We start from the raw sequence: 144,179 nt of genomic DNA, 5'->3' as shown, positions 1-144,179 counted from the left end.
CTGCAGCCCTGGAGTCCAAGGGTCTGGATTGTTTTCTAAAGACACTGTGTCCGTCAGCTGTCCCTGCTCTGGTACTGTTTCTTCCTCCTTTCCCATTATTTCCCAGCTTTTCCCCTCATCTGCCTTTGAGCTGTGACCTCCCTCAACCCCCTGTTGTAATTCTGAAATGTCTCCTCCTTCTTCTTTGGACGGGTCAGGCTGCAGAGGGGGTCTCCATCCATTCCTCCTCTGCCCAGTCCCTGACAAGGCCACATTTGGCCTGAGGCTCTCCATCCCTGAGCCAAACCATAGTAAACACTTCACTGCCCATTTGAGTATTTGGCAATATTACCGTATTTTTCGCTCCATAAGACGCACCTAGTTTTTAGAGGAGAAAAGGGGGAAAGTCCCTTTTTTTGTGATCCGCTCAAAGTTTTGCAGCTTCTTTTGCAAAGGGGAAAAGCCCCTTTTTTTGAGGATCAGCTCAGAGTTGTTGAGCTTACTTTGCAAAGGGAAAATCCTGTTTTTATGGGGTTCAACTCACAGTTCTGCAGCTTCTTTAGGAAAGGAAAGGGAGCCATTTCTACAGTTTCCAGACAGATAATCTAATCATCCAGTCACATATCGCTTGGGAAACAAACAGCCTCCGTCTGCAGAACATTCAACAATGGAGGCCTGGGCCGGAAAGGAAACCTGCGATCGACCACACATTCGCTCCATAAGACGCACAGACATTTCCCCTTACTTTTTAGGAGGAAAAAAGTGTGTCTTATGGAGTGAAAAATACGGTACATCACAAGCTCCAGACCACGAATGGAGAATCATTGGCTCTCCAGACACTGTTGAACTACAGCTCCCCTCATCCCCAGCCGGCGTGGTGAATGGCCAGGGATGATGGAAACTGGAGCCTAGCAGCAGCGAAAGAGCCAGGGCTTCCCCAGCCCTGTCCCAAACAAACGTACAGTGGTTGCTGTTGTTGTTTAGTCATTTAGTCGTGTCCGACTCTTCGTGACCCCATGGACCAGAGCACGCCAGGCACTCCTGTCTTCCACTGCCTCCCGCAGTTTGGTCAAACTCATGCTGGTAGCTTCGAGAACACTGTCCAACCATCTCGCCCTCTATTGTCCCCTTCTCCTTCTGCCCTCCATCTTTCCCAACATCAGTGTCTTTTCCAGAGAGTCTTCTCTTCTCATGAGGTGGCCAGAGTATTGGAGCCTCAGCTTCAGGATCTGTCCTTCCAGTGAGCACTCAGGGCTGATCTCCTTCAGAATGGATAGGTTTGTTCTTCTTGCAGTCCATGGGACTCTCAAGAGTCTCCTCCAGCACCATAATTCAAAAGCAGCAGCAAAAAAGCCAGGGCTTCCCCAGCCCTGTCCCAAACAAACGTACAGTGGTACCTCAGGTTAAGTACTTAATGCGTTCTGGAGGTCCGTTCTTAACCTGAAACTGTTCTTAACCTGAAGCACCACTTTATCTAATGGGGCCTCCTGCTGCTGCCGCGCCACAATTTCTCTTCTCATCCTGAAGCAAAGTTCTTAACCCGAGGTACTATTTCTGGGTTAGCGGAGTCTGTAACCTGGAGCATATGTAACCCGAGGTACCACTGTATTCCCTATCCATGGTTTCAAGATCCTTGGTTGAGGCATAAAACGTTTTATTTGCCCGAACCAGAATGGTTGGCCAGGTTTCCTCTTTCATTTTCCTGCCTTCGTTGTCAATCAGGATCCTCGCTGTGGGGATGTTGTTGTTTTGCGCATGCAAAGTGGGCCGTCGGAATCCCACAGGCGCTGCCAGGCCTGCTTCCGACAGACAAGATCCAGCACATGCCAGCATCTGTCGGCCTCCGTGTGGAAAATTAAACCTCATTCCCGAGAGGGCTGGCTGGGACGGAGGTTGCAGGAGGCAGTTTTCCAGAATTTGATTGCATCAGTCGGAATTGAGAGAGGGTGGGGGAGATCTTCCCTCGGGGAGGAGTGGAAAGGGAGACTGGTCTTGTTCAAACAGGGCGCTCCGCATTGTTCACTGGGTAGATACAGGTAGATTGCAGCTTGCCAAAACCAGCATCCAGGAGGAAAACGCCTGTTTCAATGAAAGGTCTCTCGGCAAGCCCAATGTGCTTGGATCTGCCAGAAAAGCTCTTCCGTCAAAGCAGGCGTGAGGAACCTCAGTCCTGAGGGCCAAATGTGGTCCTCTAGACCAGCGTTTCCCAAGCTTGGGTCTCCCAACTGTTTCTGTACTACAATTCCCATCATCCCTGACCATTGCTGCTGCTAGCTAGGGATGGTGAGAGTTGTAGTCCAAAAACAACCGGAGACCCAAGCTTGGGAAACGCTGCTCTAGACCTCTCTATGTGGCCCTTGGGACTTCTCCCATACCCCCTCTATAAAACTGACACTTGCTCTTCTGCTCATTTCGCCTCTGGCCCAGTGCTCCAATTAGTTACAGGGAACCAGGCAGAGGGCCTTCTCGGTAGTGGCACCCGTCCTGTGGAACGCCCTCCCACCAGATGTCAAAGAGAACAACAACTACCAGACTTTTAGAAGACATCTGAAGGCAGCCCTCTTTAGGGAAGCTTTTAATGTTTGAAGTATTACAGTATTTCAAATTTTTTGGGGAAACCGCCCAGAGTGGCTGGGGAAGCCCAGCCAGATGGGAGGGGTATAAAAAATAAATTATTAATAAATTATTATTATTATTATTATTATTATTATTATTATTATTATTAGCCCTCAGAAGGCTGGCCATATGAGAATTTGGCCCTCGGGCTGAACAGAGCAGAGGCAACAGGCCGGGGGAATTCCTGGCTACTGCTTCTCATGTCAGGTGGCTTCGGTGAGATCGTGGCCTGATCCATAGCTGTCAACTTTTCCCTTTTATTGTGAGGAATCCTATTCGGAATAAGGGGATTTCCCTTACAAAAAGGGAAAAGTTGACAGCTATGAATCAGGCCCCAGTGGCAAGGAGTTTCAGGGGTTCACAAGTGCCTGTTGATGTTCCACTTGCGCAAACAACCAAGAGAGTGTTGCTTCTGATGAAACCTCAGTTGGCTTTCTGTTAACTTTTGAATTGGTCTTGTTAAGTGATATATTTGAGAAATATATATAATAAGAAAAATAGGTGTTGCCAACAGGGATAAAGCAGTCCAGCCTCAGCCTTGAAAGCAGCTCTTCCCAATGACTCTTGTTAATGTCTTTGCTCCAAAGGGAGAAAGGAAGTGTATCTTTTCCCCCTTCCAACCTCACGCTAAGGGAAACTGCGTAACCACAGCTGAGAATGTCAGGAAACCCAGGCCTTTTTTCCTTAGAGAGGTTGGTAATAATTCCCTTATGCTGTTGGCAGGGGAGCTTTCGAGATAATCCGGAAGGCATTGCTCTTAAATGCAGCGGTTTGGGGAATCTCACCAGACTTACTTCATTCTTTCTATCACTGTTGCGTTTTTCAGGCACCAGACAGATGGTGTGCGAAAGGCAGGGAGGTGAAATTGACTGAGCAAAGAGCAGGAAACCATTTATTGAGCAAATGGAGCAACCAAAAGCCATCTCTCATTTTCTTACAACGCCATTGACACCTGTTTGGACTCCTCCCCCCATTGTGTTGGGGAGGCTGCTGTTTTACATTTATGGTGGGAGGGATAGATAGATAGATAGATAGATAGATAGATAGATAGATAGATAGATAGATATAGATGGATAGATAGATAGATGATGATGATAGATAGATAGATAGATAGATAGATAGATGATAGAGATAGATAGATGATGATAGATGATAGATAGATAGATGATAGATAGATAGATAGATAGATAGATAGATAGATAGATAGATAGATGATAGATAGATAGATATAGATAGATGATGATGATGATAGATAGATAGATAGATAGATAGATAGATAGATAGATAGATGATGATAGATGATGATAGATAGATGATAGATAGATGGTGTTATGTAGTGAAGTTTCACCCTGGGCCAGCAGGGGTATACTGTAGATAGTTTTCACTCAGGTCTGTAGATAGTTTTCACTCAGGTCCACGTCAGTTATTTTAGGCGGGAAACTCTGGGTTGTTGTTGCTACAATGTTGACAGCCGGCTGCCTATAAAAGCAGGCCGGCTGAGCTGTTTGCTAGTCAGTTCTATTCCAGCTTACAAAATAAAGAGCTGCTTTGGAGAAATCACTGTGTTGTCTGCTATGTCAACCCAGAACTTAACAGACAGATAGATAGATAGATAGATAGATAATAGATGATAGATAGATGATAGATAGATAGATAGATAGATAGATAGATAGATAGATAGATAGATATGATAGATAGATAGATGATAGAGATAGATGATAGATATAGATAGATAGATAGATAGATAGATGATAGATAGATAGATACAGATATAGATATAGATATAGATATAGATATAGATATAGATGATATAGATATAGATAGATTATAGATAGATAGATAGATAGATAGATAGATAGATAGATAGATAGATAGATAATAGATGATAGAGAGATAGATGATAGATAGATAGATAGATAGATAGATAGATAGATGATAGATATGATAGATAGATAGATAGATAGATAGATAGATAGATGATAGATAGATAGATAGATAGATAGATAGATAGATGATATAGATAGATAGATAGATAGATAGATAGATAGATAGATAGGCATAGCTGTCAACTTTCCCCTTTTTTAAAGGGAAATTCCCTTATTCCGAATAGGATTCCTCACAAGAAAAGGGAATAGTTGACAGCTATGTAGATAGGTGAGGAACGCAGGTGGCACAGTGGGTTAAACCACAGAGCCTAGGACTTGCTGATCAGAAGATCGGCGGTTCGAATTCCCACTACGTGGTGAGCTCCCATTGGGCCCTGCTCCTGCCAACCTAGCAGTTCAAAAGCATGTCAAAGTGCAAGTAGATAAATAGGTACCACTCCAGCGGGAAGGTAAACGGCATTTCCGTGCGCTGCTTAGTCATGCTAGCCACATGACCCAGAAGCTTTACGCCGGCTATAGCTTGTTTAGCTTGCACCCAATTAAAGGAGTCTTAAGTTGATTATTTGTGGGACACGGGTGGTGCTGTGGGTTAAACCACAGAGCCTAGGACTTGCCAATCAGAAGGTCGGCAGTTCGAATCCCCGCGATGGGGTGAGCTCCCGTTGCTCGGTGCCTGCTCCTGCCAACCTAGCAGTTCGAAAGCACCTCAAAGTGCAAGTAGATAACTAGGTACCGCTCTGGCAAGAAGGTAAACGGCGTTTCCGTGCGCTGCTCTGGTTCGCCAGAAACGGCTTAGTCATGCTGGCCACATGCTGTACGCCGACTCCCTCGGCCAATAAAGCGAGATGAGCACTGCAACCCCAGAGTTGGCCACGACTGGACCTAATGGTCAGGGGTCCCTTTACCTTTACCTTTATGTAGATAGGTAGGTAGGTAGGTAGAGCACCGTTCAATGCTTATCAGAGCAGCCGATGAAGGCAGGAGCTGAAACATAAAATATATTCTCTTTTATTAATCACAATAACATATGTATCGTTTTAGTGGGTGATCGTTTTGGGGCCACATAGCTATCATGGGCAGGACCAGAGGCAAATGTTGGCAGAGAAAGGAAGGCGCATTTTATTTCATTTTATTCTGGGTTTGTCCCCCAGAATTTCTAAGCCTCGTATGCCCCTGTTCATATCTGATAATGGTTTATCTCTTTTAACTAATCTATATATCCATATCTATGGCCCTCACAGAGCCACGCTTCCTGGTGTTGTAAGAATCTAAGGTCTCAAATACATAAAACAAATGTTCAAAAATTTACAAGGCAAACACATACGTAAGTATATAAACCACGAGTCTGAAATAGACCAGGAGAACAGTCCTGAATCCATTTTGACTCACCCAGTGACCTCAAATATTCCTCTTCAGCAGGGAGAGAAATGGGGAAATCCTTCCCATTTTCTCTTTCCTTACAAATCCTGTCTTATGGGTGTATTTGTGTATGAATAGGGTGAGCCCGTGACCTGGATTCAGGAATTAAAGTATTTACCATCACAAAAGAATGGCCGGCTGCCCAGGTAAAGCAATCAGTGACCATTATCAAGTACCCTGGCAGACAGGATTTCTGCTGGAGACCGCCTCTCTCTGTGATGTATGTATGATGTTTTGGGGGGTAGTCTTGGGCTACGGGGTGGGCAATTTCAAAAGTCTATATAAGGGCTTGCGCACCATTGTTCTGGGTTCCTCCTCCCTCCTGCGTGTGGCGAGCGAGGACCCTGTTGCAACAGTTTATTTATTTATTTTTTAATAATATTTATTAGAAATTTCCAATTACAACAAAATAAAAAGAACAAAACATCCCAATTTAAAATCTTATTTTCAATAACATCTTTCCAGGACTTCCCCTCCCTCCCCCCTCTTGTATTCCAATTCTTACAAATAAATTCAGCAAGTTCTTATCCCAGTTTTTGAACTTATTATCATAAGCCCAATTTTAAAAATATTTTCCCATCCCCTAAAATCGACCTGTTCCCTTCCGCGCGTTCCCTCCTTTAATATACAATACAGATTAAAATAATCAGATATAATTAATTAAAATAAAATTATAAAATATAATTAAGATAATCAAATATAATTTTACGCCCTTTGGATTCCAAATTTCCCTCCCCCCTTTCCCGGTTGCGTTCCCAATGTTCATCAACGTCTGATGTCTTCCTGGAGCTCCCACATCTATCTAGGCCATAGTCCTTTACCAGTCATCTTTAATTTCGAATGTCCAATCTTGGAAGGAGTCTATCTCAAAAAGGCCCATTTCTTCCATCCAGATTTTTATATTTAGGAGTAAAAGCTCCAATTTTATTTCTTTAGACCTTTCAAATCTGGATGTCCCAAATGTTCCCACTTCCAACTTTGTCCAATTCTTGTTGTTCTTGTTGTTCTTGTTGGTCTCTCTCCTCCTTTTTTTTTTCTGCTCTCCTGCACAAATGTTCTAATTCCAAAAGCTTCTAATTCCTCTGCAGAGGCTCTGTTATTCAGGAACAAAACATTATGCCAAGTCCCTTCCGTTCTTCAATAGATAAATCTATTGTCTCCTTTAGTGTGTAGACCTCTGTAGACAAAATAGTGTTCCATTTCTGCAGTTTCCCAGGAGATAAAAAATTCTATTCAAGTTCCAAGCCAACAATACTTGTAATATCCCTCAGCTCCTCTAGGTGGATTGCAATAACTCAATTCCCTTCCAGATCACGCCCACCAGTCAAAATAACTTGTTATTCCTTGTTTTAAACAATTTATATCCAATTTATAACAAATGTAACCGGCAAAGTCCTCGTAACAAAGTTCTCTTTTTTGTTCTTCCGCTTTGACAGCTCTTTGACAGCTGTCAAAACCTCTCTTTCTCTTCTCCCGGTGCTCTCACAAATCGCTCCCAGGATTCCGGGGGGGGGGGTTGCTTTTTAATTCAATTCCACTTTTCTCCTCCAGCTCAGTCTTATAATTTTCCATCGCGAAGTTAGTAACTTTGTCAAAATAGGGTTGTGCTCGATCTTAGTTGTCAAATCCTTTACTTTAACTCCTCTACGACAGGGGGGGGGCTGACTTCCTTTTTGCGCCTCCCCCGTTCGCTCCGAATTTTTTTTAAAAAATTTATCCCCCTTTTTAGTCCAGGTTCCAATTACTCACGGGTTATTCTTTTAAGTCCAAATTTTCAATAGAAGAAGTCAGCGCTCTCCGTCGAATGGCATGCGGCTTCGCTCGGCAGGGGAAGCGGAGGACTCAAAGCACCACCCCCCCGTCACCCGTTCCGCAGCCTTTAAAAAGGCTCCTTCGCGGGTCGGGGGGGCGCAAAAGGTGCCAGCCAAGTCACCATGTCCATGGGCTTCAGCGCCCATGGTTTTTGAGGGTCCCCCCGTCGCCGGCGCGGTAGGACCCAGCCCCTGCCGAGCAGGCTCCCTCCGGAGCTCGGAGGGAGTCCGCCATTCGGCGATGGCGCCAACCCGGAAGTCCTGTTGCAACAGTTTAATAAAGATCAGGCTTGCGAGCTGCTTTGCTTCTCAATACAGTCATACCTCGGGTTACAGACGCTCCAGGTTGTGTTTTTTTCGGGTTGCAGACTGCCAAAACCTGGAACGGGTTACTTCCGGGTTTCAGCGGTTGCACATGCACGGAAGAGCTAAATTGCGCTTTGCGCATGCACAGAAGTGCCGAATTGCAACCCGCGCATGCGCAGAGGCAGGTTGCGAATGCTGCGGGTTGGAAACGTGCATCCCACATGGATCACATTTGCAACCTGAAGAAGAAGAAGAAGAAGAGTTTGGATTTGATATCCCGCTTTATCACTACCCGAAGGAGTCTCAAAGCGACTAACATTCTCCTTTCCCTTCCTCCCCCACAACAAACACTCTGTGAGGTGAGTGAGGCTAAGAGACTTCAGAGAAGTGTGACTGGCCCAAGGCCACCCAGCAGCTGCATGTGGAGGAGCGGAGACGTGAACCCGGTTCCCCAGATTATGAGTCTACCACTCTTAACCACTACACTGTATTCTCTGGTTGGCCTCTGTTATTTTCTCCTCCTGATAGGGGACCTACTTAAGGACTCTGTACGGACTCTTGGATACCCCATAAGGGAAAAGGAGCAGTTTTTTCTTATAACACTGGGAATAGGGCCGACCCACCCAGGAGGCATGGTGAAGCGACCGCCTTGGGTGGCAGGATCCACACGGGCAACAGAAGGAACGCATCGCCAGCTACTGCTGCTGTGGTAGCAGCGATGGCTCTGGCAAACGCTTTGGAGTCCAGATCCGCCGTCTCCTCAGCAGCAGCACCCCCCAAATGCCTCTACAGTCATCTCTCACCCTAGGCAAGGGAGGAAATGCTGGGTGTTCCCTCTGGGGTCTCCTCGGGTCTGCATGCGCCCAGTGAGATCCCGAGTGCACCCCTTTCCCCTCTGCCATGGCCTTTGATTCCCACTTCAGCCATCGGGTAAAGTTTATCTGACCCTCCCACCCCCAGTTTTCAGTGTAGATCTTCCTTCACCCCTTCCCTGGTGGTGGGTGTTATGTACTGAAGTTCTCACCCTGGGCCAGCAGGGGGATACTGTAGATAGTTTTCATTCAGGTCCGCATATGCAAATAAGGAATCGAAAGTGACGTTCAGTGATTGGATAGTTACAGAAAGTTGTTACTGTTGCTCTGTAGTTGAGCTCTATATAAGCAGGTTGGCTGAACCCTTCAGTTCAGTTCTGTTCTGGCCTGTGAATAAACAAGAGCTGTCTGAAGAATCGCTGTGTCGTCTGATATGTTCACCCACAACTTAACAGTGGGGGTGCCATTTTGTGGTCCGCCTCAGCCACCAAAATGCCTCGGGATTGCCAAAATGTCTGGGAATTGTAACTTTGTGAGGGGAAGGGGGGGGGGTCTCCTTACAACTCTCAGCGCCCTTAATGAACTACAGTTCCCAGAATTCTCTGCTTTAAATGCACAGTGCAGATGAGATCTGAACCATCAAAGTCACTGTAATGGGGAGGGGCCAGACTCTTGTGCTGTCGAACAATTGTTTTTCTCATTATTTACAACCAATGTACATTGTTGTTGTTTTCCTGCCAGAGCGCTAGAGGCAATTTAGGTTTGATAAGAATGACTTGATAGTCATCTCAGGTTGATTCTGCACAAGCATCCTGAAACATAACGTCACAAACAAATATTCAGTTTACAAAAAAAGATTAACACGCGATTGCCCACGGTTAAAGAATCAACACCAGCCTTCCTGAACCACACTGACACAACAGTGTGGTGTAATGGTTAGGACAATGGTTCCCAGTAGCCCCCCTTGAGGTGGGTAGAATTACCTTGGGGGAACTAAGAGGCAAGGAGGGTGCTAAACGGCCCTAAACGGGTCCTAAACGGCCTCAGTCCAGTATACCTGAGGGAGCGTCTCCACCCCCATCATTCTGCCCGGACGCTGAGGTCCAGCGCCGAGAGCCTTCTGGCGGTTCCCTCATTGCGAGAAGCAAAGCTACAGGGAACCAGGCAGAGGGCCTTCTCGGTAGTGGCACCCGTCCTGTGGAACGCCCTCCCACCAGATGTTAAAGCGATAAACAACTACCTGACATTCAGAAGATATCTTAAGGCAGCCCTGTTCAGGGAAGTTTTTAACGTGTGATATTTTAGTGTATTTTTGGTTTCCATGGAAGCTGCCCAGAGTGGCTGGGGAGGGCCAGCCAGATGGGCGGGGTATAAATAAATTATTATTATTATTATTATTATTATTATTATTATTATTAAGGTGTAAATGGCTCTCCGTTAGAAAAACTGGTATCCATTTTTATAAAGAGTTTTGTTTAATTCATTAGACTCAATTGTTTTAATTGGATTTTGTGCAATTCACGGTTACTATTTTGAATTTTATTGGCTTGTCTCCTTTGGCGGGCCTTGCAAGCTGCTATTCTGAATAATGCTTTTTAAGTAGCCTTGAAATCTGAACGTTTCTCTCATCCCACTCCTCTGGGTCTCCTCCACCGCAGGGTGGATGGCAAGTCTCCCTTTTGTGATAAAGAAAAATGCCCCCATCGCCATGCCTGTGAAAACATTTGCCGCTATCTCGCCATACTGACAACAAGCCCTCCTTTTTAAAAATAAAAATTGTGAACTGAGGACAAGGTGCCCCGGATCAGCAGAGGCAATGTCAGAGGCAATGTAAGTGTCGCGGCGGCAATAAATCCTTGCAAGGACAAACTTCAAAAATAATAATGAAGTCTTTAGTGGTCTTTTGAAGCAAGTTACCATGGTCAAAGGAAATGCGTGGGGTAGAACGAACAGCAATGGGTGGAAATTGAAGTAGGAAAGAAATATTAGGAGAGGGGTATAGATTAATAGGTTAAAGCTATGGTTTTCCCAATAGTGATGTATGAAAGTGAGAGCTGGGCCATAAAGAAGGCTGATCGCCGGAGAATGGATGCTTTTGAATTATGGTGCTGGAGGAGGCTCTTGAGAGTCCCATGGACTGCAAGAAGATCAAACCTATCCATTCTTAAGGAAATCAGCCCTGAGTGCTCACTGGAAGGACAGATCCTGAAGCTGAGGCTCCAATACTTTGAGAAGAGTATACCTTCTCAATACCGGTACCTCATGAGAAGAGAAGACTCCCTGGAAAAGACCCTGACGTTGGGAAAGATGGAGGGCACAAGGAGAAGGGGACGACAGAGGACAAGATGGTTGGACAGTGTTTTTGAAGCTGCTAACATGAGTTTGACCAAACTGCGGGAGGAAGTGGAAGACAGGAGTGCCTGCGTGCTCTGGTCCATGGGGTCACGAAGAGTCGGACATGACTAAACGACTAAACAACAGCAACATAGAATAATAGAATTATGGAGTTGGAAGGGCTCCCGTGGGGTCATCTAGTCCAACCCCCTGGAATGCAGGAATCTCAGCTAAAGCATCCATGACAGATGGCCATCCAACCTCTGCTTAAAGATCTCCAAATGAAGCAGAGTCTACCACCTTCTGAGGGAGTCCATTCCTCTGTCGATCACATCTTACCATCAGAAACACATTACTGTTACTCGGTTGGAATCTCCTTTGAATCCATTGGTTTTGGGTTCAAGCTTCTTCCATCTTCCATGTGACAGCCCTTTGGGTATTTGAAGAAAGCTGTTGTATCACATCTCGGTCTTCTGTTCTCCTGGCTGAACCAACTCCTTTAACTGTTCCCCATAAAGCTGGGTTTCTGGACAATTTATCATCTTGGTCTGCCTCCTCTGCACATGGGTAGCCAACACAGTGCCTTCCAGATGTTGCTGGACTACACTTCCCATCCTTCCTGACCACTGGCCATTCTGCTGGGGCTGCTGGGAGTTGTAGTCCAATGTGTGGAGGCCACCACACTGGCCTTCATAACTGTGACTATTCAGCAGCAGAACATTCTGTCACTGGAGGTATTGAGGCAGAGGCTGGACCTCTCAGGGATGCTGGAGGTACAACTCTATGATCCCAAGGTATTGGTTAGCTTTTAGGGATGGGTGTTACAGACTTAGAAACGAAAGCAGGTAAGTGGGAGGACCTGTATAATATTATGCATGGTATGTAAAAAGTCAGGGGGAAAAACCTTTCTGCCTCCCTTCTCTCATAATACTGGAATTTGGGGCCATCCACTGCAGCTGAATTTTTGTAGGTTGGGGACAGTAAAAAGGAAGCACTTCACACAAGTTTAGAATGTCTTTTTTAGATTTGGAAGGGACCACAAGAGTCATCTAGTCCAACCCCCTGCCATGCAGGAATCTTTTGCCCAAAGTGGGATTCGAACCCACAACTGTAAGCTTAAGAGCCTCATGCTCCATGAACTGCGCTATTCTTGCCTACAGAGGAGGGAATGAATGAGTTGTGTGTAGAAACCAGCCTACTGTGCAAAAATAAAAATTGTATGAGCTGTCCCACCCATTTTTTGTATCTGAGCCTGCTGCCACTTGTAGAGCCGTCTTTCCCATTGGGTTTAGTGACGGGTTGCGCCAGGGCGCTGGCCTCTCAGGGGCACCCCAGCGAGTGGGGGAGCTGTGCGGCTTTGCCGGCGGCCTCCCCTTTCCCTGCGCACACGCCAGCTGCGCCCCGTCAACCGTATGGCTGGTGGGCGTGCAGCTTGCCTCCCAAGCCCCGGCAGGAGGAGAGCAATCCCCGTAGAGGCTTGGGAAAAGGTCGACTGGTAACTGGAAGCGGCCACCGAGACCACATAACACCGGTCTTGAAAGATCTACCTTGGCTCCCAGTACGTTTCCGAGCACAATTCAAAGTGTTGGTGCTGACCTTTAAAGCCCTAAACGGCCTCGGTCCAGTATATCTGAAGAAGCGTCTCCACCCCCATCGTTCTACCTAGACACTGAGGTCCAGCTCCGAGGGCCTCCTGGCAGTTCCCTCACTGCGAGAAGCCAAGTTACAGGGAACCAGGCAGAGGGCCTTCTCGGTAGTGGCACCTGCCCTGTGGCACACCCTCCCACCAGATGTCAAAGAGAACAACAACTACCAGACTTTTAGAAGACATCTGAAGGCTGCCCTCTTTAGGGAAGCTTTTCATGTTTAACAGACCACTGTATTTTAATGCTTTGTTGGAAGCTGCCCAGAGTGGCTGGGGAAACCCAGCCAGATGGGTGGGGTATAAATAATAAATTATTATTATTAGTAGTAGTAGTAGTAGTAGTAGTATTATTACTCTGGGAAACGGGGAGTGGGACGCTGGAGGGATCTTTGCACCACAGCGTTGGATATACTTAAGATGGCCCTGGCCACTTGTATGTGACCCCAAGGGAGCCCGGTTCTCAGGGGGCCCCCCAGGGCCCCTGCCCCACAGCTTTGCAGAAGGACGCTGCAGCTTCCAAAACTGTCTCTCCTCAGATTCTTCTGAACTTCCCGCAGTGCCAAATGAGACTGAAAGGACCAGAGAATTACTTGTCATCACAGCATCGGCCGTGTTGCACATCGGTGCGTGAGCGATTTTCTAACACCGCCTGAATCATCCCTTTTCAAACGATGCCACTGTAATATGAAAGAACATGTTTTTATGGCACAACGGTGTGTCATTCGTGTGTCAGGATCAAACCTGCTCTAGAGGAAGACATTATAATTACTGTTTCATGGGGTGGGGGCAGAGTAGAAAAGGGTTGAGTTGGGCTTCAGAGATCATTGTTTGGACTTGGGCGGGGAGGAGCAGGAGATCTCTGCTACGACATGAATTGTCATTTCCTTTAATGGATCTTGCTTGTATCTAGGTTAATTTGATGAAGAAAGGACTTTGCAGGCTGGGCTCTAGGGAGACCTGAGGCTGGCGGTGTATTATAGCTCAGCACATGAAAAGCACAGCCAGATCTGTACAATGAAGGGAGCTGTTATGTACTGAGTTGAATAGGATCCAAAATGCAGCAGTCTGATTGGTCCACAGGAGCCACCCAATCCAGCTCCAGGTGGAAGTGAATCCCCAACCTGATTGGCCTACAGGAGAATCCCGGAATTAGCCAATCACATGAAGCCCATTGTGTAAAAAATGTATATAAAACAGACATTCTGGGGGAACTTCCATTCCTCCTCACCACTATGAGCTGAATAAAGAGCATGAAATCCACTCTCGACTCCGAGTATATTTCAGGAGCCAATCTTTCTGGCTACAGACTCCTGCATTGAGGTTGAGGGTTGGCACCAATGTAGCCAGGGCCAGATTTAGGTTTGATAAGGCCCTAAGCTACTGAGGCAAGGGTCAGCAAACTTTTTCAGCAGGGGGCCGGTCCACTGTCCCTCAAACCTTGTGGGGGACCGGACTATATTGTGGAGGGGAAATGAACGAATTCCTATAGCCTGCTTATATAGAGCTCCACTAGAACGCAACCATTAATCATTTTCTGTAACTATTTTCTGTAACTATCCAATCACTGAACGTCACTTTCAATCCCTTATTTGCATATGTGGACCTGGGTGAAAACTATCTACAGTATCCCCCTGCTGGCCCAGGGTGAGAACTTCAGTACATAACACATCTCCTCCTCAAACTTTTGTGTAGATGCAACCCTAGCGATGTACATCCCTTTCAGTAGGTCGGACGGTGGGCAGAACCAATGCGAGCCAAGTGGGAAAAGTTTCTTTTTCTGTTCTTCCAGAGATGGCAGCCATTTTGTGTTAGGCCACACTCATTCCGGCAGCCATTTTGTGACTGGTGCCCTTTCTCAACATTCAAAATGTGTTGCCAGATGTAAAAAAAGGTTGCCGGCCCTTTGTATGCTCTGGTTGGGTTTCCAGTTGGCTTCTGAGGTCTTTTAAGATCGCCGCAGTTGAGCTGTGTGTTTCCCATTTAGCATTTTGGAGGGTGCCCAAATTCATCTTGTGCTGCAGCTTAAGCCGGGCATCAGCCTCGCAGATGTGGAAACCACAATCCTATTTAATATGAGCTTAGATGAGATATGCAAAAAATAACCATTATAAATAAAGAACAGACCTGTGGGATATTTGTTTCTAGTTAAAAAAAAACAAACCTGTATAATAGACCCCATTCAATATGCTTGTTTTATTTGGTTTGGTGACTGATGTAAGTATTTTAATGCCTCCAGTAAAAAAAGTTGAATCTGAAAGCAATACCCCAAATTTGTTTGGGCAGCAGGAGGATTGTAATTCTGTAAAGCATTCAAGTTCTTTATAGGAATCAGTTACCATTTGGTTGCAATCTGACCCTATTTTTTTATTTTATTTTAAAGAATGCTAAAGATTAATGGAATTCCAGAAATACTGGGCCAAATTCAACCTAGGATTAGCAGCATAAATGCAATTAAGGCATAGTGGGTTGGCGTGGCATTTCAGGATAGGGGAAAACAGAAGATGCTTGAGATAGATGATAGATAGATAGATAGATAGATAGATAGATAGATAGATAGTTATAGAGATAGATAGATAGATAGATAGATAGATAGATAGATAGAGATAGATAGATAGATAGATAGATAGATAGATAGATAGATAGAAACTTTATTTGCGTAGCCGACAGGCCATAGCATCGAAGGACAAACACCGACAAAAATACATTACGAATATAGTTACCATAAAATCTTATGACCTATTAAAACCCTAGGTAGAAACTGGATTATCATTCAGCCATGACCCTCTGTCCCATGGGCGGCGGCCTTTTCTCTGGTAGATTGTTCCAGGTCGATTAAGTGAATAGACCAGCCAAATTGAAAGATTATAAATATAAATATAACCTCGGAGGGATGGTCAGGACAGGGAGAAAGATAATAATAGCCAGATGCAGATAAATTAATAATCTCAGTACTTAAAACTTGGCAGAGGTAATTTTAATGGTTCTAGGGGTTGCTCGTGCGTAAGTCGTCGCCACACCTGGCTGGGTTACCTGGGTGAACCCTTTCTGTCCGGACAGCCACCCATCCGTGGCTGTCTCAATCGCTGGCAGAATCCGTCAATGGGCGTTTCTTGAACTTCTTCCAGCAAAGAAGCTCTTTGACGCCTAGTCTCCACCTACTCTCCCTGCGCGGAAGTCTTCTGCTGGTCTCCGGCGAGGAGTCATGGAGCCCCCTCGCCAATTCCCCCATCTGCCCCCCTTCTCTCCTGGTGCTACGCTGATTTCCTTCCCCAGCAGATGGGCTGCCTCTCTCCCTCCTGGGACGCTCTCCGGCATCCCTCTGGAGCCCTCCCTCCTCCTCTGGCTCCAATGGCAGTTCCCTGACAGTAAAATAATAATAATAATAATAATAATAATAATAAAACGTAAAGATAATAATAATAAGATCCTAGGCGAGGAATCCGGGTGACGACACTGATGTCATTCAGATAGCAGCTCTCAGTCTCATTGCTCTCTCGATAAATTTGGCAACCTTCTCTGTTCTCGAGCTGTTCTGGTCGGCCAGGAGTGAGAATTTGGCTTCACAAGAGCGGCCCGGGATGGCAGATAGGAGCGGCGTGATGGTCTCATTTATGAGATCTTTATATAGGGAACAAGACAAGAGAACGTGTGACACAGTCTCTACCTAGCCAGCTCCACAGGGGCAGAGCCGGTTCTCAAATGAAATTTTTTGATATCTACCTTCAAGAACAGCTGAGGGTAACATATTTAGTCTGGCCAGTGTAAAGGCCCGTCTGAGTTTTGGAATGGTTAAGGTAGACAAATAAGGTGCCCGAAAATCAAAGTGGGAGGGGGGCAGATAAGCGTACCAGGCACTAAATTTCTTAATATAGGCCAGATTATTCTGCTGCTCAATATCCTTCATACGCTGGTCAATAAAGGTTTTTGCCTTGGGGAGACCCATTTTCAGGAGATGCTGTGCTTGGAGGCCACATGTAAGTAGTTTTTGATGCACAACTTTGGACCACCGACTTCTATGAGCATCTCGTGCTACTAGAGGTAGTAGTCCGGATGGGTTTAAATTTAAGCGAAGCCAATAGTTGAATGTTCTGAACCAGGTCCGGGTTTCGATGGAGAGGAGGCCAGTCTCCAGCCGTAGGGCCGCATTTGGCGCGCATGGTGGAACAGCTAGAATCTGTCTTAAAAATTTAGACTGGACCGTTTCAAGTGTGCGGCAATGATTTCCAGTCCAGATTTGGGCCCCGTAGAGTAATTGCACCAAGGGTTTTGCTTGAAAGACCTCCAGAGCTGCTGGGATATGTCTGCCCCCCTTCGTAAAGTAAAAGCGAGACAGTATTTTGGTGCTTTGAGATGCTTTTTCCCTAGCATATTTATGATGGGCCTCCCAGGCCCCTGTTGACTGGAAAACTACTCCAAGGTATTTGAAAATTTTGACCTGTTCTATTGGCTGATTGTCCATCTCTCATCTGTAATGTCTGTGTCTCCTAGCGAAGACCATGACTTTGGTTTTTTGGTGATTAACCGCCAGTTGATCTCTCCTGCAGTAGGCTGAGAATTCTCTTAGTAGCCTTTTGAGGCCTACTTTAGTTTGTGATAAGAGAACCGCGTCGTCCGCATAGAGGAGCGCTGAAATTGATTTTTCGGCCAATTTAGGGGCATGAAACTCCGGGGATGTTAGGTATTTGACCATGTCATTTATATATGTTAGGTTGTGGGCGAACATAGCAGACGACACAGCGATTTCTCCAGAGCAGCTCTTTATTTGTAAGCTGGACAGAACTGAACAGCAAACAGCTCAGCCGGCCTGCTTTTATAGGCAGCCGGCTGTCAACATTGTAACAACAACAACCCAGGGTTTCCCGCCTAAAATAACTGACGTGGACCTGAGTGAAAACTACCTACAGTATCCCCCTGCTGGCCCAGGGTGAGAACTTCAGCGCCTCTGGCAATGGCGGAATTCCTCTGATCGGGAGGAATTTACTCCATGGAAACAGGGTCTGGCCGCCACAGCAAAGGTGGAGACCCACTAAAAATCACAGGCGGGAGAAGCCTGTGAACCTGGGATTCGGCTGGCACCTTTTGCGCCTCCACTACTCGCGGGGAGACCCGGTTTCGGGGATCCGGAGCGACGTGGGGTGAGCAGCGCGGTGCTTCGAATTGATTGCTTCTTTCACGGAGTGAAGCCGCATTGCTGTTGCCGGAGAGCACTGACTTTTTCCTGTGGACAATTCGATTTTAAACAACTACCCGTGAGTAGAACGGAAAATTGGATCTATAAATGTCTTAATCTGGCACCGAAATGGGAAGGTTTTAAACAGGAAGTCCGCCTTCCCCTTTTGTAAATAGATTGAAGCAAAGACGCTGCAAGCTAAGGTCTTGGAAAGTCTTCTGCAAAGGATTAAACTTCCATCGATTAAAACTATTAACCCCCCCTTGGAAGCAGGAGAAGAGGGGGAAATTTTGGATCGCGCAAGCCTGCAGGAGAGAGTGTTGAAAATTAAATCAGCACCGCTCTGAACCTGGAAAGGGTTCTGCCAGTAAGACTGACGTTTTGAAGTTCATTGGCTGTGAATAGAACGTATCTTGACAGTTAGCTAAATAGGAGAAATATATTGTTTCCATTGTCCTCTTCTGCGTTTAAAAAGGAGGAAAAGTAACTGAAAATTGAAACTATATTTACTGTTTGAACTGTGCTTAAAAGGATTGACACAAATAGAAACTGTTTCCCTCTAGAGGGAGCTTTTGAAACTGTTATAAGAGCTGAGCGGGGGGAACCAGCTGCAAGATAAGAGACTGTGAGAATCAGGGATTGACCTTGGACTATTTGAGAATGTCGACAGAAGAAGCTTTAGTGATTGCATTATGCAAGATAAGTCACTCGTTGGAACAACTCCACAAGAAGACAGATGTCATGACTACTAAAATTGATCACTTGGGACAAAAAGTGACTAACTTGGGACAAAATGTGACTATCAGTACAGAAATCATTCAGGATCTGATACAGGAATCTACTTTGACAGGGCAAATTGTTGAGAAGGCGAAGGAGAAAGTTGCTGTTGTTGAACCTAAAGTAATACAAATGGGAGCCCCAGCCTTACAGAGGCAAATTGAGGACTATAAGTTGAGGCCTTTTATGATTGATTTTAGAAAAAGTCAGATTTTGAGGATCGGAGCCCTGCCTGGACTGGAGAAGGAAAGTTGGACAGATCCCTTCATGCAGGGATTTACTGACTTTTGGGATTTGGACTTGGGTCATGAGGAGATTGGAGCTGTGGGGGCCTTTGGATTTGGAGGAATTTTGAAACATGTCCTGAAATACCTTATGGATTTTAGATTTAACCATGGAGATTTGGTTGACCTGTCGAGAAGGAATAAAAGCATTGCTAGGTTGGAGCTTCCCCGAGATCTGCTCTTCAGTATCAAAGGAAGGAAAATAAGAACAAGATCAGTAGAAGACAAAGTAAAGTGCATGTATAAATATGAAGAAGACCTACAGAAGGGACTTGGAAAAGAGTTAAGAGCCTCGGACAGAAGATCACCAGGTTGATGGACTATTTGGAATTGACGAATGACTGGCAGTATCCGAGACCAGGGAGAAGAGATGGTGGAAGAAGATTGGAAAAAGTTTTAAAGTTTATTTTCAGAAATAGAAATATTGTAAAATTACTGTTAGAAAAATGTTGGAATGAAATCTTATGGCTTTAGTTGAAATGTTATAAGGAGTTAAGCATAAATAAGCATTATAGTATTAATGGAAAATAAGGGTAAAAATAAGTTAAGATATTTATATGACAGAAAATAGAGAAAGATGGAAAGGAATTGCTGAAACAATTAATAGAAGTGGAATACAAAAAGGGAGGTGAGAGGAGGTCGATGAAACAAGGGTATGAAAGATAGACTACTGAAATGGTACAATGTATGTTTTTAAATTGTTTTTGCTTTGTTTTGTTTAGGTTAATGTTATGTTTTGTATTGTTTATATATTGTATTGTATTGATTTTTTCCTTTTCTTGTTTTTTTTTCTTTTTTTCTTTTTTCTTCTTTTTCCTTTTTGTAAGTTTTAAAAGTAATATTTTTATTTTTTTTTAAAAAAGAGAACTTCAGTACATAACAATATATAAGTTGAATAAGGCCGGGGCTAAAATACAGCCCTACAACGGAACATGCTTGAGATAGAAATACTATCAATCAATCAATAAATAAATACCAAAGTGAGCAACACTGGAAGCTGTCTTTTACTGAGTCAGACTAGTCCATCTAGCTCAGTATTGTCTAGTGATTGGCAGTGAGTTCTTTCTCATCCCTACCTGGAAATGCCTGGGATTGGACACGACACCTTCTGCATGTCAAGCAGAACAGACTCCTGCATTGAGGTTGAGGGTTGGCACCAATGGAGCCAGGGCCAGATTTAGGTTTGATGAGGCCCTAAGCTACTGAAGCAGGGGTCAGCAAACTTTTTCAGCAGGGGGCCGGTCCACCGTCCCTCAGAGCTTGTGGGGGGCCGGACTATATTTGGGGTGGGGGGGAAATGAACAAATTCCTATGCCCCACATATAACCCAGAGGTGCATTGTATCATGCTGAATAAAAAGGTAAAGGGACCCCTGACCATTAGTTCCAGTCGTGGCCGACTCTGGGGTTGCGGCACTCACCTCGCTTTATTGGCCAAGGTAGCCGGCATACAGCATCCAGGTCATGTGGCCAGCATGACTAAGCCGCTTCTGGCGAACCAGAGCAGTGCATGGAAACGCCGTTTACCTTCCCGCTGGAGCGGTACCTATTTATCTACTTGCACTTTGACGTGCTTTCAAACTGCTAGGTTGGCAGGAGCAGGGACTGAGCAATGGGAGCTCACCCCGTTGCAGGGGTTCAAACCGCCGACCTTCTGATCAGCAAGTCCTAGGCTCTGTGGTTTAACTCACAGCGCCACCCATGTTCCTATTGATAGCTTTACCATCCATCAATTTGTGTAATTCTCCTTTAAAGCTATCCAAGTTGGTGGCCATCACTGCTTCTTGTGGGAGTATATCCCACATACATCCAACATACATCATAAAAACAAGATTACAAAGAATCTTCTCGACTTCTCTCCTCCCCTTTGTGGGTCCTATTAGTAATCATTTCCTCCTGCATCTTTTATAACAATCCAAATCTTTTACATCTCCATTATGCCCAAAATTCACCATTAAACTACAGTGGTACCTCTGGATGCGAACAGGATCCGTTCCAGAGCTCTGTTCGCATCCTGAAGTGAAAGCAACCCGCATCTGCAAGTCCGCGGGTCGCGATTCACTGCTCCCGTGCATGCGCGTGACATCATTTTGAGCATCTGCGCATGCGCGAGCGGTGAAACCCAGAAGTAACGCGTTCCGTTACTTCTGGGTCGCCACAAAGCTCAACCCGAAAACACTCGACCCGAAGCTACTTCAACCCAAGGTATGACTGTACAAGTGTTATTCCAATCCTACTAACGATTTTAACTGTTTACAATGATTTTTAAGACAAATTGTAAATTTCCCCCATTACTTATTAAAATTTTGGTCTTCCTCATTTCTGATTCTTCCAGTCCTTTTTGCTATTTGGGCATAGTCGATCAACTTCATCTGCCATACTTCTCTGGTTGGGACTTTATCTTCTTTCCATCTCGGGGCCAGTAACACCTGCACAGCAGTGGTTGTGTACATAAATAGCCTTTTCTGCTCCCTTGGGATTTCGGCACCTAAAATTCCTAAAAGAAAGGCTTTGGAAGCCGAAGTCTTGTGGGAGTTTACCTATGTACAATGTACTGTGCACCTTCTGTGTGACTTGAATCTTCATTCAGCTTCAGGTCAACCTTCTTAGTTCATGTACACACTCCCATTTGAGTTCACACCTACTGCTGGTTAATCACAATTTGTTGTTGTCCGTGTTTTGATTCTGTTTTCCCCAAACCAGCTTGAATCCAAACTGAGAGGGGAGGAAAACAACTGGCAGTGTTCCTTAGTTCCCAAATTCTTAGTTCCCAAATTCTAACCATTGCAACACACTGCCTTTGGTGAGGTTTCCCTGGATCTGAGCAATTGCCCCAAAGCATCCAGATTTTGTTAACAACCATGAGAACTAGGAAGCCGATTTCAATAGAGAATGAAAGAACACGCTGGTGTTCTCAGGGTGACTAATTTGGCACCAGTTGCCAGATTTTGTCCTGGTGCAGGTAACACAAAGCCTTCATAATTGCAGCCTGTTAAAATAGCTGCCAACATATGATATAAGCACACAAATACTTTGGCCATCGGCCAATAAACAGTACTATTAAAATTTAGCCAAGATCAGCAAAATCTAAGCAAAATGTTCAGCAGTGTCTCTGAACTGAACTTAAACCTAGTATATCTCTCATCTTAATATTAAAATAAAGATTAACAGCCCCTAGTTACGTAGATCTTTGTCGTAGGGGAAAGTAAATAATATGTGCTTCATTTCTCTGTCTAGATGTTGTTGATCGCCTTCCTTGCTGCTGATGGCTGGTAATAATGATTTTAAAAATGGAAAGTTGATTTTCAGTGTTAATTTTGTAGAGAGAACAAATGCTCTTAATGAAAGATACACACACACACATTGCCACCAGGCAGTGCAATATCGCTGCAGCAATTATTGTATTAGTCAAGTTGTTGAGAAGTTCTGTAGAACCAAGGGCTGTTTTTTCCTCCCCTTCTCTCTCTCTCTCTCTTAAAAAAATAGCAACATTCTTTATTATTTGGCACGTTTTCTGATGTAACAATTAAAAACCTGCTTTGGGCTTCAAAACAGTTGCCAAAATCAGACACCCTTTCCCGGGGGGGGGGGGGTTTGATTGGCTAGGAAATAAAATCAAAGTGTTTACTTCTGAGTGTTCACCTATGTCTTGCTTGGGTTTCATGCAAGCTAACAGAAGAGTTATATAACAGTGTGCTTCAACCTTGGGTCTCCAGGAATTGTTAGATTACAACACCCATCACCCCCAGCTAGATAGTAACTATGGAGATATGCATGCTCAATTTCAGTTTCTCATTTTTCCAATTTTAAGCTCAGTTCTCCGCATATCCACATCGGTTTTTAATTATTAAAAAAAGAGTCCTCATGAAAAACGCAGCATTTTAGCTAGTCAGGGTGTGTGTAGACCACAGTGGCACTATAACTTTTTTCTCAGAGCCACTTGTTTAGAATACAGTGGTACCTCGGGTTACATACGCTTCAGGTTACATATGCTTCAGGTTACAGACTCCGCTAACCCAGAAATAGTGCTTCAGGTTAAGAACTTTGCTTCAGGATGAGAACAGAAATTGTGCTCCATCGGCGCAGCAACAGCAGGAGGCCCCATTAGCTAAAGTGGTGCTTCAGGTTAAGAACAGTTTCAGGTTAAGAACAGACCTCCGGAACGAATTAAGTACTTAACCTGAGGTACCACTGTAAGAATTTGCTCTTGCCACACTGAATTTTTTATTGATGAGAAAATGCATTGGAAAACAAAAAGAAACAACGCCTAACGGTGCTTGATTTATAACACAGAACACAACCACTTTATAATAGCGTCTCCATCCCCATCGCTCAACCCGGACACTGAGATCCAGCGCCGAGGGCCTTCTGGCGGTTCCCTCACTGCGAGGTTACAGGGAACCAGGCAGAGGGCCTTCTCGGTAGTGGCACCCGCCCTTCAGATGTGAAGGAAATAAGCAGCTATCTTATCTTTAAAAGGCATCTGAAGGCAGCCCTGTTTAAGGAAGTTTTTAATATTTAATGCTGTATTGTTTTTAACATTCGATGGGGAGCCGCCCAGAGTGGCTGGGGAAACTCAGCCAGATGGGCGGGGTATAAATAAATAAATAAATAAATAAATAAATAAATAATATCTCGGGATACCTGGAAAATATAAAACAATGCAGCTGCATAAGAGCAGGAATTATTCCCAAAGTATAATTAATAAATGAGTTTTCCCTAGCCCTTTATCCGAACGGCGATTCTGCATCACAACTAGGATTGACCTCAGTATCACCTGATGCTCTTACTCTCATTTTGGGAGGGGAAATCTATCCATATTCTGCAAATTAGATAGATGATAGATAGATGATAGATGATAGATGATAGATAGATAGATAGATAGATAGATAGATAGATAGATAGATAGATAGATAGATAGATATAGATGATAGATAGATAGATAGATGATAGATAGATAGATGATAGATGATAGATAGATATAGATAGATAGATAGATAGATAGATAGATAGATAGATAGATATAGATAGATGATAGATAGATAGATGATAGATAGATAGATGATAGATAGATAGATACTATAGTATGCTACACAACACTGAATGCTTAAATGTTTCTTTGATTTCCCTTAAATCTCCTTTCCTGCCATACCAATGTGATGTGCCACACACCCTTTGAGAACCAGATGTAGACCATGGGTGTCCTACATGGTCTCTCCAGATGTTGTTGGACTACAGGACCCATCAGCCCCATAGTCGATGATCAGGAATGATGGGAATTGTAGTCCAACATCTGGAGGGTGCCATGTTTACTGCCCCCGGTGGAGACAACACCATTTGTCCATCTTCTTCTTCTTTGGCGATCACTCGTGGCCGAGTAAGATTGTCTTCCATGAACATGGTTTTAACAGTGAGTCCGTAAGGGATTGTGGAGGCCAATTCTGGATCCACACGTCCTTCCACAGTGGGGACATAGGTTTTCCGGGCGGGAGTTGATCGGGGTGAGGGTTTGCCAAGTGTGCCTTCCTCTTAGCATGTTTCTCCCTTGCGTCCTGAATTTGAGTGTCTTCGAAGCCCACGACACTTTTGGTAAAGGCTGTTCTCCAATTGGAGCACTCGCAGGCCAGTGTTTCCTAGTGTTTTGTTGACACTGGCAGAAGCTCTCCAGGGTTCTAGGCAGGGATTGTCTGCTGGAGACGCCAGGGATCAAACCTGGGCTGTAGCATTGAGCCATGATCCTTCCGTGTGAGTAACAGCAGGTCTCAACAGTGTATATATTACCTTCCTATATTCTGCACAGGATAGCATTCAGAAACTCTTGGTCTAGCTCTGGAGGGAGTTTGCTTTGAGTGCTTTGCTTTTTGAACAATGAAATGTCAGGGCCATGGAAATGTTTTCGCTTGTGCAGTCAGTTCCTTCATGCAAATAGCTGACGGGGAAGAAAAGATTCCTGAGAAGTGGAAGGGAAACAAAACTTGGATACCGAAATTGAACCAAACTCTCCTTATTTTTCTTCCTGTGCTAACAAAATGGGGAAAGGCTATCACTGTCTGAGAGACATTTTTATTTTATTTTTTGCCATTAGAGAAGGAAGAGAATGTTTCTTGCACTTTTACCCTCCTACACTTATTATCCTTGTTCTGGAAACCATTTAGGCCAGAAGTGGGGGAAGCCTTTTCAGCCCAAGGACCACATTCCTTGCTTGGCAAGTTTTCAGGGGCTGCATGCAAAAGCGACTGGGTCCCAGGACAAAAAGGGATGGAAGAATGAATGCAAAATTTCACCTTTGTATAATAGGCTAGGGATGCGGGTGGCGCTGTGAGTTAAACCACAGAGCCTAGGACTTGCCGATCAGAAAGTCGGTGGTTCGAATCCCCGCAACGGGGTGAGCTCCCATTGCTCGGTCCCTGCTCCTGCCAACCTAGCAGTTCGAAAGCACATCAAAGTACAAGTAGATAAATAGGTACCGCTCCGGCGGGAAGGTAAACGGCATTTCCATGCGCTGCTCTGGTTCGCCAGAAGCGGCTTAGTCATGCTGGCCACATGACCCGGAAGCTGTACACCGGCCACTAAAGTGAGATGAGTGCCGCAACCCCAGAGTCGGCCACAACTGGACCTAATGGTCAGGGGTCCCTTTACCATTACAGCTATCAATGGTTGCTAGCTTTGGTGGCTATGGTCTACCTCTGCTGCTAGAGGCAGCATACCTGTGCATGGCAGTTGCTGAAAATTACAGTTACTGCTTCTGAGCTTCCCATGGGAATCTGGTTGGCCACTGTGAGAACAGGATACTGGGTAGGAAGGGCCTCTGGTCTGATCCAGCAGGCCTCTTCTCGTGTTCTTAAATCCCTGGTCTGCATTGATGTTTACTCTGTGACCTTGCACCAGCACAATCTCTTAGTACAGGCAAGGGGAGCCACTTCCAGTCGCCACAGATAATACCAAGCAATATGAAACACTGCCTTCCCTTAAAAATAATAATAATTATTATTTGTGATTTTCAGTTTTATACATTTCAATAATTTTATTGACATTTAGGAACTTGACTTCCTTCCCCCCTCTTTCTGTTGTTCCTTAAATTTATTTTTAATATTTTCTGCATATCCAAATCAACTTAATTTGCTCATTTATTCATCTACTTTAAATATATACTCTTATAAAACTGCAGGTTATTACAATAATCCTGCCGTTTACAGTTTATTCATAAATATTCAATAAACCATTTCCATTCTTTTATAAAAAGTTTGTTATCCTGATTTAATATTTCCCCGGTAACTTTTGCCATTTCTGCATATTCCGTCAGTTTTTGTATCCATTCTTCTTTTGCGGGGACTTCTTTCCATTTTGGGGCAAGTAACATTCTAAACATTCTAAATTTCTATACAGTTTGGGTAGTTCTGTCCCTACAATTCCCAAAAGGAAAGCTTCTGTTTTTTTACAAAGGTTATGATGAAACGCTGCCTTCTTTTGACATTTACATTTCTCTGAATTTTGCCATTCAGTTCTTCAGCCAAGTCATATTTATTTTTTAAAAAATGCAGAGATGGGAATCAGCCAGGCAAATTTGCTGGGGTAAAGTGTGCATTAAAAATGCACATATTAGTAAAAATAACAGAAAAATACATGGAAACAGCATGGAAAGGTATGTCCGGGTAAGGAAAATGGCTTAGCAAAAATGTGCATACTAGGCAACATTGAATAATACAAACAGTTGTGTATTGGGATAAATTTTCCCTTAAAAGCTGATGAATTTTCATGGGGACTTTCTTAAACTGCTGGGGAAATGTGTACAACTGAATTTACAAGTGATGAAGAAATGAGAAATGGAGAAAAACCAAAATGAAGAGATTCATCTGTCCCTTTCCTTCGATAAGGTTACAGCCCATCCGTTGAAGACCCAGAATACAGAATCTAATAATTGTACATAAGGAGCCATCTGCTCTCTGTTCTGAGACTGAACTTTTAGAGATCCTGAGAAGGGACTCAGAAAAATGATGTCAAGCAATTTGCACTCAGCACTTTTTAAAAATGACATCCCCACAAGGGCACAGCCATTCACAAGGGGCAGGGATGGTTATACAGAACACCTGTGTATAAATACACTAAAATAAATACCGTATTTTTCGCTCCATAAGACGCACATTTTCCCTCCTAAAATGTAAGGGGGAAAGTGTGTGCGTCTTATGGAGCGAATGCAGGGGGGAGGCAGGCAGGAAAAGCCCCCAAGAGCCGCACACAAGCTCCGCGCAGCTCTTGCGGGCTTTTCCCCAGGAGCGAGAAGGGACTGACGCGGCCAGTCAGTCCCTTTTCCCTCCTCGCAGAAAAGCCCGCAGGAGCTGCGCGCTCCTTAAAGGGTGCGCGGCTCCTGTGGGCTTTTGCGGGAGGTGGGGGGATTGCCATAGTCGCACGCAGCCTCTCCCAGCTGGAGAGGCTGCACGTGGCTAAAGAAGCCAAAACAGCGAGTGGGATGGATCCCGCTGGCTGTCTTGGCTTCTTTGCACTTTGGGGCTGGGGGGGGGGGACCCGGGCTTCCCTCAGCAGCCCCAAGAAGCTCTGGGAGAAGCGGACAGGCTTTTTTTCTTGATTTCCCCCTCTAAAAACTAGGTGCGCCTTATGGAGCGAAAAATGCGGTACATGCTCTTGATTTTAGGCACGCACATGACTCTCTGAGCCTTGAGAAGCTTTCTCATTCTGCCTCATCCGGTGTTCTTGAAGAAAAGGGACTATCATCTGTCTGTTGGGAACTGTTTTGGGAACAAATAAATAGGCGAGAGGTACAGGAGCGTTAACAAAATTTCTCAGAGGGTTGTGTTGCAGAACTTAATGATGCTGACTCAAGTCACATGTAAAGATTTTATGAGACCGTTAAATGGCATTAAGTAAAAAAATGAGACTTCGATATAACGACTGCAACAGCCTGTGCTGAGAAAATATATACTTCTTTGATACAGATCCTGCTTTTTGGAACCTGAGGTTGCAATTCAATATACTTTTATCCCGGGGAGCAAGGTCCTTAGAAACAATGAAGTTTAATTCTGGTTAAGCATATGTAGCTAGAGTGGTCCTCAAAAAGTTACTGGACTCCAACTGCCATCAACCTCCATTAGCAAGGCCAATGGGCAGGGATGATATGAGCTGTACTCCTGCAACATCTGGAGGTCCCCTATCCTTGATTTATAGGCTCTCTAGAAAGCTTGTCTAGGGACACGGGTGGCGCTGTGGGTTAAACCACAGAGCCTAGGACTTGGCAATCAGAAGGTCGGCAGTTCGAATCCCAGCGACGGGGTGAGCTCCCGTTGCTCGGTCCCTGCTCCTGCCAACCTAGCTGTTCGAAAGCAGGTCAAAGTGCAAGTACAGTGGTACCTCGGGTTACATACGCTTCAGGTTACATACATTTCAGGTTACAGACTCCACTAACCCAGAAATAGTACCTCGGGTTAAGAACTTTGCTTCAGAATGAGAACAGAAATCGTGCTCCGGTGGCACAGCAGCAGCAGGAGGCCCCATTGACTTAAGTGGTGCTTCAGGTTAAGAACAGTTTCAGGTTAAGAACGCACCTCCAGAACAAATTAAGTACTTAACCCGAGGTACCACTGTAGATAAATAGGTACCGCTCTGGCAGGAAGGTAAACGGCATTTCCGTGCGCTGCTCTGCTTCGCCAGAAGCGGCTTAGTCATGCTGGCCACATGACCTGGAAGCTGTATGCCGGCTACCTCGGCCAATAAAGTGAGATGAGCGCCGCAACCCTGGAGTCGGCCACGACTGGACCTAATGGTCAGGGGTCCCTTTACCTTTTTAGAAAGCTTGTTTACACCACTACCAGTGGCTTTGGCGATAGCAATCATATTCCCCAGAGTAAGCAGACTCTGCTGGACTTGCTAACTTTGGGGTGATTGGAAGTCTGCCTTTATTCAACTTCTTGGTGTAACTGTAAACTGTGGCTTCATTAAACCGGGACCTTAATTGCTAACAAAGGTAGGAGGCAAGGGGAGGAGTGGGGAGGGAGTGTGAAAATAAGGAGAACCTTGTCAGATCAGGCCAAAGGAGTTCCTCTAGCACCCCATTCTCACAGTGGCCAGCTGGGTGCCTATAGGACGGCCGCAGCAGCGCTCTCCTTGCCTGTGATTATCAGCAACTAGTACAGTGGTACAGTGGTTACAGACGCTTCAGGTTACAGACACCGCTAACCCACAAATAGTACCTTGGCTTAAGAACTTTGCTTCAGGATGAAAACAGAAATCATGCGGCGGCGGCGTGGTGGTGGCATCAGGAGCCCCCATTAGCTAAAGTGGTGCTTCAGGTTAAGAACAGTTTCAGGTTAAGAATGGACCTCCAGAACAGATTAAGTTCTTAACCCGAGGTACCACTGTATTATGAGGCAGATTGCCTGCAACAGTGGAGGGAGAACAAAACCACATTATGGACTTTCATAGCCTTATCACCTACAGTGGTACCTCAGATTACATACGCTTCAGGTTACATACGCTTCAGTTTACAGACTCCACTAACCCAGAAATAGTGCTTCAGCTTAAGAACTTTGCTTCAGGATGAGAACAGAAATTGTGCTCCGGTGGCGCGGCAGCAGCAGGAGGCCCCATTAGCTAAAGTGGTGCTTCAGGTTAAGAACTGTTTCAGGTTAAGTATGGACATCCGGAATGAATTAAGTACTTAACCTGAGGTACCACTGTACAGATTTGTCTGACAGACCTGTTTTTAAAACCATCCAAGTTGGCTTCCATCACTACCACTTGTGAGAGTGAATCCCATGATAATGATAATGATGATGATGATGATAATTTATACCCCGCCCATCTGGCTGGGCTTCCCCAACCACAAAATATTAAAATACAATAATGCATCAAACATTAAAAGCTTCCCTAAACAGGGCTGCCTTCAGATGTCTTCTAAAAGTCTGGTAGTTGTTGTTCTCTTGGACATCTGGTTTGACTTCTGCTGTGTGAATAAATCTTTTCTTTCGTCTTCCCTGGATGTCTCTGAGTAACGAGAGCGGGAAAACAATTTTTCGCTATCCACTTTCTCCACGCTTTCTGCCTTGTGCCTAAAGGTAGGGCTGGCCCTGGCTAGAACACAGTTTAGCAACTAGGAACAAGCAATAAATTCAGAGAATAGGGAAGTCAGAGGTGGCATTATACAGAAGTATGAAATTATGCATTCATGCCACCTCTGACTGGCCTTTTCTCTGAATTTATTGCTTGTTCCCAGCTGCTAAACTATATTCTAGCCAGGGCCAGCCCTATTGTTAGGCAGAAGGAGGTTGTTCCCTGGCCTTAGATTTCCATTGAGGATAGAGTTCCATGTGCCACAGAGCCTGTCCTGCGCCCCCATAACTAGCCTGCTGCCCTCCAGTGTTATGGAGGATACTGTTATTATTTAAATAACTTATAACACTGCTCCATGCCAAAATGGGCTTCTAAGCAGTTTACAGGTATAAAAACCGATTGCACGAGCATTAAAATATAAACATTCACCATTAAAATGCATAATGAAACAATCCATCTAAAACAACACAGCACTTAAAACAGTAGACTCAGGTTCAGCAATCAAGGGAAAACCTAAGAGAACAGGTGCATACTCAAAAGTCGGCAGAATGCCAGTGCAGATGGGACTTCTCATATTTCAACAGTGTGTCCATTTTGTAATGCCACTGTCATAATAATAATTTATAATAATAATTTATTATTTATACCCCACCCATCTGGCTGGGCTTCCCCAGCCACTCTGGGCGGCTTCCAACAGAATATTAAAATACAGTAATGCATCAAACAATAAAACCTTCCCTAAACAGGGCTGCCTTCAGATGTCTTCTAAAAGTCTGGTAGTTGTTGTTCTCTTTGACATCTGGTGGGAGGGTGTTCCACAGGGTGGGTGCCACTACCGAGAAGGCCCTCTGTCTGGTTCCCTGTAACTTGGCTTCTCACAGTGAGGGAAGCTCCAGAAGGCCCTCAGAGGTGGACCTCAGTGTCCGGGTAGAATGATGGGGGTGGAGACGCTCCTTCAGATATACTGGACCGAGGCTGTTTAGGACTTTAAAGGTCAGCACCAACACTTTGAATTGTGCTCGGAAACGTACTGGGAGCCCATGTAGGTCTTTCAAGATGTAGGTCATCAGTGGAAAAGCTCACCTCTGCACCGCCACAAGTTGATTTTCAGTAAGCTGTGGCAAGACTAAGCAGGTCTCATTTGTTGATCTTAATGGCCATACAGGGCAATACACTGACATAATTTTCAATTGTCACTCCAGCTGAATTATGTATGTGGAATGGAGGGAACTAGAATAGTGTCCGCCATAAGCAGCAAAAAGTCTTTGGCTGGCCTTGAGTTTAGCAAACTGAGAACCGAGTGTGGAAACCAAGCCTCTGACTCCATTTGCAGGCTGGCCTCATATTAGGTTGGAGGCGTATCTGTTGATGGATTTGCTCTTTAAGCTCCACCATTTAATTTCCAGTTCAGAGTGCCTGTTCTGTTTTCTTTTCATAAGCAGAACAGTCATGTATGAAAGAAAACTCCCACTTAGGCTCTCAAATATTTCCATCCTTTTATGATGATGGCCTTGACTGCGTAGCTGATAGCATTGTCTGTGTTTTTCTTTACCCGCTAAGGGAGTAGGAAAATCCTCCTCTCCTTTTCTTTTAACCATTTGGAGAAGTTCCACTATAATGTCAAGTCACTTGCATCTCCTATGCTATAAATCAACTGTACTCTAGTTATCATATCTTGTAGTGTCCTTCTAATAGATCCTCCTAGCTCACATATTAAGGTTTTTTTTTAAAGATCCCACTAATGCATTTCAGCTGGCAACAGCGATTGATTCCCCCCCTCATCCCCACTCCTATACTCTCCTGCAAGATTTCCCACCAGTTCTTCTTTTTAAAAGCATTGTATCATTAAATTGGGACGCGGGTGGCGCTGTGGGTAAAAGCCTCAGCGCCTAGGGCTTGCCGATCGAAAGGTCGGCGGTTCGAATCCCCGCGGCGGGGTGCGCTCCCGTTGCTCGGTCCCAGTGCCTGCCAACCTAGCAGTTCGAAAGCACCCCCGGGTGCAAGTAGATAAATAGGGACCGCTTACTGGCGGGAAGGTAAACGGCGTTTCCGTGTGCTGCGCTGGCTTGCCAGATGCAGCTTTGTCACGCTGGCCACGTGACCCGGAAGTGTCTTCGGACAGCGCTGGCCCCCGGCCTCTTAAGTGAGATGGGCGCACAACCCTAGAGTCTGTCAAGACTGGCCCGTATGGGCAGGGGTACCTTTACCTTATCATTAAATTATTGGGATGCGGGTGGCGCTGTGGGTTAAACCACAGAGCCTAGGACTTGCCAATCAGAAGGTCAGCTGTTCGAATCCCCGTGATGGGGTGGGCTCCTGTTGTTCGGTCCCAGCTCCTGCCAACCTAGCAGTTTGAAAGCACGTCAACGTGCAAGTAGATAACTAGGTACCGCTCTGTGCGCTGTTCTGGTTTGCCAGAAGCGGCTTAGTCATACTGGCCACATGACCCGGAAGCTGTACGCCGGCTCTCTCGGCCAATAAAGTGAGATGAGCGTCGCAACCCGAGTCGGTCACGACTGGACCTAATGGTCAGGGTTACCTTTACTATTATTAAATTAATCAGCCATGTAATGCAGGGAAGGGGAACCTCTGCCCCCCCCGATGTTGGACTCCCATCAGCCAATGGTCAGGGGTGATGGGAGGTGCATATTTTGGCAACATCTGTAGGGCCACTTTCCCCCACTCCATAGTGGCCTCATCCACGTATCACAGTAAACCAGGCATGGCCAAACTTAGCCCTCCAGATGTTTCGGGACTACAACTCCCATCATCCCTAGCTAACAGGACCAGTGGTCAGGGATGATGGGAATTGTAGTCCCAAAACAGTTGGAGGGCCAAGTTTGGCCATGCCTGCAGTGAACCATGAATGTGCTGGTCTTGGCCATGATTCCCGGCTTAGCGTTAGGTCCAAACCCAGGGTCATGGCTTATTTCATTCCAAACAAACAATATCTGTAGCTAAGGATTCCGTTCATGTTTAAAGATGGAAACACCCAATTTGCTCTTTCCGAAACAGTATGCAAACTGCAATACAGCCACCATTCAAAATCTGCACTTCTCCCAATTTTGCAATGTCATCCTCCAGCTGGGGAATGTGTCAGTTCCAAAAGTCAATTTGGTTTATTGTGTTTAGCAAGCATTGTGTTTACACAAACAACAACAACAACAACAGGAATACTGCTAATAATAATGGTTTACATTTCCACTTGCTGAACCCTAGTGGATGAATTACCGTATTTTTCTGTGTATAAGATGCCCCCCATGTATAAGACGACCCCTATTTTTTGAGCCCCAAATCAAGAAATAAATAATTGCAACATTCCGTGTATAAGACGACCCCCAATTGGGGGGGGGCATAGTCTTATACATGGAAAAATACAGTATTTCCTGTCCCCACCTCAAGTTTTGCTACATGAATCTATAAGGCCTTAACAAGAAATTTAGATTTCTAAATCTAAAGCCTCTCTCTCTCCCTCTCAATTTATTTTTTTGGTTTTTCAAATTAAAGTTTTACAATCATATATCCAACATACATCATAAAAACAAGATTCCAAAGAATCTCCTGGACTTCCCTCCTGCCCTTTGTGGGCCCTATTATTAATCATTTCCTCCTGCATCTTTTGTAACATCCAAATCTTTTACATTTCCATTATATCCAAAATTCACCATGATATAGGATATATATCTCTCAACATCGGACAGCAAAAGACAGGTCTTTGCAAGAGACGACCTTCCCTCCTGCGATCTTAGCAATGGGTGGATGTGATTGTTTCTGAGATTGTCACAGAAAGGGCATTGAAGGAGTACATGAATTATGACTTCTATTGATAACAGAGTTGCAGCTGCAAGCTCTATCCTTCTTAGGAACTCCTTTATGTCGGCTTGTCCAGTCTGCCGGTGGAAGGACGTTTAGTCTTGCCTGTGCAAAGGCTATCCTCATTTTAACATTTGGTAAATCTACCAGATATCTTGGCAGGGAATGGATTGTTGTTGTTGTTTAGTCGTTTAGTTGTGTCCGACTCTTTGTGACCCACCGGACCAGAGCACGCCAGGCACTCCTGTCTTCCACTGCCTCCCGCAGTTTGGTCAAACTCCTGCTGGTAGCTTTGAGAACACTATCCAACCATCTCGTCCTCTGTCGTCCCCTTCTCCTTGTGCCCTCCATCTTCCCCAACATCTGGGTCTTTTCCAGGGAGTCTTCTCTTCTCATGAGGTGGCCAAAGTATTGGAGCCTCAGCTTCAGGATCTGTCCTTCCAGTGAGCACTCAGGGATGATTTCCTTAAGAATGGAGAAGTTTGATCTTCTTGCAGTCCATGGGACTCTCAAGAGTCTCCTCCAGCACCATAATTCAAAAGCATCAATCCTCTGGTGATCAGCCTTCTTTATGCTCCAGCTCTCACTTCTATACATCACTACTGGGAAAACCATAGCTACAATGGGATAAAAGAAGCATACAATTTACTAGATTGACAGGTCTTGATCTCAGCCACCTGTGATTGCATCTTGGCGACTCTCAGTGGGTAACGTGTACAAATAAGGCATATATTAGGGTAAAGACTGGCTACCATAAACTGAGCAATGCTGAATTCACACCATGCATTTAAAGTGCTATGATACTACTTTAAACAGTTGTGGCTTCCCCCCAAAGAATTATGGGAGCTGTAGTTTGTTGAGCGTGCTAAGAGCTGTTAGGAGGCCACTAGTCAGAGCTACAATTCCCAGTGTACCCTATGAAGAGGAACTGATTGTTAAACCACTCTGGGAACTGTAGTTCTGGGAGGGGAACGGGGGTTCGAACAACTCTCAGCACCCTTAAACCCACTATAAACCCACCACTAATGTGCTATTAGGAACGTGGGTGGCGCTGTGGGTTAAACCACAGAGCCTAGGACTTGCCGATCAGAAGGTCGGCGGTTTGAATCCCCGCGACGGGGTGAGCTCCCATTGCTCGGTCCCAGCTCCTGCCAACCTAGCATGTCGAAGTGCAAGTAGATAAATAGGTACCACTCCGGCGGGAAGCTAAACGGTGTTTCCGTGCGCTGCTCTGGTTCGTCATGCTGGCCACCTGACCCGGAAGCTGTACGCCGGCTCCCTCAGCCAATAAAGCAAGATGAATGCTGCAACCCCAGAGTCGGTCACGACTGGACCTAATGGTCAGGGGTCCCTTTACCTTTTAATGTGCTATTGTTGCATTGAATACCTGCAAAAAAACCCAAATCCACCCATCAGGGTGCCTGCAGAACTCTCAGATGTCTCCTTTCCCTACGAAGTTCTAACCCAACCTTATTTTTTTAAGCACATTAAATTGCCTGTCAGCAGGGGTTCTCCTTTACTATTCTGCAAAACAATAGGTCCATATTGCCAATTACCAGCCAAATTGTGCTTCAATCTGCTGCTCTTAGGGCAAGCTGCCAGGAGCTCCCTTTCTGCTTGTTTAGTAGCCCTCGTATTTAGCATTATGAGGAATCAGGCTTAAAGGCTCAAATGTGGCATTTTGGATAGTTTGAACGATCTATAAAATAAGAAACCAGCTCAGGGTGGTTGTTTTTGAGGGTTTTTTTTTTTTTTTTTTTGTAAGCTTGCAATGTCTAGACATGCTCCTTCTTTCGTTTTCTTCGACATGCCCAACCACCACACAGCGATATTACCACTTTTTCTTTCTTCTCTCGCTCTCCCCCCACTCACCCACCCAAGCAATCAGACACGGCATAATAAACCGTCAGCGAGACCCCCACCCTGTTGTCTGCAAAATAAACATTCTTATTGTGGCCGCGGCCAAGCTCCTTAGGGAGAGCTTTAAGTCTGAAAATCCAAAAGACACACTGTGTCCCTTCTAATAATTTAATAGTCAACTGCCCCTTTATTTGCTCATTCTGTGGTGTCATGGACGTTTTCAAAGATGCTGGCTTAGGTTTCGGGATTAGGTGAAACCAGAGCGCTTTAAACCTCTTTAGAGGGCCGGGATTAGGCCTACATCAGGCCTAATGCAGCCTTTTCTGTGCAAAGCTAAATTAAACAGCAAGAATATTTGTTGCACTCTTCGCTGCACAGGTGTTTGGCAGCTTCCCAGAAAGACTAAAGGAACCACTGGGGGGAGCAAGGGAAGGGAAGGGGGTGGGAGGGTGCCGTCGAAACCTGAGCGTTAGCTAAGTACTGCCGTATCGCTTGCAAACCTGGGGTCCCTTCTCCTTGCCCCCGAAGAGCTTCTGAGTGGTTTAAAGCACGGGTATCGTTTTTATGACTCTCCCCCACCCCCCCACCCTGAACACGAACGCGAGTAAATTGAATATCTACAGCACAAACGGACCAAGGGCTCAGTATGGTGTGTGGGTAAAAACCACAGATTGCTTCGCAGCAAATGAATACGCACCGGTTAGCCAAACAGCTGCATTGTGCTGCGAGAACACAAGTGGGACCGATGTGACAAAAAAAAAAAAAAAAAAAGCAAAATGTGGCAAAATGTGTCCCTGCCCATCTCTGGGACACTCCGTTCCATCCCGATTTTCTGTGGTGTCGCACTAGGACAGGGATCAGCAGCCTAAGGCCCATGGGCCACATGGGCACATAAGCTGCCCACTCGGCGAGTCCTCACACGCTGCGCCAAACCAGCGCAGCACATTGACTCACTTCTGCGGCGTCGGAAATCGTATCTGTGCAGATGCAGCAATGGGAGCTCACCCCATCGCGGGGATTTGAACCGCCGACCTTCTGATAGGCAAGCCCAAGAGGCTCAGTGGACCCAAGTACCTAAGCATCTCAGGCCCTGTGGTTGGCAGGGGAGGCCCCGTTACTGATGCCATTTCTGGCTATTGCCCGTTTGGCACTGACCCATGACAGGGTTGTCATGGTGGTGGCTCCTCATCTATGGAATGCCCTCTCTAGTGAGGCTCATCTCTCCCTCTCTCATGCCTGACTTTCAGCAGAAATTTTTTATTGAGATTTTAAAGGTTACAAAAATAAAAAATAAAGAACATATTTAAACAGAGAAAATAAAAATAAAAATACAGAACAATACAAAAACAAAGAAAAAAAAACAGAAAAAAGATGCAGATAATTAAAGGGGGAAAAAACAAATCAATCTTTTACATAACTTTCTTTCCTTTGCTTATTTCCCTGACCTCCTCACACCTCCCTTTTTTGTATTCTAATTCAATTAGATATTTCAGCAAATCCTTTCCATCTTTATTTCTATCCTATAATTTATCTTAATATAATGTAACTTTACCTTTCCTCCTTTCATCCATTAACAGTCTATTTTTACTTAACCCTTTATAATATTTCTGCTAAAGCCACATAACTTCATTCCAGCCTCCTTCTAACATTCCTTAATTTTACAATGTTTCTGTAAATAAACTTTAAATTTCTTCCAATCTTCTTCCACCGACTCTTCTCCCTGGTCTCGGATTCTGCCAGTCATTTCCGCCAGTTCCATGTAGTCCATCACCTTCATCTGCGATTCTTCCCGGGTGGGTAGATCTTGTGTCTTCCAGTACTTTGCAATAAGTATTCTTGCTGCTGTTGTGGCATACATAAAGAAAGTTCTATCCTTCTTTGACACCAATTGGCCGACCATGCGGAGGAGAGTACCGTGCCACTTTAAACAGTCACGGCTTCCCCCAAAGAATCCTGGGAAGTGGTTTGTTAAAAGTGGTTAGGAGACCCCTTTTCCCCCCTCTCGGAGTTTTTTAAGGGGCATTGTTGGAAATTAAATGGGCTCCCAAGCACCACTGCCTGGTGAACCCACAGCCTGGGGGGGGGGCAGGCCTTCAGTAGCCAAGGGTTCTGTAGACATTTTTGTCTTGAGGTCAGACACCCGGAGCTCCTTGGAGGAAAGGTGGAATGGAAAATCAATCAATCAATCATGCACCCTTTTCTATGGCCTTTGATCTGATCCAACAGGGCTCTTCTCAGATTTAACTATGGTCCATCCCCTAATGACATTATTCATTAGATCCACTGAAGTCAATGGATGTGACTTAAGTCTTAATGTCAATGAATCTATGCAGGACTTAGCTGGATACAACCCCATGATTCCAGTCCTCGTAGTTTTTGCCGAAAGGGCTGATTCACATAGGAAGCTCTCTACTACAGAGTCAGACCAGTGGTCTCTATCTAGCTGAGAAATGTACTGCAAACTGGCAGCGACGCTCTGGGTTTGAGACTTAAAGAGTTTCACTGGAAGAATGAACAGTGAGCCTTTTTGCGTGCAATGTAGGAGCTGTACTTTTTAGCGTGACCAGATGCAAAAAAGTGCAAAGGCTACTGGACCTTTAACAGTTGTGCAGAACAGTGCGGAGAAGAGGGAGATTCTACAGGTGCAGGCAGCTTGTCCTCCAATCTACACCTGGGGATTGATTGATTGATTGATTGATCGAACACAACTATTAAAAGTTACAGATAGGTAGCCGTGTTGGTCTGCCATAGTCAAAACAAAATAAAAAAATTCCTTCCAGTAGCACCTTAAAGACCAACTAAGTTAGTTCTTGGTATGAGCTTTCGTGTGCATGCACACTTCTTCAGCACACTTCTTCGTGTGCATGCACACTTCTTCCATCTGAAGAAGTGTGCATGCACACGAAAGCTCATACCAAGAACTAACTTAGTTGGTCTTTAAGGTGCTACTGGAAGGAATTTTTTTTATTTTGTTTTAACTATTAAAAGCGCAGCGAGTGTGTCCCCCTTTTCCTTTTGCAACCGGCCAACTCCACCTACCGCTAAATGCCATAGCTGCCAATTAAATACCCCCCCTCCCACGCGCACCCCTTTGCTAGCGCCCCCCTTAACACCTGCCCGCCCGCCCTCCCTCCAAAACTCCAGATTTGCAACATTCCTCAACGTTCCACCGCGCCGAGCTGCAGCCCAGCCGAGGAATCGAGCCCGCGCATGCGCCGCGGAGCAGGGAAAGCCTTGCCACAGAGGCAGTCGAGCCGCCCCGGAGTCCCTGTCACGTGACGGTGTTGTCGGCGCGCTCTTTCTCTGTGCTCCATGCGTAGCCTTGCGTCCTGCGCGTTGTGCAGCCGGGCAGGCATCGCCTGCAGATCGCCGATCGATCGTCTTCCTCATGGGTGAGGAATGTAATGTAGATAGTTAGCGAGTGAGGGGGGATATTTGTGGGGAGGGGCGAATGGGGGCTCTTGTGCTTCAGTTAATGGGGGGGGGGAGAGGCCTATTGGAGAGGAGGCCATTCTCCTACCCAGTAAGGCCTTCTTTGGATTCCCCCCATGCTCCGTAGTTATGGTTTTACAGCTGCAGAGCAGGTTGAAATTCAACAGGTCCAGCCTTGCCTGTGGTGAGGGGGGTGGGCTTTGACGCCTCCAATAATGCGACACTCTTTAGATACTCCTCCCCCTCTGGCAGGCCTAAGTTAGCAGCTGTGAGGCAGGCAGGAACCCAACAGGTCAAGCCTTTAACCTTACCTGGTGAGGCATGCTTTGGGTTGCATGGTGGTCCTCTCCTCAGCCCATCCACCCCCACTTGGCGTGGCCTTTTTTAAAAATAATAATAATTGTTATTAATTTTCCATTTAAACATATATAATCACATTGTTATTATCCACTTCTTTGGCTCTTTAGAGCCTGTCGACTTCCTTCCCTCCCACCTCTTGGCTTTCAAAACTAACCTTTATATCACAGCATTCTATATATTTCCGAATTCTAATATAACTCATTACTAAATACCTCAAAATTTAAATAAATATAGAAAGGTAAAAACAACAACAACTTCTCATTACAGGTCTTCAGATAACCCTCCTAGTGTTGTTATTTGCTTACAACGATCTTTCAAATGTTGTATAAATTTACTCCGGTCTTTTTGGAATATTTGATCGTGCTGCTTTCGGATTTTTCCCGTCAGCTTCGCCACTTCCACAAAGTCCATCGTTTTCATCTGCCACTCTTCTTCCGTTGGTACTTTGGCGTGGCCTTCAACAGCTGGAATGCAGGGAGAAATTCAACAGGTGCAACTTCCTATAGAAAGGTTGCAGTATTATAGGGTGGAAGGGGGTTTGACGCAGGGAATTCAACAGGTGTTGCCTTGCCTGCAGCGACAAGAGCTATTTTATTTGATAAGGGGAGTTCTTCGGATTCCTGCTGGCAGAGCTGAGTCTCTTGCAGCTGTGGAACAGGAATCCAACAGGTGTAGTCGTCCCAGTGTGGTGTAGTGGTTAAGAGCGGTAGTCTCGTAATCTGGTGAACCTGGTTCGCGTCTCTGCTCCTCCACATGCAGCTGCTGGGTGACCTTGGGCCAGTCACACTTCTCTGAAGTCTCTCAGCCCCACTCACCTCACAGAGTGTTTGTTGTGGGGGAGGAAGGGAAAGGAGAATGTTAGCCGCTTTGAGACTCCTTAAAGGGAGTGAAAGGCGGGATATCAAATCCAAACTCTTCTTCTTCTTCTTCTTTGTAGAGCTGGCATCTTTACTGTATATGGCACAGCGCTCTTTGGGCTGCATGTTGCCTCCTCCCCACCCGCCCAGTGATGCATAATGTGAATACTAGGGCAGGGAATGGAATGGAATAGAAAAGGAAATAAAAGCAGCTAAGCAACTCATAACATAAGCAAAAACACATAACACAACACACCATCAAACAAACAGGACAGCTAAAAACAACAGAGCGGCTTGAACAATGATCAGCTTACAAAACTTAAAATGCCTGCGCAGATAAATATGTCTTAGCCTGGCATTGGAAAACTAACAATGGTGGCGCCAGGCATACCTGAAATGGGAGGGGTGTTCAACAGATGGGACACCACAGTGGCTTTAACAAGAGGTTAAAAACCCAACAGGAATTACTTCCCTTCTAGATATTCTGGGTGAGGGCTTTCCAGCATAAAATGAGAAGGATTCCTCCATCTAAGTAAAATAACATTAATACAGTGATAAAGAAGCTTAAACCCAATAGTGAACTGGTGGTAACCTTCTGCACATTGATGCTTGTGACTCTCATGCTTTCACAGTGTCAGACAAAAGCCTTTTCATTTTCCCAGGCTTTTAAAATGTTAGATCATTTGTTGCATTGACCAGGTTTATTATTTTTCTATTATTTGTTTTATTGCTGTCTTGTGTGTGTGTGTGTGTGTAAAAACTAAGCTTATATGGTGGGTGGGGAATAATTTTCTTAAATAACCAAATAAAGATACACCCTTTGAAGGTGAAGCTGTGTTTCTAACAGGAGTAAGCAAGGCAGGAATCCAAAAGGTGTGGTCTTTCCTTGTGAATATAGGATTTGTTGCTGAACCTGTCCCTCCTCCCTAGCATTTCCCCCTTGCCTTACCAACTGAACGCTGGGCAAAAATCCGAACAGGTGTCATCTTCTTCATTGGCATACAGTGAATTTCTGCCTGTCCTTTGATGCCAGTTAAGAAACAGGAGCACTTGCAGAAAGTGAATCTGGCGATCAGGAGTGATAGAGATGATAGTGAATGGTTCAGTAGCTAATAGATAATTTTCCTTCTTTTAGACAATGCATGTTTTTTCAAGTGTGTGTGAGAGAAGGGAGGTTGCCTCTTCAAGGATTAGTGCCTGCCAACTACAGTTTCTGTAAGTATTTGGGCTTAAAATAATGAACCTTTTTGCAATTTTTGAAATATCTGCTCGTCCACAAGAACACAAGAGCCTGTTGATACTGGCGGAGGAAGAGGTGTGCGGGGGGAGTGCATTGCCCCTGGGATGCACACCAGCCCTGCCCCTGCCTGCTCTCCGCTCCCCCCCCCCCCCCCCAGTGCCAGAGCATGAAACTCCGCCACTGCCTGTTGAATGAGGCCAGGGGCCCATATAGTTCACCATCCTGTTCTCACAGTGGCCAAGTAGATCCTTCTGGGAAATTCTCAACTGGACCCAGGCACAAGAGCCTCTCCCCTCTGTAGTTTCCAGCAATAGGTATTCAGAACAATTACAGTAGTACCTCAGGTTACAGACGCTTCAGGTTACAGACTCCACTAACCCAGAAATAGTACCTCGGGTTAAGAACTTTGCTTCAGGATGAGAACAGAAATCGCAGCCCAGCAGCAGCGGGAGGCCCCATTAGCTAAACTGGTGCTTCAGGTTAAGAACAGTTTCAGGTTAAGAACGGACCTCCAGAACGAATTAAGTACTTAACCCGAGGTACCACTGTACTGCCTCCAACCGTGGAGGCAGAGCATAGCCAATATTAGCCTTGTCCCTCATGAATTTGTCTATTCTTCTGTTAAAGTCATTAAGCTGGTGGTCTTGTTTTAGGCCATTAAGAGATGGGTTGATTCAAAATACAGTGGTGCCCCGCAAGACGAGCACCTCGCAAGACGGAAAATCCGCTAGACGAAAGGGTTTTCCGTTTTGGAGGCGCTTCGCAAAACGAATTTCCCTATGGGCTTGCTTCGCAAGACGAAATGTCTTGCGAGTTCCTGCGCGTTTCCCTCCCCTTTCCCCCCCTTTTCCTAAGCCGCTAAGCCGCTTATCAGTTGATCCGCTAAAAGCCGCTAAACCGCTAATAGCGCTAATCCACTAAGCTGTCAATGGGCTTGCTTCGCAAGACGAAAAAACCGCTATACGAAGAGCCTCACGGAACGGATTAATTTCGTCTTGCGAGGCACCACTGTATTGTTTATTTATAAAAAATTGTTTATAGATTGCTGTTTAATAAACTATGTGAAAGCAGTGTACGGCAAAAATACGTAAGACCATACAATGAAAACTACATAAGAAAGTTAAAAACAGGCATCAATTAACCATTCTGGGAATATGTATTTTTAATTTCTTGCATAGGCCTGGCAGGATGGAAATGTTTTCAGCAGGTGTAGAAACAGAAGGTGCCGTACCACCCTTCATCAATATGATCAAGGATCAATAAAAATATATTTAAAATTTTATTAAAATATTTTTAAAAAACCCAATGAAACAGAGAATTGAAATAGTAAAAATTATGTCAAATTCCATTTATAGCAGCCGCTTAAATTATAACCTTAAGCTCGGTATTAATAACCAACAATAAGTGCATGAGCAAATAAGTCTTGCTTGGGGACAAGTGAGGGGCCACCACTAAAAAGGCCTGTCCTTGTGTCTCAACCATATGCAGCTACATCAGAGGGGGATACACAGAGAAGGGGTTCAGATGAATGCAGGTTCTGTGTACTCTCTGATGTGCTACATGCACTTCCCTGCCTGGTCATGTAAAGATGATTTCTTACTTGCTCCAGGCGAGTGGTTGTTTTCAAGCTTACAAGTAGGGATGCAATAATATTTCTGTAGTTTTACCTGTTCATCAATTCTTGTAGCAGGCTTAGGGGGGGGAAATGCAAATTGCCCATGACCTGGAGCATTTCCTTTTTAGGTCAATCAGTTTGCTGATTTTTTTGCCTCGTTTACCTGAGCTTATAATATTGCTTGGCGCACCTCACTTTAGGCAGCGAGCCAAGATAATAAGCGCATCCAAATGTGTAATTTTGCACAAAGCATCCTCCGGTGCCTTTGGGTCCTTTGCAAATAAGCAGGAACAATTTTTAAGGGATGTTTGGACTTGCTGGAGACCAGCAAGGTAACTTAAATCAGGAGCAGTACATCAGAAGTACACCAGAATAGGTGTGCACACATGTGATCAGTAGTGGCTGGGGCCCATTTGGACAGGCAGGGAACCCAGACAGTAGGTGGAGCCAGAGGCAATGGCAGGCTGAGCCAACGAATTCTACTTTCATCGCCACCCTCTTCCCTCCTGGGTTCTAGAAGGGCAACACTGAGACTCAGGAGGTGAAAGCTGTCAAGGCAGGGCCACCCCAAAGACCTTTTTGCAAATAAGAAGGCGGACCAGCCTCCACTTGGGTGCAATGATGAGTTTCGTTTCAGGCAGCATTCTTGTCCCAGTTCGGAAGTATCTTTTTTTTAATTATAATTTTTTATTGTTAAAATAATTCAACATTAATACACATACAAACATACAAACATACATTTCATTCAACATACCTACATACATACAACATACCTACACTCAATCCCACAGATAATTCCCATCACCATCCACCCCCCCTCACCCTTTGTGTTAGACTTCCAATCTACTCAATTGCAATTTCTTTCTACTTCTATTACATTCTTTCACACACCTTTAACCTAATTTCATATTTCTTTTTCTATTACACATTGTTATCCATCTCATTTAGTATTCTAATATTTGAAACGAAACTTGTTTATTCTAATAGGAGTTCTGATTTTTCGATATAGTTTTGCAAGTATCTTTTAAACAGTTCGGAATTATCATCTTAAGAGCACTCCAAACCCCTGTGCAGAAGGTCAGGGGAAGAACGGAAAAAACCCCTCCTCTTTTGCTATGCCAGTTTTCAGGTTGAAACACCCTTTTCAGGGATTTGTGCTATCGCCATCGACAATGCAGCTGGCTTCTGGCCGGGTGCATTGATCAACTCCCTCACTGGTTGAGGCAGCACAGTGCAGAGGGACCCCTCCATCTCAACTAAACATCCTCCAGCCTGCCTTAGGCTACGGTCCTAAACACATGTGCTAGGAAGATCCTCTGAACTCTGTATTTCTATGCAAGCATGCATGGGATACAGCTACTAATGTCATTTATTTCACAGTAGGAGAGTTTGGGCAATTGTATCTTGACTGGTTTGTTCACTTGCACTGCGAAGGGAGGAACAAAGAGTTTACTTGGGCAGGCAAAAGGCTCATTCATATTTCTGCTTATTAAGCCGAGATAAGGATCACTCGGATGTGGTTAACAGGTTACACTGATGCAGGCATTTTGTGCTAAGGGAAAAAAACCAGTGTTTTGGAGGGTAGTAGTGTAAGCAGGTACAGGGTTTTTTTGGGGGGGAGGGGGGTTAGCAGAGCCCAATTGTATGTCCATTTTAGTTGGAGGTTAAGTCCCACTGGGTTCAATGAGGCCTCATCCTCCGTAAAATGTACCACTGCACTTGCACTGTGCAAATATCCTATGCATGTTTTTAAATGTTTTGCTCAATACAGTTTACTCCGTAGTCAATGTACTTGGGTTTTAGTTTAAATATCTTTGATCAATAGGGTCAAAAGCCTATGAAATGCTGATGGATATGCAAACCAATTTTATTCCTGATTAAAACAGCTGGTTTGGACTATTGCAAATGCAATTTTTGTAGACGTCTTGAACTGGCATCATCAGGGCTCCAGAGGGCAACATAGAATCATAGAATCATAGAGTTGGAAGAGACCACAAGGGCCATCGAGTCCAACCCCCTGCCAAGCAGGAAACACCATCAGAGCACTCCTGACATATGGTTGTCAAGTCTCTGCTTAAAGACCTCCAAAGAAGGAGACTCCACCACACTCCTTGGCAGCAAATTCCACTGTCGAACAGCTCTTACTGTCAGGAAGTTCTTCCTAATGTTTAACATGCTCTGCTAGCAGCTGGTGCTTGGGATCTTTGTACCATGAGATCATATCAAAACACCTCCCAGATATTTAATCTCAGTGACCTGTAAATGCCCAAACAAGTGACCCACACCTTATAATTTTGTGCAGTTTGAATTTGATGGTCTCTCTCTCTCTCATTTATGACTCTTGAATGCTAACTGCCAACCCTGTGGCTCAAGACCTTGCTGAAAAGGGTGGAGTTAAAGAGCAGTATTACCATCCAGGCAAGAAAAGCCCTTCTAAATTCCATTGATCTCAATGGGAGGATTAAATATGGGCTTAGATTGCTCCGTTTGAGATTGGTGGAACTTGAAAGGCTTGGTTCTCAGTATGTGTTTTCATGGTGAAATGGTCAAATCACCGCTTAGAGAGTATTGTAGTTTAGGAGGAGATGAGAACTAGAGTATAGCTGTTGTAGTAAGCAATTAATTTATTGGTGATTTAGAGAACAACCTTCAGATTATGTTTTTGAACCTAAGAAGAGCCTGCTGGATCAGACCAATGGTCCATGTAGTCCAGTGGTCAGCAACCTAAGGCCCATGGGTCGGAAGCGGCCCATGAGGGTTTCTTAACCGGCCCATGAGCCGCCCCTGAATCTAGCCGCCCGCTTGGCGAGTCCCCATGCGCTGTGCTAAACTGGCGCAGCACAGCATGGGGACTCTCTTCTGCGGCTCCAGAAATTGCTTCAGCGCATGCCCAGATGCTGGAAATCGCGTCTGCGGCTCTGGAAATCACTTCTGTGCATGCCCAGACACGGGAAATCACTTCTGTGCAGGCGTGATTTTTGGCATCTGGGCATGCGCAGAAGCGATTTCTGGCGCCGCAGACATAACCAGACGCGATTTCCAGCATCACACTGTGCCGGTCTGGCCCACGGAGGATCTCCATGGGAGTGATCTGGCCCATGCATGGTAAGCCTTGCTGACCCCAATGTAGTCTAAGATTCTGTTCCCAGATGCCCGTGGGAAGCCTGCAAGCCGGACATGCATGCAGCAGCACTCTGCCCACCTGTTATTCCCGGGAACTGACATTCAGAGTCGTGCTGCCTCTGACAGTCCAGGTGGGACATTGCTTCCCATTGACAGGAGACCACCTGCTGCTGGTTTGAGCTGCTGAGAACTATAGGCCAAAACATCTGAAAGGCACCAGATTGTGGGATCTAACTCTGAGTAGACTTGTCTAGGATAGTGCTGTAAACACTGCAGCCTGCCTTTGTGATTTGGTGCCCAAAAATTTGTAGGCTGGCCATACATAGCTCACAAACCTTACCAATTACTTATGAGCTTTGGATAATCTCTCTCTCTCTTTTGTATCTTTTAATATTTGGGGTTAAGCAATGGAAACAGTAGTTGAATGGGGTGCTGATCATACAGAAAGACTCTGTTTATTATCTAGGAACATACCGTACTTTTCCATGTATAAGACTATGTTTTTTCCTTTAAAAATCATGCCAAAAAGTGGGGCTCTCCTTGATTGCTTGCTGCCACGGCTGTCAGCGGCTATTGTGCGTCTTATTGGTTGCTGCGTCAATGGGTGGTGTTGACTGGCTGATGCTCTGGCAGTTGGGTGGGCGATTTTGGCAGCTTCTGCTGGCGATGGGGACAGATGGGAGGCAGATTTTGCGACACGGGCAGGCGAGCGATTTTTGGCAATCCCCCCTGAAAAAAGCTCAACAACTCTGTGCCATCTCCCCCCATTTTCTTAATTTTGAGTCCCCCAAAATAGGGGGGGTGTCCTATACATGGGGGTGTCTTATAGCCAGAAAAGTACGGTATATACTGAGTCAGATTGCTGCTTCGTTTTGCTTAGTATTGCCTACCTAAATTAACTAGGATTTTCGGCAGGGGTTGCTTCCAGCCTTACCTGAAGATGCCAGGGTCTGAACCTGGGATCTTTTGCATGTAAGGCAGAGGCTCTCCCACCGAACTTTGGCCCCTTCCCTACAAAGTCTATAAAGTTATTGTACTCCACACACTCATGCTTAGCATATGAGGGCATTTGTCTGAACACAGCTTCTTTATTTATTTAAATGTAACGGCATTATTCGGTCACTGTAATATTTTCTTCATAACCTTAAATCATTGTCCCTCGCATGTTGTTAAGGTTCCTAGCCAGACGTTTTCCTGTTCTTTCTGTATAAACCATGAGTTGCAGACACTATTGTATTGCGTATTCTCGTGTCTTTTTATAGAATTTCTTTTTTGTCCCTCAGGGTGAAGATTTTCCATAAGCTTATCCATAAAAAACACACATAGATCTGTTTCATTGGCAGCCTAAAAACTGTGAACCAGTCAGCTGTAACGAGTTGGCTTTTGTCAAGAAAAAACAACTAATTCTCAGGATTCCCTTTTCCAAGATAGATGAATGTGCTCTGCCCCTATTGGAGCAGGAGTAAGTTCTGAGCGGTGAAAAAGTCATCACTCAAACTTTCCCCCTTTCTCTCTTTTTTGCTTATACAGTTGTGCCTCGCAAGACGAAATTAATCAGTTCCGTGAGTCTCTTCGTCTAGCGATTTTTTCATCTTGCGAAGCAAGACCATTGACAGCTTAGCGGATTAGCGCTATTAGCGGATTAGCGCTATTAGCGGCTTAGCAGCTTTTAGCGGCTTAGCGGATCAGCTGATAAGCGGCTTAGCGGCTTGAAAAAGGGGGGGGGGAGGAAAAAAAATCCGCAGGAACTCGCAAGACATTTTCGTCTTGCGAAGCAAGCCCATAGGGAAATTCGTTTTGCGAAGCGCCTCCAAAACGGAAAACCCTTTCATCTAGCGGGTTTTCCGTCTTGCGAGGCGTTCGTCTTGCGGGGCACCACTGTATATATATAAAAGTCACCATCATGTGGAAATTTGCATAAATGTCCAATCTAGCCCAAGTGTTTTTTGTTTTTTTGGTGTGTGTATAGGATCTGAAAAGGAAGGAATATTACTTTGATCCAACACACCCAGATGGATGGATTTACTGCTTCTTTAATATTAAAAGTTGACGTATGAAAAAAAATGAGGTTGGCAGGATGAGTCGAGGGTTTCGAATTAACACAGGCTCAACATCCATTGTTTAAACTCCTGAGCCGTTTCAAAATTATGAGCCTCTCTGGAGTAGTTAAAGTGATCCCCCTAAAAATGAGAATAAAATGAACCTATGAAAACACTTTTTAGCTCTCGATCTTCCTGAGACTTGAGGACAAATTTCTCTCCCAGGAACTTTGTTTAAACATGGACAAAAGTGGGTTCTGTGGACTTTGGTTTGGCCGTACACAGTGGCTGCATTTTGATGGGTCTTACGCTGGCTCTGTTAGTATTGATGTTGCGGAGGTAGTTGGGGAATGTTCTTCGGGGGCAGAAGGGTTGGCGCACCCATAGCTCCCCCATAGGTGTTAGAGGGAAGCACCCAGCTCAGTTGGAGAGCACAGATAGTGGGACCAGAGGCAAAAGTGGATGGAGCAACATGTGCAATTCTTAGCTGCTGTATTTCAGATAGAAAAAAATTGCCAGATGTTTATATGACATTGTCTCCTCCATCTCATCCAGGCAAGCAAGAGATGTTATCACAGTTCAAGGACACGCTCAAGCCTGGCAAAAGCACTTAAGGCAAACTTCCTCAACCTCAGCCCTCCAGATGTTTTTGGCCTACAACTCCCATGATCCCTAGCTAGCAGGACCAGTGGTCAGGGATGATGGGAATTGTAGTCTCAAAAACATCAGGAGGGCCGAGGTTGAGGAAACCTGACTACTGGTGGACCTAGGACTACTGGTGGACCTGGGACTGGGCATAAAGAGCTCTGGATGAATCACATGATGATGTTTGAATGGGTGGTGTTTATGAGCTGTCAGTCATTCCCTGTCTCCTCCAGAAGGGTGAATTACCCAGCCTCTGCTGGCACCTTTCCAGACATACGGCCCCACCAAAGTCAGGCAGCCCCAACCTGACTGCCTTCTTTCTTAGAGCTAGTCCAGAAGGTGGCATTTGGCTGTCAACTTACTGCTGCTTAGTCTCAGTGTTAAATAACTCAGCAGGGAGGAAGATGGCGACAGAACTAGAATTGACTCTGCCTCTCATTTGTTATGGCTGCCCCTGTTGTTGGCCTTATACCCAACCAGTCCCAATGAACGCCAACAACCATGAGTCTCAGGTTTACTGTCCCAGGCCAAATGTTTTCTGCGAGGATTGAGCACCCTCCCTGTTGCATCTTGTTCGGTACTTCAAGAGAAAGTAAAAATTAGGCAAGACTTTCCAAACCCACACAGCTGCAGCAGTTTCCCCAGGGAAGCCGTCTGTTCTGCAAGGCTGATGGTAGAAAGAGTAACCAGAGTATTAAGTGGAAGGCTAAACTTTGGCTCTGTGTTGATTAGAAAGAAAATCCTGGTTGTAAAAATAAATGAGTTTGATGCATTATTTTCCTAAATATTCTTTTCCCCAACCTGGGCCATAAATCTATTTTATGGTTCGCATGAGAGAGGGTGGAGAAACTCCTTTTTTATGTAATCTTCCCAGAAACCGAAAGGCACATGAGTTGGAATGCTCATCCAAAAATGCACAGCCAGATTAGGCTTTTCATTATTTTCCTTAGCCCAACAATATTTCACTTCATTTAGCCACTGGCTGACAAAGCTTGAGCTTGCTCCATGTTTTTCTGTATCACAGTTGGGGGACCCATAAGCCTTCCAGATGTTGTCGGCCTCCATCTCCCATCAGCCGTGGGCCTCCAAATGCAGTTGGACTTCATCTGTTCCGGTCATCATGGTTGGGGATGTGGGGAGTTTCAGTCCCGCAACATCTGGAGATGTTCTCCATCCTTGGTCTTCCATTGATTCTCAGCTAGTGGGTCACAAGCTACACTGGGGTTGCATGCTGACTTAAGGTGACTGACCAGTGGAACTCGCTCCCACAGGAAACAGTAATGCCCACCAGCCTGGGTGACTTTAAAAGAGGATTAGACGAATTCATGGAGGAAAAGGCTTTCAATGGCTACTAGCCATGATGGAGGCAACATTATGTCTGAATACCAGTTGCTGGAAACTGCAGTCAGGGGGAGTGCTCGTGTGTCCACGTCCTGCTTGTGGGTTTTTCATAGGTATCTGGTTGGCCTCTGTGAAAACAGGATGCTGGACTAGATGAGCCATTGGTCTGATCAAGTGGGGTCTTCTTACATTATGTAACCTTAGATATTTTCTTTCTTAAATAATTTTTGATGATGAGGAGGAGACAATAAGAGGTGGTAAAGGTAAAGGGAACCCTGACCATTAGGTTCAGTCGTGACCGACTCTGGGGTTGTGGCGCTCATCTCGCTTTATTGGCCGAGGGAGCTGGCATTCAGCTTCCAGGTCATGTGGCCAGCATGACGAAGCCGCTTCTGACGGACCAGAGCAGCGCACGGAAACGCCGTTTACCTTCCCGCTGGAGCGGTACCTATTTATCTACTTGCACTTTGAAGTGCTTTCGAACTGCTAGGTTGGCAGGAGCAGGGACCAAGCAATGGAAGCTCACCCCGTTGCAGGGATTCGAACCGCCGACCTTCTGATCGGCAAGTCCTAGGTTCTGCGGTTTAACCCACAGCGCCACCCGCGTCCCATAGTAAGGGATGGGCATCCCATGATGAAGATGGACCCCTGGTCTTAGAAAGTCAAAAGCTTTTCATCCAAACTTGTTGCTTTCGGAGTCTGAAGTCACTGCTGGATGGAAACACGAGGGCTTTCCTAATCGCTCTTTGAATGTGTGCATTCATTAATACAAGTGTTTTCTTGTCCTAATGAATCATCCTGACGCTGTGTGTTGTGATGGATTGTCTTGGGATAATTCGCCTACTTCTTAATATTATAGGTGTTTAGTTATACTTTGGACCCAAGTGACTGCCAGTTTTCACACCTGGGTGAGGGTGTTGCCAGCTGAGCAGTTCATCCTTGTCATGCCGTTAATTATCCTTGGAGAAGCTCAGGAGCAGGGGTCAGCAAACTTTTTCAGCAGGGGTCAATCCACTGTCCCTCAGACCTTGTGGTGGGCCGGACTATATTTTTTTTTTGGGGGGGGGTGGACAAATTCCTATGCCCCACACATAACCCAGAGATGCATTTTACTCATGTAAAAACACGCTGATTCCCAGACTGTCAGTGGGCCGGATTTAGAAGGCGATTGGGACGGATCCTGGTCTTATTTTGCCTACCCATGCTCAGGAGTGTGTTTCTCCCCTCACCCTTTTCACTTTTTGTGGGACAACCTTTGAGAAGCCAGGCCCATAGCTCTTTCTCAGGTGTCTCTGTTTGCTTTATCAGACGTTCAGAAATCAGAAACCCAACCATAGAATTGACACTGCCAGCTTAAGTTGACTGAGCATAGAGGCAACGAGGCCTAAAAAGACTTCTGATATGACCGGTGATTGGAACAACTTTTGTAGCTATCTGAAGTAACTGAGTAGTTTCAGCTACATATGTCACCTTGAGCACATTGGTGGCAGGCTGGCTTAAACAAATGAATAAAGCACATGTTATGAGGCAAACACAGGGTTCCTGCCAAGGCCGGGCCAAGATATTTTGCTGTCTGAGGCAGAAGGACAAGTGTCACAACTCCCCGCAAAAGTACATAGTAAGTCCCCAAGTTTTGGCACCTGAGGCTACCCACCCTTATCCTCAGAAGTAAAAATATAGTGGTAATAAATTTGCCCTTTCATGATGCCAAAAACCAGTTGCCCAAGGCGGCCTCCTGACTCTGTCTAATAGTTGGGCCGGCTCAGGCCAAGGCATTTAAAAGTGATAATTGGTAGGGAGGTTAGAGGATATTTAGTCTTCTCCCCCCCACCCCTAGTCACCAGGTCTCTCCTACAGATTTGCTCTCCCGTCCCTGCCCATTTTAGCCCATTCTTCCTGTGGCGGCTTGGCAATCAGAAGTAAGCCCAGTTGAAGGAAAGTGTGTTTGAGGCTGGAGCATATGTGCAGATGTGGTTGATGTGGTGGTGCGGGGGAGGGTTAAGCTCCGCCCACCCATCAGTTCTCACTGAAATGCCCCGCCCCCACGTGGGCGTTCCCTTGGCAAGTTCAGGTTTGGGAATGCAAGCCGTTCCGCCTGAAGAGCTTAAGCCAAAGGCTCATTACATGCATATTTCCTGAGATCATCCTTTCAGATACTTGAAGCAATTTATTTTTATGAGTCAAGAGACGTGATGGTGAGGGATCCGGTCTCTGCGTAGGACAAACCTTCCAACATCTTGAATGCCTTCCGAACAACTTCAGATGGATGTATTTCAGAATCCGTTTTGTTTTTTTAAAAAATGTATATGATACCCATCAGGTAGTACAGTTAGTGGAAATCAAAAGCAATGGACCAATAACAAAACAGGGTTGTAAGGTGATGATATGTTTGCCATCTCCAAATATCTGATGGGCTGTCACATGGAAGGTGGGAAAAACTTGGGTATTTTTGTTGCTTCAGAGCAGGGGTCAGCACACTTTTTCAGCAGGGGGCCGGTCCACTGTCCCTCAGACCTTGTGGGGGGGGCCAGACTATATTTTGGAGGGGGGAAGGGAGAACGAATTCCTGCGCCGCACAAATAACCCAGAGATGCATTTTAAATAAAAGCACACGTTCTACTCATGTAAAAACACGCTGATTCCCGCACCATCCACGGGCCGTATTTAGAAGGCAATTGGTCTGGATCCGGCCCCCAGGCCTTAGTTTGTGCCTACCCATGCTTCAGAGGATAGGAACTATAACAATGGATTCTTATTACAAGAAAGGAGATTCCGACTTAACATTAGGAAGACAATACTGACAGTGAGAGCTGTTTGACAGTGAGGTGGTTTTACCTTGGAAGGTGGTGGACTTACCTTCCTGGAGGTTTTTAAACAGAGGTTGGAAGGCCATCTGCCAGGGATTCTTAAGCTGTGATTCCTGCATACCAGGTGGTTGGACTAGGCTTCCAACCCTTCAGTTACATGAGTCTTTAAATATAGTTATTATATATACTGCTAGAAAACAGAGGTAGATGTCAGGGTGGAGAAACATCTCCTGCCAGCAAGGTAAAGCATGTAACGGATCGATAAATCATCAATCAACACCCAAGCATCCATCCTGCCTGTGGAATTGAATGAAGCGAGGAAGAATGGAAAACTTGGGCAGAATGCAAATGTGGACATACACGAGCATTTGAAATCTTGTTTCTCCCAACTAGTTTTTGGTGCTGTTCCACAGCGGGTGGAGGCGGAATTAATTGTTCTTTAATTGCAGTGGGGTGATAGGGCTTGGCTTCTTACGCACACCCTGCCATGCTTATCCCGCGGCTAACCTCTCTGAAGATTGAAGATAAGCTTCCGAGTTTGTTCCTAAGAATGGGTGAGACTGTCACATATGCAAGGCTTGTGCCACAAAGCAGTCAATCTGGACTAGTTGGATTTGGCCCTGCTCTGCTGCCTCCGGTGGAGCTAAGTCCAGGGTCTAATGTGTCCTAGTTTAGTATTCAAATCCATCTTTGTTCCATCCTGGCACTCAACCCTTGATGGCACAGGAACATAGGACATTACCATTTCCCAGGTCAGATGGGCCATCTAGCCCAGCAGAGTTGACCCTGGATGGCAGGGTTTCTGGCAGAAGCCTTTTCTATTTCCTGCTACTGGGTCCTCTTTCTTTTTTTTTTCAACTGTAGAAGACTGTGATGAACCTGGGACTTTCTTCCTGCTTCTCGCCACATAGAGCCAAGATCTGTTGGCTCCTAGCAATCTTCTCCTTTTTGTTTTCATTTAAGAAGTGTTGGATAGGATGAAAGCATTCTCTGCAAATCCAAGCGAATCCCTTAGACACATTTTATTTTCTCATGGCCATATAACAAGCTTCCCAGGATAGCAAATCATTTTGTTTTAAGTGAGCAAAATAATCCTTTTTTGAAAGAGAGAGGGAGAGAGGGAATCCAGGAATTGGCATGTATATGGAACATCCAGGTTGACTGTTCATCCGAGATTAAAAGGAAACGGCTGGAGTTGTTATCTCAGAAGGCTTTCATTCATCCTTCTAATTGTCTTCCTCCTTGGCATATGACACCTCCTTCGCTCTTGCGCTTGGCAGTGAGTTCATGGATTTGGACTCTAAAACCTCAAAATGTCTGGGGCATTGTGGAAAAAGTGGCCTACCTCGGACCGATTTGTGTTTTTCTTTTCTACGTGTTCTGTTCTCTTTTCGTTTTTTATAAAGTTGACATTGGAGAAGCCTCTTTTCTCAATTTAACAATTAAAGGACTTGGTTGTTTCCTCTTCCATTCATGGAAGAAAAGCTTTTTATAGCAAGTTTTTCCATTTGCGATCGCACTTCCTTGCGAGACCTCCATCCTCCCCAAACAAAACGATCGGAAACTTTCTCTCGCATTCCTAAATGTTGGGTCTGCTCATAAAAATGACTCCCTTTCCAGCTTGGAGACTTATCTTCTGGTGTGTTACTTGTTGCTTATTTCCCTGTATCTGATTTTTTTTCTTCAATGCAGAGGTTTAATGAGTTTACAGATTGGAATGGGTAGACTTGTACAAACCCATGCTCGGTTGATCTTCTGAATATCCAAGATTTATTAGCGGGGTGGGTGGGGGTGAAAATTAATTGGTTTGCCTTTCAAAAAAAATGTATTTGTCTTACATAACCCCATTAAATTTACTGTAATTAGTAATTATTAAAATTAGTTGATAGGTTAATTAGGATTCTCCCTGTAGGGATGAACAGCTAGGCACATTGCCTTGATACCCATGAGTGAGTTCAGTTAAAAGGCAGCACTTAAATCACATAATTTGTAGGCTCTTCTCCCATCTGTGAACCAGGGAAGTGCCAGATGCCACAAGGCAGGCATAGGCAAACTCAGCCCTCCAGATGTTCTTGGACTCCAGCTCCCATCAGCCTCAGCCAACATTGCCAACCGTCAGGGATGATGGGTGCTGTAGTCCAGGAACATTTGGAGCAGGGTCTCCAGCTGGTTTTTGGACTGCAGTGCCCATCATCCTGAGCTAGCAGGATCAGTGGTCAGGGATGATGGGAACTGTAGTCCAAAAACAGCTGGAGACCCCAGTTTGGGAAACCCTGATCTAGAGGACAACAGGTTGTATGAGTGAGAAGTCAGGGCATGGCTCTATACATGTAGCAGAATGAGGTGTGGCATGCATTGCACCATGGCAAGTGAGAGACCTTGAGGACTTCCTGATCCCTGATGTCCCTGCCCGATCCCTGATAAATAAGAGCAAAGCATTTTTCCACTTGCATAATGGAGATGTTTTCTGCTGAGGCTCCATAAAACCGCTGTTGGGAAGGTTATTTAGGTAGCGTCCTTAATTGCAAGTAGCAAAACTGCGATGGAAACTTTGAATCTATCATTAAGAGTTTAATGACGCTTCCTCAAGCTCCAGATCCAGGAGATCAAATGTTTACATCTTCATCTGTCAACCAGCTGCATGGCGAGTTATTGCAGCATGTTTCTTAAGTGTCACTTTCTATTAAGTAACGTTTCAGTTTGGTTCACCAGTTGTTTGTAGCTCTGGCGTAGTTATGTGATGGGTGTGGAACCTTTAACACAGCCTAGGTTGAAATTCTGTGTTTCTGCATAGCGGGGTGTTGGCAGGATTTCTGGCAGAGGGAGCTAGCCGTCTAATCTGTGCTGCAGTGCCCCCTCCCAGGGTGGCCAGAAGTGGTACTGCGGCTCATCTCTCTTGACTCGCCTCCCCTTGTTTTTCCCTGATCATCAGCTGCCAGCCTGCCTTTGCACTAGGGTGGCCACTAAACGCATCGGCCCCCGAAAGAGGAGAAAAGCAGGTGCAGATTTGCATATGCTAATTTTTATATGCAGGTGCAAGCTAAGAAGCTTCAGAAGAGGACTGAGAAGTTAAAGAAATCTCACCATAATGGGAAAAGATAGTGACTGGGTGAGCCACATGCTTGCTTAGTCTGTTGCTCACTGTTGATGAAAAACTTTATTTATTAAATTTAGATACAGCACATAAAAAGTGCTTTTGAAAGAAAGTGAAGAAAGAAGGGGGGGTTTGATAAAGACCCCTGCTCTCACTTCGTAGAGTTCTTCATCTTTAAGCCGGAGGAGACAACTCTTCATTTCTTGCCTGGCTTTCCAACACGGACATTGCTGCAAGTAACCGAGAAGGGCAGGCTGGGTGAGAGTGTCCGATTGGCTTTGCCACTGCACTAGTGCCATTCTAGCCTCGCCACTGCCTCGCCCCCTCTCTCTTGGTTACCAGCCACAACCTCCATATTAGAAAACCAGCTAAACAACCCCCCCCCCCACCCTGCTGGTCTCTACTAATGACTGAAATTCTGCTTCGACCATGTCACTGTCTCTGATCCTGCTATTTCCTCCATGTTGGGTCTCCACCAGTGCCGGATTTACGTATAAGGTAAACAAGCTATAGCAGGGGTGTCCAACCAGTAGATTGTGATCTACCGGTAGATCCCCGCTGATCCTGGTAGATCGTGGGATCCTTATCGTGAACAAAAAGTTACGGGGGAAAAGCTAAAAAACTGTGCAATTCTCCCCCCAAAAAGCTCAACAACTCTGGGCACTTCCCTCCCCAAAAAAGGTCAAGAACTCTGGGCAATCCACCCACCCCATGCACGCTCCTCCCCCCCCCCCAAATGATAATGGGTAGATCACTGCCAGTTTTTTTTATACTGCGAGTAGATTGCAGTCTCTTGGGAGTTGGACATGCCTCAGCTATAGCCTAGGGTCCCACTCTCTTGGGCCCCCCCAAAAAAATTTCAAGGGGGAAAAAACCTGGATATACATTTCCAAAATATAAGATAAAAATAAAATAAAATAAAACCTACATTCAGCAACAGTGTTTTGTGTTGTGTTGGTTCCTGTGATGTAAGTAATGGGCCCCGTCTGCTAGCCTGCTCCCTAAAATATCACTGGTTTGCTTGTTTCTATATACAGTGGTATCTCTGGATACGAACGGGATCCGTTCCAGAGCCCCGTTCGCATCCTGAAGTAAACGTAAGACGCGTCTGCGCGGGTTGCGTTTCACCGCTTCCATGCGCGTGATGTCATTTTGAGCGTCTGCGCATGCGTGAGTGGCGAAACCCGGAAGTAATGCGCTCCGTTACTACCGGGTCACCGCGGAGCGCAACCCAAAAATATTCACCCCGAAGCTACTTCAGCCTGAGGTATGACTGTATAGGGAGGTTACATTCTGCATGTGCAAATGGCTTTAGATATCCATTAGGTCCATTATAGCATATATTCAACACAGAAAAGCAGAGACAATTTGTTGTTGACAAAGGACAGTTGGACATTTAAGGGCCCCATTGCCATCAGTAGCTTAGGGCCTCATCAAACCTAAATCCGGCCCTGGTCTGCACGGCCATTCCTTTTCCCCCTCCCAGAGTAGCAGCTAAACAAGTGATTGCTAGACTTTTCTTTATGGATTGACTAGTCAAGGCGTGAGCAAGGCACATTTTGTGGTTTCTGCATTTGGACCTTTTTCCACAGCTCTGTGCAGCTGCATACTGCCACATTGCCCCTCTACGCCTTAAAGTCTTGATCCAGGCCAGGGGTCAGCAAACATTTTCAGCAGGGGGCCGGTCCACTGTCCCTCAGACCTTGTGGGGGGCCATACTATATTTTGGGGGAAGGAAATGAACGAATTCCTATGCCCTACAAATAACCCAGAGATGCATTTTAAATAAAAGGACACTTTCTACTCATGTAAAAACATGCGGTCTGGATTCCCAGACCGTCCGCGGGCTGGATTTAGAAGGTGATTGGGCCAGATCCGGCCCTGGGCCTTAGTTTGCCTACCCATGATCTAGGCCAATCACGAATATTTCAGAGAAAATCTTGCTTGCTGACGATCATTACTTTTTAATGAAGTTTAATAGGGCATTTAGAAGGGCCTTTTCAGCAGTGGCGCCCTCCCTGTGGAACGCCCATCAGCTATCAAGGAGATAAAAGAACTACAGACTTTTAGAAAACATCTGAAGGCAGCCCTGTATCGGGAGGTTTTTAATGTTTGACATTTTATTATGTTTTTATATGTGCTGGAAGCTGCTCAGAGTGGCTGGGGAAACCCAGCCACATGGGCGGGGGTATAAATATATTATTATTATTATTATTATTATTATTATTATTATTATTATTATTATTATTTCCTGTTGCTCGGCCCATTGCCTCTTGTAGCAGTTTCAGGAAATGGTGTTTTCACAAACAGAGGGTGGCATAATTGTTGCTTCTTTGTATGCAAAGCAGCTTGCAATTAATGAGCTTGAAGTTGGTTTGCCTGTCGCTGAAATGTTTTTGGTACCACAGCGGCTTAATGAATTACGGGGAATGTTTCATTTTTCTTTTATTGTGCCAAAAAAGCATAACAAATCCAAAAGCCCCAAATGTATCTAGGAGCACTAGCTGCAAACTTTGGGGTGTTTGAGTAGGTGTAATAAGATCACACAGACACATTCCATACCAAGACCCTCCAGGGAATTGCAAATGTAGCAGAACTAGCAAAATACCTTAAAAGTTCAGCCCCCATAAACCAGCCAAGTTCCATAAAGATTATATAACTGTGTGTGTGTGTAATGGTGGCTTCTACAAAGGCAATTAAATGCATAGTTTATAGCTAATGCCCAAAATATCCAATTTACTTTTAAAAAGGAGTCGTGTTGCCAAATCATAAATGCAGACCAATAAGGAAACAGAGCCAAAGCTTGCTTTATCTCTAATCATCGCCCCAAACCCTATAAGACAGAGAGGTCTATAGAAGAAACCTATAGGGCAGGAGTGAGGGAACCTGTGACCCTCCAGATGTTTTGCGGGATAATATTCAGACTGGTGATTGTGAGCGCCCACATGCCCTACAGCAGCCTTCCTCAATGTGGTGCCCTCTAGAGGTTGTTGAATTATAAAACCCATCATCCCTGATCATTGGCCATGCTGTCTGGGACTGATAGGAGTTTGGTACCCTGTCCACAGGGTACCAAATTGGGGGGAAACTGATGTAGAAGAGCACTTTGGACTAGGGCATGGCAGGCTTGGGATCTGCACTCAACCATGAGATGCAATGAGAGCCAGCGTGGTGTAGTGGTTAAGAGCGATAGACTCGTAATCTGGTGAACTGGGTTTGATTCCCCGCTCCTCCAAATGCAGCTGCTGGGTGACCTTGGGCTAGTCACACTTCTCTGAAGTCTCTCAGCCCCACTCACCTCACAGGGTATTTGTGGGGGAGGAAGGGAAAGGAGAATGTTAGCCGCTTTGAGACTCCTTCAGGTAGTGATAAAGCGGGATATCAAATCCAAACTCTTCTGCAACGAGAGTTGCCTTAGGCCAATCACACACAGCCTAACCTGCCTCACAGGGTTGTTGTGAGAATAAAATAGGGTGGTATATATACACTAATATAAGATTCATGAAGGAAGCTTAGGATATACAGTCGTACCTCGGAAGTCGAACAAAATCGGTTCAACTTCCAAAACGTTCAGAAATCAAAGTGCAGCTTCTGATTGGCTGCAGGAAACTCCTGCAGCCAATTGGAAGCTGCAGAAGCCACATTGGATGTTCGGCTTCCAAAAATAGTTTGCAAACCGGAACAGTCACTTCCGGGTTTGCGGCATTCAGGAGCCAAAACGAAGCTGTTCGAGATACCAAGGTACGACTGTAAATGCAGACAATAAATAAATACAGTGGTGCCTCGCAAGATGAAAATAATCCGTTCCACGAGTCTCTTCGTCTAGCGGTTTTTTTGTCTTGCGAAGCATCCCTATTAGCGGCTTAGCGGATTAGCGCTATTAGCGGCTTAGCGGCTTAGAAAAAGGGGGGGGGAGGGAAAAGACTCGCAAGATGTTTTCGTCTTGCGAAGCAAACCCATAGGGAAATTTGTATTGCGAAGCGCCTCGAAAAACGGAAAACCCTTTCGTCTAGTGGGTTTTTCATCTTGCGAGGCATTCGTCTTGCAGGGCACCACTGTATAGGTAAAAATAAGTAAAGGTAAAGGAACCCTGGACGGTTAAAGACGACTATTGGGTTGTGGCACTCATCTTGCTTTCAGGCCGAGGGAACCGGCGTTTGTCCACAGACAGCTTTTCCGGGTCGTGTGGTCAGCAGGACTAAACCGCTTCTGGTGCAATGGAACACTGTGACGGAAACCAGAGCACACAGAAACGCTGTTTCCCTTCCCGCCACAGCGGTACCTGTTTATCTACTTCCACTGGTGTGCTTTCAAACTGCTAGGTTAGCAGGAGCTGGGACAGAGCAATGGGAGCTCATCCTGTCACAGGGATTTGAACCGCCGACCTTCTGATCAGCAAGCCCAAGAGGCTCAGTGGTTTAGACCACAGCACCACCCGCGTCCATAAATTACTTATAAATACATATAGCCTGCACTGTCAGGTTTTCCGTTTCATTCATCAGTCTGGTCAGGTTAAAAGCAAATATTTGCATAATTATTAGTTTTAGGGGATTATCTGCATTTTGCTGGTATAATTATTGAGCATTATTGGGGGGGGGTGGAATCTCTATCATTGTTAAATGCGTTTTTGTTTTTATTATTCATCTTCCCTTCATCCTAAAATCGCAGGGCAGTTACGACCTAAGAACACAATATTAAATTATGTTTCATGTAATTTAATGGGAACATATAGTTTTGGAGCAAGACCAGGTAAATGAGCATAGGGTTGCAGCCTCAGTTCTCATTGAAAAATCAGTGAGGCTTAGTTTTTTTGCACTGATTTGATATGGCAAGAAAGCATAAGTAACTTAGACTGCGTTCAGTCTATTCATGGGGTGGGGTGGGGGAGCAGTTTGCAAGCATAAACTCCATACCTTGATGTGGGGAGAAAACTTCCCTAACCTCACTCAGAAAGAATGTATTACAAGAACTAATGTGCTTGGCACAAAGTACAACCATAAGCCCTGTACACGAAGAATTTACATGTCCATAAGATTTTGCAATAGAGCTCCAGTTATTCAGTATATAATTATTTATCTCAAGACTTTTTAAATATTTGAGAGCACTAAAAAATAAGCATTTTTTCAAAAGGCCTCTCCTGCAAAGCACATGAATAACACATAGTTCCAGTTCTGCAGTAGCAGGAGTCCATTTATGCACTGTTTTACCTACGAGGAAATAGCTGTTATGTAGAAAAATTCACAGGTCATAATGTAAGAAGGGTGGTCTTATTCTGTGAACGAGCTTTGAGCTCATCCTCTCTGCCCTCTCCTCTCTTCCTCTGTTGCAGCTTCGCAGAGGAGATTGAAGGCTTTTGCTTCTGTTTTAAACCAACTGTAGTTTGGCGTGATGTCTGAACCCAGACAAGCCATGGGTCAGTCTTTGTTAAGATTTACTGTAACAAACCAACTTCAAACCTGAGTTAGTTAGGCTGGCTTGTTTCAGTAAAATTATACAGTCGTACCTTGGTTTTCAAACAGCTTAGTTCTCAACCGTTTTGGCTCCCGAACGCCGCAAACCGGAAGTGACTGTTCCGGTTTGCAAACTATTTTTGGAAGCCGAACGTCTGACGGGGCTTCCGACTGGCTGCAGGAGCTTCCTGCAGCCAATCAGAAGCTGCACTTTGGTTTCCGAACGTTTTGGAAGTCGAACTGTAGTTGAGTTCAATCATAATTTAGGGTGTGAGCATAACAGTAAACTATGGTCAATCAAAAATGGAAGTGAAAACCTCCAATCCCCTCCACACTCGTATGGAGGAGGGAGTTTGTGAATTATAGGCTCATTCATTTAATGATATTTTATTCTTATGTTTGAATGCAGCCAGTGGTGGACTAATCCATGGGCGTGGGGCAGAAGGAAAACAAACCCAGAAAACACTTCCTCCTAGACAGGAAGAGCCATAAAGAGTTTCCTGTTTGTTCCTCGGGCAAACGTCCCATCTCAGGGTGGTACTCATGGCTCTGGTATGTTTCACTTTGTGCATCAGCTCTTGCTCCTGGCTTCGTTTCTTCGAACTGGACCTTCCCTCACCCCCTGGAATAGCTTCTGGATTTTGACACCCTTGACTGATGCCTGCAGCTCAGTTTGGGTGACCCAAATCTCCTGCCTAAGATCCTGGCTCTCCACTGCCAGTCAGATTGGACAATACTGGGCTGGTGGACAAATGATCTAACTTTTGTAAGGCAACTGTATTGTAGGGGTCGGATGCTGCACATGATTCGTTATGCCTCTTGCTGTCAAAAGGCTCCTTCGCTCATCCAGCTGGTTTCTCTCATCTAGAGCAGAGCGATGTCCCTACCTGGTATCTTTCAAGGAAGTTCCAGTCTTGCCGACTCTAGGCGAATTCTGCAAACTTTTTTGTAGTGGACCTCGTCGGAAGGACAGAAAGATAGGCAGGGGGAAAGGGAAAGGACAGTAATATCACTGGAGAAGGGACACATCAGAAGAGGGTTTTCTCATACACTGGTACCTCGGGTCACAGACGCTTCAGGTTACAGACGCTTCAGGTTGCAGACTCTGCTAACCCAGAAATAGTACCTCGGGTTAAGAACTTTGCTTCAGGATGAGAACAGAAATCGCGCGGCGATGGCGTGGTGGCAGTGGGAGGCCCCAGTAGCTAAAGTGGTACCTCAGGTTAAGAATGGTTTCAGGTTAATAACGGAGCTCCAGAACGAATTAAGTTCTTAACCCGAGATACCACTGTATCTTCCATGGCTCCACACCTGGTTTTAGGCGAGTAAAAGAAGGCAGTGGTTCACTTCTGGCCTGCTGCAGTTTGGCCTTATTAACAAAGACAACATTAAAATATGTTATGAAAAATTGTTCTGCAAAAGCAGGAACGTTAGGCAAATTTGAGTACCAAATGTATATATCAGGAGAAATGCACACTGAAAAGAGGGCTTAAAAAAAAAAAAAGCAAAGAGGCATCAAAATGCATAGAACTGAACTTAAGATTTGCAGAATGAGAAACTGGGAGAAACTTGACAGATGAGCCCATTCCCAGTAATCACACTACTCATTGCCTTTTGAAGGACACGTTTGCTTTTTGCTTACTGGTTTTATTTGCCAGCACTTGACATGGAGTTTATTTATTTATTTTATTGCCTTTAGATCCTGTCTTTTATCCAAGGAGCTCAATATAGTTCTCCCCGCTCCTCATTTAATCCCCACAACAGCCCTGTGAGGTAGGTGAGGCTGAGGGGCAGTGACCACAGCCAAAGGTCACCCAGTGAGTTGCATAGCCGAGTAGGGATTCGAACCCTGATCTCCCAACCCTAGTCCAAGACCTTAGCCCCTGCGCCACACTGGCTGTGATGGAGCTGCAATTTACTTCGATTTTGTGGTTAAAATATTTGCTACGATCCAGAACGCAGTTAAGCACGCTTTAGCTTATTGATTTAAATAGGCTGAAGAACACCTAACTTCTTGCTGAATTGCGGTTCTCACACTGCCTTAAAGTTTTCGTCTGCGTGGGTTGTGAACGTGATCCGTGCGGGAGGCACGTTCGCAGCCCACAGCGTTTGCAACCCACAGCTCCGCGTCTGTGCATGCGCGGGTTGCGATTTGGCGCAACCGAAACCCAGAAGTTACCCATTCCAGTACTTCCGGGTTTGGCGCGGTCCGCAACCCGAAAACACACAAGCTGGAGTGTCTGTAACCCAAGGTATAACTGTATTTTGATTAAGTGTGTATCATACAATAACCACAGCAAAAATTCTTCTCGGTTGTTCTTTTTAAAAAAATCTTCAGCCTCTTTGCCAGCTTCTAATCAGTTGTCTGATCATCTCTTCCTGCGCATGAATGTCTAATTTACATGAGATGGTGAAATATGAAAGACAAAAGTTCTAAGAGCTACAAAGCCACCTTTATGCATTCTAAGCAGACACATCCAGGCCCCTTCTTAAGAAAGGAAGAGGGCTGTGTATGGGGGTGGGGGGAGGTTGGAGGAGAGAGGAAACAGGACTCTGGTTGTATTATAAATGCAACATCATAAAAAAAGAGAAAGATTAAATTTCTGGCCTTCCATTGTCTTCAACCATAGCTTCCCTGCTGATGGTTATTCTGATGGCAATATTTGAACTCCCACGAAAAAAATGCCTCTTGCACAAAATGAAGGGTGTGGGTTGTGTGTTTCTGGACAGAGCACAATGCAAAGGTCAGTTTGTGATGGTTCTTGCCTCTCCTTTTCGCATGAAGTTTGTGTGTACATGAATGCATCCCTGGAATTCCACCGTGGGATCTGCCATCTTTTGAAGCCGCTGCTAAAATTACGGCCTCGCTTCTTCCAAAGGCGGATACTGATAGAAGATTCAATGAAATCGAAGGCCGCTGGTCTGGGCAGTGTTGAAAGATACCTGGCTATGATACTATTTCTGATTTAATAATGCGGACGAGAGGCTAGCCCTTTGTAATAATTAGGACTAATTACTGAAGAGGTGTTGACAGATGGGCTAAGAGGAAACAAACTGCCTTTATCCAGTAGCTTAGAGTCGGATTACTAGGCTTGTGTTATCTGTTTCTCAGAAAGTAGACGCTTCAATCATTCACTAAGTCTTCAGAGGGAGGCAAAAGGGATCCTAACAATATACAGGATTTGGGGTGAAGCTATGAAATAAGTCTTTGATTCAGAAATGGCTAAATTAATCCCCTTTCCGTAAATTGTCGTGGGGTTTGTTTGTTTTTTTAAGTTTGAATTACAGATGGAGAATCTGATTCGGAGTACTTGGAATGAAGTCAACCAAGTATCAATGGCTTGTCTTGGTAGCGACTGTGGCAGTTTGTGGATTAAGCAGGGACTCCCCCCTCTCTCTTTCCTGTTATGGTGACAATAGCAATTTTCTCTCCCCTCTTTTTCCCCAAGTCCTGCTCACTGTCCCCTTTGAAAAATCAAAGCTACCTTTAGAATTTTTGGCTCTTCCTTCGACATTTTGGCAAGTAACAGTTTGGGTGCTGACAATGGTAATTGGCAAAGAAATAAGGAGAGTGTCCAAAAGAGCCACACACCAAAATAAACAATTTAGAAAGAAGGGGAAAATGTGATCCCAGGGCAGAGAGAATAAATTTTAGCAATAATGATAATTATTAATTATTAAATTTCTATTTAATAAATAGCAACAACAAAGTAGTACGGCATCATCATCATCATCATTATTATTATTATTATTATTATTATTATTATTATTATTATTATTTTATTACACCCAGCTCATCTGATTGGGTTGCCCCAGCCACTCTGGGTAGCTTCCAGCATATACAGAAACATAATAAAACAACAAGTGCCCTCCCATCAGATGTCAGGGACATAATAAAGAGCTACACAACTTTTAGAAGACATCTGAAGGCAGCCCTGTATCAGGAAGTTTTTGATGTTTGACATTTTATTACGTTTTTATATGTGTTGGAAGCTGCCTAGAGTGGCTGGGGCAAGCCGCTAGATGGGTGGGGTATAATAATAATAATAATAATAATAATAATAATAATAAAAATAACTTCCCTAAACAGGGCTGCCTTCAGATGTCTTTTAAAGGTTGCATAGTTAGTTATCTCCTTGACATCTCCTTGATAAAATAAGAACGTTACCACCAAACATTTAAAAACATTAGACAACCTGGGCACTGGTCTTTCAAATCTAGGAGACTTATGGTTTGTTTTACAATCCTGTATGCCAAGGCTGGGGAAACTGACCTGGAGATCACAAAAAGTGGTTTTCCCGGGGTGAGACTCATCCATTGTATTCCAGGTGTGCTGACCCTTGCGATTTCCCCACATGCAGGAAACTCGACTGCATAATTTGTCATAGTTGCTGGACTACAACTCCCATTATTCCTGACTGTTCTCCATGCTGGCTGGGGCTGATGGGAGTTGGAATCCAACAACACCTGGAGGGCCGCATTATGGCTATATGTGTTTACTTGGGAAAGTACCTCCAGATTGCTTCTGGACCACTCTAGTCGCACTGCTTTTCTCCCACCTTCTCAGTATTTGTCCATATAACATCTTAATCGTATAGAAAATAGTTCAGTAAGATACCTACAGGGTACCAGTTGACAGAAGGAATGCAAACTTTTCCATGTCTTATTTCAGACAAATGTCTTGGGCTACAATTCTATGCCCACTTACCTAGGAGTAAGCCCCTTAGAACTCAAAGGGCAAGTATAAACTAAGCAGCTCTCCAGGATTTCAAATGATGACCCTCTTAACAGATGCCATTTTCCAGCCGCTAACCAATCTTGACCCTGTTAGCTGCAGATAAATCCCATCATGTTGGATATTAGAGACGTAGATTTCAATTATTAATACCTTGCAACAATGGAGGCATTTAAACTAGCATTTTAAACATTTATAACGGTTTCATTGTACGGTAAACTTGGTCATACTTTGATCTGGATGTTCTGGTTTGAGCTAATAGTGCTGGTAAAAGTCCTTAATAAATTTGGTTGGAACACAACATGATCTGATTATCTGATGAAAGATTGACAGTGCAGTTCCTGCCAGCTTGACAGTGCAGCACAATAAGGGGGCTATTCAGAATGCATTTGGAGGCTGATGGTTCAAGTTCAGGTACCGGAGGAGGATTTGAAATTCAGGCGATGGCAAACACTTTTAATTTCACAGTGACTTTTTGTACCCGGTGTAGAAATAACATTTCCCAGTCTCTTAATGATGGTTTGGAGAACTCTGGAACTTACAGGCTTCCTCCCCTCCTTTCCAATGCAAACGTTTCTGTTAAGTTGTGGGTGAACATATCAGACGACACAGCGATTCTTCAAACAGCTCTTGTTTATTCACAGGCCAGAACTGAACTGAACTGAAGGGTTCAGCCAGCCTGCTTATATAGAGCTCCAGTGCAACGCAACTGTAACAACTTTCTGTAACTATCCAATCACTGAATGTCACTTTCGATCCCTTATTTGCATATGTGGACCTGAGTGAAAACTATCTACAGTATCCCCCTGCTGGCCCAGGGTGAGAACTTCAGTACATAACAGTTTCCCATCCCTTTCAAACGCAACCATGGTGCAGTGATTGCTCTCTGTCTTGGTGTCTCAGTCAGTAGAGCAGGAGACTCTTAATCTTAGGGTTGTGAGTTCAAGCCCCATGTTGAGCAAAAGATTCCTGCATTGCAGGGGGTTGGACTAGAAGACCCTTGTATTGCCATCCAGCTCTGTGGTTCTATTATTCTAATGCTAAACATGGTTCCCTTGAAACCAGGGTCATAACCCACTGATGAAAACAGGTCTTCCTTGTAATTTGGTTTTCTCATATCTGCGTCCTTCTATATACCATCAGTTCTATATACCACTGGACGTTTGGCTTCCAAAAACAGTTCGCAAACCAGAATACTCACTTCTGGGTTTGCAGCGTTCGGGAGCCAAAACGTTTGGGAGGTAAGCTGTTCGAAAACCAAGGTACGGCTGTATATCCGCAACATAGGTTCCAACTTGAACAAAATATTGGGGGACCTGGCTGCCCATGCTTGTCCCAACTCCCCGCACTTCTGCAGAGCCCAACTTCATCCACTGCGCACAACTGGGAACAGGCCTCCCCCCCACCTCTTTCTGTTCACTCGCCCACCTCCCCCCTCACCTGCTCGCCTCTCCTATTGGCCTACCTGCATCTCCCCAGCTGCCATGGCTCAGAAATGTCGCCAAAAACCAGGAGCCAAGGTGGGAAAAGAGGGCAGAACCAGTGGTGTGCGGTGCAGTTTTTCATAAGGGAACAGTTAGGGTCTGAGGCACCAGCTTGCGAGGGCAATTCGGGGGGGTGTTCTGATGTCCCTTCCATGAACATCACGTTTCCCTCCCTAAGCTGGGCAGAGGCTTCCCAGGCTTTAATACTCTAAGTTACCAGGAACATTTAGGGGACTATCCCAGTCCACTGACCGCACACCAGTGGGTGTCACCCGGCTGGAGGGGAGACGGCTGCCCAAGGGAGAGAGGGAGGCGCCAACTTGCAGAAAATGTTGGGGGGAGTGGCCTTCCTAAATACTTTATTGTGGAGGCCAAAGGGGCCAGCACCCCAACAGAGCTAGGTGCCTGTGATCCACAGCCATTTATAGGCTGGGTATTTGGGGAGAGAGATTGGTTATGTTCAGCATTATTCACGTCAACCAGGCATAGGCAAACTCCGGTCCTCCAGATGTTTGGGACTACAATTCCCATCATCCCTGACCACTGGTCCTGTTAGCTAGGGATGGTGGGAATTGTAGTCCCAAACATCTGGAGGGCCGGAGTTTGCCTATATGCCTGATGTAAACAATAACCTCATGCTAAGCAGAAAGCAATTTCTCCTTACTTTTTGGACCTTTAGAGATTCCCAAACCTTTCCTTGCTTATAAGAAAATGTGGCCCACATCTTTGCTTGAGCTGAAGCTGGCGCTAGTAAGACCCATTGAACACCAAAGGATTTGCTGTTGTTTTTCCTGCCTGGGTTGCAAAGAGGCAGCTTGGGTAAGTGGTGTGCATTCTTAAAGGAGTTAGGATTTTGGTACGGGGCCCATTGTTCTCCTTCAGGTTAGAAATGTGTTTTCTTTTTTTAAGGACGTGCTTCGCCGCTTTGAGAGGAAGAGAGCGATGCGAGGTTGTCTATCATGTCTCATGTTCTTATGCCCCGTGGGTGGGAAAGCAAAGTAACAGAACAGACAAATAAATAAATGGGGTGTTGAAAGTGGCGCTCTGTGAGTTGAAGGGGGTTGCGCAACCACATTGCAATCAGCTTAACGTCTTCCACTGGTGAAGTGCCAAAAGTTACGATAATGTTATACCAAGGCTGGATTAATTAAAAGGTAATTAAAAGGGAATAAATCGGGCGCTCGTAAAAAAAAGTTTGTCATGGGAAAAATATTTGTCTAGGATTAATTAGGTTGCAAACAAAGTGTAGCTTCAAATTGCTGAAAATTATAGCGTCCTTAATTGCAGTGCGGGCTCGATTAATTTCAGATATTGTAACAACATGATATACTACTCTTGCTGTCATTTCCCCCTCTTTTTATTGTTTTTCATTGTGTGTGTGTGTTTTTAAAAAAGCCTGCTCTCTCAAATGAGATTATTTCAGGAAACGTCTGCTAAAATGACTGGAAGGTGTTTAATTAAACCTGCGCTGTCTAAGGACATTCTTAGCTAGATCTTGCTGTGGGATATATGAGGCTTTGTGCTTGCTGCTGCTGCACCCCTAATTAAGGGGGCTGGGCCGACTGATCTCTAGCTGACAGATGACTCTGCGTGGCTGAACGGGAAAGCCTCTCCAAAATAACCTTTGCAGTGGTCCTTGGCTTATCAATTTTCTGCTAGATTGCCATGGTTTATCAAGTCTGCAGGGCCCGAATGCACTTCTAAGCTGTGAACGCCAAGGGACAGGTCCACCCTCAACCCTCCCCCCCCCACTTAACATTGCACATTTTTGCATTCTTTTAATTTTCCAATGAGATGAGCCATTTTCCTGTGAACTTCTTTTAACTCCCATCCACACGGTTCTCATTTAAGGAATTAGATGTGCTTGTTTGGGGATGATCTGATCCCCATAAGCACCAATGACTAGGTTGGTTCTGTGAATGAGTGGGGGTTGTGGGGGAGGCATCCTTTTCTATTATTATTATTATTATTATTATTATTATTATTATTCATAGCTTTTTTTTAAAAAAAAATGAATTTTCCAAAAAGAAGCAAACCCAAAAATTGTTACTGTCATTACTTATTATTTGTATCCTGCCTATCAGACTGGGTTGCCCCACTTATGGGAAACTGTGTATAGACTCCCAAGGGCTCCAAAATGGTGCACAGGAGCTCTCATTGCTGCCACACTACCCCACTCAACAGCTGTCGGGTGTGAAGCTGCGGGCTCCCTATGTAAGCGCATTTCGTTCATGCGCGCGGGGGCCTGGAACATAAAACCCATGTAATTGTGGCGTTGCCTGTATAAAAACACAAGGAAACTAAAATATAGCCAAAATAATACATTCTGTGCATACATTTAAGGGGAGGAAACAACTGGAGGTCAAGATCAGACCAGTGCTCAAACATTCAGGCAAATAAATCTATATATGGAGTCCGCATATCTGAGAACTTCCCGTCTTCCTTGTGTTTAAGAACATCCGCCATCTCATAAGCTGCCAGCTGAGTTTTGTCTTTTGTCCATTGTGCATTGGGTGGGGAGAAGTGGGGCAGACCTCTCCTTCCATCATTAAGGTGCTTGAGTGCCCTTAATAACCAGTTAAATTGCCCCACTCTCAGGCTCCAGAGGAACAGTACATAATGCAGTAGAACAGTGCAGAGGGCACCCTTTTGTCTATGGGGTTTACTTGCCTGGTTTTATATCCCATGCTAAAGCTTAGAGGCACCAAGCATGAAATCAGCTGAGAAGATAGAAGCTAATTTCAATGGGGAAAGTACAGTGGTGCCCCGCAAGACGAACGCCTCGCAAGACGGAAAACCCGCTAGACGAAAGGCTTTTCCGTTTTGGAGGCGCTTCACTAAACGAATTTCTCTATGGGGTTGCTTCGCAAGAGTTCCCGCGGGTTTTTCCGCCTCTCAGCTGATCGCTAAAAGCCACTAGACCGCTAATAGCGCTAATCTGCTAAGCTGTCAATGGGCTTGCTTCGCAAGACGAAAAAACCGCTAGACGAAGAGAATCGCGGAACGGATTCTTTTCGTCTTGCGAGGCACCACTGTATTTTTTAAAAACCCACAAAAAGCAATCAAATGTCCTTAAAGACTCATGGAACCGGGACAGATTTTGCCAAGTGCAAAAGACAGAGGATTCCAGGTGGAGTTCCATGCTTCAGGTTAGGAGTCAGGAGTGAGGGGAGCCTGCAGCCTTCAAAATGTTCCTGGACTGCAGCTGCCATCATCCCAGGCCATTGGCGATGCTGCCAGGAGCTGATGGGAGTCGGGAGTTGAGCAATATCTGAAGGTCAGAGGTTCTCCAGCTTTGCTTTGGGGGACTACCTCATCCTGGTGGTTCCATAATGAACGTGATTTAGCCACTGATAGACTTCTCCATGAATTTTGTCTAGTCTGCTTGTGAGCCATGCAAGTTAGTGGCCAGTCCCTCTTCTTTACAGGCGCTTTGTGAAAAAGTACCGTATTTTCCGGCGTATAAGACGACTGGGTGTATAAGACAACCCCCCAACTTTTCCAGTTAAAATATAGAGTTTGGGATATACTCGTCTTATAAGACTACCCCTCTTCCAACGCACACCAATTAAAAATTAAAAAACCAGTCTCCAGTCCGGCTCAGAAATCCGCTCCACTTCCCAGTGGCCGGGGGCTTCTGGGGCCAATTTTCAAGCATATTTCTGCTTCATCTAGAGAGCTTGGTGTCCTCTGATTTAATTTGCTGTCGTTTTATCCTTTGGTGGGGAGTTGCTGCAGGAGCTGCTGCTGTAGCCGGCGTATAAGACGACTCCCGACTTTTGAGAAGATTTTCCTGGGTTAAAAAGTAGTCTTATATGCCAGAAAATACAGTACATTTCCCCTCCATCTGCTCTGAACCTCTCGCCAGTCAGTTTCATGGAGAACCCCAACTTCTTAGAGAGGGGAAACCATCCAATTGCAAGCACATGACCCAGCGGCTAATGCATTTTTTTTTCTGCCTTGCCTGTGTTTGACTCCTGTCTGCTGGACCATTTCCCAGCTGCGGCTTGTGAAGCTATGCCTTTACATGCGTTAACATTCACATTAAATAGAAATTCATCCTTGGGAAGAAAGTGGTGCAAGAGCAAGCCCTGTGCCTTTCGGAATTAAATTATTGTGGGGTTTGTTTTAGTCTTCCTTCAATTTCATCCTTGCATTTTATCAGGGAATTTATGGCTTCGTAAAACAGAACAGCTGCATTTCTCTCTCTCTCTCTCTCTCCTTCCCTGCCCCCCCCCTCCAAAAATAAGCTAATCTACAAAGTTGAACCTGTGTAGGAAAAATAAAGTCTCCTTAACTTCAGCTGTTTTTCATGCTGCATTTTAATGTTACATATTTCAAAGCATACGCCAAATGTGAAACTCAGCTATGTTTCAATCTCTCCCTTCTCCCCACTCTCACCCCCCCCCCCGCCACAGTTTTTTTGGGGGATATTTCCATCTTGCCGTGCTATTTGGCTGTCTTAGAAGACTTTGCTTTCAGTGCCCAAAATGTTTTACTGTGTTCGGAAAGGTCAACCAGCTGATAGCTGAAGGCAAATGTGTCAGAATGAAAGACTGAAAAAAAATTATCACTGTGACACACCGGGAGTATTAGAATGATGAATGTTTATGTTAATATATGGGGTGTACATATTGATTAATAGCACTTTTTTGTTTCACTGACTAAAATATATAAATGGCAATGAGATCCATATGCTAACTCGGTGTCCTAAAAATAATTACCATCACTCTTAGTTTTGCTCCCATGCTGAATACGTGTTTTCATATGGAAAATAGTTATAGTTGAAATTTCACAACACACAGATGGAAGCATTTGGAAGTGATCCTCAAGGCACCAGCTCAGATTCCAATTTTTCTGAAAGTCACATTTGATACAGCCTGATTTTCCTTATAGGACATTAGTTACCCAAAGTAAAATACTCTATTTTTTATTTTATTTTTTTATTTGCCTGTTTGTGGTCAGTGAGAGAGGTGACTGAAAAAAATGTAACTTAGTCTCATATCTTGCCATTTTAAACTCATAGTTTATTTGATTCAATCAGATATCTTAGATTAACGTAGACAATCCTCTAAACCATGGTTTAGAGGAGGCTTCCTTCAGATGTTTTGGATTACAGCTCCCATCATGCCTGACTGTTATCCATGCTGACTGGGGCTGATGGAAACATATGCAAAGCACCAAGTGAAGTAGTATCAGGCATGTGATATAGGTTCATATACATCCTCTAGCATGTCGATTTCTTGTTTCCTTTAACCACAGTTTGCTGTGGCATACTAATTAGGCAAACAATGGTTAACGCTCAGCATGGTTAGGAAGGAATGCCAGTTAGTGCTAACCATGGTTTCTCCAGACTGGCCCTGGTTAAGTGGAGTGTGGCTTTAACTTTTACTCTGGTTTGCATAAATGTGTTTAATTGCTTCCTGCCCCTGGTCTTCCATATAGGGTGGAGCTGCTGATGGATGTTTAAATGAACAGAAGATATGGTCATTACAGCCTGTCTAGTGTCTTGTTTTAAAATGCAGGGTGCTGGCAGCATTTATTGTTTCCAGGCTGTTTAAAAAAATACATTTGGTCAATCAAGACAGAGGTGATGACAAGTACAGAGTAGCAGCTATTATCGTACAGACGGATGATAAAAATCGGCAATCTCTTGATGACATTCTTAGTGTCTACTTAAAACTTCCAAAGGCAACAGTGTCATGTCATTTCATATGACTCTTGAACCAAAACTAGTAGTGTTTATAAAACAAAGTAATCCTTATCGCAGCATGTTTTCCAATTACAGACCTTTACATTTTTTAATGGGCTAAGGTAACTTCACCGAGTCTCGTTTGTTGCCTATTAGGCATCATTACCTGCAAAGGAGACAGGTGTTGGGTTAGAACAAGGGTGGGTGAACATCTGTAACCCTCTGGAAGTTATTGGACTCCAACTCCCATCAGCCTCTGCCAGCATGGGGCAACAGTCAAGGGTGATGGGAACTGGAGTCCAACAACATCCAGAGGCCCACAGGTTTCCCAGCCCTGGGCTAAAACATAGACAATATATTTGATGCTGCAAACTTTCTGGAACTTAAGGAGATCTGAGTTGTGTCTGTGCCTGGAAGGAGAGACCTCCTTGAAACACTCATGTGTGTCGGAAATGTAAGGCATAACTGTAATGCACAGAAGCTCACAAACAAGTTCCACTGCTGTAAATAATGGTTTTTATGGATACACATCGTTTTTGGAATGTGTGTGTGTGTGTGTGTGTCTTAGCAGATGAATCATTCCCACTGTACTGTGCCATCAGAATTGTGTGTGTGTGTTTGTCAGGCTTACCGTATTTTTCGCTCTATAAGACGCACCAGACCATAAGATGCACCTTGTTTTTGGAGGAGCAAAACAAGAAAAAAATATATTCTGAATCTCAGAAGCCAGAACAGCAAGAGGGATCGCTGTGCAGTGAAAACAAGCAATCCCTCTTGCTGTTCTGGCTTCTGGGATAGCTGCGCAGCCTGCATTCGCTCCATAAGATGCACACACATTTCCCCTTACTTTTTAGGAGGGAAAAAGTGAGTCTTATAGTGCAAAAAATACGGTAAGTTAAGAATATAATTTCCGCAGCGAGACTAATGTGGCCAACGTCCTTTGCTTATGCCAAATGCAATTCGCAAACAGTTTTCTGCCCAGGAGGACTCCCCTGAGTGAGTGCTGGAGGGTCCTGCTCTTGCCACTTACCATCTGGCCTGGGGCGGGGCCTGAAGCCTCATAAGGACTGCTTGGTGCTTGCTGCCTGCTGCCCAGGAGGACTCCCCTGAGTGAGTGCTGGAGGGTCCTGCTCCTTCCTGCCACTTACCATCTGGCCTGGGGCGGGGCCTGACAGGCCTCATAAGGACTGCTTGGTGCTTGCTGCCTGCTGCCCAGGAGGACTCCCCTGAGTGAGTGCCTGAGGGTCCTGCTCTTGCCACTTACCATCTGGCCTGGGGCGGGGCCTGAAGCCTCATAAGGACTGCTTGGTGCTTGCTGCCTGCTGCCCAGGAGGACTCCCCTGAGTGAGTGCCTGAGGGTCCTGCTCTTGCCACTTACCATCTGGCCTGGGGCGGGGCCTGAAGCCTCATAAGGACTGCTTGGTGCTTGCTGCCTGCTGCCCAGGAGGACTCCCCTGAGTGAGTGCTGGAGGGTCCTGCTCTTGCCACTTACCATCTGGCCTGGGGCGGGGCCTGAAGCCTCATAAGGACTGCTTGGTGCTTGCTGCCTGCTGCCCAGGAGGACTCCCCTGAGTGAGTGCTGGAGGGTCCTGCTCCTTCCTGCCACTTACCATCTGGCCTGGGGCGGGGCCTGACAGGCCTCATAAGGACTGCTTGGTGCTTGCTGCCTGCTGCCCAGGAGGACTCCCCTGAGTGAGTGCCTGAGGGTCCTGCTCTTGCCACTTACCATCTGGCCTGGGGCGGGGCCTGAAGCCTCATAAGGACTGCTTGGTGCTTGCTGCCTGCTGCCCAGGAGGACTCCCCTGAGTGAGTGCTGGAGGGTCCTGCTCCTTCCTGCCACTTACCATCTGGCCTGGGGCGGGGCCTGACAGGCCTCATAAGGACTGCTTGGTGCTTGCTGCCTGCTGCCCAGGAGGACTCCCCTGAGTGAGTGCCTGAGGGTCCTGCTCTTGCCACTTACCATCTGGCCTGGGGCGGGGCCTGAAGCCTCATAAGGACTGCTTGGTGCTTGCTGCCTGCTGCCCAGGAGGACTCCCCTGAGTGAGTGCCTGAGGGTCCTGCTCTTGCCACTTACCATCTGGCCTGGGGCGGGGCCTGAAGCCTCATAAGGACTGCTTGGTGCTTGCTGCCTGCTGCCCAGGAGGACTCCCCTGAGTGAGTGCTGGAGGGTCCTGCTCTTGCCACTTACCATCTGGCCTGGGGCGGGGCCTGAAGCCTCATAAGGACTGCTTGGTGCTTGCTGCCTGCTGCCCAGGAGGACTCCCCTGAGTGAGTGCTGGAGGGTCCTGCTCCTTCCTGCCACTTACCATCTGGCCTGGGGCGGGGCCTGACAGGCCTCATAAGGACTGCTTGGTGCTTGCTGCCTGCTGCCCAGGAGGACTCCCCTGAGTGAGTGCCTGAGGGTCCTGCTCTTGCCACTTACCATCTGGCCTGGGGCGGGGCCTGAAGCCTCATAAGGACTGCTTGGTGCTTGCTGCCTGCTGCCCAGGAGGACTCCCCTGAGTGAGTGCTGGAGGGTCCTGCTCCTTCCTGCCACTTACCATCTGGCCTGGGGCGGGGCCTGACAGGCCTCATAAGGACTGCTTGGTGCTTGCTGCCTGCTGCCCAGGAGGACTCCCCTGAGTGAGTGCCTGAGGGTCCTGCTCTTGCCACTTACCATCTGGCCTGGGGCGGGGCCTGAAGCCTCATAAGGACTGCTTGGTGCTTGCTGCCTGCTGCCCAGGAGGACTCCCCTGAGTGAGTGCTGGAGGGCCCTGCTCCTTCCTGCCACTTACCATCTGGCCCAGGGCGGGGCCTGACAGGCCTCACTAGGACAGTGTTACTGCAGGAGGGGCACAGAGTGTTTTTAAAATGTTTTTTAAAAAAAATTTCTTTTGGATTTTTTGTATGTGGGGGGTGGGGGTGGGATGGATGTTTGGTTGGGTTTGGGGAATTTTTTTTTTTTTTTTTTTTGGATGATCTTGTAATTTTTACATTTTTTGTTTGTATTGTTTTATTAGTTTTGTTTGTTTGTATAAGTTGTTATTTTGTTCTTAGGGGGAGGGGTCAGGGCTGCCGGGGAGTGGGCCCCAGCCCACAAAATGGCTGGGGCATGTTCCACAGGGGGGAATGCACTGGGACAACCGATCTCAGTGATCACGGGTAGGAGGAGGAGTTACGCTAAGACCAGACCATGTCATTACAGAGGAGGCAGGTTTAGTCGTTGTCTGAGGACTATTCCTGCCTCCGGGTCTGGTCCTGACCGGATGGATACTAGAATCAGCAAGGGATACCCACATGACCTGAAAGTGTTGCTGTGCAATGCCAGGTCAATGATTCATAAGACCACTGCCATCCATGACTTGATCATGGATGGAGGATTTGATCTGGCATGTGTAACAGAGACTTGGTTGGATGAAGCAGATGGGCCTGCCCTTGCCGCTGCTTGCCCACCAGGTTTCTCTTACGCACAGCAACCCAGGTCATGTGGGCGGGGAGGGGGGGTTGCAGTGATTTTTAGGAAGTCATTAGTCTGCACCAGGCGTCCTATTGGGAAGACCCAGTTTTCTGAGTGCATGTTCTGGAAGTTGGGCAATAGGGGCAGTACAGGATTCCTACTGGTGTACCGACCTCCCCGCTGCACCAAGGATTCCCTGCCCGAGCTGCTTCAGGTCGTGGCGGATATGCTCCTGGAGACACCTAGCCTGGTTGTCCTGGGGGATTTTAACATCCATGCCGACACGACCTTACAAGGGGCCGCTCGGGACTTCGTGGAAAGCATGGCCTCCATGGGGCTGTCCCTGAATAAGTCTGGCCCAACTCATAGCCACGGACATGCCTTAGACTTGGTGTTTACCTCTACGGATGCTGGTGATCTGACATTAACTAAAAGTGAAACAAAAGAAGTGCCATGGTCAGATCACTTCCTGGTGCAACTGGACTTCTCCGCAACCCTTCCCCTCCGCAGGGAGGTGGGACCGATTCGGATGGTCCGCCCCTGCCACTTAATGGATCCAATTGGCTTCCAGAGAGTGGTAGGGGATGCTCTATCCCAAGTTGATGGCCTTTCAGCTGATTCCCTGGTGGCCCGCTGGAATGCGGAGTTAACCAGGGCTATTGACTGTCTGGCTCCGAAGCGCCCTCTCCGATTGCATGGAGCCCGGACAGCCCCGTGGTTTTCCCCGGAGCTGAGGGTGATGAAACAATCGTTGAGACGGCTAGAGCGCCGGTGGCGGAAAACTCATTCTGAATCAGACCGGACACGGGTTAGAGCTCAACGTCGAGCCTACCAAGTGGCAATGGCGACGGCGAAGAGGGCCTTCTTCACCGCCTCCATTGCATCTGCAGAAAACAGCAGCAGGAGACTTTTTCAGGTGGTTCGCAATCTATCAGAACCACCTGTACCAACGGGGCCTGGTAGGGACCCCAAGATCTCCTGCAATGCTTTTGCAAAGTTTTTTGCAGATAAAATCGCTCAGATTCAGAAGGAGGTAGACTCCACCGTGGGAGCAGGGCCAGGGCGGGAGAGTGCTAGAGTTCTGTCTGGTCCTGTTACATGGGATCAATTCCAATCTGTTACCTCCGAGGATGTGGACAGGCTGCTTGGACGAGTGAAACCGACCACCTGTCTCCTTGATCCTTGCCCATCCTGGCTGATAAAAGCGAGCCGGGAAGGGCTGGGCGATGGGCTTTGCGGGGTGGTGAACGCTTCCCTCCATGAGGGAGCCTTCCCAGACCCGCTGAAAGAGGCGGTCATTAAACCGCTTCTTAAAAAAACATCTTTAGACCCGGCCAATTTGGCCAACTATCGCCCAGTCTCAAATCTGCCATTCTTGGGCAAGGTGATTGAGCGGGTGGTTGCTGAACAACTCCAAGCACGCCTGGAGGAAACGGACCATTTGGATCCCTTCCAATCGGGATTCAGGCCTCACCATGGGACTGAAACTGCCTTGGTCGCGCTGGTTGATGATCTCCGGCGGGCTAGGGACAAAGGTGAGAGCTGTTTCCTAGTTCTGCTGGATCTCTCAGCGGCCTTTGACACCATCGACCATAACATCCTTCTGGACCGTCTAGAGGGGCTGGGAGCTGGGGGCACTGTTATACAGTGGTTCCGCTCCTTCCTCCTGGGCCGTGTCCAGAAGGTGGTGGTGGGGGGTGAATGTTCAGACCCCTGGGCTCTCACTTGTGGGGTGCCTCAGGGTTCTGTCCTCTCCCCCATGCTTTTTAATATCTATATGAAGCCGCTGGGAGAGATCATCAGGGGGTTTGGACTGGGTGTTCATCAGTATGCAGATGACACCCAGCTCTACCTCTCCTTTAAATCAGAACCAGTGAAGGCGGTGAAGGTCCTGTGTGAGTGCCTGGAGGCGGTTGGAGGTTGGATGGCGGCTAACAGATTGAGGTTGAATCCTGACAAGACAGAAGTACTGTTTTTGGGGGACAGGAGGCGGGCAGGTGTGGAGGATTCCCTGGTCCTGAATGGGGTAACTGTGCCCCTGAAGGACCAGGTGCGCAGCCTGGGAGTCATTTTGGACTCACAGCTGTCCATGGAGGCGCAGATTAACTCTGTGTCCAGGGCAGCTGTCTACCAGCTCCACCTGGTACGCAGGCTAAGACCCTACCTCCCCGCGGACTGTCTCGCCAGAGTGGTGCATGCTCTAGTTATCTCACGCTTGGACTACTGCAATGTGCTCTACGTGGGGCTACCTTTGAAGGTGACCCGGAAACTGCAATTAATCCAGAATGCGGCAGCTAGACTGGTGACTGGGAGTGGCCGCCGGGACCACATAACACCGGTTCTGAGAGATCTGCATTGGCTCCCAGTACGTTTCCGAGCACAATTCAAAGTGTTGGTGCTGACCTTTAAAGCCCTAAACGGCCTCGGTCCTGTATACCTGAAGGAGCGTCTCCACCCCCATCGTTCAGCCCGGACACTGAGATCCAGCGCCGAGGGCCTTCTGGCGGTTCCCTCATTGCGAGAAGTGAGGTTACAGGGAACCAGACAGAGGGCCTTCTCGGTAGTGGCGCCCGCCCTGTGGAACGCCCTCCCATCAGATGTCAAAGAGATAAAGAATTACCTGACGTTCAGAAGACATCTTAAGGCAGCCCTGTTCAGGGATGTTTTTAATATGTAATGCTGTATTGTTTTTAATACTGATTGGGAGCCGCCCAGAGTGGCTGGGGAAACTCAGCCAGATGGGCGGGGTATAAATAATAAATTATTATTATTATTATTATTATTATTTTCACATGTTTCTGGAGTGTGTGTGTGTGTGTGTGTGTGTGTGTGTGTTTGGGGGGGGGGAATACAAGTTAGAATTTGAATTAAAAGAAGCTTGGTCAGCAGAATTCAAAGCAGAAATGTCTACAGTAGGTGTATGGTAGGATTTCTGTATTGATCATTGAAAAGCTGTCTGTGGACAAACGATGCCTCTCTCGGCCTGAAAACAGAGATGAGCACAGCATCCTGTATTGAATTCAACTGGACTTAACCATCCAGGGGTCCTTTACCTTATTTTAAAGTACCTTCAGAAAAATTTAGTTTGCAGACATTTCTAAAATGCAATGCATTTTATGAATGATGTGGCAGATTAAAATGATGTGGCGTCATTCTTTTTAAAAAAACAACAGTTCAGCAATTTTAAAACATGGGATTAATCATTTTTATCCTGCCTCTCAATTTACCAAAATACTGAATACTAGGTTACGGGTACATGCAAAAAGATGGAGGCCATAACTTTAACACTATTTGGCTACTCTTGAATGAAGGTTGCTGGACATGGTGGTTTCTGCATTTATTTGAAAGGGTTGGCCATGTTTAGCCTAGAGAAGGGACTTTCACGGGGAGATGGGTAGAAGCCTTTGAATATCTGGATGCCTGTAGTGCAGAAGGTGGAGCAGACTTCACATGGGTTGCTGCACTAGAGCCAGTGGGTGGAAATTTCAGTTTCCTAATCTTTAGATTTCAGCAAAAGATTACAAGGAACTTCCTTATGGGAAGAGCTGTTTTGACAATGGAATACGCTGCCTTGAAAGGCTTTCCCACGCTGGAGATCTTTAAACTCATTGTGAATGGCCACCTGTTTGGGGATGCTGTGGATCCTAAATCCTGCATTGAGCACTGGGTTGTAGATGACCTCCAGGATCCTGCCCAACTCAGATTGAATGGGTTGTGTACAGTTACATCCTGCTTAGAGTGGACCCACTGAAATTAAGGAACCTAATCTAGTCATGGTCATTAACCAGTGGGTCTAAGTACAGTGGTACCTTGGTTCTCAAACTTAATCCGTTCCAGAACTCTGTTCCAAAACCACAGTGTTCCAAAACCAAGGTGCGCTTTCCCATAGAAACTTATGCATTAATCCATTCCAGACTTTTAAAAACAACCCCTAAAACAGCAATTTAACATGAATTTTACTATCTAACGAGGCCATTGATCCATAAAATGAAAGCAATAATCAATGTACTATGCTATAAAATAAATAAGACAGTTTTGTAGATGATAAAAAAAAATGTAATTTTTTTTTTCTTACCTGCAGCAATGACTGTCATTGTTTGGATTTCCACAGTCACACTCAGTCAATCAATCAGTAGCTGAACTGTGTTCCACACAGTCACAAAAACAAATTAAACTAAAAAGCCTCAAAAACAAAAATGCAAAATCAATAGCAAAAACAAAAGCGCCAAACTTAATCGTTTCCGGAAGTCCATTTGACTTCCGAAATGTTTAAAAACCAAGGCCCAGCTTCTGATTAGTGCAGGTGCCCCGGAAACAATTGCTGACAGCTGCATCAGATGTTTGGCTTCCAAAAAATATTCGAAAACCAGAACACTTACTTCCGGGTTTTCGGTGTTTGAGAACCAAGGCATTTGAGAACCAAGGTACCACTGTAGAGCCATTGGAGACACCCCTATGATTCATTTGTAGCCCACCTTCCATCATGGGATACCAGGTTTAGGGTTCTCAGGCACCCATCCAGCCACTGGCCGGATCTGGACCTGTTGACTATTCAGCAAAGCTGCTGTACCATATGCCTTCAGACTGTGGCAAGGAGCTCCCCCCCATTAGAGGAAAATGGATTCCACCTAGTTAAAATCAGGTGTGCCATGGAGCTCACTGGGTGGCCTTGGGCCACTCTCAGCCTCTGAGGCCCCTTCCTTGCAGGGTCATTGTAAGGATAAGGTGGGAAGGAAGGAAGCCATGCATCTCACCTTGAGCTCCTTGGAGGAAAGGTGAGATACAAATGTAATAGATAAATAAATGTCCCTCTGGAATTTTGAAAGCAGGCACATTTTTACACCCAGAAACACAAGTTGGAGCAGGGAAGGGGAAAAAATCTAATTGCCGTACCTTGGTTGCTGTTCCTCGAATCCCAGACCAACCCTGAAACTACCATTTGTTATTGTATTTATGGAATTCCAAAGCTGTCATTTCGCCACGTAATCACAAAAGAAGTTTCCTAATCCTAGTGTGTGTGTGTGTGTGTGTGTGTGTATGCAAATGTTAGAAAGATTATCTTTGGGCGGGTGGGGGTCAGACCTGAAAAAAGAACAACTGAAAAAAACCCACCACATTAACTGTTTCCCACAGGAAAAATTCCAGCAGAATTCAGCAACTCTCCTGCTCCCACTCCTGTCACTTGCATTTCCATCGCACATTCAAGCAAAAACAAAATTGCTGGTAAAATATCATGCAATCCCCTCCGTCTTGGTTGCTTCCAGCCCAATAATCCCAACATCTAGAGCCAAGACCCAAAAGTATGATTTTTCTAATCACTTTTAGAATAGTCATGAGATGGTGCCCAAGGAAAAACAAACAAACCGATTGTCAGGTATACCAGAAATAAATCTCTCCAAGGTACATCTGGCAAACCAATTGGGGGGACTCAAACCAGCAGGTGTGCAGCCATAATTATGGCCGCAAAAGTATTTGAAACATCCAGGTGTGCTACTGAACAAATATATGAAATCCCTGTTATTCTCTGGAAATTCCAAGCCCACCAGGTGCCCCTCCTTACAAAGGAAAGCAAGATTAAAGAATTAGCAGGCTGATCTTCAAAGTGCTGGCACAACACACACAATCCCTTTGCTTCCCTCTCTTTTATAGTGCAATCCTATACCCATCTACTCAAAAGTAAGACCTATTGAGTTCAATAGGGCTCACTGCCGGGTTAAGTGGACACAGGATTGTGTGTAAACATGGTTGTTTCTCGACAGATATGGAACGGATTGTCTCAAGGAATCCACAAAAGTGGGTGGAGAAGGGAGGAGAACGACAGCTCCAGATCTCTCCAGCCTTCTGGAACAAGTCTTATTAAACATAACCTCACTTCTGTTCGGGTCTTTGCATTCTCTGAACGGTAGTTATCTTTGAATTTCTCTTCCTCCTGAAATTGGTTCCACTGGTATGCAGACCATTTCTGAAGACTCTTTGCTTAGACTCTCCTTTCCCTTTCCATTGATTTGGCAAGAGCTTTTTAAAGTAACATATTTTTCGCCCTATAGGACGCACTTTTTCCCCTCCAAAAATGAAGGGGAAATGTGTGTGCGTCCTATGGGGCGAATGCAGGCTTTTGGTGAAGCCTGGAGAGCGAGAGGGGTTGGTGCACACCGACCCCTCTCGCTCTCCAGGCTTCGCGGACCTCTCCGCAAGCAGTGGGAGCGCTCCCGCTGCTTGTGGAGAGTTGCCTGCATGCTGAAGCCTGCGTGCGCTGAGCTCAGCACGTCCAGGCTTCGCGTACTTCTCAGCAAGCAGCGGGAGCCAGCGCTGGGCTCCCACAGCTTGCAGAGAGCTGCCTGTTTGGGGGCTGGGGTCAGGGGAAGCTCGGGCGGGCCTCCCCCGCCCCAGCCCCGCGCCTGGGGGGGAAATAATTTTTCCCCCTTTATTTCCCCCCCAAAAAACTAGGTGCGCCTTATGGGACGGTGCGTCCTATAGGGCAAAAAATATGGTAAATATCCCCATCCCTATGTATTTTAGACATTGGCATGGTTTGATTGCCATTCTGATCCACGTACACTGGTACCTCGGGTTACATACACTTCAGGTTACAGACTCTGCTAACCCAGAATAGTGCTTCAGGTTAAGAACTTTGCTCCAGGATGAGAACAGAAATCGTGCTCCGGCGGTGCGGCAGCAGCAGGAGGTCCCATTAGCTAAAGTGGTGCTTCAGGTTAAGAACAGTTTCAGGTTAAGTACGGACCTCCGGAACGAATTAAGTACTTAACCCGAGGTACCACTGTACTCCTAAGTATGTGTGTGTGTAGGTTTGTAGCCTAAAGCACCTATTTCCCCCCACCTCACCCAACTCCTCTGCTTTTTTTGCCATTTTTCAAGTTAAGCAAACCATTTCTAGCAGAATGGGAATGAAGAATGGGTCGTTTCGAGGCACAGATGTTGAGCATTAAGGAGAACAGTCATTAAACAGCACCAGTGTGACATTTGAGGTTCTTGGTTTTGCAATAATCCTTTTCTGTGCAAATGTTGGGTGTTTAGTTAGCCCATTATCTTAAAAAAAGGGGGGGAAGGTTTTAGCTTACTTTCAACTCTGCCTGATGGAGAGGTTCAGTGCCACCAGAAAAATGACGTGTTCCTACACTATCAGAGGCTTAAGAAGCTACTCAGTATGTAGTGCTTTGCCGGTTTTGTATATCCAGGACTTGCATGACTCTTTAAAGAAGATGGAGGGCCATTTACTGGCTGGGTCTTGTTTAAAAGACAGGAGGATTGTGGGAAGATAGATTTCTTGCAGTAGGACTTTCCTATATTTAGTGGGAACATTCTGGATTAGAACAGGGAGGTGTTCCTTGCACTGGCCTGGGGCCACCCTTGTTGCATTTCCTGAAGGATGCAACTACAGTGGTGCCTCGCAAGACGAAATTAATCCGTTCCGTGAGTCTCTTCGTATAGCGGTTTTTTCGTCTTGCGAAGCAAGCCCATTGACAGCTTAGCGGATTAGCGCTATTAGTGGTTTAGCGGCTTTTAGCGGCTTATCAGCTTAGCGGATCAGCTGATAAGCGGCTTAGCTGCTTAGAAAAAGGGGGGGAAAGGGGGGAAAACCACAGGAACTCGCAAGACATTTTCGTCTTGCGAAGCAAGCCCATAGGGAAATTTGTTTTGCGAAGCGCCTCCAAAACGGAAAACCCTTTCGTCTAGCGGGTTTTCCGTCTTGCGAGGCGTTCGTCTTGCGGGGCACCACTGTACAATCATAAAAACAAGCTGTGTCCTGAAAATATACACCTCAAGTGTTAAAAGCCAGGCTACAGAGGTACACCTTCAGCATTCATCAGAAGCTGTATACAGTGGTACCTTGGGTTAAGAACTTAATTCGTTCCAGAGGTCTGTTCTTAACCTGAAACTGTTCTTAACCTGAAGCACCACTTTAGCTAATGGGGCCTCCCGCTGCCACCACTGCACGATTTCTGTTCTTATCCTGAAGCAAAGTTCTTAACCTGAGGTACTATTTCTGGGTTAGCGGAGTCTGTAACCTGAAGCGTCTCTAACCTGAAGTGTATATAACCCGAGGTACCACTGTACAAGGGATGTCCAACCAGTAGATCTCCGGCTGATCCTGGTAGATCACGGGATCCTTATCGTGTACAAAAATTTACAAGGGGGAAAGCTAAAAAAACTGTGCAATCCTCGTTTAAAAAGCTCAAGAACTCTGGGCAATCCACCCACCCACCCCATGCACGCGCCTCCTCCTTCCAATGACAATGGGTAGATCACTGCTAGTTTTTTTATACTGGGAGTATACCGGTACATGCCTTCTGTATACTGAAGGTGCCAGATACAAATACAGAGGTACCTCGGGTTAAGTACAGTGGTGCCCCGTAAGACGAATGCCTCGCAAGACGGAAAACTCGCTAGACGAAATAGTTTTCCGTTTTGGAGGGGCTTCGCAAAACGAATTTCCTATGGGCTTGCTTCGCAAGATGAAAATGTCTTGCGAGTTCCTGCGGGGTTTTTTCCCCTCCCCCCCCCTTTTCTAAGCCGCTTATCCGCTAAGCCGAAAAAACGGCTAGACGAAGAGAATCGCAGAACGGATTCTTTTCGTCTTGCGAGGCACCACTGTACTTAATTAGTTCCAGACCTCCATTCTTAACCTGAAACTGTTCTTAACCTGAGGTACCACTTTAGCTAACGGGGCCTCCTGCTGCCACCGCACCGCCGGAGCACAATTTCTGTACTCATCCTGAAGCAAAGTTCTTAACCCGAGGTACTATTTCTGGGTTAGCGAAGTATGTAACCTGAAGCGTATGTAACCCGAGGTACCACTGTATGCGGGGAGCAGAGGCTCCAAGCTGCATGCAACATTGGGGGGGGGAGGCCCGTCGCATGCGTGTGTTGGGAGGAGACCACAAGGCCCAGGGAGGCCTTCTGCTGCTGTGGGGACCTCTGCTGGTGTGGGTAGTCTTGACAGAGCCTGGCCCCTCAAGATTACGGGGGCTCAGCCTCATCCCCACATACGTTGTGGGGACTGAGCTGTCCTCAACCCGATAGAGTTGGTGCCAATGGCAGGGAGGTTGTTCAACAGCTATGGGACTACCACAGAAAATAAATACCATATTTTTCGCTCTATAAGATGCACCAGACCACAAGACGCACCTAGTTTTTGGAGGAGGAAAACAAGAAGAAAAATATTCTGAATCTCAGAAGCCAGAACAGCAAGAGGGATCGCTGCGCAGTGAAAGCAGCGATCCCTCTAGCTGTTCTGGCTTCTGGGATAGCTGCGCAGCCTGCATTCGCTCCATAAGACGCGCACACATTTCCCCTTACTTTTTAGGAGGGAAAAAGTGAGCCTCACAGAGCAAAAAATACGGTAAATAGAAATTCAGTCCATCTCACCACAGTGAGGACGTCTGTGGCCAGTTGACCTGTTGATGGGAAACTTTGAGTCCTCTGCTGCTTTTCTCGGCTTACCTTTATCTTTAAACCAAACTTGGCGAGACAGCACCTCACGTAGAGGGCTTCTTCCAGCAAAAGGCTGTCATCTGTGAGTTAAAGCACATGGCGCCCAGAATTCAGTTGCCCAGAGCCTAATCCTGCCAAGGCTTGAAATGTACACCATTTCCTGGTGCGTATATGGTGTGTGCCCTGTTTCACGTAGGGGCAGAATCTGGCTTCCGAGCAACAATGGGAAGGCTGCAAATAAAATGGATGATGGAAAACAAGGCTTTCACAACACACCTTAGCTCATTGCATCAGTAAGAGCTCTCGGGCGAGAAAAAGGAAATTCAGCTTTATTTATGAATGGATTTGGCGTATGTTTGAGATTAACTCCCCTCTCCCTCCCTTCCCTGGTGCTGTGTGTCTAAGAATCTTCCATGATGCTCTCCGTGTAGGGACATGCAATTGGAGCTCCAACTTCATGCCAGCTTAATAACCCTCCCCAGATTCACACACACAAACCTTCCTTCTGTCAGCAAAACACTTGTGTGTCGGTAATTAGAAGTGTGAAAAAGAAAAAGAAAAACCTGGTATTAAATCCTTCCTCGTAATTCCAGATAGCCTCTGGGGTGACTCTCTTCTCCATTCTGCCTCCGTCTTCCTCCTGTAAAACTTCAGAGCTGTGCGTTTTTGACTTCAAAGACAACACCCTTTTGGGTGTGTTTTTGCAAAGTTGCCGTCTTTCGAGTCAACAGAGTGCTGCATGCACGTGCCCCTGTTTTGAAGGTGTTCACAAGGGTATTGACGCGACTGTGGACGATAAAAGGACTTTAAATCACGACATGGTTCTTTTTGCAAAGGCATCATAATAAAGAGAAAGTTTGCTATAGGCATTGAGGGAAGCAACTTTGTTCAAACGGTGTCGTTTTGTGCAGGTTGTTTTGGACCTGGAAGAAGAAGAGTTTGGATTTGATATCCCGCTTTATCACTACCCTAAGGAACCTCAAAGCAGCTAACATTCTCCTTTCCCTTCCTCCCCCACAACAAACACTCTGTGAGGTGAGTGGGGCTGAGAGACTTCAAAGAAGTGTGACTAGCCCAAGATCACCCAGCAGCTGCATGTGGAGGAGCGGAGACGTGAACCCGGTTCCCCAGATTACAAGACTACCTCTTAACCACTACAGCACACTGACTCTCCAGTGGGAAGAGGGAGTAATGGTCACTTCACTGACGCACGTGGGGGCCAGGAGCGAAACCCCTGCACACAATGGTCGCCGCCTGTATATAAAAATAATACAATACAGGGGGACCTTGGTTCTCAAACTTAATCCGTTCCTTCCAGTAGCACCTTAGAGACCAACTAAGTTTGTTATTGGTATGAGCTTTTGTGTGCATGCACACTTCTTCGAAGCTCATACCAATAACAAACATAGTTGGTCTCTAAGGTGCTACTGGAAGGAATCTTTTTATTTTGTTTCTACTATAGCAGACCAACACGGCTACCTACCTGTAACTTAATCCGTTCCGGAAGTCTGTTGCAAAACCAAGGCGTGCTTTCCCATAGAAAGAAACGCAAAGCGGATTAATCCATTCCAGACTTTTAAAAACAACCCCTATAATAGCAGTTTAACATGAATTTTACTATTGATCCATAAAATGAAAGCAATAAACAATGTACTGTACAGTGGTATCTCGGGTTAAGTACTTAATTTGTTCCGGATGTCCGTTCTTAACCTGAAACTTTTCTTAACCTGAAGCACCACTTTAGCTAATGGGGCCTCCCGCTGCCGCCGGGCCGCCGGAGCACGATTTCTGTTCTCATCCTGAAGCAAAGTTCTTAACCTGAAGCATTATTTTTGGGTTAGCGGAGTCTGTAACTTGAGGCGTATGTAACCTGAAGCGTATGTAACCTGAGGTACCACTGTACTATAAAATAAAACAGTATTGTAGATGATAATAAAAATAAAAATAAAAATTCTTACCAGTACCGATGATAGTCATTGCTTGGTTGGGGGCTTTCATCCATTTCTGCAGTCACACAATCAATCAATCAATCAATCAGTAGTTGAACTGGGATCTACACAGTCACAAAAACAAATTAACCAAAAAAGCCTCAAAACAACAAAAAGCAAAACAAATATAAAAAACAAAAGCACCAAATATAAACTCCAACTATCACCTCAGAACACTGCAATTGGAAATGGAAGGCTTGAATTACAATGGGGGTACACAAATTAACAACTCAACAGGAAACAAAACAGAGCATGTTTGGCTTCCGAAAAAAAGTTCAAAAACCAGGACACCTACTTTCAGTTTTGCAGTGTTCGGGTTCCAAGTTGTTTGTGAACTAAGCTGTTCGAAAACCGAGGTACCACTGTACAGATTCTGCATCTGAAACTAAACTGCTACTACTAAAAACAGCAACAATAATAATTCCACATTTTAAGTGACATAATGGAGCAACAATAAATATCTCAGAGCAATGTACCGAAGTAAAATAAATAAGAAACCACAAAAGCAAATAATTCTATGAAATCTTACACGAAACGCATCAAGATACAGCATCAAGCTGCCAGGTTTTATGCCGCATAAAAACCCCTGACAGAAATCGATCTTTCCCTTCAAACGTAACTCAATGCAGCAATGAAACGGCGAAAGAAAGAGAGAGAAAAATCCAAACTCTAAACAAGGATTTGGGGTGAAAATCACCTTAATTTCCCATGACACACTAAAGTCGTGATCCTAAGCATGCTTATCTTCAAATAAATCCTGCCGCAATCAATGAGACTTGCCTCTCGGTCGACATGTTTCTGTTGGGTTGAAAGTTTCGGCGGTGCGATAGGGTTCTTTTTGGGGATACTTGATTGCAACTGGCAGAGAGAGAAAAGGATCCCTTTGCCGCTTTCTTCTTTTTTAAATGAAGTCTCCATCTCAGGAAACATTAAAAACAAACTCTTTTGACAGATTCGTAGTAGTTGACATCCATCATGATGATATCTCCTACCTTTTTTTCTTTTTCTTTTTAGGAAAGCAGTATACAGGAAATAAAACACGTGATGCTATGGGGTTGGTTTGTTTTCCTACGAAAAGCAGTATCTGTTAAAAAAAACCCAAACCCTTGAGAATGCTCAGAAAATATAATTTTGAAATACCCAGGAAAAAAACATCCCAGATCAAATCATGTCTGTATCTGGACATCTGCGAAGGGCTTTCCTTTTAAGGATATATTGAGTTATATATTGATTTTAAATGAAACGTACTCCGCAGCAAAACCTTAGACATGTCTTCTCAAAAGTCAGGCCCACTGAGGCTTGAGGGCAGAGGACTCCTACTGGTGGGTTGTGGGGATCCAAAACAGGGGTGCCAATTTTAATAAAATATTGGGGGGGGGGGCAGGTGACCTCCGCCACATATAATTGATCACATGATGTGTTGTACTCTTACCATTTGAATGGCAATGCCCAGCATCTTTGGGGGGCCAAGCCCCCTCAAAAAAATTTTTGGGGGGGCAAAGGGACCTTAGTCCCTTGGAATTGGCTCTTACGATCTGAAATTTTGAAAACTCTTCTGGGCAAGCATGACAAAAAATAAGGGAGTGGCCTTTCCCCAATCCCTCGTGGGGGGGCACTTTTTCAACTTCATATTTCCTTCCCATTGCCCCTCCCTTATAAAGAACAGAAAGGCTTTGGCATGGAAAGATGTTGGGCCCTTTGGTTCCAAGCCTACACCAAATCAGCCCCAGGCAAATCCTTTTTTTTTTTGCCTCTGTTAATATTGGATCTCCAGTGTCAGTAAACTAAGGGCAGCGGAGGGTTCTTCAAGAAGCGTTCTGAGGTCAGATCTCTGGGATATATAAAATGCAGTCAAAGCAGCCTAAAACTAGCCTATATAAGCTTCTCTTTAAGCTCCAAAGGGGTGGCACTCTGCTGAAATCACAAACGTGAGGAAGGAAGCATAATGTCTAATACAGTGGTGCCCCGCAAGACGAATGCCTCGCAAGACGGAAAACTCGCTAGACGAAAGGGTTTTCCATTTTGGAGGCGCTTCGCAAAACGAATTTCCCTATGGGCTTGCTTCGCAAGACGAAAATGTCTTGCAAGTTCCTGCGGGGTTCCCCCCCCCCCTTTTTCTAAGCCACTAAGCCTCTTATCTGTTTATCCGCTAAGCCGATAAGCCGCTAAAAGCGCTAATCCGCTAAGCTGTCAATGGGCTTGCTTCGCAAGACGAAAAAACCGCTAGAGGAAGAGACTCGCGGAACGGATTCTTTTCTTGCGAGGCACCACTGTATAAGCTTCTCTTTAAGCTCCAAAGGGGTGGCACTCTGCTGAACTCACAAACGTGAGGAAGGAGAATAATGTCTAATAAATATATCCTCTCCCAGTACTATTCACATTCCAACAAGATCTCCCCCTCCAAGGTCAGACCTGTCTCTCTGCTCTCCGTGAAGGAGATCAAAAACACCCTGTGACCTCTGGGATGCCATATAATTGTACCCTTAATTATTCTCACAAAGATCTAGTTGGCCTGTTTTTTAAATATACAGTGGTTTGTGTGCCACGGTTTGACAGTTTTCTCTTGAAATGGTGCTGTACCAACAGTGAGCCCTGGAAGCATGGGGGCGGGGAGGTTTTTGACATATAGCAATAGGTGTTGGGGCACAATTTGGCTAGGACAGGCAAGTCCAAAGTCCGTTTTGGGGCCTAATCCGGCCAACCAGTTTAATCTATCCCCTGTGGCAGTTTATTAGTTTATTTCCTGGGGTAAAATCAACTTGAATCCTAAAAGAAGCTCAACAACTTTGGTTGGCCCTTTGGTCAGCCCCCATAGCCCTTCACTTCATGAAATTTGACCCTCTTTGAAAAAAAGTTTGGACACCACTTGGCTTTGTTGTTTAGTCGTTTAGTCGTGTCCGACTCTTCGTGACCCCATGGACCAGAGCACACCAGGCACTCCTGTCTTCCACTGCCTCCCGCAGTTTGGTCAAACTCATGCTGGTAGCTTCGAGAACACTGTCCAACCATCTCGTCCTCTGTCGTCCCCTTCTCCTTGTGCCCTCCATCTTTCCCAACATCAGGGTCTTTTCCAGGGAGTCTTCTCTTCTCATGAGGTGGCCAAAGTATTGGAGTCTCAGCTTCACGATCTGTCCTTCCAGTGAACACTCAGGGCTGATTTCCTTCAGAATGGATAGGTTTGATCTTCTTGCAGTCGATGGGACTCTCAAGAGTCTCCTCCAGCACCATCATTCAAAAGCATCAATTCTTCGGCGATCAGCCTTCTTTATGGTCCACTGGGCTAGGAGTGTTCATTCTCCTTTCCCCAGCCCAAATATCATTCTCGGTTTATTACTTCTGTTAAATCAAGGTGTTTGAATTCACCAAAGCTTTGGGGAAGTAGTCAAAGTATGGGCTGTATATGAGTATCCGAGTTTTCCATCTGTGGCAGGGGTGGGGGACCTCTGGCACATGGGCAAGATGGCCCAGGGGTTCAAATTCGTTCTGCGAGGCCGTTTCCCACAAGCCACGTCCACCTGCCCCACATCTGGACATCTGGGGCAGCTGGAGACCCATGTGCAAATACAGTGTGCTCCTGATTTGCATGGGAAAGCAGGGTTTGGTTCTCAGCTGAAGGGCACCAGAGATGCTTTAAAGCAGCGGTTCTCAACCTGTGTGTCCCCAGATGTTGTTGGACTACAACTCCCATCATCCCTAGCTAGCAAGGCCAGAGCTCAGGGATGATGGGAGTTGTAGTCCAACAGCATCTGGGGACCCACAGGTTGAGAACCGCTGCTTTAAAGCATTGCGCAGGGCTGTTTGGAAACCCATTAGGAGGCTCTTCGAATTCCCAGCTTTGGGACTTGAGAACATGAAAACACACAGCATCATTATGATGCCAGGCGATTGACAAGGTGGCTGGCCCCACCCACCCGCCAGATTTTGCCCGCGAGGCTAGGATCTTCTAAGGATCTGACCCGTAGAGCCAAAAAAGGTTCCACACCCCTGATCAATGACATATGTACAATGTTGTATGTCAATAGCTGGTTGTTTCTCCATTCAGTAACTGGGTGTGTGTGTGTGCTTTGTGCTTCCCGCAGACATTTTTTTTTTTTCTCTTACAGGAGCTTCTAATACATTATTGCAGTAATGGCTCTGCCTTCCCCGGATCCGCAGTACGTTCTGCGGGGAACAACTGATGCAGTCAATGCTCTGTGCTTTCATTGTTCAGATCCAGAACCGGAATTTCCCATTCTTTTCTCTGGGTGAGTATGGGGGGTGTCAGGATGAGAGATCAAATTATATTAGAAAAAAGTCTTAAACAAGCATAGTCTTACGATCTGCTCAGCAGTTTGTTTGCTTTTAATGTACCGTACTTTTCCATATATAAGGCTAGGTTTTTTTACTTTAAAATTATGTTGGAAAACTCTGGGTTGTCTTATACATGGGGCAATCTCCCCCCCCCCCAACTTTCTTAAATTGGAGTCCCTAAAAATATACATGGGGGCATCTTATACATGGAAAAATGCGGTATTTTATGTGCCAGGAATGTATGCATTGAACTCTGTCTGTTGGGTCTTTGGACCGCAATGAAGAATTGAATTGAAATTGAATGTTTGGTATTAACCTTTGTATTCTTTTTCAAACTTTTTTTTTTATTTTGTTTTGTTAAAATTTCAGATATACATTTTCCACCATTAAATATGCAACAGTACTTACAACGACTTTCCTTCTTCTCCTTTCATGGTTCCTTCTACTTCCAAAATTAGCTGCATATTTTATTCCCGCCATCTAGTTTCCCCATTTCCATTATATCTTAATCAGGCAGAGGGCCTTCTTGGTAGTGGCGGCCGCCTTCTGGAACGCCCTCCCACTAGATGTCAAAGAAATAAAACAACTATCTGACTTTTAGAAGACATCTGAAGGCAGCCCTGTTTAGGGAAGTTTTTGCTGTCTGATGTTTTATCGTTTTCATTACTATTATTATCATTAATTCTGTTGGGAGCCACCCAGAGTGGCTGTGGAAACCTAGCCAGATGGGCGGGGTATAAATTATTATTGTTATTATTATTAATAATAATAATAATACTGTTGAATTTACAATAATCCTGGTAGCGTTTTCATTTGCTTGCAATTGTTTTCCAGTAACTCCACAGATATTTTCCATTCCTCTTTATATACCCAGTCTTCTTCTTCTCTTACCATGCTAGACCTGATAGCTCTACGTATTCCATTATTTTCAGCTGCCATTCCTCCTTCTTTGAAACCTGTATTCTTTTTCTAACTTTAATAAAAAGAAAACCAAAAGGTGTGTGACTGTGTAAGACAAGCAAAGCAAGCATATTCAAATTCTCTTTGTATGCAGAAGTTTTTTGTTTTTGTTTTGGAGTGCAATGACTTAGGCATCACTGCCATAAAATTTACCGTATTTTTCGCTCTATAAGACGCGCCAGACCACAAGACGCACCTAGTTTTTGGAGGAGAAAAACAAGAAAAAAAAAATTCTGAATCTCAGAAGCCAGAACAGCAAGAGGGATCACTGCGAAGTGAAACCAGCAATCCCTCTTGCTGTTCTGGCTTCTGGGATAGCTGCACAGCCTGCATTCGCTCCATAAGACGCACACACATTTCCCCTTACTTTTTAGGAGGGAAAAAGTGAGTATTACAGAGCAAAAAAATACGGTAACTTTCAAGGAACATCCTGACATTTTATTGATTTGTCCCTCCCCCCAAAGGGAAAGTAATGATCAAATCAGCAAGCTGGTAGTGATTTTTTAAAAAACATCTCTGCAGTGTAGAAAGTTTGTAGGCAACTTAGATAAGTTTGGAAGTACCACCAGATTGCTCATGCTTTGAAACGGTTGCTGATGAAATTAGCATTTGTCTCCCTCCCACCCATTTTTCTTTTCTTGTTTAGATCTTCTAATGGGCTGGTCCATATCTGGAATCTGAAAACACACAGGGTGGATAGGACACTGGATGGGCATGGCGGGAAATCAGTGTACTGGGTGAAAGCTTTACGCAACAGAAGAAATGCACTTCTTAGGTGAGTGATGCAATTCAGGAGGAGCACGCTTAGAAGATTGCGGAATTAACGATGTCTCTAGAAAAGGGCATCAGATTGAAAAGCTGGAGCAGTGGAGAGGGAATTCTTTTACAGTCCAGGAGCCCACATTCCCTTCTGGGCAACCCTTTGGGGGAAACATGGCAGCGGTGGGCGGGGCCAGAGGTCAAAATGGGTGGAGTAATAGATTGCATGGCACCTTTCTATGGTAGGCAAGTCTCTGCAACATCTGGAGGGGGACAAAGGCTCCACATCTCTGGATTTCATTGACTGGGAGCAGCTCTGCAGGGTTGCCCAACCTGGAGGTGCCACCAAGAATTACCATATTTTTTGCTCTATAAGATGCACCCGACCATAAGACGCACCTAGTTTTTAGGGGAGGAAAACAAGAAAAAATAAGCCTCCTGAGCGAAGAGGGAGCGCAGGGCCCTGGTCTCATGAGTCAGAGCGTTCCACCAGGCCGGAGCCAGTGTTGAAAAGGCTCTTGCTCTGGTTGAGGCTGATCTAACTTCCTTAGGGCCCAGGACCTCAAGAGTAGTTGCTATTTATGGACCTTAAGGTCCTCCGTGGGGCATATCACATAGGATTGTGAAGGATTGTTACAAGACGGCTGTTCCCTTCACAGAACTACAATTCCGCAGAGTTCTTTAACAATCAATCCTTCTGCTGGGGAATTCTGGGAACTGAAGCCCTGTGAAGGGAATAGGGGTCTCCTAACAACAAATTACGGTTCCCAATATTCCTTTTTTGGGTGGGAGGAAGCCATGCCTTTTTAAAGCGGTATGATACTGGTTTGAATGTATAGTGCGGATGGGGCCTTAGTATGATTAACGTTGGATACAGGCCATTTGATACACACATGCAGAGTCAGCTGAAGATAACTTTTCCTGTGTCTGGATGAACAGGCTGTCGTCCACACAAGCTTCTGCCACAATAAATCTGCTAGCTGCCACAAGGCCTTCGGTTGTTTTGACTGACAGAACGCTCCACCTTCTTCTGGAGCAGATTGCCAAAGCGTCAGGGTAATTTGGAGATGTTTTGACATGTTTATCAAGAAAAGACATCTTCCGTAGCAGACCTTATTAGCATTTATATTTGTTGTCGTCTGCATAACCACAATTAACAACCCAGAATTAAATTTGAGTTGTTAACATAATTACATGGTTTTCATTTCGCATGCACTCTTTCGCATGCAGAAATCTTTCAGGACTACAGTTATTTCTGGGTAGTGTTCCTTAATTCTCGATCTCCATAAAAGAATGTCTGTATAGGTTGGACTCTGCACTTAGCTGGGGTTGGTTGAAGAAGCAATTCGGTCAGGATACCTGAGAAACCTCACTTGTGTTGATGGACTTCTGAGTCCATCTTTACACCCACATTTCAAAGTTTCTATTACTGTCCTTCATATGAGGTTTGGTTCTCATAATTTTAAGTATCTCATCTGTCTTCTGTAATGCTAATAGTACTGCAGATCAATATAGTTGTTTATTTTCAAATTACATCGTAGAAACAATGCAAATGTTTTGTTTGTTGCAGTTATTAATACTATCTTTGTCTGTGGCGTGTCATTGTTGTCGTTTACTAGCAGCCTCATACCTGACGTGGCTCTGGGATTCTAAGAAACAAAAAAACAGTGCTATTGTGAAAGGTTTAGTCCACCATCTTGATGCAAAGCAGTGTCCACTTGTATCCAGACATGGTCAAAAACGTGCTTGTTGATCTCAGATATCATCGTGCAAAACCTAGTTACAGTGGTGCCCCGCAAGACGAACGCCTCGCAAGACAGAAAACCCGCTAGACGAAAGGGTTTTCCATTTTGGAGGTGCTTCGCAAAACGAATTTCCCTATGGGGTTGCTTCGCAAGACGAAAAAATCTTGCGAGACCCCGCGGTTTTCCCCCGCTTTCCCCCCCTTTTCCTAAGCCGCTTAACAGCTGATCTGCTGATAAGCCGCTTAACAGCTGATCGCTAGAAGCCGCTAGACCGCTGTAGCGCCAATCCGCTAAGCTGTCAATGGGCTTGCTTCGCAAGACGAAAAAACCACTAGACGAAGAGAATCGCGGAACGGATTCTTTTCATCTTGCGAGGCACCACTGTACAATATCTTAAGAGGTGCCCCAATGCACAGCAAATAACTTTCCAAAATGTATATATTAGATTTTTGTGAGTGGGGGGAGCTGGTGCATTTTATGTACTTCCACCTTTCATCCAAAACTGACAGGCGGCAATGTTCTTTTGGCTGGAACAGGGGAAAGCCATCCAGACTTCTTGCAAACTTGTTTCCCCTGTGGCCTGAAGAAGGGGTGGCTCGTCCCGTTTCAAAGCTTGAGGCGAAATGGAAATTGCCGCCCTCTCTGCCGCTGCTGCACTTCCCACCCCGCAGCTGCTGGCATTCGTGCCAATTTCTGGCAAGATCTCACCAAAATCTCATGAGATTTCGTGTAATCTACGATATCTCACCAGATTTCAGCGAATCTCACTGGAAATGGGCACCAATGCTTCGGCTGCTTCATTGTGGATGGGCTGGGCCGGGCCTGAGGTAAATTTAGCAGCCGCCTTGTTGAAGCTAAGCAGGTCTAGGTGCGGTAAGTGCTTGGAGCCACATGTGCACCACATTGTGTTCCATAATGGAAGAAAGGCAGGATATATATGTAATAGAACAAAAGCTCTTACCTGTTTCGGAAAGTTGCTTGTTCCGTATGCATCTTGAGGTGTCGTAATCAAATTGTTCTGAGAAACAAGGAGCAGGTTCCCATCTATGTTTGGATACAGTTGGGTGCCATTTTGAATCGAGATGGCAGGCTGACTTTTTGAAAGCTGCACTGATTTCAACTACAGTGGACGCTTGGGTTGTGAACGTGATCCATGCAGGAAGCACGTTTGCAATCTGCAGCATCCGCAACCCAAGCGCGGGTCGCGATTTAGCACTTCTGCGCATTCGCAAGCGCCGGAAGTAACCCGTTCCAGTACTTCCGGGTTCGGTGCGGTGCGCAGCCCGAAGCGTCTGTAATCCGAGGTATGATTGTAGTGATTTGCATGTCACCATGTGTTGGCAGTTCATCCCTTTCCAACATTAGTCTGCAATAAATAACAACAACAAAAACTAGGCACACAGGTGATGCTGGAGGATCTGGTTCCGTACCTCTCAGCCCACTGGGCCCCTTCCCAGAATCTAGTTCTTCCAGTTCCCCACTCTCACTCCATTCCGCCTCGCGCTCTGGCAATTCCCACCATGATTTCTTCATGGGACTCATGGCACCATAGAGCTAAACCCAAGGATGTTTGGTGCCTTCTATATCTGAAGGGCCTGTACTGCAGATTAGATATTTGATGAGTGCTATCATGTTCGTTGCCATCCCAGCCAGGTCTCCCCTTCTCCAGACCGGACATACCCAACTGCTTCAGCCTTTCCTTTAACATTAGACTAGTTAGACCGATAGCCCGATTCAGGATACAACAGCTTCATACATTCATGGCTCCTGGGCCTGGAGGCTTGAGCTCAAAACACGCTAGATTAGTAGTGAGCATGCAACAGTGATATTAATGTGACGTGTGTTGTTTTCTTTAATTTGACGGGCAAATAAAGGAAACAGACACCAGCTTCCCTCCTTTCAGTAGCCAGGAAGTTGACAGCTCAGGGTGGCTTATGCGAGGGCTGGGTATACGGGAGTGTTAGATACGTATTGGCATGGAGCTCTGTTGAGGATCCATGTTGAAGCTGCTTGGCAAAGAGACGCTCAGAATCTGCAAATTCTGCCGTATGACAAAGAATGTTTCTGATTGTAAAAGCCAGGGCCGTGACCAAAACATCTGCCTGTGGGACTTGGCCGAAGGAAGGAGTGCTGTCACAGACTCGGTTTCCACGGAGAATATTGGGTTCTGCAAATGCTCCCTCTTGGAGGTTGAAGAGAGACGGTGGCTACTAGCCATGCCATGCAAAGGCCTGGAAGAGGTAGGTAATGTATTTTTGCCACACACCGCAACCCCAGAGTCAGTCACGACTGGACCTAATGGTCAGGGGTCCCTTTACCTTTACTTTATCATAAGGTTCTGGAACAGGTTACCATAATATAAAACAACATTAAAATCCATTTTAAAAGACCCTACTTCAGAATAGGCCCTAAAAAATATACATCCTGGCTGGGAAAGGCCATTGGCAATGTCCACAGAGTGAAGGAGCCAGTTGCATCTCTTTGGGGAGAGACTTTCACATCATAGAGACTGCCCAGGCCTTCTCCCACTAAAATTTCCACGGGCAACAGAGCAATCGAGAGTGCTCCCTTGGTCTGTCTTAACACCCAAGAGGGTCTGTAGGGAAGGAGGTGGTCTTTGAGATGCTAGGTGGAACATGAACAATATTTGGCATGCTCTAGTTCCATGGGTTGGGTGATCCAAAATGTGGAAATGTTCATTATCTATGTAAAATAACTTTTCTCAGAAGGAGGCGCAAAGAATTCTTTGTGTTAGCTAATGAGATCTGCTAAGAATACCATGGTGCTTGAATGCCACTAATGGAATATTCCAAGCCTGGCTTTAGTTGATGTTTGAAAATGTGTGGCTGATGACCTTTATGTGTGCTCTATGGGATCTGGGATGGTGATCCTGACTGGCAGTAAATTCCCCTTGTTCTCAGGAAGAATCCTTCTATCTGGAAATGCCAGGGCCACCTTCTACATTCAAAGCAGTTGTTCTGTTTTGAGGTATAATCGCTTCCCCAAGAGGGTGGGCTTGGCTTTGCAGTCACGGGCTTGCCAGATTATTTTTTTAAGTGCCCAAGTCAAAAATTCCACAAAATTCATGTGTAAGCTCCATATATATATATATATATATATATATATGCTTTCGTAGATTTTCACGGGTACAGGAATGCAGGTTTTGGTGTCCTCGGGTGTCTTCCCGTGTAAAAGTTGGGGTGTCTAGGCGACGTTTCGACGAGTGAGACCTCGTCGAAACGTCGCCTAGACACCCCAACTTTTACACGGGAAGACACCCGAGGACACCAAAACCTGCATATATATATATATATATATATATATATATATATATATTCTATCCTCAAACAGGTAACACCATGAGCCAAAGTACTTTTGAGGCTTATGATTAACATGAAGACTTAATATGTGTTTATGCTTGGCCGGGACCCAAAGGGGGTAATTTTGTCTTGAAGCAGATTCCATCTATGAATAATAAGACCTGAACAGACATTTATTTGTTCCTGATTGCATTTAAATCACCAATTATGAGTTACATGCACTTCTCTTGCCAATTTGCCAGAAACATGCTAAAAAGCATTATAAATGTGCAAAAGGAGAAGGGTGTGTTTTCTTGTGGCCACCTATAGCCACCCAGGAACACTATTAGCCTCAGGCAAAGACAAAACTCTCCTAGTAAGCACAAAAACGAAGGAGAGAAGATCAGCACGGAACGTCTTTTGGTTTCAGCTACAGTCGACAAAATACATGAGACCCGGGATTTATTTCTGAGGCTCGGTGGCAACCATTGCAGGCTGCTTCTTGGGTCTTCCATTCTAGCACTTAACCCTTTTGCATGCTGCAGGGAGTGCCCCAAACTCGCTGCCTTTTGGTCTTCAGCAATAGCAGCCAACAACCCTCAGGTCTTGCTTTCTCTTTCCTGAGCTGCGATGAATGCAACAGATATTAAGCTGCAGAAATATTTCCTTCCCTGCCTAGATCGTGGATGGGGAAGCATGGTGGCCTACCATATGTTGTTGGGCTCTCGGTTCCTTCAGCTCCAACCACCATGGACAATGGGCAGAGGTGAGGGGAGTTGGAGCTCAACAGAATCTGGAAGATTCACCATCCATGATCTAGGCCAGGGGTCAGCAAACTTTTTCAGCAGGGAGCACTGTCCCTCAGACCTTGTGGGGGGCCAGACTATATTTTTTGGGGGGGAATGAACGAATTCCTATGCCCCAGAGATGCATATTAAATAAAAGCACATATTCTATTCATGTAAAAACACTAGGCAGGCCCCACAAATAACCCAGAGATGCATTTTAAATAAAAGTACACATTCTACTCATGTAAAAACACGCTGATTCCCGGACCGTCCACAGTGATGGAGTTGAAGTGGGAAAAGTGTGAACTGGGGGGAGGTTAACACACCATTTAAATTGCCCTCCTGAATCTGTTCCATGCCTCATGGGGAAGAAACCTGCAGGTACCATACTGGGCAAGTTGCACTTTGGGAAGCATGTGCTTTTGAGTCGGGGGTGGGGAGAAAGGGCCATTGCCCCAATCCAAATTATCTCAGATACACACACATGCCTGTAGCTGTTTTCAACTGAAGGAAGTTGGGAAACCTGACGGTGGCTCTTTCACAACTTGTTTAAGCTTGGCACCGGGACGGCAAACCTGAACACACTTGCTTGTGAGCAAGGCCTATGGAACTCAGAGGGACTTCCTCCTGAGTAAATGTGCATGGTTCTGCTCTATGCTGAGAAATGCAAAGAATCCTTAGGAACGCAAGTGCTCCTAGCTCTTTACTGTCCTTTAAAATGAGAAAGGAGGCTCAGGCTGCTTTCCTCTGCACACTTTCCTGGGAAGCTACCATGGCAGGCAATAAGAGCAAATAGCAAACTTGTGGCCTCTTAGGTATTTGGTGAGACACAAGACAGGGCCTTCTAGGTGGCTGCTCCCAGATAATGGTATATATTCCCACTCAAGGCTTGCCTGGTCCCCCACTCTGCTTTCCTTTTGCTAGCAGGCAAAGAGCTGTTTTTGTTCCAACAGTCACTGGCTGTTACGACGGTTTAAAGTGATTTCAATGCTATTTTAAATGCAAGGTTACTTATTTAACGGGGGCAGAGAGTGAATTTTTAGTTGCGCTGGTTTGTGTTGTGAGATGCATTGAGTTTTTCACTGGGAGAAAGGTGGAATATAAAATGAATAACTAAATAAAGACATAGTGCTGGCCTGCGCTGTGGGTTAAACCACTGAGCCTAGGGCTTGCCGATCAGAAGTATAAGGCTGCTTTGTGTGCAATGAAGGAACCAAAGCTCAGCTGTAAAGCATGTGTTTTGCACGCAAAAGCTGTCCAGCATGGCCAAAGCCAACATATGGAGGACCACAGGTTCCCCACCCCTTTTGAGGACGATGCTGAGCTCAATGGACCGAGTAAGATGCACCTTCCTACATTTCTTAGTGGGATTGACTTCCAAGTCAATGTGAATAGGACTGGACAGCAAGTTAGACAGCTGCCTTCCCCTAGTTAGAGCACTAGCAGTACCTTCTCCTCCCTCCACAATTGCCCCGATTTTCTCAGTGCTATGTACGCTCCTGAGATGGTTTAATAAATTGGAGGCACACTTCGTTGGGAACACTATTGAAATTGTGGGCGCCCTAGCAAGAGCTTTGAGCAAGCCCTGTTCATTTCAGTGGAACATGGCGAACTGAGCTTCCTACTGATTCGCAGGGGCGAAACTAGGCTTCGTTTCACCTGGGTCAGGCCTAGTTTGGCACACACCCCAACGCACATTTGTGTACAGTCTGGGAGCCTCAGTGGCGCCCCTCTGGAGGTTTCACCTGGGGCAAAAAAACCCTGGTAGCTCTCTCTCGTTCAGCAGTAAATCATTGATGTCATTGTGCCTTCCACCTCTTGGGCTCTTGCGATTTATACCACAGACTGCTCAAAGCAGAGCATGTGCTCTCAAAGCTGCTTGGCCCCCTTTGATTTTTCCTCCCAGGTCTTCAGCACGAGAGTGCCAGTAAATTGTAAGTGTTGTGTATTGAATACAACTCGTCGTGCTGGTAAGGCTACCTTCTGGCCCTTCTGAATGCCGAGAGTCTTAATGTGCCCTGAATGAGTTTCATGCAAATGGCTTGCCATGGAAATGATTCATACAGGAAGAGGGAAGAAGATCAAGGGGAGAGAAGGGGTAGGAGGAACATCTAAAGAAGTTGGCTCCATGGAGCACTGCATGCTCTTGGGGCTCCTGCTATTGGCCCAGGATGCTACAGAGAAAGCTGCGTTATACCATTGCTCCATCTAACTCGGTGCTGCCCACACCAGGGATAGTCTACAATGGAGTCCTCTGTATCTGGTTGGACTGCATCGGCCCAAGCCGACATGGCCAGCAGTCAAGGATGAAGGGATTTGTAATCCAGAAACATCTAGAGGGCACTGCATTTGTTCTACACCGGACAGTGGGTCACTGGGATATCAGGACAGTGACCTTTCTCCAGTCTTATCTGGAAAGCTGGGACTTTCTGCATGCAATTCCTGTGTTCCGCTACTGAGCTTCAATCTCTTCTCTTTTGCCATTGGGGAAATCCAACTAGCATGGGCTCTATTACTGGATTTTGGTGGAGGCTACAATCCCATGTAGGATGCGGGTGGCGCTGTGGGTTAAACCACATAGCCTAGGACTTGCCGATTGGAAGGTCAGCGGCTCATATCCCCGCGACGGGGTGAGCTCCCATTGTTCGGTCCCAGCTCCTGCCCACCTAGCAGTTTGAAAGCACGTCAAAGTGCAGTACATAAATAGGTACCGCTCCGGCGGGAAGGTAAACGGCGTTTCCGTGCGCTGCTCTGGCTCGCCAGAAGCGGCTTAGTCCTGCTGGCCACATGACCCAGAAGCTGTACGCCAACTCCCTTGGCCAATAAAGCGAGATGAGCGCCGCAACCCCAGAGTCGGTCACGACTGGACCTAATGGTCAGGGGTCCCTTTACCTTTACCTTTACAATCCCATGTCCCGCCTTTGGGAGTCGTCGCCACCGAACAGAGCGAGAACTATTTCTGCACTGCATGCCCATGGGACCAGGCTGCTCCGCTCTTAATTTTGACACAGCTGTTACTGCAAAAGGGGAATGCAAGCAAATGCAAAACTGTACAGATCTAAATGGACATAGGGCAGCAGTTCAGTTGGCTAGAGCGTGGTGCTGATAATGCCAAAGTTGCAGGTTCGATCCCCGCATGGGACGGCTGCGTATTCCTTTCTTATTATTTTTATTTTTATTGACTTTTAATTTTAACAGTTAGCTTCACAAAGAAGTCATACACATAGGATTCTTTGAATCCCTGGACTTCCCTCCAGCCCTCCATGGTTTCCATAATTATTCTTTTCCAGTGGCATCATATAATCTCCATATTTTCTTAACACTCAATTCTCACCATAGTTCTCTTTACATTGCAAGTGTGTTTTTTTTAAAAAAAATCCTGCCAATGTTTTTAGTTGTTTACAGTGTTCTTTTAAGTAACTTATAAATTTTCTCCATTCTTTATTAAATTTGTTATCTTCTTGATCTCTCATCTTCCTGGTCGTTTTCGCCATTTCGGCATAGCCCATCATCTTTATCAGCCATTCTTCTCTTGTGGGTACTTTATCTTCCTTCCATCTGTGGGCTAACAGTGGGATGGCTGCATATTCCTGCATTACATGGGGGGTTGGACGAGATAATCCTCAGGCTCCCTTCCAACTCTGCAATTCTATGAATCTATGATTCAGCAATGAAACTCAGGTACCTTTCCCTGAGGTTCAGAGAAAACTTTTTATCCAAGTACCTGACAGCCAATAACTTTTCAAACCAGTGAAAAATACAGTCACGGAACCAAAAAATTACACAAAACAAAAGAATTACCGTGAAAATCCCTGAAACGAGAAGTAATCGACTATAGAATTGAATTAAATGAAAAAAAAAATAAGGGAAAATTAACCTAGAATTAAACAAAGACTTATAGAGATGCCGGCTACAAAACTCGTTTCACTGGACTAATCAGTTTCCTCAGAAGGAAATAAATACATTTATAAACCTTAAATGATTTTAAGTGCTATCGAACAAACTCAAGAGCAGGGCTGAAACGCTTCCTTGAGTTTACAAAAAAGGTATAAAAACCTCAATGACAAGTTTTAAACATAGCCCTATTTAAGAAAACATTATAAACCTTAAATGATTTTAAATAATTTCCAGCAAACTCAAGAGCAGGGCTGAAACGCTTCCTTGAGTTTACAAAAAAAGGTATGAAAACCTCAATGACAAGTTTTAAACATAGCCCTATTTAGGAGAACCAAGCAGTAGTAATAAGAAATTGAGGACTCGGTTGTAAAAACTCTAGTATTGCCTTTACAAAAAGGTTTTAAGTAAAACTTACAAAGGAATACAAGATAAGCTGTTTAGGTTTCAAACAAACTCAAAAACAGGGCAGAAACTCAAAAACAGGGCTGAAGCGCTCCTGATGTCCTGTTTTTGAGTTTGTTTGAAACCTAAACAGTTTATCTCGTGCATGTGCTCTGAATGTAGAAGGACCCAGGTTGGACACCCCCCACGTCTCCTGGAACCCTGGAGAACTACTGCCAGCCAGTGACGGAGGAAGGGGGAAGGGGGTACGGACCGCCCCGGGTGTCATCAAATGAGGGGGGTGGGGTGACAAAATTAGTTTTTTTAAAAAAAATTAAAATGGGGTCACAAAACATTTTAGGAGTGATGTGGTGGCTTAGGCGCCTGCAGATTCTGTGCAGCCTGAAATGGCAGCATGGAACTTGCGCCTGCCTACCGCCTCTCCCTCAGCCGTCCCACAGTTGAGGGGGTGTGAATGGAGAGGCTGTAAGCTTCGGAGAGGTTCGCCCCGCCCCCACAGGCACGGATCGCCCCACACCTGGCTGCAGGACACGCCCCTGCACTGGGCACCCGAGCGGCCAGCTACGCCGCTGCTGTCAGCCTGTGGAGACAGTACAGTGGTACCTCAGGTTAAGTACCGTATTTTTCGCTCCATAAGGCGCACCTGACCATAAGGTCACGTACTTTTTTTGGGGGGGGGGGGAATTCAAGAAAAAAAAATGCGGCTCTTGGAGGCTTTTGCGGGAGGTGGGGGAAGTAAGAGAGCCTCACTCTGTCCCTTCCCCCACCTCCCACAAAAGCCAGGGATAGCCGCACGAAGCCTCCCCAGGGCAACGGGATGAAGGCTCCCTGCTGCCCTACAGAGGCTTCGCGGACTACCCCACAGCTGCTCAGGAGCTTGTGGGGCTGGCGGTGGGGGGAAAGCCTGGCTTCCCCCCCCCCCACCAGCTCCACTAACTTCCCACCAGCCCCGGGGAGCAGCGGGAAGCCCGGGGTCCCCCCCCCCAGCCCCAGAGACCACACATTTGCTCCATAAGATGCACAGACATTTTCCCTTAGATTTTAAGAGGGAAAAGGTGCGTCTTATGGAGCAAAGAATACGGTACTTAATTCGTTCCGGAGGTCCATTCTTAACCTGGAACTGTTCTTAACCTGAAGCACCACTTTGGCTAATGGGGCCTCCCGCTGCTGCCACGCCACCGGAGTACGATTTTTGTTCTCATCCTGAAGCAAAGTTCTTAACCAAAGGTACTATTTCTGGGTTAGCGGAGTCTGTAACCTGAAGCGTATGTAACCTGAAGCTTATGTAACCCGAGGTACCACTGTACTGAACTAGATGGACCGATATTCTGACTCAGTATAAGGTAGCTTCCTTTGGCCTTTCTTAGCAGTTATGATTTCTGGGGCTTCCTCCGGGTTGATTTGTTTTCTCCCACCATCCCTGAGCAACAAAAGAGCTTGCTCCACCTTTTTTTGCAAATCACCTTAGGAGACTCATCCTTGTGCCTGGCGCCAGGCCAACTAAACTTGTTTTCCTGATGTCAGGTTCGGGTTTTGGAGCTGCCATCCAAGATTTCAGTCTGTACCTTGAAGCCAGAGGCCGATGCCAAGTTGGGCATGCCCATGTGTCTGAAGATGTGGCAGGTAAGCCAACGGGAGCTTGCTAATTACAAAACGCTTCCCTCGCTGTGATTCATTTCTCTATATACGGAGCCCATGAATCATTCTTCACTCTGAGTTTTTTATATTTATTTATTTTTGATTGATTGTCAAAAGCAATCAACTAATTATGCTATTAAGGGTGGGAGGGAAACAGGAACATCCTTCACATAACCGCTGGAGCTTTCCACACTTCACCAGATGGTGTGGGTTGCGAGTTTTGTAAATACTCCCTGAAAAGTTTAGCCCGGGTAGTTTGGTTTTTTGAAGTATCCAGGGGGGGAAATAATGATCATGGAACTTGGATTTGGCAAGGCATTTGATAGCCTGGCATTAATAAAACACTTGAGCCTTAATCAACATGACTGTATTTTGATCTGCTTGTCTCTAGTCTGGTGTGAACCAACCATGTTACTACCTACCTTGCCTCTTCAGATTTGGAGAGGTTAAACATATTTATTTATGTATAATGCTTACATTATCCTGTACTAGCAGCCTCATACTCAGCATTGCTTGGGGATTCTGAGAAACAACGATGACAAAATCGGTGTGGTTTTTAAATCAATGGTTCAAATCGGTTTTGAACCATATTGATTCAAAATGGTGCCTAGTACCCAAACGCAAGACGAAAACCTGCTCTTGGATCTTGGGGACCATCACGCAAAAATTGGCTGAAATCACGACGTTTTGAAAGGTTCCGTGCGCCATCTTGACTCAAAGTGGCATCCGGCATCCCAAACCTAGACAAAATGGATCCACACATGGAGGGAAACATGTTCCTTGGTCTTGGGAAACATCATGCAAAATGTAGTTGCAATATGTCAAGAGGTGTCCAAATGCATAGCAAATAACTTTCCGAAATATATGTTAATATATCTTTGGAATGGACTTTTGTCTTTGGAATTAAAGAAATACTGGAGCCTGGATAGCCATCTGTGTTGGGTGCTCTTCAGCCCCTGCACTAAGCAAGTGGGGTTGGACTAGGCACCCATCAATACTGATTTTGAGGGTTCAAATGTAATTATACCGCTGGGCCTTATTTAGAGAAGTCTTAAGGTTCCCTCGGCCAATAAAGCGAGATGAGTGCCGCAACCCAAGTCGTCCACAACTGGAACTAACGGTCAGGGGTCCCTTTACCTTTAAGGTTCACACACTTTGTCATATCAATAGAAGACATGAAGGCCCAGTTCATACTTTTAGCATAGCACCTATATTTAATGGAGGATTTACTTGGGTGGCTCAGCTGATGGTTGTCTAAACTAATAATTTAGATCAGTGGTTCTCAACCTGTGGGTCCCCAGATGTTGTTGGACTACAACTCCCATCATCCCTGAGCTCTGGCCTTGCTAGCTAGGGGTGATAGGAGTTGTAGTTCAACAACATCTGGAGACCCACAGGTTGAGAAAAGCTGGTTTAGATGATTGGGAATTATTTGCAGAGGGCTTTGTCTCCTCCTTTGCACACAAGAGGAGGAGAGTGAAACCTTCATGCTTTCCGTTTTGCCTCAACCATAGTGCCCTGGTGGTTTACAAACTTGAGGAACTGTGGTTCCTTCTATCGCTCTCTGATTTAATAAACCAGAATATCAAAATACAGATGGACCCTGCTTTAACCAACTAGTTTTAGCGGGGGGCGGGTTCCTCTGACCGCAGTTTGGTCAAAAATGAAAGTGGGAGTGGGCCTTCAAGATTTTCATAGAATCAAAGAATTGTAAAGTTGGAAGGGACCCCTTTCATCTAGTCCAACCCCCTGCAATGCAGGAATAATAAAATTTTGCTAGACTGCCAACTCCCAGCAGCTCCAGTTAGCATGACCTTTGGTCAAGGATGATAGAAGTTGTAGTCCAACAACATCTGGAAGACCACAGATTCCCTGTCCATGTTTTACTTACTTCCTCCAGTGCTCTAAAGAGGGGAAGAGTGGTAGGGAAGCCTATAACATTTAGTCTTCTAGAGCAGTGTTTCCCAACCTTGTGCCTCCAGCTGTTTTTGAACTACAACTCCCATCATCCCTGACTAGCAAGACCAGTGGCAAGGGATGATGGGAATTGTAGTCCAAAAACAGCTGGAGGCACATGGTTGGGAAACACTGTTCTAGAGAGACAGAAAAGTTGTCAAAGCTTTTGTATAGCACTTCATACAGCCTTGTCCTAGATTCTGGTAGAATACAGGTAATCACAAAAATCATAAATGAATTACAGTGAGTAACAAAACAGATTGTTTTTTGATAGCAAAGCATTTCAGCTTCTGCCTTCATCGACTGCTCGGATGTAAATCAAAAGGTGCTGTAGTCAAGGTGGTAGTTATAGAACATTAGAATATTCAGAAGTGTTACACTTAACTGCAGAGACAGACAGACAGAGGTTTATTGCTATTTCATTTGGAAGCCTGTCCAGGAAGGAAGGAAGGAAGGAAGCAAGCAAAGGAGAATCACTGTCAACGTGTCAGGAATATGCATTAATGGAGTTTATATAATAAAGTACTTACTGCATTTCCAGTTTCTACATGCATTCTTGTTAGTTAGTTGGTTTTTTTTTAAATGCTCACCATTGCACAACATAGCACCTTTCCTGCAGGGAAAATTAAGGGAAAACAATCCTTGCGTTTGCAGATTCAACCCTTTCCAGTTGGCTATGATTTGCAGGAGCCCAGTGGATACGCGTCAGATTATAAGACATATTCCTTCAAAGGAGGGAGGAATGTTCCATCCGACCTCAAGCTGCTGTTTGGACCTTCCTTTCTACTCTTCCAAAGATAGCAGCGCTTTTAATTTATAAAACATACGGCTCACATTCTCCTTTTTTAAAAAAAAAAAAATGGCACCCAAGTTGCTGTACAATTCATCAACCATCATGAAAAGACAGCAAAACAGACTGCTATACAGTGGTGCCTCGGGTTACATACGCTTCAGGTTACATACGCTTCAGGTTACAGACTCCGCTAACCCAGAAATAGTGCTTCAGGTTAAGAACTTTGTTTCAGGATGAGAACAGAAATCGTGCTCTGGCAGCGCGGCGGCAGCGGGAGGCCCCATGAGCTAAAGTGGTGCTTCAGGTTAAGAACAGTTTCAGGTTAAGTACAGACCTCCGGAACGTATTAAGAACTTAACCTGAGGTACCACTGTATAGCAGTCAAAAAACCAACAATCCAATAATGGCACATAAATTAAAATGCCTTCCAAAACAAGCTAACCAGTATACTTATGAATACCCATCACTGGGGAACAGCAGGAGAGAACTGTTTGCTGTCATGAGCTACCTGTGAGATTCCCACAGGTATCTGGTTGGAATACAGGATTCTAGGTCAGGCAGGCCTTTGGTTTGATCAGGGGCCACCCTCCCCATATGAACCAGCCAATACCCTGCAGTTTTCGGCAGATGCCCAGCCAAGGGAGATGCAGAGAGTGGCCACATAAGAACGGGCCTTTTCAGTGTGGTTCCCCATCTATGGAATGCTCTCCCCGGGAATAGTAGTAGTAGTAGTAATAATAATAATAATAATAATAAATTTATTTATACCCCGCACTTCCCGGTTCAAAAACTGGGCTCAGGACAGCTAACAACAAATTTAAAACACTTTAAAAAACTTAATTACAAAAGCAGCATAAAAACATGAATAACAATAAAAATCAAAAAATCAATTAAATGGTGGCTGAATTGGTCCTACTTGGGCCAGTGAGGAGGCCAGGGGAGAATTAGCTGTGGGGTCTCAGAGCGGGTGATCTTCATAAAAGGGGAGGGGGAGGGAAGAGAAGGGAAATAAAAGATCAGGCTGAATTTAAATTAAAGGCCAGGCGGAATAGCTCTGTCTTACAGGCCCAATGGAAGGAGGTTAAATTCTGCAGGGCTCTAGTCTCGTGGGACAGAGCATTCCACCAGGTCTGAGCCATCACTGAAAAGGCCCTGGCCCTGGTGGAGGATAGTCTGACTGCCTTAGGGCCCGGGACCTTTAAACTATGGTTATTCATGGACCTTAAGGTCCTGTGTGGGGCATACCAGGAGAGACGGTCCCATAGATACGAGGGCCCTAAGCCACAAAGGGCTTTAAAGGTCAAGACCAGCACCTTGAACCTGACCCTATACTCCACCGGGAGCCAGTGCAACTAGTAAAGCACTGGGTGAATATGGTCACATGGCAGGGACCCCATGAGGAGCCTCGCTGCAGTATTCTGCACCCGCTGGAGTTTGTGGGACAATTTCAAGGGCAGCCCCACATGGAGCGAATTACAGTAGTCAAGCCTGGAGGTGACTGTCGCATGGATCACTGGCCCCCTCGGTCTTTAGGCATTTTCCTTTGCTCTGGCCTTTGATAAGGAAGTTGCCTCCATCAGTGGAGCTCATTGTTTCGTGGGGCAGGTTAGGACCTTAGTCATACCTTTTATCTATTTTGTATTGCCCCTTCCTTTAATTTTTTTTTTCTGGCTCTGAATTGCTTTCGTTCATTGCATTTTAACCTTGTCAAGTCGCTGCGAAACTTTTTTCCTCTGTACAAAGCGACGGACAAATGTAACTCATGACCTTCACCATTATTATCCAACCCGGATTCTTACGGCATTCTTAAAAATCTTTCCCTTATGACAAAGAGTGGAGAGGGATAGATCACAAAGCAGGCTTTAACAGGAAGGACTGCTGAGAGGCTATTTTCACCAACAGGATCATCCATTGTAGCTAGCCTAGGGATTCTTAAAACAATTTTAGTACAGTGGTACCTCGGGTTAAGTACTTAATTCGTTCCGGAGGTCCGTACTTAACCTGAAACTGTTCTTAACCTGAAGCACCACTTTAGCTAATGGGGCCTCCTGCTGCTGCTGCAGTGCTGCCGGAGCACGATTTCTGTTCTCATCCTGAAGCAAAGTTCTTAACCCGAAGCACTGTTTCTGGGTTAGCGGAGTCTGTAACCTGAAGCGTATGTAACCCGAGGTACCACTGTATTGTAACATGGGTCTTGATACTGGTCTGAAGGAGTAATGGGAGAGGGAGAGGGTCAATGCACGGTTGTCTTGAGCATTTAATTATTCAAATGCTACCTCTAATTAATTAATTAATTAATTAACATAAAGATCTGGCAAGAGGTCAGATCTGAAAGTGGGGCATCTTTGCGTTCTGTCGGAAAGTATTTGGGCCTTTGTGGGTTTGTGTTTTCTCCTTTAAAATCTATAGCTGGCGTTAACAGGCAATTGTTTTTTTTAATTTGCTTTGATTACGACTTTTGAACCTTTTGCTCACATGGTGAGTCTTCCGATTTGCAGGGGCCATCCGTCAACCGGCCGGTGCATGATGAATATTTTCCTTAAGTGTGACACGTAATCCAGTAACGTTCCTTTCTTTGAGTTATTTCAGAGACTTAAATAAATTGGGTGGCTGGCCAGAGTGCCATGCCCTTTGGCCTGTGACATCATTAATCAAAATATCTCTCAATTGGTTACAGCGGGATTCAGACCTGTTAACTCTTTGGGTTCAGGAGATTTTTAGTTTTTTCCTTTTAGGGGAGGGGGAGAGAAAGAAAATAGTTTCCCTTGATATTGGAGATAGTATCCATGGACAGCACTTTACTTGAGCTTTTTAAAAAAACCACACACATACATATTCTTTATTCCGCACTTACACAAACTCATATATGAAAATATGAACAAATTTAATATTAAGCAGCCATGTTCTTTGCTCTTTTTCCAAGGCCTGTTCAAAACTCTGGTGTTTATTTAATTTTTTACAAAACTGTTGATTTTATATATATTGAAGATTTTATTACATCTGCTTGCTTGCTTGTTTTAATATGTTTAAAATATAACAGGAAAAAAGGATGTCAGCTCATATTAGCAGTTTGAACAATCCGTCAATCCTCAAACGTATCTATTATTATGAAACCATTCATATGTCCAAATAGATATCCAAATGAGATTGTCCTACCTATATAATCTATATGTTCAAAGGTTGAAAGGGCAGTGGATCTTGCAGAGCCCTTGTGGGGGCCAAGAGACTTATAGGTTCAAGGTTGGAAGGATATAAACACCCGCCATCCATTACACAGTGTTCTGAAATGTCTACTTGTTTTTAAAGTCTGTTGGTGTTACCAGTGTGAATATTTCACGTTATTTTGTGTAAACACCTTAGAATGATTTTTCAGAAATGTATGAGGCGGTATGTAAATTGGGTTACATCACAATGCAAACACTATAGTTTAAATGTTCTGTTGCAAGAGCGAAACAGACTTTCACTTGGGCAATTGGACTCCCCATTCCTCTCCTTCTCCCTAACACACCCTCAAAATCTGCACAGGACCTTCCAGATAAAACTTTTGAGGTACATAGGGTGAGGGCTGCAGGTAGAAGAAGAGGACAGCAAGCTGGGTTGGCTATCCTCATAAATGCATACCGTACTTTTCTGTGTATAAGATGAGGTTTTTTCCCTTAAGAAATTATCTTAAAAATTGGGGGTCGTCTTATACACTGATAGTGCATAGGGGGGATGTGGGATTGGTTGCTGCCGTGAGCCGGAGATTGTCCTCAGCTATTGGGTGTGTTATTGGTGGCTGCGGCAAGGGCCGGTGTTGATTGGCTGTGGCTGCGGCAAGTGGTCGGGCGATTGGCTGTTTCTCCTGGCGCGGGGACAGATGATAAGTGGCAATGCGCAAGTGGCAGCGTATGCCAGGCGGGTGAGCGATTTTCGGCAATCTCCCTTAAAAATGCTCAACAACTCTTGGCCACCACGCCCCCTAAAAAAGCTCACCAACTCTGGGCAATCTCCCCCCGTTTTCTTAATTTGGAGTCCTCAAAAATAGGGGGCGTCTTATACACAGGGATGTGTTATACATGGAAAAATATGGTAACTAAAGGACGCAGGTGGCACTGTGATCTAAACCACAGAGCCTAGGGCTAGCCGATAAGAAGGTCGGTGGTTCAAATCCCCGTGACAGGGTGTGCTCCCATTGTTCGGTCCCAGCATCTGCCCACCTAGCAGTTCAAAAGCACGTCAAAGTGCAAGTAGATAAATAGGTACCGCTCCGGCGGGAAGGTAAACGGCGTTTCTGTGCACTGCTCTGGTTCGCCAGAAGCGGCTTATTCATGCTGGCCACATGACCCAGGAAAACTGTCTGCAGACAAACACCAGCTCCCTCGGCCTATAGAGCGAGATGAGCGCCGCAACCCCAGAGTCATCCATGACTGGACCTAACGGTCAGGGGTACCTTTACCTTTAAAGAACCTCAGATTAGCTCACAACACATTCTTTAATTGTTCCTTAAATTAACCCAACCCTGAAACAGAATCCTTCCTAGGATTCCAAGGGAAAATATGTTTTGACATTTCAACGCCTTTTTCTTCTCTCTCCCTTATTCTTCTTCCAACATTATAGTTTTAACAGCTTTAAATTAAAGGCCTAGCATTTGAGTTCCCTGTCCATCATTCCTGCTACTTTGCCTGCTTTTCATTGCTCAATTTTTATTCATATTGCACATATACACAGAAAAAACATAAACAAAAAATCCACCACATACCTTATACAAATTATATCCACTTCACAAATCATAAATAAAATACATAACTTTGCCTGCTTTTCTGTTGTTTTGTACTAACGCCCTGGTTGCCATCGATGAATAATGTCATAAATGCTTTATCTGAGTCAGATCCAATTCTTTCCATATACGACCAATAAAATTCAAATTATAAGGAGCTTTTCAATGGGGGAGGGACCACCAACAGAACTTGCTGTGAATTGAGTGGGAAATAATTGGGGTCCATACGGAACGCAGGTGTCGCTAGAAGCATTTTGGGGTGATGAAGTGTTGAGAAGATATTTGACATCACACTTCGGCAAGAGGAGAAAGGAATTTGGCTCTGCCAATTTGCATTCCAACCAGGCTTTTTTTATTAGGGCCCAACCCAAGATTAAACTAAATCATCATATTAAGCTTTTGAAATAATCGGCGTTATGAGATTTTAATTAAGGGTAGGGTAACTGTGTTCCAGTTGCCCTTCCCCTCTTTTAAAAACTAGTTGCCTACACATGCCAGGTTAGTCCCGGTTGGTATTCAAGGTTGAGGGTATTGTAGCTTGTTTTAACAGTGCCTTTTGGAGTTCTCTGCCCTGCTTGCATTTACCGTATTTTTCGCTCTATTAAGACGCACCAGACCATAAGACGTACCTAGTTTTTGGAGGAGGAAACAAGAAAAAAAATATTCTGAATCTCAGAAGCCAGAACAACAAGAGGGATCGCTGAGCAGCGAGAGCAGCGATCCCTCTTGCTGTTCTGGCTTCTGGGATAGCTGCGCAGCCTTCATTTGCTCCATAACACACACACACATTTCCCCTTACTTTTTAGGAGGGAAAAAGTGAGTCGTATAGAGCAAAAAATACGGTACTCGTCGGGCTTGTGTCTAATAACTGGTGGGGAGTTGGCCAGGCCACTTCACTCATCTGTTCTGTGTTTCCTATCAGCCCAAGGTCAGTTTGCATCCTTCCCTTCTGGTCGGCTATGAGGATGGATCAGTGGTTCTGTGGAATTTGTCAATGGGGAGAATGCAGACCCGACTCACATGTCATCAGGAGCCAATCATGGGCCTTGACTTTGACTCTGAGAAGGCCAAGGGGGTCTCGGCCTCGTCTGAGAAGATGCTTTGCTGCTGGAGCTGCAATGAGCAGCAGAGCCTAGAGGTCAGTGCCTTTGCCCCCCTCCCCCCCGCGCCATTTGTTCTGTTTTTTCGCTAATGGCTTGATAGACTGAAAAAATATTTAGTCATGAAGTGGGGCTGTTGCCAATCCCTAGCTAATTAATCACAGGCTGGTTATGATCTGGGGGAAAGCTGGGTGAAGATGGAGACGCTTCTTCAACTTCCGTTAAGTCGTTGGTTCTTCTCTGTCCTTTTCGGTTTTTATGCAGGCCCCACTAAGGTCTTAACAAAAGTATGGGGGAACTGTTTTAGCTCAGGGGCCACATTCCTTTCTGGACAGCATTTTGGGGGTCATGTGTCGATGGTGGACGGAGTCAGGGGCAAAGCAGTTGAAGCTTTTAATGTAATGTTGTTTAGTCATTTAGTCGTGTCCAACTCTTCATGACCCCATGGACCAGAGCTCGCCAGGCACTCCTGTCTTCCACTGCCTCCCGCAGTTTATTCAAACTCGTGCTGGTAGCTTCGAGAACACTGTCCAACCATCTCGTCCTCTGTTGTCCCCTTCTCCTTGTGCCCTCCATCTTTCCCAACATCAGGGTCTTTTCCAGGGAGTTTTCTCTTCTCATGAGGTGGCCAAAGTATTGGAGCCTCAGCTTCAGGATCTGTCCTTCCAGTGAGCACTACTGGGGAAACCATAGCTTTAACTATAAGGACCTTTGTTGGCAGGGTGATGTCTCTGCTTTTTAAGATGCTGTCTAGGTTTGTCATTGCTTTTCTCCCAAGAAGCAGGCGTGTTTTAATTTTGTGGCTGCTGTCACCATCTGCAGTGATCATGGAGCCCAAGAAAGTAAAATCTCTCACTGCCTCCATTTCTTCCCCTTCTATTTGCCAGGAGGTGATGGGCCCAGTGGCCATGATCTTCGTTTAATTAATGTAATAGCACAGTTCAAAGGGTTGGTGCTGTCCTTTAAAGCCCTAAATGGCCTAAGTCCTGTATACCTGAAGGAGCGTCTCCACCCCCTTTGTTCAGCCCAGACACTGAGACCCACTTCCGAGGGCCTTCTGGCAGTTCCCTCACTGCGAGAAGCGAAGTTACAGGGAACCAGGCAGAGGGCCTTCTTGGTAGTGGCGCCCGCCCTGTGGAACACCCTCCCACCAGATGTCAAATAAATAAACAACTATATCACATTTAGAAGACATATGAAGGCAGCCCTGTTTAGGGATGTTTTTAATGACTGATGTTTTAATGTATTTTTAACCTTCTGTTGGAAGCCGCCCAGAGTGGCTGGGGAAACCCAGCCAGATGGGCGGGGTAGAAATAATAATAAATTAATAATAATCATATTTACTCTGGTGAAGTAAGATGGCTTCATTGCACACACGTCCCCTTCTCTATCCACCACCTAGACCAGCGTTTCCCAAACTTGTGTCTCCAACTGTTTTTGGACTGCAATTCATTCCCATAATCCTTGACCACTGGCCCTGTTAGCTAGGGATGGTGGGAGTTGTAGTCCGAAAACAGCTGGAGACCCAAGTTTGGGAAATGCTGGCCTAGACCAAGGAAGAGGCATTGTCAAAGGACACATTACAGGCATAAAACGCTCTAGATGTGGAGCAGGTGGGTAGTGAGGGGAGCGGCCATAGGAAAGTGGGTGTGGCCTGAAAGGGGTTCTGAAGGCCACATTCTGCCCACAGAACTGAAGTTCCTCACCCTTGGTCTTCTCAGACTGATTTCACAACCTCGCAGGGAACTCTGGGGATTGTAGTCCTGGGAATCAGGGAAGAGAGGCCTTCTAACAAATCTCAGCGCCCTTAACAGACTCCACTTCCCAGGATTCTTTGGGAGAAGCCATGACTTTTTAGAGTGGTATAATACTTCCAAGGTGTAGTCCAGACAGGACCTTATATGCTTTCTGCCACCAGCTGAGGCTGATTTGGGCCGGGGAGCATTTACTTGGGGTGAGTGAGATGTTGCTCAAGGTGCTGATGTGTTGCTCATTTATAGCTTTCTATTCTTTAAAGTGTAAGGTTTATTGCATTTTTTAAAAAGTATTCATTATTACTTTTCTTGGGTTTTTATTACTTGAGAGTTGCCTCTGGCTAGAATGGCAACTAAAAAGAGTTATAAATAAAATACAGAACATATGCGCAATGCTACATTTATGGACATGAGTAATCTGTTTGTTTTTCAAGGTAGAATTTCCTTCTGCACTTTATAGGATGGAATGGGCATTGAATATCTTCCCCAAGCTCTCTCGTTCTCTGCTTCTCTCTGTCCCTGGGTCCCACATCCCAGAAATCTGTATCAAGGTATCAAGAGGCCATTGGTCTCCCATCGATGGAACATTAGTGTTCCACTTTGGACAATATACCTGCAATCAGCTTAACAAAGAAAGAAAGAAAAAGGTCAAGAACTGTGATATTACATTGCATCGTAAACTTACTGAGAGCAATTAAGCATTCATCCTAACCCACCTTGTTGTCCCTTTAGATATTTGAAGATGGCTGTCATATCTCCTTTTAGTCTACCAGGCCGTTGCTGTTGTTTAGTCGTGTCCAACTCTTCATGACCCCATGGACCAGAGCACACCAGGCACTCCTGTCTTCTATTGCCTCCCGCAGTTTGGTCAAACTCATGTTAGTAGCTTCAAGAACACTGTCCAGCCATCTCGTCCTCTGTCTTCCCCTTCTCCTTGTGCCCTCAATCTTTCCCAACATCAGGGTCTTTTCCAGGGAGTCTTCACTTCTCATGAGGTGGCCAAAGTATTGGAGCCTCAGCTTCAGGATCTGTCCTTCCAGTGAGCACTCAGGGCTGATTTCCTTCAGAATGGAGATGTTTGATCTTCTTGCAGTCCATGGGACTCTCAAGAAGGAGAAGAGTTTGGATTTGATATCCCGCTTTATCACTACCTGAAGGAGCCTCAAAGCGGCTAACATTCTCCTTTCCCTTCCTGTCCCATAACAAACACTCTGTGAGGTGAGTGAGGTTGAGAGACTTCAGAGAAGTGTGAGTAGCCCGAGGTCACCCAGCAGCTGCATGTGGAGGAACAGGGAAGCGAACCCGGTTCACCAGATTACGAGTCCACCGCTCTTAACCACTACACCACACTGGCTCTCAAGAGTCTCCTCCAGCACCATAATTCAAAAGCATCAATTCTTCGGCGATCAGCCTTCTTTATGGTCCATCTCTCACTTCCATACATCACTACTGGGAAAACCATAGCTTTAACTATACGGACCTTTGTCAGCAAGGTGATGCCCAATTCCCTCAACCATTTCTCATAAGGCTTGGTTTCTGAACCATTTATAATTTGGGTTGCGCTGCAGCTGGTCATCATCCTTCTTAAATTGTGGTTCCCAGAATCGGACACAGTATTCCAGGTGTGATCTGTCCAAGGCATTATAGAGTCATACTATTACTTCCCTTGATTTGGACACTATACTTCTGTCGATGCAGCCTAGGATAGCATGAGCCTTTTTTGTTGCTGCATCGTGTTAGGCTTGTGGTCTACTAAGACCCCTAGATCCTTCTCACATGCATAGCTGGCAATCCAGGTGTTTCCTCCATCTTACATTTGTGCAGCTGGTTCTACCTGTCTAAGTGCAGAACGTTACCTTTGTCCCCATTGAAACTCATCTTGTTACTTTTGCCCAGTTCTCCATCTGTTAAGGTCATCTTGAATCCCAATTCTGTCTTCTGCGGCATTGGCTGACCCTCCCAGTTTGGTGCCATTTACAGACTTGATAGGTTTGTCGGAAGTTGCAATAAACAGAGCCTTGAGGGGTCCTTCCGCCCTTGTTCTATGACTGATAGTGCAGCCGCCAGCAAGTGGATGATTGAAGATTTGCTATGAAGGTCTAACAGGATTTTGATTGTAGCGTTCTGAAATTAAGTCTCTGTTCTTTGGACATTCCAGTCTATAATGGGAAAGGGAGTTTATTATTACAGAAGGGCAGGGTGTACAGTGTTCCACTCCAACGAAGCAGCTGCCTTCATTAAAGACATCTCCCGGAGTAGCCAAGGTCGCCTAATGACAGCAAATGATAATGGCCACAGAGTAATCTGTACATTGACAAAAGAGCCGGTCAATGCCAAGAGGTTAAGTCGTACTTAATTAGGGGCAGGACTCTCAAGCCTCCTGTTGCTGGATGGCCAAAGACGAGGCGCCCAGACGCTTAGAAGTAGAACATGTGAAAAGCTGGGATGAGTCATTTGCATAGTAGGCAGAGTCCTCAGAGTTATCTCTGTTGTTGGTTTTAATCCAAATTAAGTTCTAATCCTGCACATTAAGGGATCAATTTCCACTGATGTTCAGCGGCCTCAGACCTCATTTAACCCTTAAAAAAATGCAGATGCGGGGGGGGGGGGTTATGCCTGCCATGTGATGCCTCCCTGCAAGTGGAAAGATAGCATACAGCAAGCCTGATTCTTTGCCCATTTAAAATGTGGGTTGTTGGGGAGTTTGGGGGGTTGTTTGGGGGGTTGTTGTTATTGAAATAGAATAGAATAGAATAGAATAGAATAGAATAGAATAGAATAGAATAGAATAGAATAGAATAGAATAGAATAGAATAGAAATAGAAAAACTTTATTGTCGCTGTACCACTTGTTTACAGTGAGATTAAACTGTTGGGTTGGCCTATTGGGTTGTTTTTATTTTGATTATATATTTTGTGTTTTTATATTTTTATTTTTTCTGTGAACCACCCTGGACCTCTGGGTATAGGGCGGTATAATAATAATAATAATAATAATAATAATAATAATAATAATAATATCCTTGCTTCCCACATGCAAAGCTTTTTCGACGCAGAGTTAACATTTGGATATGCAGTTCTCCTCCCATGCATGTACACATACACAGCCATTCTGTGATGGGGCAGTCCATTGTTTCTCAAGGTTGGGCCTCCAGCTGTTGTTGGACTACAACTCCCATCACCCCAACCACTGGTCCTGCTAGCTAGGGATGATTGGAGTTGTAGTCCAACAACAGCTGAAGACAGTCGGCATAGACAGTGCTGAACCGATGGTCTGATGCAGCAATCAAGATATATTATGGTCAAAGACCAGACCACAGAAATTGCAATAATAACACATATATCCACACAGCACAAGGCAGCTGCCTCTAACTTCTTATTGCAGGCCCCACTAGTCACACAGCATCAGCAACTATAGAATGGGCTTGTCATCAGTATTATAATAGAATTAGTTATTGTTACTTGGAGCGAACTCTGGGCGTTTTTGCCAAGGCTGGTTCTGAAACATTCCCCACTTAGACTGAGGGATAGCTCAGTCAGTAGAGCATGTGACTCTTAATCTTAGGGTTGTGGGTTCGAGCCTCACGTTGGGCAAAATATTCCTGCCATGGCAGGGGGTTGGGCTGGATGACCCTCGCTGTCCCTTCCACCTCTACAATTCTATGCCATGGCAGGGAGTTGGGCTGGATGACCCTCGCTGTCCCTTCCACCTCTACAATTCTATGATTCATTGATTCAAGGCCATTCCGTCATCTTCACTTGCTGTCTCTCCAATGAAAGCATTAAGAGACTCACATCAGGTTATTTCCACCTATCCCCTCCCCTCTCTCTCTCTCTTTCCTATTGGATTAATAATACGAACCAGATGGGTTTTTTCCCCCTCAACATTCCACATCCCTGAGGTAATGGTGGTGATTGGAAAGCCACTCAGTGGCACGTTATTTTTACTCCCGATGCATTTTGGCGACTCCTCGCTCGGTAACCGGCTGTCCAAAGACGTGACGCAAGAGCGGCCCCGTTTGGGATGGCACCGGTCCAGTGTGCCGGTGAAGAGTTGGTGAAACGAGGCTCTCTTGTCTCCAGGAGGCTGTCCAAAATCTGTGCCGGGCACCATGGTGGGGAAGCTGCAAAGGAAAGTGGTTAGGCCAGGATAGTGTAATGAAGGGATAATGGGTTTGAGGCTGTTCTTTTCTTGCGGGGAGGAATCTCGGAGGCTTCCTCAGAAGACCAAGCATAGACCTGGAGGAGAAAACCGATTCATTTCACATTTGAAGGCGAACCTCGCCTCCGATCTGCAGCTTCCGAAATAATGTGCAATCCCAAAACTCAGCCCTCCTTTGAAATTTGCACTTCTCCAAATTGTGCAAAGCAGATCTCCAGCCAAGTTACGTGTAGGAAACTTTGCATATGCTCGGTTAAAGCATGCATGAAAGCACATTATATTAGAGAAAATCGCTTTGCAGAAATGTCTCTGCTAGGACAGATTCGCTCTGATACGCCGACAAGTTTTCACGATGGCATTGTTACTTGTAGAAAAATTGCAAACTGATGTGGAAATGTGGAGAGTTGAATTTAAGAGTGGAAAAGTCGAGAAACTGAAAGGTCCATCTATCCCTAGCCAAACATCATAGCTCATAATAAACTAGGGGCAAGGAAGGTAGTGCATATGACCTAATACCCTGAAATTTAGCATTTTAAAACAGTACATCTGTTTCTGTTATTTATTCGCTTTTTTACTGCATGTATGTCTGGTTATTTTAGACTTTATATTATTATGCATTGACACTATACATATACTGTATGTATATAAACATATTTAGACCTTTTTAAAAAAGTACTAAAACTCTATTTACATAACCAAACCTATGAAAGATCAGAATTGCCTTATCCACCAGATAAATAATTGACATTAAATTAAATGCCAGGTAAGTAAAAACCAACACCCCTAATAATAGGGCATTTAAATAATGCTTTAAATATCTAACCTTTTCATATTCAGTTCATTAGTCTCTTGCTATGTAAAGAGTCTCTAAGCAACTTACAGCATTTTTAAAAACTTTAAGGCATAACATAAAATTGAGGGAACAGTGCATTGCAATAAAAACTATACAAAAATCTATACCAAACAGCTCCAGTAAAACATCAGCCAAAAACAAAAACAAAACCTTAGCAGCAAAACATATCATCATAATCTATCCAATGCCTGGGGAGGGAAAGAGAGAGGTTTTTGCCTGGCACCAAAAATGCGTTGACAATAGCACCATGTGGACCTAAGAACTTACTTTATGTCCTTCCTCAGCTTATACAGAAATTCATTAACTTTTGATTGAATGAAATTATCCCAAATTTTCTGATGGAGGAGGAGAGACATCTCCCACCCCAAGAAAATGGAGTGGATGTTGTAGCTGCTATCAAGAAATAAGTGTGTGGTAAAGGGACCCCTAACCATTAGGTCCAGTCCCGGACAACTCTGGGGTTGCAGCGCTCGTCTCGCTTTATTGGCCAAGGGAGCCGGCGTACAGCTTCCGGGTCATGTGGCCAGCATGACTAAGCCGTTTCTGGAGAACCAGAGCAGCGCAAGGAAACGCCGTTTACCTTCCCGCCGTAGCGGTACCTATTTATCTACTTGTACTTCGTGCTTTCGAGCTGCTAGGTTGGCAGGAGCAGGGACCAAGCAACGGGAGCTCACCCCGTCACGGGGATTCGAACCGCCGACCTTCTGATCGGCAAGCCCTCGGCTCTGTGGTTTAACCCACAGTGCCACCCGCATCCCTATAAGTGTGTGGAACCTGTAACAAAACATTGCAGCATGTTCCTCTTCAAGGTTCCAGCCAGCTAGCCGTACCTTCTGTGAATGTAATGGGACTTAATTCTGATTTAACATATCTGCTGGTAATAAAGTACCTGTATAGGACTTAAATAGAATTCCAGTTCATGGTGATATTTTGCAGTAGCCAGTCATTGACCAAAATCATCCTGTTCTTTTTATCTGTTAAAGTGTCGTGAAAAAGTTCGGGGCAAGTAGCTACTATAAACAAACAAACAAACATTGCATTGCATTGCATTGCTTTGTAACAATTTGTTGGGTCTCTGAACCGTAATAAAGATTGATTGAACAAACAAACAAACAAACAAACACCTCAAGGGTGCCTACAGGCTCTTAACAGTTTTGCACAAGGGATTCAAGTGCCTTTCAAAAAAAAAAAATAGATTTGTGCAACCGAAGCAGATTAAAGCACCACAAACTCACTTTGCAAAATGGGGGCTTTGTGGTTAAGAGACTGATGAGGAAACGCACTGAAAAGTATGGCAGGATCAAATGATTAACGGGAAGACATAGAAGGCACCCTGCAAGCAAATCAAGATGACCGCACATTGTCACATAACCACCCTGCAAACAAATCCAAATGTTTGACCCAACCTTACGCCTGGTCCAACCTCTGCATAAGCTTTGCACAAGTAAATCAGGGCGAATGCTCTCCGAGGAGCAGGTAGAGCTGAGAAGCTACGACTTTCTTTTTTCAAAAAATCTCTGCACATGTTAAGCCTTCCAGCTCATCTCCTCGTAGGCCAAATCATCTCCCATCGTTTTTGTAACGCTTCAACCTGTCAGGCCGGACGTGACTGCCGTGGTTTGCGGAGTTCGAATTACTTTCCCATCTGTGCAGAAATGGAAGCGAAAAGGGTGTGATTCTCTTCCTTCTCTAGGGGGGTCCAATAGGTCAGTGGTCTTCAACGGGCTGGTTAGGACTCACTTCTAGACCGTGGCAGCAACATTATCGCCCTGCTCCTTTTCAGCCTTTTCTTGGTATCTGTCTGTCTCGAAAAGCAATGGAGTGCCCCTCCGGGGGTGAAGTCAAACAATAATGATACGATAATCTTTATTGTCACTGTCCCATACAGAACAACGAAATTGAAAAATCTACATCAGACATTCAAAAACCAACAAGCCTGCTATCCCAACTATCCCAGCCTGGTTAGCCCTTAAAAACTCTGATACCCCATAATTAAATACAATATACTCCCACAAAGACTACCTTAAAGGTAAAGGGACCCCTGACCATTAGGTCCAGTCATGGCCGACTCTGGGGTTATGGTGCTCATCTCGCTTTATTGGCCGAGGGAGCCGGCATACAGCTTCCGGGTCATGTGGCCAGCATGACTAAGCCGCTTCTGGCGAACTAGAGCAGCGCACGGAAACACCGTTTACCTTCTCGCCAGAGCGGTACCTATTTATCTACTTGCACTTTGACGTGCTTTCAAACTGCTAGGCTGGCAGGAGCACGGATCAAGCAACGGGAGCTCCCCCTGTCACGGGGATTCAAACCGCCAACCTTCCTATCAGCAAGTTCTAGGCTCTGTGGTTTAACCCACAGCGCCACTACCTTACACTGCATTTAAAACCAAAATCGCATTTGGATAGAAACTGTTTCTCAGACGGCTAGTCCTAGTCTTCTTCCTTCTTCCAGAAGGCAGAAGCTGAAAGAGATCATTTCCAGGGTGTGCACTATCCTGCACTATCTCTATTTCTATTTTATGATTCTATGTGGAATTTGCTGCCAAGGAGTGTGGTGGAGTCTCCTTCTTTGGAGGTCTTTAAGCAGAGGCTTGACAACCATATGTCAGGAGTGCTCTGATGGTGTTTCCTGCTTGGCAGGGGGTTGGACTCGATGGCCCTTGTGGTCTCTTCCAACTCTATGATTCTATGATTCTATTCTGCAGCTTTCTTATGGCACCTGGAAGCATAGATTTGATCCAAGGTGGGAAGAGTGCACTCAATTATTCTCTCCGCAGTCTTTACAACCTTGGACAGCATTGTTTTTTCCCTGACCGTGCAGCTCCCAAACTACACGCACAGAGTGCAAAATACACTCTCAACAGTACAATGGTAAAATGCCATCAACAGGTCTGCGTTAGCAGCACTGAAGTGACTTACCTGGGACGCAAACCTAGCCAGTGGGTGTGGAGGTCCTGGGCTGCCCATACCACAAGAGCCTACTCTCAGCCTTGCTGATGTGGTCCAAAGGAAAGAAGAGCAATACATTTGGCACCAGCTGGGCTGCAGGAGTTGCCGGAAGGAGGCGTATGAGGCGCCACCCAACCATCTTAGGGACTTCATTCCGGATTTGTGCAGGGTTTACTCCTTAGCTTTTTCAACTATGCTAAAAATACACCTAACAGGATAAATCCAGTGTTAGCCATACAGGTGTGGCGAACCTCCTTGGTCATTGGCCATGCTTGCCGGGGCTGATGGGAGTTGTAGTTCAGCAACACCTGGAGGTGCCAAAGGTCTCCTACACCTGGTACATACAGAGAATTGGAAATTGCTCATGGTGCCTGGAAGCTGATGAGTAACATTTGGGAGCTGCATAATTTAAAGTTACCAGACGTCCCCGTTTCCCGGGGACAGTCCCCAGATTTACAAATAAGTCCACATACAAAATCAATTGAAGTTGAAGTGTGTCCCTGGATTCATTGAAAAGAAATCTGGTAACCTTAGTTTAACTATGACAAAGTTATCGGCTTATCGGAAGCCCAGTAGCAAAGGCAGAGGAAAGGGTAGATAACATCGAATCCTCTTGTTATTTATATGTCCAGAATTTCTGTAGCCTGGTGTACTGATTTCATTTAGTTTTCCTTACGATGTTTTAATGATACTGTTTTATGTATTTTAAAAGAAAAATGCCACACTAAGTTCTCAACCCTCACTGGCTCCCGATTTCAGGCTGCAGGGAAATAGCCTCCAAAATAGCAATTACATTCCGTTTTTTATTTATGTAAGCGTTTTCACCCCACCTTTTTAAATTCACAAAGAATTTATGATGAAGTATTAAGTTATAGCAGTAAGACAATTGTCAAGCCACACTAAAGAAATACTCAGTCAATAAACACAGGACACAACAAAATGGAGCGTAGGGGGGGGGGAGTGAAAGTTACAGGCAGCAGAACTAAATTCTCCAAATTCCAGTTCATGGAAAGCATGAGCTGGGGGAAAAACCTTGTGTGTAAGCTTGCAGGGCCTACCCCCCAAGGTTTGCAGAAATTCAAAAAATCTTTAAGGGGGGGGGTGGATCCCTAAGAGGCCACACAACCTTAAAAAAATAGCCCAGTGAAGACTGAGCATGCTCAGTGGTCACAGAAGGGTGATGGGAAATGGAGTTTTCCAGAGGAGGGCATGGCTGGCTGGCTTGCTGCATCCTAAACAAGAACACGGCATACTGCAATGTCTTGTTTCAGACCCCATTTGTTTTTATTTCAGCTTTCCACAAGAAAACAACCAACTTCTTCCTTTTCTCTTCTTTTGATAACAATTTATTGATTTTCCAAGAATAACAAAACTGTAATGGTTCTAGGGGTTGCTCGTGCGTAAGCCGGTGCTTATCTCCCCAGCGGGGTGCAAACACCTGGCTGGGTTGCCTAAGTGAACCTTTTCTGTCCGGACAGCCACTCACCCATGGCTGACTCAGTCGCTGGCAGAATCCGTCTGTGGGCGTTTCTTAAACTTCTTCCAGCAAAGAAGCTCTTTGACGCCTAGTCTCCTCCTACTCTCTCTGCGCGAAAGCCTTCTGCGCAAGGAGGGCGTGGGCAGCGGAGGACCCCTACTCTCCCCGCTGGTCCCAGGCAAGGAGTCATGGGACCACCTCGCCGCTTCCCCCATCTGCCCCCCTTCTCCACTGGTGCTACGCTGATTCTCTTCCCCAGAAGATGGGCTGCTCCTCCCGATCCCTGGACGCTCTCTGGAATCCCTCTGGCTTTTGCTCTCTCCCTCCGGCACTGATGGCAGTTCCCTGACAAAAACTAAACAGAAAAGAAAAGAAAAATTTCATAACCAAATTAAACCATACATTTTTGGTTGACTTCCCTCCACTCCCCCTCTTGGTTCCATTATAATATACTAGTTTATGCATGTCCATAAAACCTTATATACCTAACAATCCAATTTTAAAACCTTCTCCAACCAATTTCAAAGAAACTCCTCTCTCCTACCCCTTGCCTGGCTCGAATTCGTTTTCTTCCCATGATAACGAAGACCCTCTTTACTCCACATCAGGAAAGGAATGCTCTGTGAAAGGAGGAGAAGCATGGGCAGGTGGGGAGGAGAGAAGCGAGAGTATAGAAGCATTCAGAAAGCAGATGGGGGAAAGTTCTTCTCCTCTCATAACACTAGAACTTGTAGGCATCCAAGGAAGCTGAACGCTGGACAGTTCAGGACAGATAAAAGAAAGTACTGAAGCCAAGAAGCATATAGTTAAACTACCCGCAAGAGGCAGATGACTACCAACTAGATGGACCATTGGCCTGATCCAGCGGGCTCTTCTTATATTCTTACAAGAATGGTAGTGGGAGACGCCTCTTGTGCAGCTTTCTCACATTTGGTCTCCTTCGCTGAAGCCAAAGGGTGTCAGATTTTCCAGGGCTGCTTCTATATTTGTTGCAGAGAAGGGCTGCCCAGACGATCAAGGGGCTCGGAAACTGAGCCATATGAGGAACGGTCGAGGGAGCTGGATATGTTTCACTTGGTAAAGAGGAGACTGGGAGGAGATACAATTTGTTGTTGTTTAGTCGTGTCCGGCTCTTCGTGACTCCATGGACCAGAGCACACCAGGCACTCCTGTCTTCTGCGGCCTCCCGCAGTTTGGTCAAACTCATGCTGGTAGCTTTGAGAACACTGTCCCACCACCTCGTCCTCTGTCGTCCCCTTCTCCTTGTGCCCTCCATCTTTCCCAACATTTCGAGGGAGTCTTCTCTTCTCATGAGGTGGCCAAAGTATTGGCGCCTCAGCTTCAGGATCTGTCCTTCCAGTGAGCACTCAGGGCTGATTTCCTTCAGAATGGAGAGGTTTGATCTTCTTGCAGTCCATGGAACTCTCAAGAGTCTCCTCCAGCACCAGAATTCAAAAGCATCAATTCTTCGGCGATCAGCCTTCTTTATGGTCCATCTCTCACTTCCATACATCACTACTGGGAAAACCATAGCTTTAACTATACAGACCTTTGTCGGCAAGGTGATACGATCTTCAAATATCTAAAGGGCTGTTGCTTGGAAGAGGGAGCAAACTTGTTTTCTGCTGTGCCGGAGGGTAGGACCTGAAGCAATGGCGGTTTGAATCCCTGTGACAGGGTGAGCTCCCGTTGCTCAGTCCCAGCTCCTGCCAACCTAGCAGTTTGAAAGCACGTCAAAGTGCAAGTGGATAAATAGGTATCGCTCTGGCGGGAAGGTAAACGGTGTTTCCGTGCGCTGCTCTGGTTCACCAGAAGCAGCTTAGTCATGCTGGCAACATGACCCGGAAGCTGTACGCCGGCTCCCTCAGCCAGTAAAGCGAGATGAGCGCCGCAACCCCAGAGTCGGCCATGACTGGACTTAATGGTCAGGGGTCCCTTTACCTTTATCTTTAAGAGCTGTTTGACAATGGAATGGACCCTCTTGGAAGGTGGTAGACTCACCTACCTTGGAGGCTTTTAAATAGGCTGGGTGGCCATTTGTCTGGGATTCTTCATCTGTGATTCCTTCATAGTAGGGGGTTGGAGGAGAAGACCCTTAGGGTCCCTTTCAACCCTACAGTTCTGTGGTACTTTGAGTGCAGTAACAAATCATTCTCCAGGGTCCTCGGCTTTGGCTTGGAATCAGTTTGATTCTCCCCCCCCCTTCTTTTTTCCTTTTTCCTTTCTTTTTTCTGGCCTATGTAGGACCAGTCTGGATAGTTAGGCTTGGTGAAGACTTGACGTTTTTATCCCCAAAAAAGTTTTTGATTGAGTTTCCACTGAAATGAGGTTGCATTTTAATGTTTTAATGTTGTATTTTAATCTTGTTTTTTAAGCTGTATTTCAATCAATTGTTTTTATATTTGGCGTTAGCCGCCCTGAGCCCGGTCTTGGCTGGGGAGGGTATAAATAATTATAATTATAATTATAATTATAATTATAATTATTATTATTATTATTATTATTATTATTATTATTATTATTTCCCCCTTCTTTTCTCAGCTCCGACAAACGTATGAACTCACCAATCCCGGGATCGCCGAGGTGACCCTCCGCCAAGACAAGAAAATCCTGGCGACTGCCGGCTGGGATTACCGCATCCGCCTCTTTGGCTGGAAGAAGATGAAGCCTTTGGCCGTCCTGGACTACCACACGGCAGCAGTCCACTGCGTAGCCTTTTCGGACCACAGCCAGCCCCAGGAGAGACTGATGGCGGCTGGCTCCAAAGATCACCGCATCAGCGTCTGGTCGATATATAATCAAACATGAAACGGGTTTGGAGCCGAAGAAGGAAGACAGGGCAGAAGTTTGCAATTTAGAGTTAAAGGGCAAGTCAGGGCAAGGCGAGAGGAAGAATAGAGGATACCCATCTCAGCAGGACTTCAGGACACACAATCCCACTTAGCAGAAGGAGGCAAAAATCAATGGTGTTTTTAATAAAAATTAAAAAAGGATTTGTATTTGTATTTATTTAAATCAGATTTTTTTTTCGAATCAATTTTTTGATTTAAATTGGATTTTTAAAATAAAATGCTTTTGGAGGAAAAATCTTTCTAAAGATAGTTTTCTGTTTAAGTTACATGATGGTCCAAAGGCTATTCATCAGGAAATAAGGATTTGTTTTACGTTTTTCATATGTGCTGAACTCAGTCTAAGTTATGTGGTGTTTTGAGAATCCTTGGGCAATATGTCCTCTGACTCCCCTCCTTCTCCTCGCTGCCTTCCCCACCACTTGGGTAGAATCTAGACACTTATAAAAAAATGTGGAAGTGCTTTTTAAAAAATGTTTTGAAAAATATATTGAATTTGCCATAGCTCACCACCACCATCTGGTGTCACCTTTGTATAACGCACTTTACAACAACACGCTTAAAACCTTTTATTTACAGCTGAGTCCTTGCTCTCTGCTGCTATAGGGCAAGCTGAGCTGGTGCCTGTTGCTCCTTCTACTCTAGAGCAGGGGCCAGTAGTGGAGGGCCCTGCCTAGGCCTGGGGCCTCAGCAGGGGCCCAACAATACTAGTTTCCATGCCGGCCGACCTACATTCCTGTGAGTAAGCCCCATTGAACAAAATGGGGACTTCTCTCTGAATAAGCTTGTGCTGTGAACCAGGAAAGTGAGGTTCTTGCCATAGTTTGTGATTGTTCTGCCCACCTGGACCAATATATAGCAGTTTGAAGGAGTGAGGGACTGCAGGCAATGTCTTGGAAGGTGGGAGGTAGATAGATAGATAGATAGATAGATAGATAGATAGATAGAGGGCCAGATTTAGGTCTGATGAGGCCCATAGCTACTGAAGGTAATGGGGCCCTTTATATGTCCAGCTGTCCATTGTCAGCAACAAATTACTGCTGCTTTTTGTGTTGAATATATGCTATATGGTAATTTATGGACCTAATGGGTATCTACCTAAGGGGGGACGCCCTCCCTTCAGATGTGAAGGAAATAAGCAGCTATCTTCTATTTAAAAGACATCTGAAGGCAGCCCTGTTTAGGGAAGTTTTTAATTTTTTAATGCTGTATTGTTTTTAATACTTGTTTGTGAGCCGCCCAGAGTGGCTGGGGAAACTCAGCCAGATGGGTGGGGTACAAATAAATTATTATTATTATTATTATTATTATTATTATTATTATTATTATTATTATTATATCTAGAGCCATTTGCACATAATAGGAGCCTACACAACACAAAACACCACTGCTGTATATAGGTTTTAATTTATTTGTTTTTTTATCTCATATTTTGGAAATGTACATCCAGTTTGTTTTTCCCTTTAAATTTTTTGGGGGGCCCCAAGGGAGTGGGGCCCTAAGCTATAGCTTGTTTAGATTATATGTAAATCCGGCACTGGATGGATAGATAGATAGATAGATAGATAGATAGATAGATAGAAGTGGTGCTTCAGGTTAAGAACAGTTTCAGGTTAAGCACGGACCTCCGGAACGAATTAAGTACTTAACCCGAGGTACCACTAGATAGATAGATAGATAGATAGATAGATAGATAGATAGATAGATAGATAGATAGATAGATGATAGATAGATGATAGATAGATAGATAGATAGATAGATAGATAGATAGATAGATAATAGATAGATAGATAGATAGATAGATAGATAGATAGATAGATAGATAGATAGATATGGATGTATTATATAATAGAAATATGTGGGGCAAGACCCAACCCAATGAATTCAAATTACAGGAAAGGAGATTCCAATGAAGCATTAGGAAGATCTTTGTGATGGTAAGAGCTGTTCAAAGGTGAAACCGACTCCCTCGGATGGCGGTGGGAGGTGTTTCGGCATCTGTGGCCACCTGTCAGGGATTCTCTAGGCCTGATTTCTGCATTGCATGGGATTGGACTAGATGACCCTTGGCTCCCAGCTCTACAACTCTATGATTCTCTCTCTATGCAGAATGTCCTTTTGCAACATTTACTCTCCACGACACTTGTGATCCCCCTCTCTTTCCCCGCTTTTGCCTCTCCCTTTACAGTCTTAATAGGGCCGCCTTTAATATGTTCACACTCCTGTCAGGTTTTCAAACTTTTAAATCGGCCAAGAATGTGGCAAGGGACAGCCTCTGGCATTTGTGGATTGCATGGTCTCCTGTCACCCTGAGCTTTGCAATTAATCAAGAGAAGGGAAAGAGAGAGAGAGAGAGAGAGATGCTTTTGCCCAAGCCACAGTCTCTGCTTGCAAAGCTGTGTTTAAGAACCGTTTCAGAGCCGCTGTTAAATCCTTCCCCCTGTAGACCAGCTCTAGCAGGAGGATTTAACTTGCCAATCCAATTAATGCCTTTCTCCTTGGAGACTTTGGCATACTTTTTCAGTGTGGAGAATCAGGCAAGTTTGGGGCGCATAATTCCCATTCCACGATCACGGAAGCAAGAAGAGAAGATCTTCCTGCCTGTCTGACCTGGGGCAGCCAACCCCCGTTTTAATTTCTGCCGTTGCTTAATGATTTGCCTTTTAACCCAGTTGGTGGATTCAGCTTTGGTTAAATGGGTGTGCTTCCACACGCCCTCTGTGTCAGCACCTTTCTTGAGAGGCTGGACACAGTTTTGAGATGGCAGCATCAGAAGCAAAGCCCTGCCGTGCCTTGGTAGAAGGAAAGGGCCATCTTTCGGGGCAGAGAGTGGAGCACCCCGTGGCCATTCAGATTTCTTGGACTACAAATCCCATCATCCATGCTGTCTGGGGCTGATAAGCGTTGGAATCTAACAGCAGCCAGAGGGCCAAACCTCTCCAGCCTTGTTCAAATTGTATGTCACTCCTTTTCGCAACACCTAATCTCAAAATAATAATCGTGACAAAAAGTGTCCCCTTAATTCTCAAAACCTCCCATTAAAACTGACCACAATGGCTAAAGCTTTTAGATGATATTCTGTTTTATCTGGTCAAATCTTACAGCCCAAAGATACGGTTATTCCTAGGCACCCCTCTGTCTATCCTCTAAAGAAGGAATGTTTTGATTTGTTTTTAGACCTTTTCTGCTGAGATTTCTGCAGAGGAGAAATGATAGCTTCCCCCTAGAAAACAATTCAGGTATCCAAGATTTCAATGTAGCCGTGATGGGAGAGCCGTGTTTCCACTAAAAAACAAACAACCCAGAACGTCACAGCAGAGATAGGGCTTATTTCATACTCCCCAAAGATGTGATCCTCCTCCCCCTCAAGTTTCTAAATAATCTTAAAAGAATTACTCTGCTAATTCCTACGTACATAAAGTCCATCATTATTGTGCTCATGTTTCAAGAGTGGCTGGGGAAACCCAGCCAGATGGGCGGGGTACGAATAAATTATTATTATTATTATTATTATTATTATTATTATTATTATTATTATTATTTGGGGTGTGGCTAAAAGCTCTTCATCCAGTAGATCAGAATCTCAAAGCCATCCCAGGTGGGTCATGGCAAAGCTGTTGCCACCATGTTGATCTCTGGCTAAGGCTTGTCAGACAAAGGAATTGCTGTCTGGGGAATCTCTGTGAAAATGGGGTCCATGTTGCAAGTTGGGAGTCGGTGGTGGGTCTTGGGCCTGGACCCAGTTGAAGGCCACCTATGGATGGACCAAGCTGGCCTTTGCCATGCCCCTGCGCTCTAGCCGCGAGGCAGCCAATGCAGCCACCTTGGTCCTCCAGCCAGTTACAGCCACGTCCCAACGTGATTTCCAGCAACTCGTATTCAAGGTCTTCCTGGAAGTAGGTGTGGAGACTGCCTTGGCTCACCTGCCTAATGGCAGAAGCAAGAGTGTGCTGCCCTTCAGTTCAATCTGTCCCTATATCCAATCTGTGAACTGGTCTGGCTGGGGATTGTCTGCAACTCTCGAGACCTGCACTTCCACATCTCCTGCAACTTTGCAAGTGATGCCCCAACTGGGTCATACGGTGCAGCTGCTTGCAAAGGCGTTTTGTTTTTCGCTTGACTCCCCTCCCCACCCCCAGATGGGAAATTAAAGGAGAGAGAGCATGAGCCGCCTGGGGCCATTGGAGTCATTTATTTCAATTACTTCACAGTTTCCAACCTGCCCTTGCTCCTCGTGCTCAGCTTGAGTAGCATCTTGAGGCAGATTAAGATTTTTAAATTATTACACAGACACACGGAAGAATTAAAGACTGAAAGATTGGGACAGGTTTTAAAAAGGACTTCTTCTTTTTTGTAAAAAAAATTTGGGGGGGGGGCGGTTCAAATTAGAATTTTACAATCACATATCAACATACAATAGAGAAACAAGATTCCACAAAATCTCCTTCCTCCCCTTTCTGGGTCCTGTTGTTAGTCCTTTCCTCCTGCATCTTTTATAACAATCCAAATCTTTTGCATCTCCCTTATGTCCAAAATTCACCATTAAACTACAAGTGTTATTCCAATCCCACTAACGATTTTAGCTGTTTACAATGGTTTTTAAGATTATAAATTTCCCCCATTCCGTATAAAAATTTTGGTCTTCCTGTTTTCTGATTCTTCCGGTCATTTTTTGCCGTTTCGGCATAATCCATCAACTTGATCTGCCGGGAGTTTTTCTTCATCCCATAAAAAGGACTTCTTCATGCAGAGCAAAATTAAACTGTGGAACTCGCTCACACAGGAGGCAGTGAAGACTACCAGCTAGGATGGCTTTAAAAGAGGATTCGTAGTCTATTGATGGACTATTTGTAGTCTAACATGAAATTTATTATGGTCAGAGACCAACTTGAGAAGCACAAATGGAACTACAATCCCAATAGCAAAACAAACATTTAAAACAATATACAACAATAGATTTTAAGTTTAAAAGTGTGATAGGCATATAAATACATAAAAACTTTAAAATAGAGTACGTTAGAGAAATGACCCAAAGTCGCCTGTGGATCCGGGTTTGAGAAACAAACTAGATTGAATCGGGGGATAGTCTGTGCCTACAGATCTGTGCGCAGAATCTGGCGACAATCCGGGTCATCTTGTGGTCTTTGCCTAACAGGAGAAGATCGAATTATTGCTTTACCGGGAGGTCAGTAAGCATCACCAGCAGATGGTCAGTGAAGAAGAAGAAGAGTTTGGATTTGATATCCCGCCTTTCACTCCTCTTAAGGAGTCTCAAAGTGGCTAACATTCTCCTTTCCCTTCCTCCCCCACAACAAACACTCTGTGAGGTGAGTGGGGCTGAGAGACTTCAGAGAAGTGTGACTGGCCCAAGGTCACTTAGCAGCTGCATGTGGAGGAGCGGGGAAGCGAACCCAGTTCACCAGGTTACGAGTCCACTGCTCTTAACCACTACACCACACTGGCTCTCACTGCTTTCTCTACGTGCCTTATCGTGAAAGGGACATCTAAAAGGGACATCTAGTAACGTCTTGGCCCGTACTGGCCCTGCTGTGGAACAGGCCCCACTGGCCCTCAGTGGTAAAGGCCAGGAGCACCTTAGTCATAAGCTGAAGCTGGAGACATCTGCTTCGGACCCTCTCCTGACTGGAAACAGGTTCCTTTTGGGAGCACAGTCTTCCCTGAGCCTGGGCAATGGGAGCCCACATTCTCTCAATGCCAGCTGCCTCTCCAGCTCCCTTACCAACGGCATGATCAGCCCTTCCAACGACATCTCAGCACTCCGGAGAAGCCCACAGAGCGGGGAGTCCCAGTACCAGGTACTTCAGAGTCCCTTCCTTGCCAGGAATGGCATCTCCTCTGCCCCTTCTTCCTCCATCTTCCTCCATCCCATGCAAGGAACCTCACAAATAAGCGTTTTCTCTCTCTCTTTTCTACAGGGGAGTCCATGGGCATATTCCCGAGAGAGCTCCGCCCACGCCCAGCGCATCACCAAGGCTAAGTGGGAATTCTTCTATGGCTCCCTGGACCCTCCTGGAACAGGTAATGGGCTCGATGAAAGTACTGGTAGGGGAGAGCATGGGGAGAGCGTTTGCATGTATGGAAATCAGGCATCTCTTCAGCATTCGACCCTCAAAAATGGTGTCCTGGCTCAGGTTCCACATGCTGTGGTGGATGCAGTCACAGCAGGGGGGCATTTTGATGCTGTGGTTTCCTACTGTGGTCATATGGGACTTTTTTAAAGGATGCTTCCAACACTGGTGAGGCCAGAGCCAAGCTTCTGGCAAGTGTAAAAGCGCTTCTTGCATTTTTTTGGATACAAGAAAAAAGAGATATGCTGCTGGTGCAGCTATATATCTCTCGATTTCTTATTTGTAGTCTATACTCTGCCTCCACAGATGAAGACAAACCTGCTTCTGAATCCCCAGGAAGGGAGAGGCCTCTTGTGTTCGAATCCTGATTTCAGGTTTCCCATCTAGTGGGCCACTGTGAGAACAGGATGCTAGACAACAACAACAACAACAACAACAACAATAATAATAATTTTTATTTATACCCCGCCCTCCCCAGCCAAGGCCGGGCTCAGAGCAGCTTACAAGCAGTAATAAAAACAAGTTGAATGATTACAACTTAAAAACAAAATCAAAATGCAACATTAAAATATTGAAACATTAAAATATTAAAATGTAGCCTCATTGCAGGAGGAGAAGGAAAGGAAAAAAGAAAGAGAGGGAGGGAATCAAATTGGCTCCAAGCCAAAGGCCAGGCGGAACAACTCTGTCTTACAGGCCCTGCGGAAAGAAATCAGATCCTGCAGGGCCCTGGTCTCAAGAGACAGAGCGTTCCACCAGGCCGGAGCCAGAGATGAAAAGGCCCTGGCTCTGGTTGAAGCTAATCTAACTTCCTTAGGGACCGGGACTACTAGGGTGTTGCTATTTATGGACCTTGAGGCTCTCCATGGGGCAGACCGGGAGAGGCGGTCCCGTAGGTACAAGGGTCCTAGGCTGTGAAGGGCTTTAAAGGTCAAAAGCAGCACCTTAAATCTGACCCTGTACTCCACCGGGAGCCAGTGCAGCTTGAAAAGCACTGGGTGAATATGCTCCCATGGCAGAGACCCCGTGAGGAGCCTCGCTGCAGCATTCTGCACCCGCTGGAGTTTCTGGGACAGCTTCAAGGGCAGCCCCGCGTAGAGCGAATTACAGTAGTCAAGCCCGGAGATGACCGTCACATGGATGACTGTGGCCAGGGCGGGGCGGGAAAGGGGCCATTGGCCTCATCCAGCAGGACTCTTCTTGTATTCTTAGGCCTAAAAGTGATTATGGTGCATTTAATATAAACTAAACAAAGGCACGGGATGCGGGCGGCGCTGTGGGTAAAACCTCAGCGCCTAGGACTTGCCGATCGCATGGTCGGCGGTTCGAATCCCCGCGGCGGGGTGCACTCCCGTCGCTCGGTCCCAGCGCCTGCCAACCTAGCAGTTCGAAAGCACCCCCAAGTGCAAGTAGATAAATAGGGACCGCTTACCAGCGGGAAGGTAAACGGTGTTCCGTGTGCTGCGCTGGCTCGCCAGATGCAGCTTGTCACGCTGGCCATGTGACCCGGAAGTGTCTGCGGACAGCGCTGGCTCCCGGCCTATAGTGTGAGATGAGCGCACAACCCTAGAGTCTGTCAAGACTGGCCCGAACGGGCAGGGGTACCTTTACCTTTACCTTTACCTTTACCTAAACAAAGGCACACTTTGCAAGACGAAGCACAGTAAAACAGCCACTTTCTAAAACGTCAACTCTGGCAAAATTAAAGGACTGGTTTGTACCCAAAGCCAAGAGTCAGCATCTGAAGGCGATGAAAGCATCACGCTGGCTCTGCAGAGGCTGCCCTCCCAGCGAGTGGGTGGCTGCGGTCCTTCAGTTTTACGGGAAGGGGTGAGAACAAGCAACATTCCAAAATTAATTGATATAAATCTTGAGCACTCGCATTTGTCCACCAATTACATGGGATATTTATCACAGCCGAAAGGGACGCTGATCTCTGACCCCCAGACATTTCCTGCAAATGAATCAATTAGTTCCAAAGTCCCTTTCCTTCTGCGCTCCAGCGAGAAGTTCCCATTCCATCTGAGCCAGCAGACAGAAGACTGTGAACTAGCCTTTGGAGCTGGAGGTCTGGGGAATGAAAGAGACTCAGAGCCACATCCTGGAGGAGCACGACTGGACTCAGCGTCCTTTCTGGACCACTGGAATGGCCTAGCAGCCTCAGCCAGAAAGGTCCTCAGTGAGAGATGACTAATAATAATAATAATAATTTTTTATTTATACCCTGCCCATCTGGCTGGGCTTCCCCAGCCACTCTGGGCGGCTTCCAACAAAATATTAAAATACAGTAATGCATCAAACATTAAAAGCTTGCCTAAACAGGGCTGCCTTCAAATGTCTTCTAAACGTCTGGTAGTTGTTGTTCTCTTGGACACTGGTGGGAGGGCGTTCCACAGGGCGGGTGCCACTACCGAGAAGGCCCTCTGCCTGGTTCCCTGTAACTTCGCTTCTCGCAGCGAGGGAACCGCCAGAAGGCCCTCGGAGCTGGACCTCAGTGTCCGGGTAGAATGATGGAGGTGGAGACTACTGTACCTCTAATATAGAATAATACCTCTTAATATAGAAAAAATAGGCCTTAAGTAGCATAAAGGAAATCAAAAGGCAGCAGCAAGTGTTACAACAATGCTCAATAAAACCATCCGTCGTCACCCGCCTTTCTGTTTTAGCCTCTAAATACTCACTAAAAACTTTTCCATGCCACCAAGCTTAATGCTGGCAATTGAGAAATGTATTTATCTAAATATCAGAATTATTAGAATGGAGAACCAAATTTATTGAATTTGTGGCAAAATTTGTGGCAAAATTAACAGCATCAATTAGAGGCTACTCTAATCAAAAAATTAATGAAGAGTGGGGATGCATTAAGGAATACATGAAAAAAAGTCGGTGCTGGAGATTCAAAATTAATTATGCAAAAGTTTAAAAAGGCACAAGGAGATAGGATAATAATATATTAAGGATGGAATAACAAATAAAGTGAATAATGCAACAATAACAAAAATAATACAGGTGAAACTCGGAAAATTAGAATATCGAGGAAAAAGTTCATTTATTTCAGTAATTCAACTTAAAAGGTGAAACTAATAAATGAGATAGACTCATGACATGCAAAGCGAGATATGTCAAGTCTTTATTTGTTATAATTGTGATGATCATGGTGTATAGCTGATGAAAACCCCAAATTAACAGTCTCAGAAAATTAGAACATTAAATGAAATCAGCAAAACAAGGATTGCAAATAGAGCAATATTGGACCTCTGAGAAGTAGAAGCATGCATATGTACTCAGTACTTGGTTTGGGCCCCTTTTGCATCAATTACTGCCTCAATGCGGCATGGCATGGATGCTATCAGCCTGTGGCACTGCTGAGGTGTTATGGAAGACCAGGATGCTTCAATAGCAGCCTTCAGCTCTTCTGCATTGCTCGGTCTCATGTCTCTCATCTTTCTCTTGGCAATGCCCCATAGATTCTCTATGGGGTTCAGGTCAGGCAAGTTTGCTGGCCAATCAAGCACAGTAATCTCATGGGCATTGAACCAGGTTTTGGTACTTTTGGCAGTGTGGGCAGGTGCCAAAGTCCTGCTGGAAAATGAAGTCAGCATCCCCATAAAGCTCGTCTGCGGAAGGAAGCATGAAGTGCTCCAAAATCTCCTGGTAGACGGCTGCGTTGACCCTGGACTCAATGAAGCACAGTGGACCAACACCAGCTGATGACATGGCTCCCCAAATCAACACAGACTGTGGAAACTTCACACTGGACTTCAAGCATCTGGCATTGTGTGCCTCCCCATTCTTCCTCCAGACTCTGGGTCCTTGGTTTCCAAATGAGATACAAAAGCTGCTCTCATCAGAAAAGAGATTTGGGGAGAGAGCAGAGACGGTAATGGACTTGGACTCAAAAGAAAATATGCTCTCTCTTTTTTAAAGGCCTTTACTTTCTTGGGCTCCATGATCACTACAGATGGTGACAGCAGTCACGAAATTAAAAGACGCCTGCTCCTTGGGAGAAAGGCGATGGCAAACCTAGACAGCATCTTAAAAAGCAGAGACATCACCGTGCCAACAAAGGTCCGTATAGTTAAAGCCATGGTTTTCCCGGTAGTGATGTATGGAAGTGAGAGCTGGACCATAAAGAAGGCTGATGGCTGAAGAATGGATGCTTTTGAATTATGGTGCTGGAGGAGACTCTTGAGAGTCCCATGGACTGCAAGAAGATCAAACCTCTCCATTCTGAAGGAAATCAGCCCTGAGTGCTCACTGGAAGGACAGATCGTGAAGCTGAGGCTCCAATACTTTGGCCACCTCATGAGAAGAGAAGACTCCCTGGAAAAGACCCTGATGTTGGGAAAGATGGAGGGCACAAGGAGAAGGGGATGACAGAGGACGAGATGGTTGGACAGTGTTCTCGAAGCTACCAGCATGAGTTTGACCAGACTGTGGGAGGCAGTGGAAGACAGGAGTGCTTAGTGTGCTGTGGTCCATGGGGTCACGAAAAGCCGGACACAACTAAATGACTAAACAACAACAACAACATCTTGTATTTTGGAAATGTACATCCAGTTTTTTCCCTTTAATTTTTTTGGGGGCCCCCAAGAGAGTGGGGCCCTAAGCTATAGCTTCTTTAGCTTATACGTAAATCCAGCACTGCATGCGCCGTTCTTCAAGTTTTCAGTAAAGGAAAAAAACAACAACGCCCAATCATTTTCAACAACAACAAAACCCCTCACACGCAACGGGGGCGACACTGTGGTGTGTGGTCAGCTGAGCATGTTGCTAACCATTACATCAAATGTGTGCGCAAACACAAACACACAAACCTGCTTGGGCCTTTCCAGACTTGTCTGCATTTTGAGATTTGCCTGAAACGCTGTAGTTATGAAGCTGTTTTCATTTACTTTCATTTTTTTAAAACGTAATATACTTTTACACTAGCGATCCAATTAAAGATTTCCTGCATTCCAACTTGCCCTTGGCTGATTATTTTTTTTAATGAATACCAATTGCATAAACAGTGTTTTGCTCCAGCTATTAAAAAAAAAGTCAGACATGAAGGGTAACTGACCCCTTTCAGGCAGGAGTGTAATGACTTGTGGTTGAACAATTCCAGCTACCTTTACAGCGATGTACAGGGTTCAGGCTGGGCCCTCTTCGGTTGGAGGATGGATGGGGGCCAACAGATTGAGGTTGAATCCTGATAAGACAGAAGTACTGTTTTGGGGGACGGGGCAGGCGGGTGTGGGGGGTTCCCTGGTCCTGAATGGGGTAACTGTGCCCCTGAAGGACCAGGTGTGCAGCCTGGGAGTCATTCTGGACTCACAGCTGTCCATGGAGGCGCAGGTTAATTCTGTGTCCAGGGTGGCTGTCTACCAGCTCCATCTGGTACGCAGGCTGAGACCCTACCTGCCTGTAGACTGTCTCGCCAGAGTGGTGCATGCTCTAGTTATCTCCCGCTTGGACTACTGTAATGCGCTCTACATGGGGCTACCTTTGAAGGTGACCAGGAAACTGTAATTAATCCAGAATGCGGCAACTAGACTGGTGACTGGGAGTGGCCGCCGGGACCACATAACACAGGTCCTGAAAGACCTACATTGGCTCCCAGTACGTTTCCGAGCACAATTCAAAGTGTTGGTGCTGACCTTTAAAGCCCTAAACGGCCTCGGTCCTGTATACCTGAAGGAGCATCTCCACCCCAATCATTCAGCCTGGACACTGAGATCCAGCGCCAAGGGCCTTCTGCTGGTTCCCTCATTGTGAGAAGTGAGGTTACAGGGAACTAGGCAGAGGGCCTTCTTGGTAGTGGCGCCCGCCCTGTGGAACCTTCAGATGTGAAGGAAATACGTAGCTATCTTATCTTTAAAAGACATTTGAAGGCAGCCCTGTTTAGGGAAGTTTTTAATATTTAATGCTGTATTGTTTTTAACGCTCCCCAGAGTGGCTGGGGAAACTCAGCCAAATGGGCGGGGTATAAATATATTATTATTATTATTATTATTATTATTATTATTATTATTATTATTATCTTGCTCTGAGGTATTTGTCCTGCAAATGCCAGTTACCACATATTCCCTCTCGCTGCCAGCTTCTTAGGACTGAGAAACTAAAAGCCACATTGCGAGAGATGGGCGAGGCAAGAGGCAAAAGATGGGAGGAGCAATGAATGCAAATTTTTACCTTTGTAAATATTGCATCCCTTTGAATAACATAGCTATGGGCTATGCCGTGCAGGGCCACCCAAAATGGATAGCCGAGAGTTTAGACTAAATGCGATCCACCCAGAGAAGGAACTGGCAAACCACTCCAGTATTTTGCCAAGAAAACTCCATGGACATAAAAAAGGAGATGCTTTGAAAAGAAAGTGAGAGTTTCCAAGGCATGCTGTGGTTCATGCGGTCACGAAGAGTCTAACACGACTAAAATGACTAAAATACTGCATACCTTCCAACAATTATCAAATGAACATAGGGACGTCCCATTCCATAATGATAATTTTACTATTTATACCCCACACATCTTACTGGCTTGCCCCAGCTACTCTGGGCAGCTTCCAACACACATAAAACATAATAAAACATTCTTTTTAAAAAACCTTCCCTATACAGGATTGCCTTCAGACAGCTTGGGGGGGTTGCATAACTCCATACCCTCCACCATTTCTCCAATGAAAAAAGGGACATCCTAAGGAAAAGTGGGACATTCTGGGATCAAATCAGAAACTGGGATGACTTTTCTAAATCAGGGGTGTCCCTGGAAAATAGGGACACTTGGTGGGTCCGCAAGATATGGTCTGTCCTTTAAAAAAAAGAAGTAGGATTCTAGTCCTCAAGGCTTTGAATGAAGGAGTAAACTAAATAAAAAAGATTGGAGGCTGCCTTATACTAATCAGAACAATTGGTCCAGTCTACCCTGACTGGAAGAGGGACGTGGGTGGCGCTGTGGGTTAAACCACAGAACCTAGGACTTGCCGATCAGAAGGTCGGTGGTTCGATTCCCCGCAACGGGGTGAGCTCCCATTGTTCGGTCCCAGCTCCTGCCAACCTAGCAGTTCAAAAGCACAAAGTGCAAGTAGATAAATAGGTACCGCTCCAGCAGGAAGGTAAACGGCGTTTCCGTGCGCTGCTCTGGTTCGCCAGAAGCGGCTTAGTCATGCTGGCCACATGACCCGGAAGCTGTACGCCGGCTCCCTCGGCCAGTAAATCGAGATGAGCGCCGCAACCCCAGAGTTGGCCATGACTGGACCTAATGGTCAGGGGTCCCTTTACCTTTACCCTGACTGGAAGTGGCTTTCCAAGGTTTCAGGCAGAAGACAGACCCAGCCTGGAGCTGCAAGTGATCAACTTCAGGGCTTTCTGCATACAAATCAGATGATCTACCGCTACATTATAGCCCTTCCCTGACGCGAAGCATGTGAGAGAAAAGAAAAACACTGTCCGCTGCTTGTGTTTGGAAGGTCCTCTGGACTTTCTTGTGTTAACGTAATGCATGAAGATCATGGATGAGGAAGCCAGACAAACATTGGGTGCAGCCTACATTTCTCCAATGAAAATAGGGACATCCTAAGGAAAAGCGGGAGATTCCGGGATCAAATCAGAAACCAGAAAGGCTTTCCTAAATCAGGGATATCCCTGGAGGGGCTTTTATTGGCTGGTGTTGCTCAATGACGCCTCTATATTGGGCCAATCCCCTCATGCGTGGCATTCCAGGGTCACATGCCAGGGCCAGGCAGGAACTGTATCGTGTGTCCCCCTTGCTCGCCTTCCCCCCCTTAAACTGCTGTTAAGAAGTACAGTGGTACCTCTGGTTAAGAACTTAATTCGTTCTTGAGGTCCATTCTTAACCTGAAACTGTTCTTAATCTGAGGTACCACTTTAGCTAATGGGGCCTCCTGCTGCGCGATTTCTGTTCTCATCCTGAAGCAAAGTTCTTAACCTTACTTCCGGGTTAGCAGAGTCTGTAACCTGAAGCGTTTGTAACCCAAGGTACCACTGTACTTAAGAGGAGCCCTCCTGAATCAGTCCAAAGGCCCAGCTATTTTCACAGTGGCCAGCCAGATATCTCTGGAAAGCCCCAAAACTGCTTGCGATTGCCAACTGGTATTCAGAATCATACTACCTCCAGCAGCAAGTTAGCAGCAAAAGCATCTTTTCCAAGTCGCCGTCTCCTCCCTGAACATGCCTTCGAGGTGGGAGGCAACAAACTTTAGACGGGTGCTACGATTTCTGCAAAAGATGGAATTGCAAGTCGCTGCGAGAGCGTCACTCAGCCTGTTTGATACCTAATAGATCTGCTCTCGCTCTCTTTTTCCCACAGAGCTGAGCTCTACATCACAGCTGGAATAAAGCGGCATGCCGGCCTGGCAGTAAGAACATGGCCAGATACGTTTCACGCCATTAATCACATGGGCAAAACCCTTCACCGCACAGGAATTAGGTTGCTACAATCCCAACTGCGGGATTTTCGTACATTAAAGTGCCAAAGGCTCTGTGATGAATGGCGCCGGGAGGGAATCGACCCCCAACCGCTAAAAGCCGAGAAGGCAAACCCCATGCAGATAGGCACGCTGGAAGCACAAGGCTCGTTTCTCAGGGGTTCGTTTGCAGAGATTACCAGGAAAGCGGGCAAAAAAAATAGCCCAGGCGGAGGAAATGGAGGGGGTGTAAAATCTAAGGCAGATTCGGACATTGTACAAGCGTTATACTCCCTGGTGGTTGGTGCCCATTGGGACTGGTGGGGTGGAAGGCAGGGAGGCCCAACAGTAGGTGGTGCCAGAGCCAGTGACAGGCAGAGCCAGCTGATTCTGGAATTGTCCCCCATCCTCCCTGATGAGTTCTACAAAGGTGACACTGAGACTCAGAAGGAGGAAGCTGGCAGCCAGAGGCATCTTCTGGACTGCATGTAAGTAGTGCACACCTTACCTGGCAAATGCACCTTTGGATGCATTACTTTGGACGCGGGTGACACTGTGGTCTAAACCACTGAGCCTAGGGCTTGCCGATCGGAAGGTCGGCAGTTCGAATCCCCGAGACGGAGTGAGCTCCCGTTGTTCGGTCCCAGCTCCTGCCCACCTAGCAGTTCAAAAGCACGTCAAAGTGCAAG

At 45.5% G+C, this 144,179-nt stretch overlaps 1 protein-coding gene across 5 annotated transcripts; it reads left to right on the top strand.

The window, feature by feature from the left end:
* Positions 1-39,055: 39,055 nt before the first annotated feature.
* Positions 39,056-129,096, top strand: GNB1L (G protein subunit beta 1 like). Of its 5 annotated transcripts, none has more exons than XM_081842839.1 (8): positions 39,056-39,164; positions 41,557-41,636; positions 92,667-92,807; positions 94,460-94,588; positions 98,395-98,557; positions 106,228-106,326; positions 114,772-114,987; positions 128,687-129,096. In XM_081842839.1, the coding sequence occupies exons 3-8, from the start codon at positions 92,692-92,694 to the stop codon at positions 128,951-128,953; spliced, it is 990 nt and encodes a 329-aa protein (XP_081698965.1). In that variant the 5' UTR covers positions 39,056-39,164; positions 41,557-41,636; positions 92,667-92,691; the 3' UTR covers positions 128,954-129,096. The 5 variants fall into 5 exon arrangements, with proteins under 5 accessions (XP_081698965.1, XP_081698969.1, XP_081698967.1 ...); XM_081842840.1 differs by lacking the exon at positions 39,056-39,164 and adding an exon at positions 39,958-40,054; XM_081842843.1 differs by lacking the exon at positions 114,772-114,987.
* Positions 129,097-144,179: the final 15,083 nt, after the last annotated feature.

Source organism: Podarcis erhardii, assembly GCF_964252035.2.
Source record: "Podarcis erhardii genome assembly, chromosome: 15".
NCBI lineage: Eukaryota > Metazoa > Chordata > Lepidosauria > Squamata > Lacertidae > Podarcis > Podarcis erhardii.
This window is presented reverse-complemented; position numbering and strand designations above follow the sequence as displayed.

Excerpts from the sequence above, each read along its gene's own strand:
- GNB1L (XM_081842839.1), top strand. The coding sequence starts at position 92,692 with ATGGCTCTGCCTTCCCCGGATCCGCAGTACGTTCTGCGGGGAACAACT. Across the intron at positions 92,808-94,459 it reads TTTCCCATTCTTTTCTCTGG|ATCTTCTAATGGGCTGGTCC; the intron begins GTGAGTATGGGG and ends TTTCTTGTTTAG. Across the intron at positions 106,327-114,771 it reads TGTGTCTGAAGATGTGGCAG|CCCAAGGTCAGTTTGCATCC; the intron begins GTAAGCCAACGG and ends GTTTCCTATCAG.